Here is a 144179-nt window from a genome sequence, read left to right as displayed (position 1 = left end):
CTCAGATTTTAGTTCTGCTACAGGCTTACTTAAACAGATGTAACTGTTTTGTTTTAAAAGTACAAGCACTCCATACAGCTTCTACCTTTGCCCATTTGACCTTGGATATTCTTAACTTTATGTAAGTATTTACAAATAGACATACCAATTTACAAGTGGATATTTATCTGCCTTTTATGTAATTACTCATTAGAACTTGCTATATATTCATAGAACAGCATGGACAATCCTTGGTATTTAAACACGGCACTCTATTGGCAACTAAAGTCTTAGGTTGATGACAGTAAAATCCTGAGTTGTAGTTCACTTTTTGGAATTAAAATTACGAAGCAATTATAACCCAATTCAGACATGCACACCTTGTTTCTTTAGTGTAAATTTCAGTCTATTCATGAAGCATTGTGCTAAAACTGTCAGTTCTATTCTAATGAAGTAGGAGATTCTTTTTTTGTATCTGATCCAGAGAGGAAATCCGGTGGTCCCAGTAAAAATTCTCTTGGTTGCTTAAAGTTTCTTGATTTTGTGATTCATCTAAGTGATATAATTTTAAAGTTGTAAAATAGCTCTGTGGCTTGAGACAAGAGCAGTCCCCACCTGCCACTCTCAGTCTCATCAGAAGTCCAGATTTGGCACAGTAATTTGCATCCATGGGATTAGCAATGTCACTTTAGCTTGTCATTGCCCACTGCTTACATGGGGTCTGGGAAAATGGAATGCATCATAATTACAGCAATTATAATAATAACTGTAGTTGAATCATGGCATTAAAGAAGAAAAATTAAAATTTAGAGATCTTATTAAATGTTACTTGGTATAAAATGCAGAATTCCAAAGTATAACTTAAATAAATTCATTTCAAAATCGTAGTTTTTAAGATTTTGTAGAGTATTTATATAGCCTTTGATACTTTATTGTCTGATATATTGTTGCACACATTATTAGTAAAAAAATGTACACATTGATATGTACTATTTTTTAGTCCTAAAATGCTTGGAAACTAAAACAATATTCTGTTATTGCTGTGATATTTCCTTCTGTATGCTATGAATATGCACCAACAATGTCTTGTGGTGGCATAGGTGGGGAAGAGTTGCACACCCCAACCATCAGCATCTAGAGCAGGCATGAGAGCTGGCCCTATAGTCGTGAGTGAGAGAGTCGATGTTAGTGCAGGTGTGGGTGAGCCATCCCTAAAGTTGTATCATGGGAGAGCTGTCTCCATTTCTCATCTTGTGGAAAAACCCTACAGCTGTCCAGACCAGACACAAGGATATGACTTGGCCCACCCCATCATCTACTCAATCAATGATCTGCTGGAACATGTGAAGTGACTTGACCTGTAGACCCAAATCTGCAGGAGAAGTCCTAGCATGTACCTAGCTTTGAAAAGGTAATAGAAAGAAGAGGCCCCAAACCAGATTAATGACTCTTTCCAGTACACCCTTGCAAGTAAAGATATATAGACAAAGAGGCTCATGGCATAACTCACTGTATTCCACTGCAGTTTATATGATGAGATTTTGAATTTTTTTCCTTTTCTCTATTTTATTTTTTTTCACTTTTTATTTTCTTTTAAATTTAATTTGATTTGGAGGTATGAAGGGGAGGAGAGTGGATGCAAAGGAAAGCAAAAATAATTGGTATCAAGATATATGACATAAAAACATAGAATATTAAATTAATAAGTTACAAAATAAATAAACCTTTAAAAATAAGCTATCTCAAATACATTAACATTTAATAACATAAAACTATTTCTTTAAATAAAATCAGTGAGCCTTTTGTTTCAATATGTTACTTATCCTGATATTAATTCACTTTTGTGAGGAAAGAAAAAGCCTGAAATTCTGTAGACTCTTAGGGAGTTACTTGAAAAGAACACCATGTTACCTCAGGAAAAAAAAAGTCATTAAAAGTTAGTTCATAAATGTCAAGTACAAAGTTTAGTACTTTCTGATACTGAGCATTTAAGATTTTAATTTCATGACACCAACTGACTTTTAATAAAGTATGATATTATTTTCTCATAAACCTGAATCACTTTTCCAGATACATTTCACCAATTAGGAACAATGTGTAATACATTTTACATTTGTCCAGTTGAAATAATAAATTTATTTGACCAAATGGGCACTGCTCTCTTCAAGGTTTAAGATAAAAGGAGGCATTTGTTATAAATGCTTTGAATTCACCAACATCTAAAATTTTAAGGATCTTTTGAGGATACATCTGGCAAAAGCTGGCTTTGTAAGTATGTTTAAATTAAGCTTTTTTGATTCAGATTTTTATTTACATTTTTATAGATGATCTTTTTGTGCTATATCTTTAACATTGTCTTCTCCACCAAGCACTACTATATTTTTTTAATTTTTAATATGTTCAATAAACCTTTTCAATTTTAATATTACATAACATCACCAATTACTCTCATGAATGATTATTATTCTTGTCAACTTATTTTTTTAATACAAGTCAGGTTTGTATGTGACTCATCCTTTTTATATAATCTGTTATCTAGTCATGTGTCTTAGTTAGGGTTACTGTTACTTCAATAAAACACCATAACCAAAGCAAATCGGGAAGAAATGGATTTATTTGGCCTATACTTCCTAGCAGTGTTTCTCCTCAAAGACAAACAGTAACAGAATTAAAACAAGGCAAAAACTGGAGGCAAGAATTGTTACAGAGATCATAGAGTGCTGACGCTGACTGATTTGCTCGCAATGGCTTGTACAAACTCCTTTCTTTAAAACCCAAGATCACCTGCCCAGCAATGGCTCAATCAAGAACAGACTGGGCCCAGTCCAACAATTTCTCATCAAATTTTGCTACAATCTTCATCCATTCTTCCATTGAAGGGCATCTAGGTTGTTTCCAGGTTCTGGCTATTAGAAACAATGTTGCTATAAACATAGTTGAGCATATACTTTTGTTGTATGTTAGGGCATCTCTTGGGTATATTCCCAATAGTGGTATTGCTGGGTCGAGAGGTAGGTTGAACCCGACTTTCCTGAGAAACCGCCACACTGCTTTCCAAAGTGGTTGCACAAGTTTGCATTCCCACCAGCAATGGATGAGTGTGCCCCTTTCTCCACAACCTCTCCAGCAGAGGCTATCATTGGTGTTTTTGATTTTAGCCATTCTGACAGGTGTAAGATGGTATCTTAATGTTGTCTTGATTTGCATTTCCCTGATTGCTAAGGAAGTTGAGCACGATCTTAAGTGTCTTTTGGCCATTTGAACTTATTTTGTTGAAAAGTCTCTGTTCAGCTCAGTGTCCCATTTTATAATTGGATTGATTAACCTTTTACGGTCTAATTTCTTGAGTTCTTCATATATTTTGGATATCAGACCTTTGTCAGTTGCGGGGTTGATGAAGATCTTCTCCCAGTCATTGGTTTGCCTTTCTGTCTTAGTGACAGTGTCCTTTGCTTTACAGAAGCTTCTCAGTCTCAGGAGGTCCCATTTATTCAATGATGTCCTTAGTGTTTGTGCTGCTGGGGTTATACGTAGGAAGTGTTCTCCTGTGCCCATGTGTTGTAGAATCTATGGAATATATACATATTAGAGTACTACTCAGCAGTAAAAAACAATGACTTTTTGAATTTTGCATACAAATGGACGGAAATTGAAAACACTATCCTGAGTGAGTTAAGCCAGACCCAAAAAGAGGAACATGGGATGTACTCACTCATATTTGGTTTCTAGCCATAAATAAAGGACATTGAGACTATAATTCGTGATTCTAGAGAAGCTAAATAAGAAGGTGAACCCAAAGAAAAACATATAAACATCCTCCTGAATATTAACCTTCATCAGGCGATGAAAGAAGACAGAGACAGAGACCAACATTGGAGCACTGGACTGAAGTCTCACGATCCAAAGGAGGAGCAGAAGGAGAGAGAGCACGAGCAAGGAACTCAGGACCGCGAGGGGTGCACCCACACACTGAGGCAATGGGGATGTTCTATCGGGAACTCACCAAGGCCAGCTGGCCAGGGTCTGAAAAAGCATGGGACAAAACCGGTCTCGCTGAACATAACAGACAATGAGGACTACTGAGAACTGAAGAACAATGGCAATGGGTTCTTGATCCTATTGCACGTAATGGCTTTGTGGGAGCCTAGGTAGTTTGGATGCTCACCTTAATAGACCTGGATGGAGGTGGGTGGTCCTTGGACCTCCCACAGGGCAGGGAAACCTGCTTGCTCCTTGGGCTGAGGAGGGAGGAAGACTTGATTGGGGGAGGGGGGGAATGGGAGGAGTTGGAGGGAAAGAGGCAGAAATCTTTAATAATTAAATTAATTAATTAATTAATAAAAAAATAAAATATGAAAAAAAAATTGCTACAATCTTGCCTCCAGTCTGATCATAGGCAGGCATTTTATTAACTAAAAGCAATTTTTTATTAGTGTCCAAGGTTATTATACTTTTAAAAGTTAACACATTTTTTATTTGTTTATGGTAGATTATTTGGCAACTGGAAGAAGTTAATTCTATTTTCATTGACTTCAGATAACAATAAATGAAATATTCCCTAAGAAGATAAAACGGATTTAATAATTATACAACTATTATGACATTTTGAATAGAATTATAAAATAACAAATTTTAAAGTGAATAAATATCATTTCCCACAATTGCTTGAATTTTGAAATTCATAATAAAATTTCTAGTATTAAAAAAATCAAATGAATAACCATTTGCCTTCAGTAATCTGAAGAAATGATTGCTTTATAGAATGTATGTGCGTGAGTGTTTGTGTGTTTGTGTGAATTTAGTTATGTGAGGTCAATAGAACAAAATGATGATATAGTTTTTTTCTTCAGAAGTAGGGCAATCTTTACTTTTGAGACTTAGGAAACATTGTGGAACATGGGAAAGAAATATTGAAAAAGTCAGAGAAACAAAATACCTGCTATGAAATAACATCTTCTTTAGAGAAGTTGCACATGTGGAATCTCAGCAATATGTTTGCTTAAGCAACCAGCACTACAACTCCATTTGGCTACTCATCGTGGATAAGAAAAATATTACCAGGTCCCACACCTCGATGAAAAGAAACAGGAAAATAATGACTGTTAAAAGAGGAAGTCTAGAGCATTTGCCATGCATTTATTAGACTTTCACACTGAGCCCAATTATCACATATGATTATCGAATGCTAATCATTTGAAATTTTAAAAAGGTATATAACATGAAATAAAAGGGAATATTCATTTTCCTGAAGGTTTAGGTTTTGGTTTATGCTATTAAAATAACACCAGTTGTACCTGTCAACTACCCTGTCTTTTGCAGTATGTTTTGTTTATAGAAGCATTCAATACAATATTTCTACTTCCTGTTTTTGTCTTGTACAATGTTAGTACCATGAGAATAATTGAATGATCAAATGGAGCTCCTCTACTCTATTATTTAAAAACCAGATGACAGTTCTCCTTAAAGGACAGTATGAAATACAGATACTTGAAAAGAGTTTATAACCTTGAGTATTACCATTGAATCATATCTGCCAGAGTGTAATAACAAAAGTGTGGCATAACAGTATTTTGTTCTAAACATCAATACAAATTTGGCTCTCAAAACTAAAGCCAAATTTATGGTATACATTTTAGTTTTTTGGCCTTTCAATTTAGTTGTACTACTATAATTAAACATTAATTATAATTAAAATATTCCCTTATCTTCGCATCTGAGAGTATATTATTCTTTATTACTTACCAGCCCAACATACCTTCATTTTGTAAAGTTCAAGAATCTAATTTTCCTATAAATCTGCCCAATTTTCATCCACACAATATGATAATTCTCAAAGAAAATTCCTGTACCTAAATAGTGTATCACAACACAACTACTAGCAAGAAGAATGTCAAATTATTGAATGTTCATAATATTTGATGTAAGAATTTAGTGCTTAAGAAAATTTAACTTTCCACAGAGGACATGCTAAGTAATATTACAGATGGGAAGAAAATTATTGGTATTAATCATACCTTGAACTTTCATGTCTCTGGCGATTCCAGGGATAGTTTAGTGTTTTAAGAGGTCTTCTTGGTCTCTCAGACAACTTACATTCAATTCCAGCATTAACATAGCAGTTCACTACCACCTATGACTCCATTACTATGGCATTTGATGCTCTTTTGGTCTCTACAAGCTTTTACACACATGTAGTGCACACAAACCTTGTGCATGGTTCAAATAATCTGATGCAGGTTCGTAAAGAGGCATGGATAAAATGTAAATAACATTTTACAAGTTTCAGGTCCCAGTGTAGTTTTCATTGACACAAAAGTTGAAAAACTGAATGAATAATTAAACACATCTGTAAACACCTGCAGTTAATTGAGGATCATTGGATTCTCCAGTCAACAATTTATGGTTAACTACAGAAAATGCATCGTGAGACCAGTGTTGAGAAACTCACAAGAAAAAAGCAAAGGCAAGACCATAAATTCAAACATCAGCATCCAACAAACAAAAAGGTAAAATTCTTTTTGGAAAAAATAAAAATTATATAGAAATACATATCATCCCTTCTTCTAAATATACACAAAATGAGCTTCCATATACTAAGTAGTGAAAATTAGTCATTTGAATTTAAATGTTTTCTTAGGAATTTTCTAATTTTGCAATTTTTAACTTTCATTTGTTTGTTTTTTGTTTGTTTTATACTCAGGCTGCAGTTTCGCCTCCCTCCTCTCCTCCCTGTCCTCACCCATTCTCCTCTGTTCTCACTCCAATCCCCTCGGTTTATGTTTCTGGTTGGGAATGGCAGGCCTTTTGAGGATATCAACTAAACAGGGCACATCAAGTTACTTTAAGTACTTCCCCATCCCATAGTAAGGCTGGGTCAGCTGACCTGGTATGAGGAGTAGAATCACAAAAGCTAGTAACAGTCAGAGAGAGCACCTTCCCACTGTTAGGAGTCCCACAAAAGACCAAGATACACAACTGTATCATATGAGCAGAGTGCACAGATCAATCCCATGCAGGCTTCCTGACGGTCAGTCTAATCCCTGGTAGCTAGTATGAACCCAGGAGGAGAAAAGATTGTAGGAGTTAAGGTGGTCAAGGACAACACAGGAAAAATCTCTGAATCAAATTAAGCAATTTTTGAATGGACTTAGTATGGAGGGGCCAACTGTGTGCCTATCTTCCCAGCAGCTCAGTTCATCCAGGATCCAGTCCACACAAACCTACAGAGAGCGCACGAACACTAAAGTTTTGAAATAGCTAAGACTGAGTCTTGGCTCTAGTCTCCTTGCTAAAAATAAACCGCTGGCATCTTTTTATAAAAACCCTCTTTTATGTCACTCAGGGCTGTAGGTCACCCTCTGTCTTGATCTCTTCTGATTACTAAGCAAATTCAACACTTGCTGTCAGATGTTGTTACAATTTTACCAGTGGATGTATCCAGTGACCCTGACAAAGCTGCATCATAGCGCTGATCCCTTTGATTGCTGTGCTGATTTCTATGATTGTTGCCATCTGCTATATATAAAAACAACATCAAAAAAACCAGAAAGAAAACTTTCAGAAAAAAAATGATCTGCAAGCAATGAAATCACTAGAAATAGAAGTGTTCCTAATCATGTATCATATTAAATGCAACTCACCAACTGATAATGAATATTATATATTATTATATAAGTAGATATAGTGCATATGTTTATACCGAAAGTATATAATGATAGAAGTGCATTTTAAATATGTTAAACTTTTGTTATTGTGACAATTTATAGTGTTATTGCATTCACTTTAAATTATTTAAGAAGGATCTTTGACTTTATTTTTAGAGGAAATATCAAAATAAGCAAGAGAATGATAATTCTAAAGAAAATTAGTTTAGGGAAAAATTATATGATACACTATGAATTTACTTTATATCAAACTAAGATATGTTTAGCCACATTGTCAGTTTTATTTTGTGTTCAAAATAAAGCTCTAAAACAACATTGTTATTCCACATGTAATTATGAACCTGGATCTCTGAGACTCTAGTTATATTCATTTTAAAAGCCTAAGCACACAGAAATTAGATTAGTTAAGTCAGAAGACCCGGAGATAAGGTCAAGACATAATGTTTTTTATATTTATCCCAGTCCTCAGTTGCTTCCGATGTGTATTAAACTACATTTTTTTTCGGAAATTTTATGTAAAGTCAAGAGTGAATGCAGCTAGTCGTAGGAACTCACTAGGGACATATTTGATGACTGATTCAGTTTTTCTCTTGATTTTTTTATAAGGTTAAATCTAGGTTATGTTAATAGTTTCCCTTATTTGTCTGGAATGTGGATAAATAATTTATTAAGAGATCTTAAAATGAACACTGGTGATTTCATATTTTAAGTTTTAATGTGTTGTATTTTATATTATTTATTTATTTTTTTACTTCTTTGAGAAACTCTCCGGCGTTTTTTTTTTTCTTTGTAGTTTTTACAAAGAATCAGCACATTTGTCTTGTAGATCACTTATCTTCTTCTGAAATTATTAATTTGCATTATATTAATTACTCATTTTGATTTCTTTAAATTTAATTTATTGTCCTCAATGTTTAAGTCATCTGTATCATTTTATCTTGCTTATCCTTCCTTATTAGATTCTAAGGTTTCCCACAGGCTAAGAACGCTCAAAGATCTTCTAGAAAATTCCATCCTTGGACAAATCATGGACTTTGTGTTAGTTGTAGTTCTGATTGCTCTCTTCTGGCATCCATGAGTTTTGGTCAACTATGTGGACTGTGATTCTAATTACGTCTCATCATATTTTGTGAAAGACTCCCGAGGCCAACGGAACCATGCCTCATGCCTTTGCCTACTCTATTGTCGCCTGAAGACCAATTCTGCTGGACAACATGCTGATGGGAACTCGTTGTTATTCTCATCTTACTACACAATGTAAATTACTTTTGATACCTCTACAGATTATAAATATTAGAACCTAGGTCAAGTTATGTTTGATTTAGGAAGTAAGGCCTTTAGGAAATGGTTAAATAACAAACATCGAGCTTTATGAATTGAATACTGTTGTTCTTAATGTCCTATTAATATTTAATTGCTGTTTTGTCACACAAGAAAAGAGTGGGTAGACAGCTACTTGTAAGCCCAGAAGATTACTGAAAGCGTTGATTTTTTATTTTGGACTACCTCTATTAAATCTTTCAAAAATAAAATTGGTTCTACAAGTCAATCAGTCAATGTCATTTTGTTACAGCAAGGCAGGCTGATGAACTGTACTCCCTAGCATGTTTTTTTTCAAAATCCTGTGCTTTTATTTATTTAGTATCCTTATTAGTTAGATTTTCCATCCTCTTTCATTTCAAACAAAATAAAAATATATTCTACAACAAATTATAAGAACTATAGAACATTAATTTATTATTTGAGATGGTTTAAGGAGTATTTTTCCATCAAAAAAGAGAATGTTTGTTTATAAAAGGAAGAAAAATGTCTGAGGCAATTGGAACTTGTGAAATAAAGGTATATATTTTTTTTCCAGATTTTGCATCTTTTAATACAAAAACTGGCATCCAAAGAGCATTTGTGCAGAAAAAATTGGAGCTATTTTAGTTTGTAATTTGTTTATAAATTAGGTTGTCAAACACAATAGAAGTAACTTTATATTTTGTTACAGTTAACTTCAGCCTTTATAGCTTCATCCACATCTTACATTCTATTTCTCCTCTTTTATTATTTAAGAATTATACATGCATGTAACGAAAGAGACTATTTAGGTGACCTATCTAAAATCTTTGCTATGTCTGGAATTCATATCTGCTCTTTTTTCTTCATAAAATTACAATAAACATAAACTTTAACTTTTTTGTCTACTCCAACATCCATAACTGACTTGTAAAATAGGTAAAAAAAAATTCACTACCATTCCTTGAAAGAAATATCAATGCTCTTGTTAATAAAAGTAATCACTTTTATATTTTCTGATCTTCGAAATAAATCACTGACATTTTCTAAAATTCAAGTCTCTCACAGGAATTGTGATAACATCTGTGGGACTTAATCTTCACTGACAACTTAAGAGAATTTTGAAACCTTTAGAAGATCATCTTTGAATACATCTGTGGAAGGGTTTACCACCCTGTTATACTGAGGAGGAAGGGGGACCCTTAAATATGGGCTGTGCCATGCTAACAGATAGATTCTAGTACTTTATTAAAATTAGGAAAAGAGAAAGACAGATGAAAATTCTTACTCAACTCCTTGATATGTACTAAAGAAGGCTAAAGAAGACCATGCATTGATTGCTACTGTTTCAGCACCATCATGCTGAACTGCATTCCTTAGGATTGTAAGGAAAAATAACCCCTCCTCTATTTAGTTGCGTTTGTGAGTTATATAATCATGACAATAGAAAAGTATATAATACAGACTGCTATCGTAGTTTCAAACTGTTTTTAAGTATGATGAAAATAAAATAAAATTCATTCATTTATAGACTCTAAGCCATTAATATTTATTATATACAATTATTTCCATGATCATTTTTTATAATGCCAATAAGTTTGAGAACAGTCTCATAATTTATAAAATAAATTGTGAATTTCTAAGCAATTATTTTTCATTCACACCACACTATTAAAGATGAGGAAATCACTAGTCTCTATTGCATAAACATAAATGATCTTAAAATTGAGAATTACTATATATTAAATAATATCAAATGAGTAATTTGTAATCGCATTAAATTTCTTTGATGTATTTATTAACTTTATTATGTTTTGAAGGTTTGTGGATGTTGGGGTTGTACAAATATTGTAGAATTTTCTTATTCTAATTCAGAAAATGTGAATATTGTATAATTTATTTACATAGTTTAATTTTTAAGAGTCTTTTGGAACATTTATGCTTTATATTTATTAGAAAGAGTCTGATGGCAATTATTTAGGTACCAGATTTTTATAAACATTTTTACGTTTAATAACACATTTACATACCTATACATATTTAAGCATAATTAATTTCTGAGTCACATATTGACATTATAATCAACAATTTGGGAGAATGAAAGATATTTTCAAAGACGTTACAGCATTTTCCACCCACTTCAAAATATTGGTTTATCTAGATTATCATCTTTATCAAGTCTTGATCTGATTTCTTGATCAATAAATTTGAAAGCTTTACATTTCTTTAGAGGCATAAATATGACTTATGTAATACTTAGCTGTAAGTTTCTATGACTTCTACTTAATGCCACTAATTCAGTCACAAATGTCCTTATTTCAGTAACATGATTATATATGTGTGTGTAAGTATATATGTAAATAGTATATAACTGCTCCACAGATTAAAACGAAATTATGACTAATATTAACTGATAACCAAATAAGAATTTTGTATCTTTTGCCACCATTGAAGTTATTCAAATGCTCAAGTTGTCATATTTTCTGAACAGATGATTACAGAGCAAAATATCCCATCAAATCAGACATGAAATTGACAGAAAATGTGGATAGTTGTCTTATGGAGGGCAATCAGTGTCAAAAGCAAACATAAGTTGAATAATAACTTTCTTATTGCCGGGCGGTGGTGGCGCACGCCTTTAATCCCAGCACTCGGGAGGCAGAGGCAGGCGGGTCTCTGTGAGTTCGAGACCAGCCTGGTCTACAAGAGCTAGTTCCAGGACAGGCTCCAAAACCACAGAGAAACCCTGTCTCGAAAAACCAAAAAAATAAAAACATAAAAAAATAAAAAAAATAACTTTCTTATTTAAATAATAATTAGTCTTCACTTTTAGAATATTTTCCATTGTGGAAATAATAAATCAATCTAAATTTTCACTATTAGCATTCATTTTATTGTTTAAATATATAAAAATCTATTCTTAAAGACTTATAAAAATGAAATTATTAATATTGTAAAAAATGTAAACCACGGTTTTTAAGATAAAATATCTTCTAGCTAAGCTGTTAAATTCTTTAAAGCCACAATTACCTGAGCACAATTAAAAACTAAATTAACCATACTTGAACTCAAAAGACTAACCAAAATTTAAGTTTTGGAGACACCATGGACTATCAATTATTTAGAGCTTTTATGATGTAGAATTTATCCTTTCTTATTCAAAACTTTTGTATTATAATAGTTGCTGTGTGTATTCATAATGTGTATTGAGACACATATACCATCATATACACATTGAGGTCAGAGCACAAGCTAGTTTAATTAGGTCTTTCTTTACACCTTTATGAGATTTCCAGGAACTAAACTCTTGCTGTCAGACTTTCTGAGCTAGCAATTATACCTTCTGAGCTTTTTCATTGGTCCAGGTTCAAGCATTTAATTAGAATATTACATGTGAAAATACATTTTATCTTGGGATTATCCAATATAATAATGGAATTTCCAATTTTTTTCAAATCAAAATATACAGGCTATTTTGGAATAAAATAGTGAGTTTAGTGTTATAGAGAAATAGTTACTAGCAAATATTTTTGTTTTTAAAATACTTCCCTATTAACATATACTCTCTGTGCATTGTTTTTCTAGCATAAAGCCTAGTAACAAAATGTTTGACCATTTTATTAATGCTATACACACTTTAAGAAAAATATAAGATACTCTATAGACTTTGAAATGATTTGTGTTTTTATCTTAAAGTATTTATGTGTGGGTGCATGTATGTGTGTTTTTTATTCAAAATAATTTGCCAGAAATAATGGTACTACGTGTGTCAGTATACTTTAACTTGACCCTTGACCATAAACAAACCTGGAGGTGGATTGTGGACTTCCTATTTTTTTTTATCATGTTGCTTAATGTACTTCTGTATCCCAGAGGATTAACCAGATATTATGGATTTCCCACACCGAAATGCACTGCTGAAGTAGTTAAAGACTAATGAAGTTCCCTAGATGGGATTTCAATGTCCTCTATATACAATACAGATATTTAGGGTTTGATCTTGAATGTGCTGTTACTCACTGTTCTCGAGTGGCTGCAAATACACTCTGGGAGGCCTTCTTTGTTTATGAGGCCATTTCACTGTAACAGATGAGAGTGATTGGGAGTTTACTGTCCTGGGTTCCACACAGCTTAACCTTGATGTTAACTGAAGAACCATATATTTGTCTTGTTGCACAGAAAGTTAAGAAGGGAATAAAAATCTTTGCATTTTACAATAGTTATATTACAAATTATAATATCCAGTTTCTCTTTAATTGTGTTATGTTTAAAACAACCCTAAAATCTCAATGACTTTTTCTTTAGACTGTTGACAGAGGTTGATTTCTTGATCATATTGTACTCTGTATGTGAGCTACTAGACACTCTGATCTTGCTCCAGGCTATAAATAAGCCCCAGGTCAGGTTTGCAATTCTGTTTCATGGGTCCGGCCTATTGAAGCAGTTTTTATTTGGATTGCATTCTTGGCAGTGCAATGAAAGCGTCGATTGGAATGAACAATGGGTTTTAAAACTTTTCCTCTGGTGTAAAATAAGCTATGTCCTTTGGTAATCCACTGAATACAGGAAATAATTTTATTTCAGTTGTTGATTGTAGACATTATCTAGAACACTGGACATCTCCAGCATCATGTTATGATGCATGATTAGTTTACAGGGATGAAGAATCCATAAAGTGAACAACAATACAACCTCACTTCTAAAGCTTCTGAAATGTCCACTTTTAGTCTCTCTCATGCAATGCCAGCATTCTTTCCAAGCTAATTCATCAATATAGCATTTGTTTAGTTAGTTACTCATTAACATTTAACAGTGTGTCTCAGAGCCATGAGGGTTAGTTTTCAGAATTTAATTTTCAACTTTTCTGAAAGATGAATAGAGAAATATCCATATATTTCTTCTGTCCTGATACAGTGAGATTTTTCTAATTCAATATGCCCTTGCCTCAGTCTCTTCTTTTTCACCTTTGTTTAAAAGCAGACAATTTTTTTGTTATAATCTATTTTTCTTTTTTCTTTTCTTTTTTCTTTTTTTATTGAAAAAAAAAATTTTCCGCCTCCTCCCCACCTCCCATTTCCCTCCCTCTCCTCCCGCCCCTCTCCCCCTCCCCCCACTCCTCTTCTCCTCCCTCTCCAGCCCTAAGAGCAGTCAGGGTTTCCTGCCCTGTGGAAAGTCCAAGGTCAATCTATTTTTCTTTTATCTCCTCTGGCAATGCTATAGCAATCCACTCCCACAACTAATAATCTTCGTTGTCATTCCTGATACCCAGGACATAACTAAAGCAATAGACACACTGTCTATTTTATGTTATCACAGGAAATAGTTCTCTGTATGTTTTGACAATGCATAAACAAGATGTTATGTCTCATATCAATATTGCATAATATAAGTACCGATTTTATACCATATGCTTTACTTAATTTTTCCTTCTTGGCAGCACTCCATTTCAAAGCATATTCTTACATATTAAAGTGATTCTAGTTAATAGAGCAGTTCACTGTGAAATGCAGCCAAATGTTTTCTTTTCATTAAGATTTGCATGTTCATGATATGCACCTGAGTTTGGCATCTTCAGCCTGGTGCTAGTACTGGAAAAGACATGATATATCCTGGAAAATGATTATATCCAGGGAATATATCTTTAACTCTTTACATTTCTTATTAATGAAAACTAAGGTGTACGAGCTATCATAATCACTGTAACTTCATATGTGCAAGTACTGTTTTGTTCGGAATCATTCCACCTCTATCTATCTCAACAATATGTCTACTTCCGTTATCAAGAAAGTTACTGTGTCTTGTGTCATGACAAATGATAGGGATATACCATCTAGGGCTGAAAAATTAATAGTCTCTTATTGTCTTCATGCTAATTGAGATTGTCTATAATAAATGCTAGCCATTGCAAAGAGAAGCTTCTCTGATGAGAATTGAGAAATTTTTTCCATGGGTATATCAGTGAGTTATTCGGAGTCATTTTAATACTATGTCCATTTACCCAAATAATAATATTCTGTTATCTTCTATGAATTAATTACCTTTCTAGTCACTTGTTCTAGGTTTTTTTTTTTTTCCACAATAGCAGATGAGGGTTCCATCTAAGGAGTGGGCCTTAGATCAAGTTAGAAAGTTATTAGCGGGGCTGGAGAGATGGCTCGGAGGTTAAGAGCACTGATTGTTCTTCCAGAGGTCTAGAGTTCAATTCCCACAACCACATTGTGGCCCACAACCATCTGTAATGAAATCTAGTGCCCTCTTCTGGCCTGCAGGCATACATGCAGACAGAATACTGTAAAAATAAATAAATAAATCTTTTTAAAAAAAGAAAGTTATGGCCGAGCGGTGGTGGCGCACGCCTTTAATCCCAGCACTCGGGAGGCAGAGGCAGGTGGATCTCTGTGAGTTCGAGGCCAGCCTGGTCTACAAGAGCTAGTGCCAGGACAGGCTCCAAAAAAAAAAAAAAAAAAAAAAAAAAAAAGTTATTAGTTACTCCAATAACAATTGTGTCCTTATTGGATTCGTGATCATATTGTATCAGACCAGGTATTGCTGTAGTTTTCGGGGTTCTCGCATGGACTCCCACCTATGTGACATCTGGACAGAAGGGATGACTTTTCCAAACTGGTACCATCTAGATTGTACCATATTCCATGACTCCAGTACATTGCTTCTCCAAAAACAGGGTATGATTCTCAATTTCTGGAGAGTAACCAGGATTATTTATAATAGCCTATAATGTTTTACCTGTCTATGTAATCCTATAGGTCAACAGCTGAAAAATATCTACCCTCTACCTGGTAGTAGAATTTTTTTGATTATATTCATTCTACCTTGGCTATTTGCCTGCTTTTTTAGATATGTATTCACAGTATATTGGGTAACTTTTACCGCAATAGGTTTTCATATGGCATTTTCATAAGTTTAGGTTCATTTATCCCTCCTAATATGTTCTTCCTCTACCAGGCCCTCCTAACTTCCTCCTAATTGGGGACCTTTCAACATTGAAGTATAGGTTAAGGGGAAGAAAGGAATAGAAAAATTTTATTTTGTAAGATTAAGTAATTGTTTTAAGCCAAAAAGTTTCAAGACATCATATTTATACTAAGATAAAAACATTGATTTTACATAATCATTTAATACACTTAAAACTTTAAAGCAAAATTAAAAGGCAAGCCAATGTACCATTTACTTACTTACATTCATCATAGACAAGATTCAGTAGTTTATATAATGTGCTTAGTTTGTAGATAAATTTGTGGGAAATAATTTAATTTTAATTTTAGCCATTATTTAACAGTAAAAAATCAATTTCATTGCACATTGTTTCATTTTTAGTACATCTTCTTAATATGACATGCTACTATTTAAAAAGAGGTAGACAAGCAAGTTCTTTGATTTACCCTGCAGCAATTGAATCTAAAGAAAACAATATATTTACATTAGAATTGATATGAATGGAAATACGGTAGTATGTCTAGATGTCTAGAAATACACTGGTGCTCTTAAATTTGTCATTCTCTTTTTTGCTTGCATCTTATATTCCACTCCTGTTGATTTTATTACCATAACAGATATCAAATCATAAATATAGGGTAATGAAAGAAAAGTCAACCATATTTTTAATCTTCATTAACTATTATTTATAGGTTATTGATAAATTGCAATAGTTTATTATTTTTATTTGAATAAAATTTTCATAAAGCAATAAATTTAGATACATGTGCATTTCCATTGTCTCTAAACAAAACTAACTAAACATGCCACATAAATAATAGGAAATATGAACTAAAAATGTAATATTTAGAAGCATTTAGATGAACATTTTAAAAATACAGGTTGGTGAACCATCACTTTTTCTGCTTATTTAAGTATCATGTGCTGCATATGAACTTTTTGCCAGTCATTAACATCTACAATACATCAGGACCTAACTGACAATAAATTTGCCTCCATGTTGCTTCTATTCTAGCAATCAATAATAAATATTATGACTTTTGCGATATTAGGAGATAAGTATTTAAAAAAAACTACAATGCCATAGAAAGCATTGCAATTTAAACATGTTCATTAATGAACATCATAATAAAAATTAATATTTAAGCAGCGGGAAAATATACACCAGTCTTATACTGCTTACAATAAAATTAATAAAATGTTGGTATGGACATGAAGATGAGATGAAAGTTATTGCTGAAATGAATATATATACTGAGAGAAAAATGGTTGTATTGCTTTTATCAAAATAAGGGGTAAAGCAAACTGAGACTTTTCTTTGGACCTAAGATGTGTAATGCTCAACTATAAAACAGTACTCTGAAAGGTGACTAGGAAGGAAGCTGTGAAGTGAATGAAGATATTTGTGCTGATATGAAGTTCCTACACATATATTATTTCATGCACCATGGGAAGGGAACTGATTGAACTGTTCAAATATTAACTGGGTCCAAAATGTTGATACTTTACAGGTACAGTCACACTTTAGGATAAAGCTTTTACTCAAATATTGCTTAGGATTGCCAAGTTTAGCTATTAGTAAAATATACTGGCCAGGTGGTGGTGGCACACACCTTTTATCACAGCATTTGGAAGGCAGTGACAGGCGGATCTCTATGAGATCACGGCCAGTCTGATCTACAAGAGCTAGTTCTAGGACAGGCAGCAAAGCTAGAGAGAAACCCTGTCTTGAAACACCAAAAACAAACAAACAATAACAACAACAAAAAAAAAAAACCATAAAAATCATGGATTAAATAATTCTGGGAAAATTGTCATTTTATTTAGAAAGAGAAAAATTAACAATCCTGGACTTCATAAAGTATTTTTCATAATGTTTACTGAAAATCAAAATTGTTGACAGGCAACATCCTGATTCAGAAATGTTGCCCATAATGAAGAACAATACTATTAACAAAAGCAGTACTACACATAATAAATATGTATAATTTGTCAAGCTATATTTGAAAGGAATCAGGTTTTAAAACAGTCATCTGGAAAATGTTCAATAATATAAATTATGGCATTGAAATATAAGCTAAAATTTGTATGATTTCCAAAGACATTAGCTATGAAAAAGAATGAAATTATGTTTCTATTAAATACATTATGAAAAGTAAAATAATATATGTAGAGATTTAAAAGTGCATTATATCCCACAAAAAATGGATTATTGATCTGGAATTTATACCTATAGAAATTACTAAATATTAGGAATTAAGGAAGACAACACAAAGTCAAAAATATCAAAATTCATGTTCAAATTCTCTTTTATTAAAGCTGGGTGAGTAAAACATTTCACAAGAAAACTTTGAATGATTAATTATTTTATTTTTATTTATTGATCTTACTAGAATTATTGTCTTAATATGTTTACTAAATTTTAATTAATGGATTTATGCAGATAATTTTGTTAAAAGGATGTTTGAACATCCATTATCCTCAGTTACTGAAGTGATTAAAACTGTCATACATAGAAATACACATTGACAGGAAACTGCTACTTTTGTGTCCAATTTTTTTTTTGAGAAAGAATTTAGTATTATACTGTCTACTTTTGGTATTGAATATATAAATGTGGGTGGTAATTCGACAGCACTCAGTGTCACTGTTATGTCACATACCAATTACTCCACATTGAAAGAAAAATGAGTGACATAAATATCTTGAAAACTACTCAATAAGAACATTCATTTGTATCGATTGTAACATTTTCTTTGCTTGCCACAAATAATATTGTAGAAAATAATTATGATTTATGAAATATGCTAGAAATTGCATTATAACTTTTTTGAAGTGCAGTTACATGATTCATGATTTCCTATCTTTAGGAATATCTTTGTTTTTTCTCATGAATTTTAGAGTTCTTAAACATTATTAACACTGAGCAAAAATTTTAGAATAACAGTTTTGTTGTTTTGTTCACATACTGCCTATTATTTTATTAAATATAACATTGTAACTTCAATATAAATTCAAACTGAATAATTCATTCATATAAATCGGTCATTAGAGAAATTTTTAGAAAAGTTTCAATAGTTTTAAGGTATGTATCACTACAATATACCTGAGTATGTATGTTTTATGATAACAAAAAATCAGAGGATTTGAGAATAATTTTGAAATCTTTTATACATTCTGCTACTTAGAAGAAAATGTTATTAATATCATGCTGCAAATTTTTTACTTGCAGTTTTCATGTTTTATTATTTACTAGCATCCAAAAAAATTGTTTTTATGCTGATTATCAAAACTTATCAGTTATATTTTCTTATTATATTTGGGGATTATGCTTTTTTGAAAAATTGCAGTTAACTTCTCTCCAAATTAGAATTAGGTAATTCTAATCTGCTATTGATACTCCAAATGATTTATTATGCTCAATACTCATATCATCTATAATTAACTTGAATATACAATCCTAAAACAAATATATTTATTGTTAATTATAATGGATAAGTAAGAACAGCTCCAATTTTTTGGACACTAGCTCATAAAATTATTTAGGAAGAGTTGGGTTCTTCGATTTTTATGCTACCTTGCAGTGAGCTTTGGGAGTTCAATAGCTTACACCTGTGCATGTCTCTGTGTATAGATGAAAGTTTCTATCACCCCACCTGGTCCTGTAGCCATTTAATCCCAAAGAAACACACAGAAGCATACATTAATTATAAACCGTTTGACCTATTAGTTCAGGGTTATTAATAACTACCTTTTATAACTTAAATTAACCCATAATTCTTGTCTGTGTTTACCCACATCCTTCTCTATCTGGGTAGTAACTGCATCTGGACTTTTCTCCTCCCAGAATTTTCTCAGTCTGGTCAACCCTTCTATATTTCCTGCATGACTACTGGTCAATCAGCATTCTATTAAACTAATACAAGTAACAAATCTTTACAGTGTATAAAAATATTATCCCACAGCATTTTTTCTTTTCAAAAAAAGACCACAAATCTAATCTCTTTTGTTTAGCTTTTTTTTTCTATTATTTCTAACAACTTGTAACCAGCACACTAAACAAAGACAAATTTCCATAATCCATTTTTCTGAGAATATGAGAGTAGTTTCCTTGGCTACTTCCTGCTTATTGGCGCTTTGGTAATCTTATGGAGAACCAAAAAAAATTTAGGATTATGGTTAATTCCTGATTGGAGTATTCTGTGAGGCTTTATCATCTCAGCCAGCAGCCTTGAAGCTGTTCTAGCTACAGAACTTGGAAGAAACTAAAATAGACATGCTCTGAGATGTTGAATCATCTGAGTCATCCTTTTCCATTGAACATTTTTTGAGAGGTCTTCTTCAATCAAAATTTATTTTTCCTAACTCAGAATGAATCCACAGCCTCTCATTTCCTGTGGAAATCAAAGCAATACCTCTTCTTCAAAGTAACGTATTTTTTGACTTAAAATTTAAAATCAATGCATTTCAAAATATATCGGTTCGATTAATATAGGAGCAATTATAATCAAATGTCTTTTAGCAGCTTTTGCTCTTTCCTCAACAGTCAAATAATTCAAAGACAAAACCATAACACACTGTATCCAGATTCTGTGTCTTTTCCATCTTTACATGGCTTCATTTAAACTCTATTTCTTTTATTTTCATTCTTATTTTAAATTTTAGTTCTTCTGAGGAAGGGTTTCTTTGTATCTTTGACTTCTCTGAATCTTACTCTATAGACCACACTGGCCTCAAACTTAGAGATCCACCTGTCTTGCCTCCTGAGTGTCGAGATTAAAGGCATGAACAAACACTATAGCCCAACTACTCTCTTTCTTTTTTATAAAGATTTTCTTTATCCTTTTTCTTTTCCATCTCAAACCGATGTATATTTTTAAGCACACTTTACACTATTTAGAGGATTTTTCATCTGTCTGTATCTTTAACTGTATCTCTCTGTGTCTTATTCTGAGCACATGAGTCTTTAGTCTGTTAAGCCGGGTGGCTAGGATTAAAGCAGAGGTTTTGGTAGATAGTTCTGTCCCATTCTTAGGTTTTCTCAGAGTCTAGTTTGATGGCTGAGGTACTGGGAGAAGTCTGGTTCATGACACAACATACCCAAACCTATGGGACATTATGAAAGCAGAGCTAAGAGTGTTGTAATAAGAGCGGCAGGGCTGCGTCCCCGGCACCCAGCCGCCCGCATGGCTAGCTTATGCCCTGAAATAATTACACGGAAACTGTATTCTTTTAATCACTGCCTGGCCCATTAGTTTCAGCCTCTTATTGACTAGCTCTTACATATTGATCTAACCCATTTTTAATATTCTGTGTAGTACCATGAGCTGGCTTACCAGGAAAGATCTTAACCTGTATTTGTGTCTGGTGGGCGAATCATGGCGACTCCTTACTCGGCTTCTTTCTCCCAACATTCTCTTTTGTTTACTCCACCCACCTAAGGTTTGGCCTATCAAATGGGCTAAGGCAGTTTTCTTTATTAGTTAACCAATGAAAGCAACAGATAAAATACAAGAACCACCTCCATCATAAGAGGAAAGTACATAGCACAAATTGCCCACATAAAAAAAAGAGAGAAAACTCACATTAGAGATTCAACAGCACACCTGAAAGCTCTAGGAACAAAAAGAAGCAAACTCATCTAGGAGGAGTAGAAGACTGGAAATAATCAAACTGAGTGCTGAAATCAACAACACAGAAAACAATCCAAAGAATCAATGAAACAAAGAGCTGATTCTTTGAGAAAGTCAACAAGATTGACAAATTTTTATCTAAACTAATCAAAAGGGGACATAACAACAGGCACTGAGGAAATTCAGAGAATCATTAGGTTTTACTACAAAAGCCTATATGCCACAAAGTTGGAAAATGTAAAAGAAATGGACTTATTTTTAAATACCATACACCAAAATTAAATCAAGACCAAGTGAACAATTTAAATAGACCTTTAAGTCATGAGGAAATAGAAGCTGTCATAAACAAAACCTCCCAACTAAAACAAGCCCAGGACCAGATGGTTTTAATGCAGAATTTTACCAGAACTTCCAAGAAGAGCTGATACCTATACTCCTTAATGTGTTTCACAAAATAGAAACAAAAGAGTCATTGCCAAACTCTTTTTATGAAGCTACAGTTACCCTGATAACAAAACCACACAAAGACTCAAGCAAGAAAGAGAATTACAGACCTATCTCACTCATGAACATCGATGTAAAAATTCTCAATAAAATATTGGCAAACCAAATCCAAGAACAGATCAAAAAAATTATCCATTACAATCAAGTACGCTTCATCTCAGAGATGCAGGGCTGGTTCACCAATATACAAAAATCTATCAACGTAATCTATCATAGAAACTGAAAGAAAAAATCATTTCTTAGATGCTGAAAAAGCATTTGACAAAATTCAACACCCCTTTATCTTGGAGAGGTCTTGGAGAGGTTAGGGATACAAGGATCATACCTAAATATAATAAAAAGAATATACAGCAAGCCAACAACTAATATCAAATTAAATGGAGAGAAATTCAAACATTCCAGTAAGATCAGGACCAATACAAGGCTATCCACTCTCACCATATCTCTTCAACATATTGCTTGAAGTTCTAGCAATAGCAACGACAACATAAGGAGATCAAGGGGATTCAAATTAGAAAGGAAGAAGTTAAACCTTCATTATTTGCAGATGATATGATAGTGTACATAAGCAACCCCAAAAGCTCTACCAAAGAACTACTACAGCTGATAAACACCTTCAGTGGTGTGGCAGGTTACAAGATCAACTCAAAAAAAATCAGTAGCCCTTCTATACACAAAGGATAGAGAAGCAGAGAGGGAAATCAGAGAAACTTCAGTTTTCACGATAGCTACAAATGGCATAAAGTATTTTGGGGTAACTCTAACCAAGGAAGTGAAAGATCTATTTGACAAGAACTTTAAGGATTAAACAAACAGGGCTACTGAAAAGCCTTTAGTGACTTTTTACAAAGATTACCTAAGACTGTATAAATAAAAGGAGACATCAAAATGCCAAATGTTTTAATTGTGGTAGAGATAGGACCTATGAGAAGGGATTGTAGACAAGGAATTCCTGGGAATACTATTTTCTCTGGGAATGGCAAAAAAATAGGAAGACTCAGCTTTCAGGTATATGTAGAAGGTGTGGGAAAGGCCAATATTGGGCCAATCAATGTAGATCAACAAAAGACAGGCAAGGCTGTCTGATACTATTGGGAAACTCCTCTCACAGGCCCATGCCAAAACTCATTCCCAGTCACTGTGGAGGACAGGTCTCACCAGGTAAACTAAAAATCCAGAGCCTTCTGTAAAAGACCATATTGTTCTAGATGACATAATCATGGAGGATAAGTCAAAATTTCCAATAAAAAATAGGAAATGTATATTTTGGCAGACTTGTATAAATGATCAAAGAACAAAACTAAGAGTACACATAAATGCCATTGTAATTGTTGGTTTGATAGAACAGCCATGTGTATCATTGCTGCAGAACCATGGCATGCAAATTGGCCTTTTTAAGAGGATGATGTTCAATTACTAGGAATTGGAACCATATTACAAATTAAACAAAACACAAAATGGGTTGACTGCATTGGGCCAGTCAGTCAAAGAGGGAATCTGAGGCCATATGTGGCTAATATTGCAATAAATTTATGGGGTCATGACCTACTGCAGCAATGGAATACCCAGATTAGCATTTCTGCAGTCCCAGGAACTCATAATTCTGGGAAGGATAATTTAAGGTACTATATACATAGGTCACCAGCCATTCAGGCTGTACAAGAACATAAAGCAACTAGCAAACATTTAGAGATACCAACAGCCCTACCTTTAAAATTGTTAGCTGAGAAATCAATATGGGTTAAACAATGTACTTTAAAAGAACACAAACTGCAGGCTTTAGAGCAGCTAGTACAGGAACAACTAGATGCTCACCATATTGAAGAATCAGCCAGCCCCTGGAATTCTCCTGTATTTGCTGTAAAAAAGAAATCTGGCAAATGGAGAATGGTGACAGATCTAAGAACTGTCAAAGCAACTCATCCTGTGGGGACTCTACAACTGGGATTTCCTCTGCCTTCTCTATTACCAAAACGATGACCTCATATAGTTATTGATTTGAAAGATTGTTTCTTCTCTATCCCGTTATAAGAAATCGCTGATATGGGGCCCTGTTGTCTTACTGGAAACTTCAAAGATTACTGCAGGAAAATTGTTCATTGTGGCTTAAACATTCTCATTAAGACATATATTCAAAGAAAGGAAGAAAGGTACCATAGAGCAAAAATAGATATGTGGAGAAGTAAAAATTTGGAAATCAAAATTTTGATAATAGTAGTCCTTGAATTTTATCTTTCTTCTGTCCCATACCAGGTGGTTCCTGATGTGAGAGAAAAATTCTGAACTTTTCTTTTAACAAAGTTCCTGGATGTAGAGAAGGATACTCACTGTCCAAATTCAAAGTCAGCTTTGAATTTTAACAAATGGTGACTGTTATGTCAATAAGATCTTACCCTGGAGTGGGTATTGATATCATCATAAGTCAGATTTCTCTTTGATTGGTGATTCTTTCTGGATAGTAATCTTTTTTTCTTTAAGGATCTAGACATCCAAGCTTTCTTGACTTTTTGAAAATTGGTATTTTCCTGCAAAGACAAGAACAGAACCTTGCCCCAACCCTTGTGAGGTTTCCTTACTACCTGTAGGACTGTCGTATCTGTGGATGAGCTGTCATATCTTTTTATCACAATGCTTCTTTTCAAACTGAATCTTTATTAATTTTCATGGGATGCATAGCTGTTTTTCTGTGGGAAAAAAGTGTGAAACCCATTCCCCAACATAGCACATCTCCTGATTTCCATTCTGAGCTCAACACATCCTTGAAATACACCAAATGATTTAATTGAGAACATTTTTTCCTATTATCCAATGTCTCTATATTGCCACTGTTTCTTTCTCATTAAGAATAAGAAATTTCAAGGTTAATAAAGCATTCTGCACTCTATTTCTGAGGGTGTTTTTCCATCCCTTTCAATTTTTTTTTTTTTTTTTGGTTTTTCGAGACAGGGTTTCTCTGTAGCTTTGGTGCCTGTCCTGGAACTAGCTCTTGTAGACCAGGCTGGCCTCGAACTCCCAGAGATTCTCCTGCCTCTGCCTCCCAAGTGCTGGGATTTAAGGCATGCACCACCACCATCTGGCCCCTTTCAATTTTTTGTTTGACCTATTTTTTATAGGTCGATTTGATCTGTCTAAAGCTGTCTGACCTATAGGATTGTGTGATTTACCTGTAATATGCTTTCTATTACAATAAGGAAGAAACTGTTTTATTTTCTTAGAGGCATATGTTGGACCTCTGTCTGTCTTTATTTGTACTGATATATCCATAATGGTCATTTCCTAAAGTCAGCCTTGTCCAAACTAAAAGCAGTGTCCATTGAAAGTCTGAATATCAATTGTATGGTGTACATATTTTAATTATCAAAATTCTACAAAGTGTAACATATTCATCTGCCAGATTTTATTCCTTTGAGTACCCTTTGGGTTACTCCCTGCATGTACTCTTGTTTGATTATATAAAGAACAAGTAAGATATCTCTTTATAATCTACTTATTTTCTTTCTATGTAATAGAAAAGTCCTATTTTAAACCTTTGCTATTGACAAGATGTTTTTCTATGCTAATTTGAGGCCTTCAGCACATTTCCAATAAGTAATTGACCATTTTTTTTGCAAAATGTTGTGCTAGCAAACCTAGCAGATCTATATGGTATCACATGTGTAACAGGAATGTATATGGGACAAAGCTTATTCATGATTATATCTTGAACATAAATAAATAATGAAGTCAATTCTGTATCATCTGGGATAAATGCAGAGGTTTCAATATGCAAAACAATTCTTTGTGCATATTACAAATATATATGTTTATATATATTTATATATTTATTTATTTCTGACTTTTGGAACAAATCATAAGGCTTTTGTTCTACTTTACTTAAATCTTCTGATTTGTAACCTTACTATATTGATTTATTTGCATCAGTATAGAATATAGGGCTCCAGTTATTGGTGTGTCAAGTACAATACAAAAACGTTTGTAATTAGCTCTCTTTATGATGTGAATTCTATTGCTTTTGGGATAGTTTTAGAAACATCTCCCATAAAGTAGAACAAGAACTTTGCTAGTGTTTATTGTCCTTCCATATTTTTTTAACTTCATCATTAGTAAAACATACAATAGTTTCTGTTGGGTTTATTCCTGCTAATTGATAAAATCTCAATTTTTCTTTTATAATTAGTTATTCAGAGAACTTTTCCATGTAAGATTTTAATTGTTAATTGGTTTATGTGGTAAAAGATCCATTCAAAGACATTATCTTCCCTCTGCATTAAAATTCCTATAGAAGAATAATTGGTTGATAATAAGACAAAAATGCAGTTAAGATTTGGATACACACAATTTACATATGCCTCCAGTAATTTCTATGCTATCAAAGTCAATTCTTTCTCAGCTTCAGTTGTTAATTTCTTGGGACTATTTAAGTCTTTGTTACCATCTAAAGTTTTGTTTAAATGAATTATTTGATCATGTTTGTCCCATGGGCTTTATTGGAAATGTCTCCAAGCAATATTTGGAAGTCATTAAGAGTCTGCAACTGATCTGTCCTTATTTGCATTTTTGATGTTCTAATATTCTGTAAGTCTATTTTATAACCTAGATAATTAATAGAATCTCCTCCTTGCATTTTTAGGGACAATTTGTAATCCCCAACTAGGTAAGACTTTATTTACTTCTTCAAGCGTCTTTTCTAAAATATCTATATTTGAATCAAATACCAATTGTAATCCATGAATGGTAAAGCATAGATCCAGAAAATTACTTACATATTATTTCCAATGGCTGACTTACAAAATATTGGTGCAGAATGAGGCTATTTAACATTTTCTGGTGGAGACCCTCCATTGATATTTTTTATTAGACTGAGAATTATTACAAGTAGGTACTGTGAAAGCAAATTTTTCTTGTCTCTTTCCTTTAAAGATATAGTGAAGAAACAACCTTTTAAAGCAATAACTAACTATAAGAGGCCATCTCTTAGCCAAAAGGAAGGCAAAGGATTTCCAGACTGTAGAAAACCCATTTGTAGAAACATCTTAGCAGTTCTTAGATCTTTCACCATTCTCCATTTTCCAGATTTCTTTTTAACAACAAATACAGGAGAATACCAAGGACTGGTTAATTTTTCAATATGCTGATAATCTAGTTTCTCCTGTACCATCTATTCTAAAGCATGCAGATATCCTTTTGTTAAATGTCATTATTAACCCTTATAGGTTTCTTAGTTAATAATTATAATGGTAGGACCATTGGTCCTTCTGAAAGCTTGCTATTTGTTTTGTGGTTTTGTACAGCCTAAATAGTTGGTGACTGGTTTTGTACCTTATAATATTCTTCCCAGGAGCAAGAGTTGGTTTATGTTCCATTTCTGAGACAGTAGGAATGTTATTCTGGGTATTCCATTGTTGTAAAGATCATGACCCCAAAGATTCACTGTTATATTAGCCACATGTGTTCTTAGCCTTACTCTCTGTCCTTCTGGCACTATTCAATCAACCCATTTCATGTTTTGTTTTACTTCAGAGGGAGTTCCAATTCATCAGAATTGAACATCTATCTCTTGAAGTGGTCAATTTGGATCCCAAAATTCTGGAGAATATTAGTCACATCCTCATCAATGTGTATTAATCCTACAATTACAATATTACTTATTCATACTTTAGCTTTGGCCTTTGATAATTTATAGAAGTCTCCCAAAATGTGTGTTTCCTAGTTTCTATTGAAATTTTTTATTGATCCTCAATGTTTATTCTATCATCCAGAGCAGTATGGTTTTTTACAACAGACAATAGATTTTCTAATTTTCCAGGGAAGGTGTGTTCTCCACTGTGACTGGGAATGAGTAGACCCATGTTTGACCAGTGAACCTGTGAGAGGCTCCCCAAGAATTTTCCCAATGTTAGTGGTGTGTCTTGTTTGTATCTTATTGATCTACATTCATTGGCCCAGTGTCAGCCTTTGCTGCATCTTCTATATAATCCAGAAGGTTGACATCTTCCATTCTTATTCCCAGAGGAAACATTAATTTTAGGAATGTATTGTCTATAATCACTTCTCAGAAGGCATAGTCTACCACAATTAAAATATTTGGTATTTTGATGTCACTTCATATCTTTGGAAATTGCTTCTACTACCCAAGTCTCAGTATTATAGTCAAATGACAAAACATTGACTGAGGAAGCACACAGAAAAGGATAAATCTTTTGGCAGTTACACATCTGACAAATGATTAATATTCAGAATTTGAAAAAAAAACTCAAAATCACAGATTCAAAATGTACCATGTGGGCCATTTAAAATTATGTCCTAGGCCTGAACAGAGCATTCTTAAATGAAGGAAAAAATAATAAGAAATATTTCAAGAATACTTATCTTCCCTAGCATACAGAAAAATGGAAATCAAAAGTACTTTGGAATTTTATCTAACCCAAGTCTAAATGTCAAACACCTATGAATAATGAAGGACAAGTGCTGGAGTACTGGTGTTGAGAAATGAAAAATTATCTACTGGTTGCGGAATTGCAAACTAGTCCAGGTTCTCGGTACATCAGTATGGAGAATCTTCAAATGTCTATAAATCAATTTACTATATAACACATCTATATCATTTTTATGCACAAATCACTCATATCCTACTCCACAAATATTAGCTGAGCCATGTTCATTATATTGATAATGAATAAGAAATGAAAATAACCTAAATGTCATTTGAATAACAAATGGATAGTGAAAATGTGATCTATATATGTAATGAAATACTATTGAGCTGCAAAAAAAGATAAAAATCATGAACTTTGCAGGATAATAGATGGAATTAGAAAAGATCATATTGAATGAAGTATCTCAAATTCCTGAAGAAAATTTTCTCATGCTCTCTTATATTTGAGGCTCAAATCTCCACATCATTAGATATGTGCACATAACTTGAAGTTACACCATAAAACAGCAGAGTATATAGGGATGATTACAATTATGGAAGAGCAATAGAGAAGGGGATAAAAGAGTGGAAGTGATCTGGAGAGGGGAAATCTGGAGTGTTAATTGGAAGGAAAAATGAGGAAAAGTACAGAAGAAGAGTAGAAGAGACAAAGATAATAGTAAGTGTTGGTAGAGGCTGCTTTTCAGTTTACCAGGCACCCAGACCTGAAATAATCACACAGAAACTGTATTTTTACAACACTGCTTCACCTATTAGCTCTTACTTTTCATTGACTAGCCCTTATATACTAAATTAAACAATTTCCATTATTTGATATTTCACTATGAGGCTTGTATTTTACTGGCAAGGATCCAGCTGGTGGCTCGCATCATACACAACTAGCAAAGTTGATCAAAGCATGGGTTGAGGCCATCCTGGACTGCCAATTGTTCTATGGGAAAACAATGAAAGTGTGAAAGGTCAGCGTCAATTTTGGTGGAGGCCTGGGGTGGACTGGAAAGAACTATTATTGTTATATTCTTTTCCTCTGGAAGCTACATGGTGTCTTACTGACTCTGCCTACCCTCTCACTATATCTCTTCGAGCCTGACTATATTCTGCATGTCATAGACTCAAGCAGTTCATTCACCAAGGGCAGTAAAACATATTCAAAACATACAAAGAGAAATCCCACATCACCTCTACTTTTTATGTAAATAAAAAGGAAGGATTTAACTTTAACATAGCAAGATTACATACAACAAAACAGTGGACAAGTGTTGGAACAGTGAGACCCCAGATCCTGAATATCTTGTAAACAACTTGTAAACAACTTGTTTACAAGAGTGCCTACAGCTGCTCTGAGTATGAGACCTTCAGGAGTTCCTGATGGCAGGAGAGTGGTTTCTGGTGGGTTTGGCTTGGGTGTGGCTATCTCTATATAATCTGCCCCTGAACACAATAAAGAAGCATTCTTGGGGCTTTGGTATCAGTGTTTAAAGGTCTGCATGTCAGTCTGTCTCTGCGTCTGTCTGTATTCTCAACCTCCAGCCCCTTGCGCGAAGCTCACAAACTAGGTTCTAGCACACAGAGCACAGATATGGGGGTGTGGTGAGTGGCACAGAAGTAAGAATTATATTTACAATATTTTACCTATTTTATCATAACTATAAAAGTTATAATTATAACTATTATTCTTCAACTCCATCAAAGACTCAGAAGAATATAATATTATCTAAGTTTACAGGAAGTGCAATATAAACTACTTCCAAAATTCTAGAATTGACAGAGACATTTCATTACCTGGACAATCACCTGAAGTGTTTCTGTAATGTTGCAGCAACCATCTTCAGCTTACAAGCCCATAACATCTGGCATATTTTTCCCATTTAGCAGGAAACTTCAAAGACAGTTCTTCCTATATTCGCATAACATCAAGCAGTCCAGGCAATCCATCTTACTCTTGAAGTAGTTGGTGTTGCCAAGAGCAGATGTGTCTTATTGTCATAAAAAGGCCTAAGTTTTTAAAACATTTTAAATGCTATATTCTTTTAGTCTTTGAAAGGTTTGAAGAGTAGCTGTCCATCTGAAATATATCTGTACATCTAGAAAACCTAAGTAACATGACTACAAGCTTGATTATTATATATAATAGATATTATATATCTTTTAACATCCATTTCTTGATCATATTTTACATTTGTAAATGAGCTGCACAAACACAATACCTTAATCAAGAACAGAAATATACATTTAGCAAAATTAACCTTAAATTTGAATCAATAAATTAAGATTCATACGAATCCAAATTATTCATCCCTATGTCATATCCCCATTATAATGAAAAAAGTATAAACGATACTTGGAAATTTGGACATAGTTCTCTCCAAATTGCTGCCTGTTCTTTGTTGGGTGAAGTAATTTTTAGGTCTTCACAGAGGCCTTTCTGGTAGTCTTGGTTCATCACACCACATTAGTCTGGAAGGAATCCACAAGTTCTCATCCTCTTTAGAAACAAAAGCAGAATCTCTTTTCCAAAGCAACAAATCCTTCCTTAACCCCAAATTTTGAAGTCAAGATGCCTTTAAAGTATATATGTTGGTTTAACTTACAACCCATACAATGAAATATCCCTCTGTACATAGCTCATTCTCAGTAAAAACATCAAAAAAACCCATAACAATATACATATTCCAGACTCTCTGTATATATTCCTTCTTTACATGAAATATTTATTCTTTCTTACTCTATTACTTTTTCTATGAGCTTGATGTTCATTTTATTATCTTTACTTCTTTAATCTCTGATTGTCTGTACTCTTTTATACTACTTTCACTGTCCCTTTACTCTTTTTCTTCTCTCTCCCAAGCCTACATGCATTTCTAAACATACTGTGTGTTGTTTAGAGATCTTTTATGTCTGATTCTGTCCTATTGTGTATCTGAATTTCTTTTCTATGAAAACACATTTTAAAACGGTAGGCAGTGTGGTCATCAATGCCATTTTTTCTGGCTACATTTAGGTTGGTCTTTTAAGATGGTGGAGGTATTTCATTGCTAGCTCTGGTACCACTAGGAGGGAGCTGCACTCACCACCTCAACTCTGGTAAACAGTTGGACCATGCTGCCACAGAGTAACTTACAGCACATTGCCTAAAATCATCATTCAAGTATTCAGCCTCCTGTAAGAGTCAGAGTTCTTGCTGTCAGCACGACCCAGGAAGTTGGTGTTTTTTATGCTGAGTCAGGAAGACCTCTCTTAAAAGAGCTAAGGCAACAGAGTCCTTCCCAAAAATAAAAATAAATGTCAGCTACAAAGAAGCCATGCTTAATTCTTTCGTGTTTAGAATTCCTTTACAAACTTTCTCAGGATTTACGTGGATGTAGTCAGCACATGTCTGGGCTCCAATCTATTGGCAAACACTGCTCATTTGTTTCTCAGCTGCCCAGACCTAAAGTAATCACACAGAAACTGTATTGTTACAACACTGCTTGGCTTATTAGCTCACGCTTCTTATTGGCTAGCTCTTATATCTTAACCCATTTCTATTCTTCTATATTTTACCACAAGGCTCACAGTTTACTGGCAAGGTCCCAGCTGGCAATTCACATTTTTCTCCTCCAGTGATTACATGGCATCTCACTTATTTTGCTGACTCTCTTGTTGTATCTCTTAGCCTGACTATATTCTGCCCTAAAAAGTTAGGATGTCTGAAAAAATATAAAAAAAATATTACTATTAACGGTCTACCTAGAGTATCTATAAAATGCATTATTCAGTATCTAAATATAAATATACAGTTCAAATTAAGTTTTTCATCTGGGCCAAAAAAATATATTGTTAAGAGCTACATACCTCCCACATTGTCTAGCGGGTGAAAAAAAAAAGAGCTATATACCATCAAATAAAATCTTCAAAACCAGTTGTAAGAAGCCTTCTTTTGTAATATTGATTAGGTTATTCTTGTTATTTCCAAAGTATAAAATGCTATTGTTATTACCCTTGAATCTTCCTCTGCCCCTGTGGAAAAAGGCAAGTCACCAATGCTGAAGACATCATTCACTTTGGACAAAGGACCCAGAAGCTCCCCAGCAAAATCTGACATAGAAGCCTTCTCCCTGAGATTTGGTTTTAAGGTTCCAGAAGGCAGCAATCAAGCTTTTGTAAGAAGAAAGAAGCCAATAGTTCTAATCAGATAAGATGTTTATAAATCACAAAAGTAATCAAAATAGCAGCGGTAAACATATTTTGGTGGTAAATAACAGCTCCCCAATTTTATTTAAGACCAACTAAATAAGAAACTATTCCTGATTCTACATAGTGAAAATAAAATTTTGGACTATAACATATAACTGTCAATTTACTAAATCAACATAATCCCTAATTACAACATAGATATTTGTCCTTATACTTTCTGTCAATTATGGCCCTCACCCCTCAAAAATTATTTGAAATAGATGGAGATCATGATAGAAAAAATATAAATTATCAAAATGCAGAGTTGCAGAATCAAGTATGACTTGATATATCAAATGTACACCTATAACTGAAACTCAGGTTTTGTTGCAGAAGAGGCATCGGAAAGATCATAAAATCCAGAGGACCGGGAGTTTTGTTGTGAGTCTGTGTCCTAAACATTACAAGTTACACCCATAATATCTTACCAGCATGACTGCCTAAACAGAAGTGGAACAAGAATGACACCAATATATACGACAAAGAGGACATGAGTTGGGAAGGTCAGGATACCCCTAACTCTACACAAAATACTACTGATAAGGAATACTAAGAGGATAAAGCCTGATTTCCCTAGAAGAAAACACACTAATTAATACTCCAATACCAAAGTGCCATTCATGAAAACATATACAGGTACATAACATTAAAGAAAATATATAAATTCTATTTAAGAATATGGAATACTAACTATGTGCCGAGCAAGAGTTCTATTTCAGACACATTTACTTCAGACACAGGGTTCAGTAGCTCCTGAGCTGGAACTCTAATGACAAAAAGAGTGTACAATCTGAAGTAAGCTATTTTTTACACATATTACTGAAGATTTTCATAACTGATTATTTTCTTGCTGTTTTTGTATTACTTTGCTTCTCCTTTTCTTCAGCTACAATTCAATGTGCTTAGATCAATTGACATTTTATCTATAATCCATGTTATCTAAGATTTAATTATCCTTAATTATTGTGAGATGCCAATATGAAATAAATTTTAAAATCTATTCTAATGACATTAAATACATTAAATCAATATCTTCTTTTTTAAAAAAAGCCTTAAAGAAACATGGTAAACATACAGGATAAGATAAAAGAGTTTGAATGAAAAAGGATACAAAGGCATATAGTGGTCCTCTTTCAACTTCAAATAAGATAATCGGTTTAATGTATATTGGAATATGATCAAAAGTGGCAGTACTTGGTTTCCAGTAAAATGTTTGCTATCTTAACTCTACAGTTTACTTCATATTCATATGGATCATATCGATGGATAGAAAAACTAATGTGAAACAAGACTACATTGTGATCCACAGAAAATCCATGAGAGATGCAATTAATTTTCATGGTAAAATGTTGGTTCATGATTATATTTTGAAATTCTATTTTCCGTGATCTAACATAAAACATAGAAACCCAACTTTATCCTACACTTTTACTCATTTCTTTATAATCTTTTATTTATTTGTTTTTCTTTATAAAATGAGGAATTTTATAACCTCTTTCCACAATAAGTTCAGAGTGGAGGGAATCCTTGTACTAACACAGAATTTAATTATAGCTACATATTTTAAGGAAAGATGTTATCACTAGGATAAATTATATTTTCATTTAAAATAATGGTGATCTGATTAGAGTATAATCTATTTTATTCGAGATTTCTAAGTCTATTCATACTGCTATTATATAGCAATTTCATTTGTTCAGTCTCTGCCAGAATACAAAGTACTACTTTTGAAATGCCAATGTTTGATGAAACTCTAAAGAAAAGGAATTTGTATTCAAACATATTTTCAATTTAAGGCAGGCAAAAAGATGAAAAATACAATCCTTTTTAATCAAATGTGTGGTCAGTCACTCCCTTTATCCTTTCAAGTTTGCCACACCTACCCAAGTTTATCACTAAAAATAATCATGTTCTAAGACTGTGCAAGAATAAATATAAATTTTTAATGTTTATGAAATGTATCTAACAAGCTGTAACCCCTTCTTCCCTTTTACTACATAGGTTTCAATGCCTGATGTGTATCTCACATCATCAGTTTATTCGTCAAGTATACTTGGAAAAAGATAATAGTAATAGGCTACATACAAATAAAAAAATTGGTTACATTTTGTTCTTTTTCTAGGCTTTTATTCTGAAATTGAATATGAACCACTTTCCTAGCCTTATGCCAGTTAAGGATGGTTTACAATTCTCAGGTTAGTACACACTTTGTAATGTGTCAATTAGGAGGTACAAAATCATTCCCAAGGAATATATCCTCTGTACATATATATATAAATACATATCTCCACTAAAAATTAATCATTGGCTTATGATATTTTCACATGGCTAATTCAAATAAAATCACTTTTAGGTGTGTAAATTCATCTGCATACATGAATTTTGTGGAAATATTGAGTGTTTGTACACATAAATACACACAGACACACACACATGAGTGTATGAGAGGGAGCTGCAGGCTAGTGTTGGGTGAATTCCTCAGGATTTGTAGGTTGTCTGAGCCACTGACCACAGAGTTCTTCTTGTCTCTGTCTCCTAGCCATGCAATCCCAGGCTTATCATTTTATGCTTGTATGGTAAGCACTTTATATAATAAACTTTTTCCGCGGACTCCTAAATTATCTTTAGAAATCAATCACAAGAACTTGTACTTAATACAAGTTTTGTTTATTTGTTTTGTTTGTAGATATTCTGCTTAAATGATTGAAATACTTTTTATTGTTATTTAATACTAAAGTATATAATTTATTACTTATTTGTACTTTAATTATATTCTTGCCCTTTCACAAATCCTTTCATATATACCTTCCTTTTCCACCTAAATTAAAGTTCCTTCTGAAACAAATAATAAACTAATAAAACAACAAAATCCCCAAACTAAGAAAATATATAGCACCCAAAAAGAAAATGAAAACCATAACCCAATATGAACACACACATAACTACAGAGTCTATTGTATGTTATTCAACTATTCCTGAACCCAAGGCCTTCCCTGGAATGATTATATACTCTGTTCCACTGCATTGAGAAAAACTGTTTTTCCCTATACCAATAGGTATATGTGAAAGTTTCTTTGTGGACCTTTAGCCTAATGACTAGGTTCCCACTCAATATAAATAATATAAAAATAAATAAAATATGGATATAGATATAACTATATAAATATGAATAAATCTATATCTATATTTGCATTAATATTAATTATATAACATGTTTATGATATATAAAATTTATATGTGTTATTTATATGCATTTATTTCTATAGTTATATATAAACCTATATAACACACATATTATTTACATGTCTTTTGAGCCATGCATACAATGTAGTTTGGTCATTACACACAACATTACAGTTTACTTGTTCACTCTGGGGTAGTATATCTCCCTGCAACTCGTATCCTCTTTTTGAATTTATTACTATGAATAATATCATGAGCCCACTTAGTGGTCACCATGTGTTAATAGATATGTAACCATCCACTGGGAATGGGTAACTTTCCAAAATTAACAGCTCCAAAGAAGAGTATCTTTACCATTGTCAGCATCTATCAACTTCTAACAGCTTTTCAATTTGTGTAGGAAATCCAGATCCCTATACTTGTGAATATCTCATATTGAGATTTTTGTGTTTATGTGTATGCATATGTGTGTATATACAATATATTGTGTATTTATTATGTATGTGTGTATGCAAGCTTATGTGTGTGTTTAAATAAAAAAGAATAAGAGATTACTGCTAGTATGGCATCTGCAATTGCTTTTCCATCTTATTTTTTATTGTTCTCTCATTAATTCTGGGGATTTTTTTTTTCATTAAATTGGCTTACCAATCAATACCCAAGTACCACTCATCCTTCCCCCAACTCCAGTGCAAGTGTTACAGACATGGAATGTGTCATAGGTAGGGTGTGCATTGCAATGATGAAACTATGAATTTCCTTTCTCTTTTATCTGTTTCTGAGACAAAACATTATCTTGAGCAGGAAAATTCTGCTGCTCACACTGTATTTATCTTTCTGAATTATAAAATAAAATGCGAATACAGAAACTGTAATATTGTTGTGAACTTTATGAGTTTAAAGACTTCAATGAGCAATTCTAAACTGGTCGGTATACAGGAGATTTTGATAGCAGCTAATACTTTTCTTCCATTAATTTAAAATACAAACACATCCAGAAAATTAATTTTGTTTTATTTAATTTGTGAACTGTGTTCTTATTCTGACCTTTCAACCTTTCATCACAAAGGTGCAAATTTAAATCTAATTTTGTAGCTTTTTGATATTTCAGTATATTTTTTAGCTTTGTCGTATGAATTCCCCTTATATTAAGTAAATCTGTTACAAATATGCTGTTGTTCAGTGTAAGTCTCTTTATTTTCAAAATGAATCACACTGTATTACTTGCTCATATCTCTAGCACATCTCATTTCCTCTCTGCTTTCCTGTGTTCTTAGTGTTGTCAAAGGCAGACAATTTAGGATAATATGTTATTTTAGTTAAAATTCTGTTTACCCTGTTCTTCTGAGTCAGTGTGATGGAGGATCTCATGGAGGACTTTTTCAGTATGAAACAAATTCAATACTAGTGATGAAGAGCCATGCGTTGATGTCGTGCTGGAACTGCACTGAAGCAATCTGCTGTGCTGCCTGCACTCTGTGATCACAGGCTGCTTTCTTCTGTTTCGTGGACACTGCTAATGTTCCTGGGCCTGAAATGGATGACAGTAAATTGATCTGGGTTGAAATTGTTTCTATTTTTCTTATCCTTCTGAAAATGATGTTTATTCTTAAGGCAAGACTGTGTTACTATTGCTTTTTAATTCTTTCAATATTCTTTCATGAATGCTGTCATTTTTTATTTCAAAACTGTGATTGCTGAAAATAACAATAGCTACTGAAAACAATATCTATTACACCTTCAGGGTTTTAGTTATGCCACAATCTATGCAGAAACTTTGGAATATGTACATGTAGAGAAATGAAAGTAATGTAGATGTACATGAAAACATATTACTAGATAGTTTTTCTTGCTACTTCGTGAGCAGTCATCTTAGATTTATAACACTGACAACCACTAATGTGCTTTGGATTTAACTTTTTCATATTCCAACAATTTCATAAGTATGAACACACAGTCATATTTCTATTCTCAAAGCTATAGCTTATGTGGTCACTCTAATTATGGGTCACAGTTTCCTTGAGAGTCAAAAAAGACTTTGAACTTCAGGACGATTGAATGGTATTGACATTTTGGTATTAAAGATTTGGGAGGGGGTTGAAGAAGGACAAAATGCATTGTGCATTATGTTATTGGGCATGGAGCAATGGCTATTAAGAACAAAAATCTGTAGTTTGGTTGGGAAATGTACTTCTTAAGCTCCTTCATCTGCACTTTGTCTCTAGATATTGGTGATGTTTGGGAGGATTATGGAAACTAGAAGACTAGAATAGTCGTTGGAAGTAGAAAACTGAGCAGCAGATATTTTGAGTTTGAAGACTCATTTCACTTTCAGTTTACTCTCTCTGCTTGCTGTGTGTGGTTTATATATGGTCTCTCAGATTTCTGGTCCAGCTGATTTGCCTTCTCTACCTTTATGAGTAGAAAGTCCTCTGGAAAACTAATCCAAAAAAACCTGTTCCTTAAATCACTTTTTATGACAATATTTTGTTATAGCCACAAAAAATAAATGAAGCAAACAACAATGTGTATATACAAATACATAATCAGCAAGTTTTCCATATATATATATATATCAGAGCATAATAACTCACAGCCAAAATATCCACTTCTATAAATGTGTACCAACATTAAAATTATACAATCAAAATTTAGTGAACATGAAGATAGCTAACTCCATATCATCTATCCAGGTACAGAATTATTGAAGAAAATATAACATGATAAAACTATATTTTTATTGCTTAAAATTGTGTAATACTTAAATTGTATAATTTCTCTTGTGAGATTATATTTCTGTACATTGTTAAGATGTGTCTCTGTTAAGGCACTTTTTGATTGGTTTAATAAAGAATTGAATAGCCAATGTCTGTTTAGGAGTGGGTATGTGGTATAAGCTAGACAAGGTGAAAGTGAGACATAGCTCATGAAGTAGTGGTAACAAGACAAGTGGTAAAATGTAGATTAATGCAAATAGTTTAACCTAAGTTTTAAGGGATAGTTTGAAACAAACCTAGGGACAAGCTTTCATATTTAATACAGAGTCTCTGTGTCATTATTGAAAATATGGCATTTCAAAAAAAATTTTGCTGCAAAATTTGACACTATTTCTTCATAAAATGTGTTTCATTTGTTATATTTGTGTTTTTGCATATGAGTATAGAGTTTTTTGATTTGTTTATGTGTATATGAGATATACATGTATATGGAGAGAGAGGAAAAAAGAGAGAGAAAAAGACAGAGAGAGAATGATTTAGAGCTTATCACAGAATATGCTTTTAGATTAAAGAACAAGGATGAGGAATCATTTCCTTCTTGTTGTGTGGGTTCTTGGCAGAAAACACTCATTGTCAGTGCTTTTGAAGCAAGTGCCTATATGCTCTTCACAATTTGAGTGCCCAGTAGCTTTCTAAATCTTCATTTATTTTAACAATGGAGCAAGTCTATTCTTTTCTTTACTAGATATCGTCAGTTGTCTTTGGAACTTTGAACACTGTTGACTTCTTACATCCTCTGAATTGCTCTGCTCAATAAACTTCCCGAGCAATGTAGACTCTTCCTTTCTCATGTCATTGATTCCAGGTTGCCTTTCATAAAATGCTGCCTTTCAATGTCATGCCTTAATTATTTACCTAGTTAGTACGTACTTTTAGCAACTTCCATGAATATAAGAGTTAAAAGTTTTCCTATAAACATCTTTTAGAACCACATTATTAAATATCAGGATAAATTCTCATTTAGTTATAAATATGATCTTCATGTTAGGAATTTATTTTAAAATAGTGATAATGATTTTCAATCAGTACACCATAATACCTTAGGAATTTCTAAGTTCAACAGTCAGATTGAGAGCAATTGTATCTTCATTTTCTCCCACTGTCATGAATAATATTTCTGATCTAATATATAAATATATATATTTACCTAAATATAATTATTTAAAAGCACAATTTGTGTAGCAAACAAAAGTGACTTATATTGTGTCTCTTCACGTTGGTTTTCATTCACTTACAATAAACAGAGATGACATGGCTGTTTTGATTTTTCACTTTGTAACAGTACACTATAATATATAAGAGATGTACATTTCATATCATTAACATTTCTGTGTTTAAAATTGTGGAAATATTTTCATTTAAAGACTTAGAAAATGTTGAACTAAAATATTTCTTCTATTTTCAGATAATTGTTTGAGACATAATACAAAGTGTAAATTCTTGGTGGAATGGATGCTTCTTTCTCATCGCAAAGGAATACAAGATGAGAAGTCTGGTTGGTGTCAAGATGTTGTCACAAAGAAACTCAGCTAAGGCTGAAATCTCCCTCTGACTGATGTGGAGGAGGATGCATCTGTGTCTCTGTAACTTCTGACAGAAATTCTGATATTCACAGTTCTACAACTCAATAAAGACAACATTTGCTTTTCTAAATTGTCAGAATGCTGAGATTATCAGACATATGCTGCCATTTCAGCAGTTCTCAAAGATATTTGTCAATCTAAATCATTCACTTGAACTATAAACATAATTTTTAGGATAAGTCAGTATGGTTGTTTAATACATTCAAAAAGAGCCATGTACAATCTAGAATATATAATTATTTGATATATGCATATAATTATAGAGGTCAAAGGAAACAAGAAAAAAATAATGTAGTGGATGTTTTTCCTATCAATAGTCCGTATAGTAGTTGAACCAAAGAAGGAGATTTAAAAAAATCTCATTAACTGGACAAGAACAATCATTCATTAGTCCTAATCCTTAGAATTTGAGAAAGGAGGATTTCCATGAACTTCTAATCATTCTAGCCTGAATGGTGACTACCTGTCTGAAAATAACATTATGAGCAAAATTCAAAAATTTTAAACTTTCACGAATATTCATATTTATTAACTATTTTTATTTTCACTAAAAGTATAATGAATATAAATAAATAGTATTGACTACCTCTCATAAACATCACCCATGTAGTCAAGGATTTGTAACTGTGTATTCTCATGGTGGTACAAAGTACCATTTCCTCAGTCTATTGATGAAGACCTATGTCTGCAGGGGTGTAATAATGTAAATTCAGTAGAATTTGAATGTATTTGATATAAACATATATGTTATAATCACTCATTTTATACTATAGATCATTATTTCTGAAGGATTCTTAATGCTTGCTATTTTGTCATTGGTGATAAAGAAGAGAGCTATTACATTTACTGAAATAATTTTATTTTTAAAATTATTTTTTAAAATATTCTTAGTACTCTTGCATGTGAACATTTATTTGCATCATTTATGCCTTTCTCCAATTCTTCCATGGCTTCCAAACTCTCTCTCAAATCTCTTCTTTGTAATAATTGTTGTTAGTTATCCTTTGCATTTCCATTGGGTATTTATGTTAAATTCATATGAGTCCTAATATTGTATAATCTTGGTTTTATATATATTCATATATATCATCATAACATTTAGACAGATACTTTTATCATACTCACACTTCTAGTCTTTTAATGATATTATTGTACATATTAGGATTATGCAGGTTTTATTCATTGATCTTCATATTTGTAAACTTTAAATAAAGTACAAAATCCTCATTATTATACTAGCATGCAATCAATGAAATGTAAGGTGTAAATGGATGCCTAATGGAAATAAGTACAGTTGGTTAGGTTTTTAGAGGAAATAAAGCACATGAGGCTCATGAGAAAATGTTTTAAGTGTATTTAATATGTAGTCAAGACTACATTAATCGTACACCTAATAAAGCTATAAATACTTTTATATTTTAAATCCTCAGTTGTTCATGTACATAATAAATTTGCATTTCTTCTTGACGATAACTTCAGTTTGCTTGGAGAAGTAAGTTTTGAAGAGTAGGTCAGGAAATCTTGTGAAGTAAAGGAAGGAGAACAAGAAATTATAGCTTTGGTGGTGGGTAACAAATGCCCAGGGAACTAGAGGAGCTGCCCGGAATGTCAGAGTTTTGTGAGGATGCATGTCCTTATCCTACCCCATTCATCTTGGTATAGTATCCTGATTTCCTAATATCTTTCTGAAAACAAAATTAGCCATAAACAGACATGGAGTCCCTTCAGTTGAAATGTCATCCAAAGTTATCAGTTACAATCTGACAAATTCAAATAAATTTTCATTTACTAGAAAGCAGTTATTTTCCTAACACTTTCATGTTACTATAGAATGTAAATATATTTTTCCTTTGTTGTTTTGGCTTCTGAAAGTCACATCTCCTTAAGGAAAATGACTTCAGCATATTTAAAGATTTTTTTCTTTTTCATTTTCATTTCTTTTTCATTTTTTCCAGGACCATAGCATCATATTTCTCATTTCTCTTAACAAATAGGGGATGTAAGCCCTATTTTTACTTCTGGAATTTGTTTATTTGACATCACCTCTTTGCTATTCTGCTTAGTTCTTTTTCTACTCTACCTAGTTCTCATGCACCTTTGACCAGTCCTTCAAAAATTCTCTCTTCCATCCAGGTCTAGGACACAGGGCAGGGAACCCTGACTGCTCTTCGGACTGGAGAGGGAAGAGAAGAGGAGTGGAGGGAGGGGAAGAGAGGCGGGAGGAGGGAGAGGGAAATGGGAGGCGGGGAGGAGGCAGAAAATTTTTTTTCGGAAAAAAAAAAAACAAAAAAAACTCTCTCTTATGTTGTTAACACACCTGGTGATAGAGTGTCCAAACAATACATTTTAATTCAGGTAAAACATACACCTCAGGTACCTCATGGTTGAATACTGGTTTATTTGTCTAGTATTATCTAGTATTTATTACAAATGATCTGATAATTTAATCTTAATATATAATATATAATTTCATATAACTTTCTTGTGAATTAAATAAAAAAAATAGCATCTGTACTGGTTATGCTTGTAACTTAACATGCAATATAACCATCTAGAAAGACCTAACCTCAATTGAGAATCAGTCACTATTGGATTTATCTGCATGCAAGTGTGTGGGACATTTCATTTATCAATGTGTAATTTAGGAGGTTTCCAACTTTTGGAGTGGTACTCTCCCTAGAATAACGGTGCTGAGTAGAGTTTTGGGATATTAGATCACACTGCGCAAATGTGTCTCACTCTTTTATTCAGATTGGTTTAATAAAGAACTGAATGGCCACTAGCAGGAGAGGTTAGGTGGAATTTTGGAGTTGTGAAAGAAAGCAAATAGAATTAACAATGACAGTAAGCAAGAAACATTCTTCCATGGTCTCTACTTCACTTCCCGACTCTAGAGTACTGAGCTGACTAACCCTAATAAAGAACTGTCATCAATGCCGCCTGTGAGCCAAACATTCCATTAGCACTACAATTTTGGTCATAGTCTTAATCACAAAAGATGAAAGAAGCCTAGGTCATTTTTTTCTGATTATTATATATTTGTAAAAGAATTAATTATAGAAAGAAAAAAGATGAGAGATGCATAGATACATACATGTATGCATGCATGCATACATACATACAACTTATATGCATATATATATACTTAGAGCAATAGATAGTGATTGATAGATTTAATATATTGTCAGGATTTTATCATATCTCAAGACTCATATTACATATTATAATTTCTACATAAATTCAAAATTAAACTAAATGAACATAGATACATTGATACTATTATTTATTATTGTTTAGCTGTATTAGTTATGGAAAATTGATTACTGTTAAAAATGACTGTATTCTCTCATCTTAGTGAAATGTGCCATTGTTCAAAACTTTCACATGCTATAATAATACACGTATTCTTACAAATCCTATAAAATCTCCTTTTTAAATCTTAGTTTTAATTTGGTGTTTTTGTATTCCATGTCTTGCTGAAGCTTTCTTCAAGTCTCCTTTATACCACCAACTCAAGCCTTGACCATACCTCTTCCCTAAATCTTACCAGAGGTCATGCACTTCTTTAGAAGAGTTCATGTGTGTGTCAGTCCTGTTGATTCCTGAAGACACTGCTTCCATTGTGTCATCAAAGCCCCCTGAGGCTTACAGTCTTCCTGCCTCATGTAATGCAGTGTAATGTACTCCCTAAGCTGGGAATTTGATGGAGACATCACACTTAGGACTGATTTTTTTTGTGGGTAAGCATCTAGGAGGAAACATTACAAAATATTGTAAAAAAAATCTGGAGAAATAACAAAGTGATTAAGAGCCTCTGGATTTTCTGCAGAGGTTAGGAATTCATTTACGTAAAGAAACTCTTATCTGCCTTTTGCATGAACTTGACAATATCAAATACTTTATTCTAGTCTCAAATGTTTCTATAAACATACATGTATACAAAATACAAATATATGTATACTTATACATACAAACATACAGATATGCTTTATAAAAGCAAACACATTGATGGGTCCTCTTGCCTCAAGAACAGCTTCATTTGTTAATATCTTTATAATTTAAACTAATTTTCAGAAAGTAATCTGTCAATTTTCTCTGCCTGGCTATTTCTGATCTTTATTTATTTTATGTTTTTAGGATCTTAATGTATCTATCTTTTAAATATCTATCAAATAAATTGTCATCTATCCCAATTATTTTGAGGATCAAATGTTGAATGTTAGCTTATTTCCTTATGAATCCAGTAATGACTTGCTTTATCTTTTTCTTGTATGTTGAAATCTTCATAAATATTATATTAACCATGTTTTGATTTCTACATTCCTTTCTCTCTTATGTTTAGAGTCATATCCTAGGAGAAATTTGTACATCAGACAATTGTTGGTGAATGGGAATCTTGAAGGAAAAAAAATGAAGGTAATATAATTTTGAAATTGCTTGTTTTATCTGTCTTTATCAATGTGGATTTTGGTTTGACTAAAGATGACGAGAAATGTATAAATGTAAGGGTAGAGTAAGCAGCACTTATTAATGGATTAGAATTAGGAGGAGTAGAAAAAGTTTGATTAACAGCAAATCCTGGATCTGTGATGTGATTATACGAGAAGATGATATTTATATTTTTTCAAAGAAGAGAAGATTAATATTAATTTATTATCATCCATGTAAATCCAGATTTCTTTTAGGATTTTTTTTTCATTTACTTTGTCTTTGTGGCACACCTCTATCAAGACCAACTCACAACTCCTAAATAATTTTGATATCCTATTTCTTACACTCATGTACTTGGCTTTCATGTAGAAGACCATGTACTCGTCAATGAAAATCAAGATTTATGCCTCTCAGGCAGTAATGCAAATTAAAACAAACTTGAAATTTAAGAAAATGCAGATTTTGATCGAATAAAATGAAACAGGCCTGAAATTAAGTACTTACTAACCCTTACCCATGAAGCTCATTCAAATAAATTCAGAGCTGGAATAAAAAGGAATATGCTAAAAATAATGCAGTAATTATGTGTGTTGATTATCAAGGATGTATGTCTCTGATATTTTGCCATTGTGTCTATTTGTAGAATTTTTCTTGCAGATGACCATAATTTTAGTCAGATGATTCAGTGCTTACGGAGGAGGCAGAACTGGGCCAGTTCAGTGATTATTCCTCGTGGGAGCAATGTGAAAGAGTGCTCTGCATCCAATAAAGACAGAACATTGGCTGAGAGGACAGTGTGCTTTCTTTTAGAAGCTGTACTAGCTGCTAGGGCTCAGCTGGGGTTCATTGCATACTTACTGATTAGATCAGAATTGTTCTCTTCTCAGTTCCTCAAGGCCTGAGTCACAGCTGCAAGCTGACTGTGCTAAGACTGATATAACACTACATATAATCATACTAAGCATAGAACTCTTGTTTTATCTACCATCCCTGGGTATACCACCAGATCTCTTAGTTACCTTATTTATCAGAACACTAGAGACATCATTTCCTGTTAGTGTCAATACTTGAATTCTAGATACATTTCAACTCATTAAGTTGAAAATAGTAAGACCAGAACTTGAAAATTGCTTCCATTGTAGTAGAATAAAATTTTTAAAGACTGGGACAATATTTATATTTATACATTTCATCATATATATGTTTTCCTCCTAAAATAGAACTTGTTTTTGTTATAAATTAAGTGCTGTAATAAAAAGTGAATTTGTTGCCGATACTACGGGAGTCTTGGTTCTGGTCTGTTCCAAAGAATAATTTGAGACATAGATAGTTTCAGAAAATCATATTTATCAGGCAGTAGAAGTTTCTTATGTAAAGAAAACAATTGAAACGGGGTTGTATTAGACTTCTCCATGGCAGCGGGCAGCCTCTGGTTCTTGCAATCTGTAATTTAAGAAAGCATATTTAAATATTTCTTAGATGGGAGACATTTTCATGAAGTGAAATGATCTCTCTCTCACCCCCCCTTCTCTTTCTCTCTCCCTATTTCATACAAACTCATAGTAAGTTTTACATTTAGTAATTTTATCCTGCTCTTCATAATAGCTGGGAAGACTTGAAGACTAATATTTTAAAAAATTCTTTCAAGAATTTAGACACATCAGTAGAATACAAGTGTGGACAAACATACTGGCTTTTTTCTACTACAGAGGTAACCACCTCACTAGGAATTATGAATCTCATTAAATTGTTTATCTAATCTTGTTTTCATTTTGGTATGTGGTACCCCTGCAAAAATTTTAATTTCTTAGTATATTTGTTTTTAATTTGGTGGAATAAAGACTTTTAAAGTATGTCCTTCCTGGTAGGAGATGGCCCACACCTTTAATTCTAGCTCTAGGGAGGCAGAGTCAAGTAGATCTCTGGAAAGTCAGGACCAGACTGATTTACAAAGTGACTTCCTGAATACTAAGGGGACTTAAGAGGTGAATGAACAGCCATGCAGTGGGATACCCCACTCTCTAGGACCTCCAGAGTGAAATAAAACCTTAGGCCCCTCCCCCTACTCCATTGGCTTTTTTAGCCAGCTAGAAGGGAGTTTCCTGTGGTAGGCTCCCCCAAAATTCGAACCCATCCAGCGGCCCCTCCAAACTACCGCCTCACCCTGTCCCCAAACCTGTCTATCCTCCTGCAACCTCGGTGGAACTCTTAAAAACAGCTTACTGAGGTGACTTAAGAGGTGAGTGAAGAGTCATGCAGCTTGATGCCACACTCACTAGGACATTCACAGTGGGACAAAACCCTAGACCCCTCCCCCTACTCCCTTGGCTTTTCTAGCCAGCAAACAGGGAATTTCCTGCACTTAGGTTCCCCAAAATCAAAACCCATCCACTGGTCCCTCCAAGTTACTAGCCACACACCACATAAAAGCTGAGAGCTTGCTATTATACTCAGGGGACCAAGAGAGAGCACCAGGAGAGCAAAGCAAGAGAGAAGACCCAAAGAGCAGACTTATAGAGACCTAAAAGTCTTTCTGAGGCAGACATTGACAGTACAGAGCAGATCAAGATAAACTCCCAAACACTCAGACAACCACTGCAAGGATAGGGCCAAGACACAATAACATTGCCAGCTTAATTTGAAGGAAGGGATTGATAGGCACCAATGCAAGAATTCCTCCAACAACCTAAAAAACAACATAGTAACACCAAAACCCAGTGGTCACACAACAGGAAGACTTGATAATCCTAAGGCAGTAGAAGTAGAAGAAAATGATTTTAAACATAACTTTATGAAAATGATGGAGACCTTTAAAGAAGAAATGAAAAACTCCCTTAAAGAAATGGATGAAAAGACAAACAAAAAATTGAAAAAAAAATGAAAAATCCCTCAAAGAAACCCAAGAAAAACAATCAAACAGGTGAGGCAAATTCTTCAAGGTTTGAAGACTGAAATAGAAGCAATAATGAAAACACAAACTGAGGGAATTCTGGATATAGAAAATCTGGGTAAACAAACAGGAACTACAGAGACAAGTATAACCAATAGACTACATTCTTTTAGATAGAAGAAAGAATCTCATGTGCTGAAGATACTACAGAGGAAATAGACTCATTGGGCAAAGAAAACATTAAATCCAACAAATTCTGTACACAAAACATCCAGTAAATCTGGGACACCATGCAAAGACCAAACCTAAGAATAATAGGGGTAGAAGAAGAACTCCAGCTCAGAGGCACAGAAAATATATTCAACAAAATTAAAGAAGAAAATGTTTTCACTGAAAGAAAGATATCCTTGTGATGGTACAAGAAGCTTACAGAACACCAAATAGACTCCATAAAAAAAATCCCCTCACCATATAATAATCAAAATACAAAACATGCAGAATAAAGAAAGAATATTAAGAGCTGCAAAGCAAAAAATCAAGCATATAAAGGTAGACCTATCAGAATTATACCTGACTTCTCAATGGAAACAATTGAAATGAAAGCCAGAAGTTCCTGGGCAAATGTACTGCAGAAAATAAGAGACAGGAATGCGAGCCCTGATTATAACACCCAGCAAAGCTTTCAATCACCATTGATGGAGAAAACAAGATATTCCATGACACATAAAAAAAAATTATCCACCATGATCAAATCAGCTTCATCCCAGAGATGCAGGGCTGGTTCAATATATGAAAATCTATCAATGTAATTCATCATATAAATAGACTGAAAGAAAAACAAACGATATGGTCATTTCATTAGATATTGAAAAAGCATTTGACAAAACCCAACACCCCTTCATGATAAAGATCTTGGAGAGATCAGGGATACAAAGAACATATCTAAATATAATAAAAGTAATATACAACAAGTCAACAACCAACATCAAATTAAATGGAGAGGAACTCAAAGTGATTCCACTAAAATCTGGAACAAGAAAAGGCTTTCCACTCTCTCTATATCTCTGAAACTTAGAGAATATGAGCAATGAGGTCAAGGTTATGATGGGTGCACCCACTGAAACAGTTCACCTGAGCTAATGGGAGCTCACGAACTCAAGTAAGACTGAAAAAGGAAAAGCATAGGACTAAACTAGTCCCTCTGAATGTGGTTGACAGTTGCATGGCTGTGGCAGACTGAGGGTGCACTGACAATGGCACCAGGATTTATCCCCACTGTATGTACTAGCTTTTTTGCATCTTATTCTCTTTGGATGTATACCTTGCTCAGCCTAGATATATTAGGGAGGGCCTTGGACTTTCCACAAAGCAATATGCCTTACCCTCTCTGAGGATTGGATGGGGTGGTAGGGTTTGTGGAGAGAATGGGAGAAGGAAGGGAGTGGGAACTTGGATTAGTTTTTTTATTAAATTCTAATAAATTTTAAAAAAAAGGAAAAGAAATAAAAGGACAAAGTGAGTTCCAGGAAATCCACAATAGTTATGCAAAGAGATCCTGTCTTGAGAAATGAACAAAATATAAATTTTAAAAATAGTATGTCTTATGATTTCCTTGGTGTCTGTTGTTAAGTCTTCCTTTTTTTCCATTTTTTTTAATTTGGATATTCTCTCTCTCTTTCTCCTTTTTAACTAGTTTAGGATAAAGGTTTGTCCATCCTATTGATTTTCTCAAAGAACCAACTCTTCATTTCATTGATTTATTGTATTGTTCATTTTATTGATTTCAGTCCTGTGTTTGATTATCACTTGCCCCCAATTAGTATTGGGTGTGATTAGTTCTTGTTCTAGAATATTCAGGGTTGATATATATGCTAGTATAAAATTTCTCTAGATTTTTCATATAGACATCTAGTTTATGAATTTTCATCTTACCACCACTTTCACTGTCTCATCTAAGTTTGACTATGTTGTTTATTTGTTTTATTAAATTTTATTTTTATTCCTTTTTAAAATAAACTATTTCTCATTTTACATACCAATCCCAATTCCCACTCCCGTTCCTACTTTCACTCCCTTTACCTTCCTACACCCCACCCTCCATTCCCTCCTCATACAGGGTAAGGCTTCCAATTGGGAGTCAACAAAGTCTAGCACATTTTTTTTTTTTTTTGAGGAAGGACCAAGGCACTCTCTACTCTTTCTAGGCTGAGCAAGGTATCCATCCATAGTGAATGGGTTCCAAAAAGCTAGTACAAACAGTAGGAATAAGTCTTGATCTCACTACCAGTGGGCCCAGAGTTTGCCCTATCCATAGAACTACCACCCACATTTAGATGGCCTAGGTTGGTCCTGTACTGGTTCTTTCACTGTCAGGCTAGAGTTGGTGGGCTCCCATTAGCTCAGGCATGCTTTCTTAGTGGCTATCCCCATCATAGTCTTGTCGTCTTTGCTTTTATTCTACTGTTCCCATTCTTTGATTGGACTTTGGGAGCTCAGCCCAGTGCTCTGCTGTGGATCTCTGCCTCTACTTCCATCAGTTGTTGGATGAAGGTCCTATGGTGAAAATTAAGATAGTCATCAGTCTGATTACAAGGCAAGGCCAGTTCAGGCACTCTCTCCACTATTGTTTAGGGTCTTAATTGGGGTCATCTTTGTGAATTCCTGGGAATTTCTCTAGTGCCAGGTTTCTTGCTAGCTCCCTCAGTCAAGATATCTCTTTCCTTGCTCTCTATCTCTGTCTTTTCTCTTCTCAACCATCCCATTCCTCCCTGGGAGGAATCACAAGTTATTTCCATAAAGGAAACTAGAACTTAGTTGGATCCTTAGACTTTTGTTTTAGGCAGGAACCAACTTCTTCGCTATTCTAAGGGCACAAGGTCTGGCAACTAGCCACACCTGTTGAAAATAGCCTTGAGAGAGAGCAGGACTCTCTGATTTATAATTAGGTGGACCTTTGTTTGAGGTAGAAGTAAAATAACCTTGAATGAACTAGAGCAAGTCCCAAACTCTCTGACCTTTGGCCTCATTAGGATTCCACAATTCCTCCCATTTATTGCAATAGGACAGATAATTATGCCTGCCTTGGAATTAACATTTTCCCAGTCTAACCCATCTTTGGAACGTGCATTCTAATTCATGCATGTCCTTGTCTTGGGTGCATAGGGGGGAACCAAAACCCAACCTTGACTGTCCACCTCTGTAATCAATGGTTTAAGGGGGAAAGTACTGGGCTCTGTGTCTTCAAGCCAAGTTTCTGTCAAGAGCTTTCATTAGCAATTAGCTAATGGTAAGCAAACAGATAATACTTTGTGCTATGGAGCAATTAGTTTTATTCTTTCTATACATAGTTCCATTTTGTTAATGTGTATGTATATGAATGTTCATTAAAGACCCTGAAGCAGAGTTTGATTGATTTCTTAATGTATACATCTAATAGTGGTTAATCTGGATCATTATTTTCCTGTGGTATTTCTGTATTGATTTGCGCTGAAGTTGTATGAGTATGCATTCCCAGCAATGGTGTATGTGTTAGTTACCCCAGATAGTTTCCAGCTGCTGTTGTGCTTTGTTTTCTTGATGACAGCCCTTTGAAGAGGATGAGATAAAATCTCAAAACAATTTTGGTTTTCATTTCCTTTTTAACTAAGGCAGTTTCTTTCATAAATTTATTTGTCATTTGTACTTTGAAAAATGTCTCTTCAGTTCATTTGATAGTTACAAATTAGATTTTTTTTCCTCTTTATAAACTTAGCTTTTCATGATATTTAGACTTTTTAAGGTTTCTAAGAGCTTGGTATATTAATTTCTACTTTACCCCTTTTATCGAAATAGAATTTTTTCTCACATAACCTACACTGATTATGCAACCACTCATTCTACTCCTCCCAGATCCTCCCATTTTCCCCTCCAATTCAGATACACCCCCTTTCTGTATCTTATTAGAATAATAATTTTTATTATATTCTTCTTTGATGGAATAACAATAAAATATAATATAAAAACAAAACAAAAACTAACACATTGGAATTGCATAAAACAGAGAAACAGAAAGAAAAGAGTCCAAGAGAAAGCACAAGAAACAGAGACCAACTCATTCATGTATGGAAACCCATAAAGAAAACCAATAAACTGAAAGGCATAATATATATGCAGAAGATCTTTAAGGTAAAATGAGAGAGGAAAATATATATGACTAACATAAAATAAAGATCAAAAAAATAAAAATAACAAGATAATTTAAAAAAAAAAAAAAAAAAAAAAAACAAGAGCCTACCTGACGCAATCTCGTGAAACAGGGGGCCTCAAATGTCTCAGTTAAGATAATTTTCTGTTGGTCATTGCATGAAGCATACCCTTAAGTGTAATTTGTTTCCTCGGTGAGATTCCTTGGAAAAAACTGAATTTACATTTATAAGTGCTTATTAATTCTTATTAATAATCATCAGAAGCAGAACATTAATAATAAGAGTAATTTAATTTTTTTCCATCCTATAGTACACCTCTTTAACTTATTGCTTCCCCCTTCTGTGCAGGATATTTCTCAATTTTAAGCCACGATATCTGTCCATTCTTCCTAGTTTTTAATGAGCTTTTAGGTTCTTCAGACACTGCTTCTTATGTCTCAGTTTCACCATTTTCCTCCTGTAGTTTCAGAGATTATGGTATCTGACACAAATATACAACAAGACAAAAACAGAGAAGTTGACAACATCTGTTTGTTCTCTGTGAAATATGTGTTACATCAGATATCTTATAATAGTACCTTAGTGTATATTAATTAATGGAATATTTGGTGTTCTTTGACTGTATTGTTTTGAGATTATAATATAACTGTATTTTTTTCTTTCTCTTTCCTTTCTCTAGCTCTTCTCAGTACCCCAACTTGTTTCTTTGAAAATTGTGGCGTCCTTTTCTTTTTTTTTTTTTTTTTTTTTTTTTTTCCTTGCTGATTTTTTTTATTAATTAATTAATTTAATTATTAAAGATTTCTGCCTCTTCCCCGCCACCACCTCCCGTTCCCTCCCCCTCCCCCAATCAAGTCTTCCTTCCTCCTCAGCCCAAAGAGCAAGCAGGTTTCTCTGCCCTGTGGGAGGTCCAAGGACCACCCACCTCCATCCAGGTCTATTAAGGTGAGCATCCAAACTACCTGGGCTCCCACAAAGCCATTACATGCAATAGGATCAAGAACCCATTGCCATTGTTCTTCAGTTCTCAGTAGTCCTCATTGTCCATTATGTTCAGCGAGACCGGTTTTGTCCCATGCTTTTTCAGTCCCCGGCCAGCTGGCCTTGGTGAGTTCCCGATAGATCATCCCCATTGCCTCAGTGTGTGGGTGCACCCCTCGCCGTCCTGAGTTCCTTGCTCGTGCTCACTCTCCTTCTGCTCCTCCTTTGGATCGTGAGACTTCAGTCCAGTGCTCCAATGTTGGTCTCTGTCTCTGTCTTCTTTCATCGCCTGATGAAGGTTAATATTCAGGGGGATGCTTATATGTTTTTCTTTGGGTTCACCTTCTTATTTAGCTTCTCTAGAGTCACGAATTATAGTCTCAATGTCCTTTATTTATGGCTAGAAACCAAATATGAGTGAGTACATCCCATGTTCCTCTTTTTGGGTCTGGCTTACCTCACTCAGGATAGTGTTTTCAATTTCCGTCCATTTGTATGCAAAATTCAAGAAGTCATTGTTTTTTACTGCTGAGTAGTACTCTAATATGTATATATTCCATACTTTCTTCATTTTTTTTTTTTTCTTGCTGGTTTCTTCAGCAGACAGGGCTGTGGCAGAGCCGATCCCGCCATTCTCTCCCTGGGGCTGAGCATGAAAGTGAGTGTTGCTGACCCAGATCTCCACCCTTGGCCACTGTAGAAAAACACACTGAGTCAGGAGTCTTGTTGAAGCAGGATCTCACTTAATTGTATTAGGCAGGAACTTATATAGGGTGTGATGGGGGTGGGAGTCTTGGGATGGGGTAAAGTGGAGTAAGGAATTACGGCCAATAATATTCTGCCACATTAGCGGTGGCTGGGCAGAGGAGGCTTTAGGTTGGGCTGTGCTGAGTCACTCATATGTGGAAGTAATGGCCAAAGATAGGTCACCAAACATGAGCTAGGCTCAGGAAGTTACACTGAGCCTCACACCTGGGTCTCATGAGGCCCAAAATTTACATACTTGTGTGTATGCATATTCTTAAATACATTAGAGTTTTCTTTGATAAAGTATTATGTGAACAAATTTCCCTTTAAAATCAATAAGAGGTTTCTCATTATTTAATGAGAACTTTTTTTAAATTTTAATATAATTTGCATTATTTTCTTCTTCTCTATCCTCCATCTAAACCATTCCATGCTTTACTTCTTGCTCTTTTAAACATTCCAGGCCACAGTTTTCATTAATTGCAAGTTTAAATTATATTGCTATTGCAGTACTAGAAAGTTGCACAGTGGCCTTCTCCTGTGATGTGGGGTGTGTGTGTATGTGTGCATGCGTGCATGTGTGTGTGCGTGTGTGTCTGTGTGTGTATTGTTTCTTTAAGGACAGCAAAAGTTATAGAGGAAAATATAGTCAAGATTGAGAAGATTAATATCTTATATAGTACTATAATAAAAGGATGAAAGTGGTCAGAAGTAGAAAGCATTTGTTCCCTTTAAGTAGTCAGGAAATATTGTATTTAATTTTTTTCTGTTACATGCTCAGTGACTATTCATGGTTGTCTTGGGCTTAAATTGGAGAGGAGGTATGATTTAGTGGATGGCTGACCACCGACATTTTCCAACTACAATTACTACTGACTCACCACAGTGACCTAGTGCAAGTCCTTTATCATCATTACCATGATATTATTATCATTAGATTTTTATGACTCACATGAATCTGGTTTGAACTCATTACAATAGCATATTCCTCAGTGGCCCAGCACTTACAGGTATTTCTTACTGGAATAGAAATCGCAGGAGGACTCAGTCTGTGTTTGAAACTACTGATAAGAATGAACAGTATTATGAACTTTCCCTTCCTTTCTGAATGCAGAAGCAGCTTAACATGATCAACATTTACTTATATTTCCTTTGTCTGCTTTCACATTTCCTAAAAGCATGCAGCATTTTAACTTTATTCACATCTCTACTCATGAAATATTAAATCCAAGAAAATATTATTTTTCAAAGTAGATTATAAATTAAAGGATAATATACTCAAGCATTATAATATCAAATAGCTAAATTTAAAATTTTTACTGCAAATAACTTTATACTTGACAATCTTAGTGTTATTATGAATAATTAATTTATATTACTCTACTGTTCTTTTTGTTTTTTACCTTGAATGTTAGTATGAATTTTTGTGGTCAGTTTCCTTTATGTTTACATAAAGAATGTAATTAGCCATTTAACAAATTTCAGGGATGCTTGTGACTGTAAAATTACATTTAATAGGCATAGCTTTTATATGCCTATGTTGATATCTTTTTCACTTTTATTACAAATTTAAAATTTCTTTAAAAAATGGTATAAACAAATGCATTTACAATTTGCATAACTTAAAGTATACTTGCAATTTGCAAACCTGTAGTACAACATTATGATAAAAATCTAAGCACATAGTCAGCATATGCACATTTTGGCCACTTTCTTCAGAAAAGTTTACACCCACTCTAAGGTTTGTACTACTTCCATTCTCTTGTATTTCTCTTTCACTATCTCAATGACAGCAGTTAAATATGTCTTAGAACTTTTTGTCAAAAAACTCTATGCTTTCTTGGTTAATGAAAATACATCTTAGGCAAATGCATGTCTCCTTGGTTAAACACGGTGCCCTTTAAGCTAAAAGGCCTGATTTCAAACACTAATATATATTGCTACATTTTCATCTTTTTATTTCAACATTCACTTTGGTCTCACCTGAACTCTGTTTTTAGCATCTCATTGATGCTTAACTATTATATGAGTTATAATATATATATATATATATATAAACTTATACATATATATATGCAAGAACATATTACCAGAAGTAAATATAAGTTATGCAAATATTTTGAAATTGTTTTATTTTTGTATCATAAGTATCTGGAAATTAAATACCTTCATTTCAGTCAGTTGTTTTATAATGATGAGTAATATTTAAAAGTATGAATATATCCAACATATGTGATCATTTGTCCATTGAATAACCTATTACTTTGACATTTTATTTATCAAGAATAAAGCAATGTTCTTTCTCAATCTGGGTTACATCACTCAAGATGACTTTTTTTGTAGATCCATCAATTTGCCTTCAAATTTCCTGGTGTCCTTTTTTTTTTTTTTTTAAATCACCCCAGCCCCCTGGTGTCCTTTCATCAAACAGCTGAGTCATACTCTATTGTGTTAATGTACCACATTTATTATCCATTCTTTGGTTGAGGGACATCTAGGTGGTTTCCAGATTCTGGCTAAAGCTGCTCTTAGCAAAGTTGAACAAATGTCCTTGTGGCATGATTGAACATCCTTTGAGTATATGCCCAAATGTTTTATAGCAGGGTCTGTGGCTGATTGATTTCTAAGTTTTTGGAGTAATTGCCACATTGACTTTAAACATAACTGTACAATTTTGTACTCCCACTAGCAATGGAAAAGTGATCCCTTTGCTCCAGCATTCGCTGTTGCTTGTATTTTTGATCTTAGCCATTTTTTCGGGTGTAAGACAGAATCTCAGTCATTTGCATTTGCATTTCCTGGCTGGCTAAGGATGTTAAACATCTACTTAAGTGTACCTCAGCCATCTAGATTCTTCTATTGAGAATTCTTTGTTTAGATCTGAACTCATTTTTAAAATTGGATTATCTTCTTTTTTAATATCTAGCTTTTTGAGTTCTTTATATATTTGAAAATCAGTATGTATTCTCATAAGTGGATTTTAAATGTAAAATAAAAGTATTTATTCTACAAGGCACAGACACAGAAAAATTAGGTAAGAAGGAAGGTTCATGCTGGGATGCCCACATCTCATTGTGGAGATGAAATAGAAGAAATTTCATGAGTGGACAGAGAGCCAGTGAGTATGGGAAAATAAATGATTAGATTTGGGGCACAAAGACAGAGATTACTGAAAGAGTATTAGAAAGGGGGGGCATTTAGGGTCAGATTAAAAACCTGGAGCAAAAGAATCTTCCAGCAATCTACATGGATGACACCAGTGACAACTCCAGCAATAGCTGATATGTAGCCTGAACTGGCCATCTCTAGTGACCAGGAAAGAGGAAAGGGGAAGCCAACCAAGCTACTTAACCTACATTCTGTCTTGTCTATGGCATGTTCTGGGATTGGTGGCTAGCCCAGTTGTCATCAGAGAGATGTCATCCAGAGGCTGATCTTAATAGATGCAAAATCACACCCAAACATAGGGCAGAACTCATAGAATTCTGAAGAAGAAGGGGAAAAAAGACTGTGGGGCCAGAAAAGTCAGGGACACCACAAGAAAACTCAAAGAATCAACTAACATACACTCATAATGGTTCACAGAGACTGAACAACCAGGAAGCCTTCATAGGACTGACCTAGGCACTCTGCATATATGTTACAGATGTGTAGCTTGGTCATCATGTGGAACTCTTAACAATGGAAATAGGGGCTTTATCCTTCTCTTGTACTGGCCTTTAGGATCCTACTCCTCATACTGTGTTGCTTTTTCCAGCCTTAATACATGGGCACGTGTTCAGTCTTACTGCAACTTGATATACCATGTTTTGTTGATACTCATGAAAGGCCTACCCTTTCCTAAACACAAATATGGGAAGAGTGCATTGCAGAATGGAAAGACAGGGGTCATAGCGAGAGACTGTAGGAGAAGAGGGGAAGAAACTGATACTGAGAATTAAAAGAAAGAGAGAGAGAGGGGAGAAAGAAAGAAAGAAAGAAAGAAAGAAAGAAAGAAAGAAAGAAAGAAAGAAAGAAAGAAAGAAAGAAAGAAAGAGGAAAGGAGGGAGGGAGAGAGAGAAAGAGAGAGAGAGAAAAGAGGGAGGGAGGGAGGGAAGGAGGGAGGGAGGGAAAGAGGGAGGGAGGGAGGGAGGGAGGGAGGGAGGGAGGGAGGGAGGGATTTTCTGGGTGGGTCTGGGCTATCTCACTCAGGATAATTTTTTTTTCTGGTTTCATCCATTTACCTGAAAATTTCATATGATTTTTGTAACAGCTGAGTAAGACTTCATGCACCATATTTTCTTTGAGTAATAATCAAATGTGCCCTATTTTTTATCAATTCTAGAAAATATTGGTATCTATTCACTTTTAAATGGATATCAGTGATTAAGTAATGATAATCAAGTTACAATACACAAACATAGAAAATTTAGATAAAGAGGAGGTCTCTTTGGGGGATGTATGGATCACTAAAGGAAGAAAAACTAGAAAAATTTTGCAGGTGAACTTGAGACGGTGGATCAGAAAGGGGAGGCATCAGTTGCAGTAGAGAAGATGGAAGGAGAGAGTGTTCAGACAGCTGAAATTGGGGAACATTTTAAGTGCATTGTAAAAACCTGATGTAGTGGAAACCTCCTAGAATCTTTGAGGGTAACCTTAGGGAGGCTCCTAATGGAGAATATGGAATCTGAACTGGCCATGTTTTGTAGCTAGTAAAGGCTTCTAGTGGTTTATGCTCTGTTAAAGGTTTTTTTTTTTTTTTGATTTTCGAGACAGGGTTTCTCTGTAGTTTTTGGTGCCTGTCCTGGAACTAGCTCTTGTAGACCAGGCTGGCCTCAAACTCACAGAGATCCTCCTGCCTCTGCCTCCTGAGTGCTGGTATTAAAGACGTGTGCCAGCACCGCCCGGCTTCTGTTAAGTTTTTGACTGATAGTTTTAAGTAGTGATCTCTAAACAACTCAGAGGAGTGCTAATATAGTCACTCTCTGAAAAGTGACAGTGGAGCCCATTGCCAAGGACAGTATGTATGCACACAGCTCATTGAATGTAGGGAGGTCAAGTTAGTGCATTCACGGAGCATTAACCCCTATGTTCTAGTTTTTTTTTTTTTTTTTTTTTTTTTTTTTTTTTTTTTTTGTGAGTTGAGGTACTCTGCAGGATATAGAAAGAGAAACATGGGCACAAAACCAGCCACAAAAGCTTTGACTGTCTGTATTGTGCTGGGAAATGGTGGCACAGAACTTGTAGGAGTGGCCAAACAAGATCTGGTGCAACTTGTGGCCAAAAAATGAAAGGAAGCACATTTGGTACACTGAGAATGGTCAGGAATAAGGGGAATGGATAACCCAGTGACCAGAACCAAATATGACAGGCAGAAGTAAAATAAAAAAAAAATAAAAATCAATGAAATAATTTCTATGCTATACTCATTGATTAAAACCTTGTGCAGTCACCATCAGTGGCTTGATCTGATAGCAGATAGCAGCAGTTGTAGAGACACACACCCAGGCATTTTGTGGAGACAGAGCCTGAATTGGAGGTCTCCGTTAGTTCCCAACCCTAAGGTTCCTAGAACCCTTGCAAAGATGGGGAGGAAAGATGGCCTGAGTCATAGGAGATGGAGACCACCAGGAGAACACGGCACACTGAATCAACCAAGCAAAGCTCACATAGACTCACAGAGACTGAAGCAACCATCACAAGGATGTAAGGGTCTGCACCAGGTACTATGCATATGTTTTTTGCTTGTTAGTTTGTATTACTGTGGGGCTCCTAACAGTGAGAGCAGGTGGATCCTTGACTTTTCTTTGGCATAAATCTGGCTGGGAAATGAAGACAAATATTCAGCATGATACCTGAGAGGAAAACAAAATGAAACCAAAAGACCTTCCCTGAACTCCATCTATAAACTGATTAAGTTAGGCTCCTCATTGCCTGTGTTAAAAAAAAAAAAAAAAGATCCTGTCTCTTCTAATACTATCATGCATACACCCCTGTCATTTCCATTCAATTGTTTTTAAAATTCTTCATGCTCTGCTGGTCTTTTGGAACATAGAACAGAAATGGGAATTTTCATTGCATCAGAGTGGATTGGGAAGTTCCAACTTCCCATATTGCTGTTGATGTTGCTTTAATAAATTATCTTATTTTTTTAACTTGTAGAGATCAGCATTTACTTCCTGCCTATCCTATAAATACTCATCTAATGATGTATCTAAGAATATAAGTTGTGTCTTCATTGAAATAAACTTCTTCAAAAGCAATTACTTCATTGCTTACTTCTTGTATTGCATTATTACAGTTACCATTACAATATTAAATCATCCAAAAGAAGGTGTTTTAATATTAAATGCTTGTAAACTTGTAGATAGAGTGTGCCACACATACATTACTGATGTAAATCGATCGGACCACTTTGGAGACAGTTTGACAGCTCCTTAAAATCTTTGTCATTGAAGTTCAAGTTCAATAATGCTTTGGACATCAAAATGGAATACTACTTTTTGTAGTTCTCATGCTAATATGGCCATTTAACTTCTGCACACTTATTATTCACCTTATAATTTCAACTTTATTTAAATTCCTGAAAAATAATTTATTATGCAACTCTAACAATAAAAATCTTTTTAAGTACATTTCTCAACTTATAAACTGATATGAATTATTTTTATTTATTGTGATACAGGTATAACAAAAATACAATACAAAATATGCATTTCCTTTTTTAGATTATTTTTCTGTTTAAGATTATTTTGACTGCACATTTGTATGCACTCTAAATATGTGCCTGGTTTCTGTGGGATCTGAAGAGATCCCTTGGAACTAGAGTCAGAGCTGGTTGTAAAACACAGTGAAAATGCTACATACTAAACCTAGGTCCTCTAACATAACAAGTTCTCTTGATTATGGAACCATCTCATTAAAGCATACATTTTATAAAATACATTAATCTAACAATAAAGCATAGGCAGAATTCTACCTTCTATTGTTTCACTTTTGCTGTGAACTATAAACTCTCCCAACACACCACCTGATGTCAATCCTAATGTCTGAGAGGAAAACCATAGAATCACAAAAGGAAGAGAATTTCAGCAGGTCTAAGCATGAAGTAAGAGATGATCGAGAGTTCCATAAATAACTGTTATTTACTTCAAGTGAATTTGGCTTCTGTGATTATATTTGCATATGAGGATTGAAATTCTTCAATGGAATTTGGAGGAAACACAGATATTCTGAATAGGATCACATCAACAATCAAGTACTTAGAAATTTTCAGGAATGCTGCCTGCCATTTTTTAATGTGATGTAAGTTGTACTTCTTTTAAATTTATGGACCTAATCAAAGATTAGAGCTATTGTAATCCTAAAACATTATTACATATTACTTGTATGAGTAATTCCATTTAAAATTATTTACTCTTAATAAACTCCATAGACATGAATGATATTTTAATTTTGGGCTTACTGATATTTTATTAAAGTATAGATAAAGAATTAATACTGGTGATATAAATATATTAGGGTAGTGTTTTATACTTACAATTTATTCTTCTGAGGTAATTATTAGGTACTCTTATTCTCAAAGTAGAGATTATAGTCACAGGAAGACTTGACATTTCTGAAGAGAATACTAGGTTAAATAAAGAATGTATGTTTAGAAGAATTGTTACCAAATATTTTGTATGTGAAAAGTTGAAAGGGTTGACTCTATCAATCACTTTAAGTTAAGTAGGTCAGATAAGCACAAATCATATAGGAATTATGAACAGTTGTTTTGGAATCTGACCTATTTATCACCATGGCCCTTTATCAAAACTGACCAGTTTGAGTATTTTTTAAGCTGAGATTGTACTCATATTAAGGCTACAATTACACATAGAACCTTTAAAAGCAGAAATTAATATGCATTTACTCATCTAAAATGATTATACTGCATTCGGATGTGATCATAATGAGCAGAATCAGTCCCAAACTGCTTTATTACTTTTTGCAAAGATTTACAAGAACATTAGAGGCAGGAAAAATAATTCTCATAATAACCCAGAACAGCCCCAAGGATTTTTTTATACAAACTTGAGAGAAAACACACACAAGGAATAGAAATACCTGCCCTAGTTACAAAAATTCTAATCAAAATTGCCCCTTAGGTCATCCCTGGAGTAGAACTAAAGAAATATTGTCTTGTATTTTACCCTAAAAATAGAGTTCATAGACAATTTGTTAAATGCCTCCCACCTTTCTGTATTCTTATAGAAATCACAACATTTACTAAATTACTATCATTCCTCAGGGTACCTAAGAAATAAAATGGAATTACCTGAGTACACATGATGAAAATATATTATACTTTTAGAAAAAACTCACCTTTGAGTAGCAGTTTAGACCTTGAATTTATTAATTCCAACTTGAAGAAGAAAAGTTCCTCAGAGTAATGTGTTTGTCAAAGGAATTTAGTTTTTCTATAATAGGTATTACTGACATAGCTCCTATTATTATAAACTACCCCCATTTAGGTTATATAACTCTTTTGTTAATAACTACTTGTGGTAATCATGCAGTCATCATCACAGTATATTTTCATTTATAATCACAAAAAATTGAAGATTTGAACTACAGGTAGTCATTAACTTTCCCCTCTTTTGTTTATCTTCCCTTTCCAAAGCCACGTTTCCAGATATCATTGTCTACTTTGTTGTTCATTACTGATTTAATGTGTATAGATTTTTAATTTTTCTCACCTATAATTGTAAATAAATAATAATTTGTATTGCTTCATATAGTATCAGTTTAGTGATTAATAAAAAGTCATCTAATTTCAACCTGTAGTCAGCCTTCAATATGCTTCAGTGGAAAATTAACTGTGAGCCGGGTGATGGTGGCACACGCCTTTAATTCCAGCACTTGGGAGGCAGAGACAGGCAGATCTCTGTGAGTTTGAGACCAGCCTGGTCTACAGAGCTAGTTCCAGGACAGGCTCCAAAGCCACAGAGAAACCCTGTCTCAAAAAACCAAAAAAAAAACAAAAAAAAAAAAACCAAAAAAAAAAAAAAAAAAAAGAAAGAAAATTAACTGTGGAGTTTTCATGACAAAGTTAATCATTGTGGGAATATTCATCCATTCTGTGATAGAATTCTAGATTATATAGCAGAGAAAGTGAGTAAAATACAAATACTTATGATCATTATCTCCCTCCTGATTCTGGATGCTGTAGGTCAGACACTTCAAGTTTCTGTCATTTTAATGTAGGCAGAGATGGCTCTTGTTCCTGCCTGCCCAGACCCAAATAATCACACAGAAACTACAATACTGCTTGGCTAATAGCTTAGGTATATTCCTGGATAATTCATATCTCAAATTAACCCATTTCTGTTAGTCTATGTATCACCACAATACTGTGGCCTACTGATAAGTTTTATCTGTGTCTTTCTCCTTCAGAAGTCACATAGCATCTGTCTGACACTGACTACTCTCTCTCTCTCTATTTCTTTTTTCTTTTTTTGTTTTTTTTTTTTTTTTTTTTTTTTTTTTTTTTTTTTGGTTTTTCGAGACAAGGTTTCTCTGTGGTTTTGGAGCCTGTCCTGGAACTAGCTCTTGTAGAGCAGGCTGGTCTCGAACTCACAGAGATCTGCCTGCCTCTGCCTCCCAAGTGCTGGGATTAAAGGTGTGCGCCACCACCGCCCGGCCTCTCTTTCTATTTCTGTTTGCATTTCCTCCCTGGCTTAGTCATTGGCTGAAACAGTTTTATTCATTATCCAATAAAAATAAAACATACAGAAAGACTTTCCACATCATCTTTTCTGACAGGATGTACTTTACTCTTGAAATCCAGAGTAGAATCACCACTTTCTTACTTAAATTGCTTTGTCTTGTTATAGTATCACAGAAACTCCAATATATATGACATTGTCTAAAAATCCCCCAAAAAATATCCATTTGAGAGACCAAATCAATCAATGTTTCCTAATAGTTTAATAAATATTATTTTGTGTAATGAATCTAGAAATTATGTTTCAGTTAGTCAAAAAGAACAAAAACAGAATAAACAAAATAAAACAACAAAATATCAACAGTAATACAAGGGGTAACTAATCAACATGCAATTCTTACTTTCTCACAGATCTTATAACTTTCATTGTAAAACACTGAAGTTGGTTTGGTTCAAGGACTGAGAATAGTATAAGGTGATTATAATCATGTCCTTATCATTAAGTGGTGTTATAATTATTCTGTTTTTCTTTTTATATTGAGAATTTTTAAAATATAATCTTTTTTTCAATTTCCATAGCTATACCCATTCCTACTCCCTCCCCTCCTCCTGCTTCCCCTACCTTCCCTTCCCTTCACCCCACTTACCCATTCACTCCTCAGAAAGAGTATGGCTTCCCATGGGGAGTCAACAAGGTGTAACACTTCACCTCCAGACAAGACAAAGGTACTCAGCCCATATCCAAGATGAGCAAGGTATCCTTCAAAAAAAAAAAATGCTCCTAGAAGCCAGTTCAAGCACTAAGGATAAATCTGGGTTCCATAGACTCCCCAAGCCTCACAACTGCCCCTAAATTCATTGACCTAAATTGGTGCTATACAGACTTACCTACTATCAATTCTGAGTCAGTGAGATCTCACTAGTTCAGGTCAGTTGTTTCTGTGGGTATTACCATCATGGTTTTGACCCCTTTGCTCATATTATCGCTCCTCCCTCTCTTGGTCTGGTCTCAGGTAGCTCAGGCCAGGGCTCTGTATCTGTTTCCATCATTTGCTGGCTGAAGGGTCTATGATGACAATTAAGGCAGACATCAGTCTGATTACAGGGGAAGGCCAATTTAGGCCCACTCGCCACTGTTGCTTAGAGTCCTAGCTGGTGTCATCCTTGAGGATTCCTGGTAATTTCCCCAGTGCTACATTTCTGCAATAGCCCTTTAATGGTTTCCTCAATCAAGATATCTCTTTCCTTTATCTCCCCCACTGTTCTTCCCCTTACTTGAACATCCCATTGCTTTATGTTCTCCTTCTGCCTCCCTCCCTTGCTTCCCCCTCCTCTTCCATGCTTCCCTTCTATCATCCTCCTGATTTTCTCTGGAGGTCCTGGCTGTTTCCCCTTCCCAGAGAGATGCAGCCATCAGGGAAATGCAAATCAAAATGACTCCAAGATACCACCTTATACCAGTCAGAATAGCTAGGACCACAAAACACAAATCAAAGCTTATGCTGGAGATGAGGTGAAGTAAGGGGAATGCTCCTCCATTGCTGGTGGGAGTGTAAATTTATACAGCCACTTTGGAAATCAACATGGCCATTTCTCAGAAAATTAGGAATCAACTTACCTCAGGACCCAGCAATACTACTCTTGGGCAGATATCCAAATGATATACACTCATATCATTTGCTCAACTGTGTTCATAGCAATTTATTCATAATAGCCAAAACTTGGAAACAATCTAGATGCCCTTCAACTGAAGAATGAATAAGGAAAATGTTATACATTTACACAATGGAGTAGTAATCAGCGGTGAAATAACCAAACCAAAACAAAACCAATAAACAAAAAATGACATCTTGAAATTTGTATGCAAATGGATGGAACAAAAAAAGCATAAATTGATAGGGAAGAGAGGGCACATATATGCAATGGAATTTTATTCATATAATAAAAATGAAATAATATTTGCAGATAAATTGATGGAAATGGGGGGGCAAAGACATACACTGAGGCAAAGCAATCAGTTCAAGTGCAAAAACCACCTTATTTAGTATCACATAGTGGACATTGGCATAAAATATTTTGTTGAATGAGTATAATTTGGAGCATAAACAGGAACTAGAAATATAAAAATTTGTATCATGTTGGGGGCAGATCAAGAAAGGGCGGATAATAAACTATGCATTGCATAAAACAAACTCAAGTTTTCTCTCATATGTGGATCATAAGTTCAAAACTACAATTTTGTGTGTTCAATTACTAAAATAAATAGAAGACAGAAACTAGAAAGAAGACTTTGTAGAGGTGGTTTTTCTTGCAGAAGGTCTGAAACTCATACATAGGTGATAGCTTAGGTAATAGTAGAATTAAGGAGGAGGAATACTCCAAGTGAAAAAACTTAAACAGAGAAAAGTATTTAGAAAGAGAGAAATGAGGGGTTGGTGGGTAAAGGTTAATTGAACCAAAGGTTGTATGGAAATGTCATACATAAACGCACTACTTGATAGATTAATTAAATTTTAATTTACAATAAGAGTTAGATAAGATATATCCTGTTTTGATGGATTGATGTGGGATATCCTTCTCTATATAGGTTGGTCTTATTTGTTAATTAATAAAACTGCTTTGGCCTATGACAGAAAGAGATATAGAGAGAGAATAGGCAGAGTCAGGGAGATGCCATGTACTGCTGAAAGAGACAGATACTGGTTGGAGCCTTACCAGTAGGTAGAAATAGATTAATTTCTACTAACCCATTAATAAAAATGGGTTAATTTTAGATGTAAGAATTAGCTAGAAATATACTTAAGCTATTGGCCAAATAATATTGTAATTGATAAAGTTTCTGTGTGATTATTTGTGTCTGAGTGGCTGGGAAACGAAAGAGTAGTGTCCATCTACAATGGATAATTCAGCAACTAAAAGAGATGGTTTATTACACATAAATCTCAGTGACAGATAAGGTGAATATTATTGAAATACTTGGTCAGGAAAAGCTCAGAGACCAATAAAACCAGTGGTTCTCAACTTTCCTATGCCTGAAAGCTGTTCTAGAGTTGCTAGGGTTGTAAAGATCCCACCATGAAATTACAATGTTGCAACTTCACAACTACTTTTGCTACTGTTATGAATTGTAACTTAAATATCTGATATGCAGGATATCTGATATGTGACCCCAAAGGGGGTCTCGGCTGACAGTGTGAACAGCTACTACACAATGTAGACTTCTGTCAGTCCTTTTGGTTTCCACTAAAACTGGTTCTTAAGATACTATTGCTGAAGATAAACACACATCTTTATTTTAAGATAAAAGGAAATCAAGTTCAGAAACCTGGATGCCTTCTCCTTGATTTTTACCTTTCACTGAGCCATAAGCTGCACTGCAGTTTACTGGAAGAGAACAGGCATCAGGAACATTGTTCATATTTGAATGCTACCGATTATAAGGCTCCAAGCTCTCACAGCCCATATAAAGCAACAAAAGAAATTCAATGAATGTGTTCTAGAAAGTCATTTAAATTGTCACTTCTGAATTGTATCCCATATTAAGCAGCTAAATACTATAAGAGATCAGTAATGTTTAAGTAGGACATATTTGATGTCATCCAAATTGTGTCTTCTGAATTGTATGCTGTACTAAACAGCTAAAAAAATACTATAAGAGATCAGTAATGTTTCGGTAGGACATATTTGACAAATAATAGTTTAATTATGGCTTTTAAAACCTCAGATCTAATCCCTAGTGTCACACTTTCTCCAATAAGGTCATGCTTATGCCAATAATGCCACTCCTCTTAATCTTTCAGATCTTTTCAAATAGCACTACTCTCTAGTGAACAAGAATTCATATCTGAAACTGTATGGTGGAAATCTTATTTAAACACCCAAATTTTTATCATAAAAAAACAATAAACTCAAAATAAAGTAATAATAGTAAAAGTCAAGTGGATAATAGGGATTTTATCAGTGAATAATTATAGGCATGAAACAGAATATCTTAATAAAATTTACAATTTATACACTTAATAAAAAGAAGCAAAAATCAAAATGTAAGCAACAAACAGAACAAAGGAAAAAAAGAAACAAAATCTCAAAAATGAAATGGGAGAGAATATTTCTAGCCTCATGAGGCTAGTACTAACTGATGTCAGAAACAAAGATGCCATGTAAAAGTTAACGAAAACCCACCAATCTCCTTCATTTATATAGGTGTAAATATCTTCAGTAAAATATACCAAATAAGATCTTACAGCACATAAAATATCATTCACAACAGGACTAGGTAGGATTTGCCCTAGGAATAAATGATTAGTTCGGTAACGAAATCTGATCTTATTAAGATAATTAGGACAGAAGCAAAAAAGAACTCATAATCAGCTCAACAGTTCCACCATAAAGGCATTAAACAAAATATAGCTGCTGTCTTAAAACTTAATAACTTGGCAGAAAAAATAGAATTTCTTCTGCTAGATAAAGTGTATATAAGAGTCCCCACAACCAAAATCAGGCTTCCATAATGGAAGACTGGATTCCTCTTTAGATAGAAAACAAGATAAGTGTGTCTTCTTTTGTAGCTCTTCCTCGATATTATACTGGGCTCTGCAGTCAGGCAACAGGACATGGAAATAAAGGAATAAAACTCTGCATTTGCAAATGTTATAAACTTGAACATAGAAACTTCTAATAAACTTACTAAAAATAAGTATTATATCTAGCAATCATATTTTCTAAAGTTATCATAGTAGTTCACATGTTGACGGTTAAAATTCAAAAGTAAAGCTATCTATTTTAGTGATAAATAAAAGATATCTACTAGTGAGTTTAACAAAAATATACTAAAACTACAAAATATGACAGATAGAAAGGAAAAAGAAGGAAAGAAAGAGAGAAAGAAAGAAGAATATAAAATTTTAATCAAATAGCGAACTAATGGTTTATAAGGAGCATTGGTTTATTAGCCCTATAATTCAGGAGGAAATTTAATAGACTGAGATCCATTACAACCACCACCCCAAGAAATAATTTAAAATATATCGAACTTCTGATCATGTGAATGTCACGTACAAAGAATTACTAAGCAAGTCAACATTAAAGTTTGTTCACTCATGAGCCCTTTACATAGCTAAGGAATGTTTAATAGTTAAATGATGCTACTGTACAGAAAACCAAGTTTTTTGGTGAGTGTAGACAATGGGAGTTGTAACACATTTCAGTATGCACCTCACCCACATAAATAGAAGTAGCCAGAATTAGATTTAATCTATTATATTTTTATAAAAGAGAACATTGAACTTAAAATGTGGACTCTGGAGAAGTTATGGGAAAAATGCATGGGATATAGTAATGGTAGGAATGTATGAAATTTCACATACAAACTGTGTTTACTCAAACATAATTGCTTCATTTTCTTCACTTAAATATTTCACAGAAATTTATCAGGACTGTTTGCCTTGAAATAGAATTGATACAAATGACAAGAAAGTAGGAGCAGTACATGATGTTAGGAAACTACAAAGAGAAATCACTTGGCAAGAGAAAAGATATAATACCAAATGGACACTAGTAATTGTTTTCAAGCATTTAGATAAATTATAACCTTCATATAGATAGAATATATGATAGAATCATAAGTTATAATGTTAATAAACAAGGTATTATGCTCAAAAGATGTTAAAACTATTCCACAGAAAAACCTATGAATGTATAAGCATTATTCTTAATAAGAAATGGCATCATTGAAATTCAGATAAGCAAAATATGGCATATCTGTAAAGCAAAATACTAACAACAAAAACAAAACAAAATAAAAAAAATACAACAACAAAAATCAAGGTTGTGGATATTAGGTGTTAAATATGAGGAAGTTAGAAAGCATAAAATAAATGAAAGAAACAAGGTGCAAATGTCATATACTTCTTGATTAATTCTTTTAATATCTGGAGCTAATTTATATAGGAATATAGACTAATAATTTCCTGGGTATTGTAAGAGTAATTATGTGACATGGTTCTTGTTGGCTATAGGCTGGTGAAAATATTGTGGATGTCGATACTAACAATGGCTGCAAAACCTTCAGAAAAATACTGAATTGTAACCTTAGAATGAATTCTCTAGTTATGTGAAATATAATTATAACCTAATAAAAAAGGAGTGGAATTCTTATGACTGCTGAAAAAGACTGGACTCTTTAAAGTGACTTTATTCGATGAGCTATTTAAATAGAATTGTAAATGTTCTACATTCTGAGAGGTAACTTTCTTTGTAAGGAAATAAATTAAAGGCTATAAGGACTTTCATCTGGTGATAGTGAGAGTAATTAATCATTGCTTTTACTGCCCCACAACTGTTGTTGCAGAGGAGAACATGAATAAATATCTGAAATTTTTTCAAACCAAAGAACAAAACAGCACTAAATCACCTTCAGAAAGAATAAAAGCCATTCAGACAGCAAACCTTGCCATTCTTATTCAGTTTTCTCTGTTCTCACTGTCTTTTAATTCTTCCTTTCTCCTCAACCTCTAAAATACAGTGGTGAGAACTTCGAGGAATGTATATAACTCAGTCATGTGACTGAATTCCTTTTAATAATGCTGGTACAGAGTACCAAAAAGATCCAACGTATTGTGTAAACTATAAAAACAAGATGAGTTTAAAGAAAGATCCCATGAATGCCTTGCCTTTATTCTAGAAAGGAGAAAGCAGAAGCATCAGTTGATAGAGGCATAGGGGACTCTATCCATGGTTACATTTCACAATTTTGTGCAACTGGGTCAAGAATTCAGCTGTGCTCATGCATAGTTGGGTGACTAGAGATAAAATCAATGTGCTATGTATTTCTAGTAAAAGTTATGGTAAAAGATTTTCAAAGTGTTCACAATTAAATATAAAGAATATTTGAGGAGATAGTTATGCTTTCCCTGTTTAAAGCACTCCACATTGTATTTAAATAATAAAGGCCCATAAATTGTATTAATAAGTTACTTATTGGCATGATAAAATTTATGCATTTAAAAAAAACTACAAAATATACAATAAAACAAGAATAAATTATGATGTTATGTTACTGTCCTGAGAATATACAATTATAAATCTAAGCTTTCAAGGAACACCTAAGTTTAAATATTGTTAATAAATATGAAAAACATAAACAATGGCATAGATAAAATTAACATTAGGATATTCATTTTTGAAATAGTGATTTGAAAAAAATAATATGCAATAAACAGTGCTTCAAATGGAAATATTTTTCTATCTCTTTGGTTATATATAGGCTTAGAATACAAACAAAAAGTCAGAAAAGTATTATATGTTAATCATCTTTTTATATATATGTAACTTCACATTTATTTGATTATTAACTGGTATTTCCAGGTACATCCCCTTTTAAAGAAAAAAGTAAAATAGTACTATGGGAAAATATCTGCAAATATATTTACATTTTTGAAATGAGTTATTTATGTGTATGAATATTTTGCCTGTATGTATGTATGCATGTATGTCTGGTGCCTACAGATGTTTAAAAAAATACATCCAGATCCCCTGAAATGAAGTTACAGACAGTTGTGAGCTATCTTGTTAGTGCTTGTGACCAAACAACTGTCCTCTGCAACAAATAGAAAGTGTTTTAATCACTGTGATACCTCTTGTGCTCCTGCATCTGCCTTCTTCAATCTGAGGTTTAACCCCATATTAAGTTCCTAATGAAGTCTTAGTATTGAGCAATTATAATAGTAGTAAATGTAGACCAAATACTTAGCTTTTGCAATCTCATATATGCTATAAATGAGAATATACAAAAGTAAATTCATTGTCTTAAAACAGGACAGCTTTATTTTGTTGGCTATCTTCCTCACTTACTCACTTCCTCCTCTATTTCCTTCTTCCCTTGTCCTTTTTACTGCTTTCCTTCCTCTCTTCATCCCCTCTCTTTTTCTATAGATCCTTCATTCTTCCTTTTTGTGGCATCAGCCTGTTTTCCACATCATGGAGAACATTACATATTAAAGAAACAGAATTCCAGAAATACACTCTTGTTCAAATGCTACTCATTCCAAAACTTCAGTCTATGCATTTATAGAGGAAGAGCTTTGATGGATGATCTAATTGCTTGTGTTTGTTTCCCTTGGCAACAGGAAGCAGATTTAAAGAGGAGATGTTTGTATGGGTTTTCAAATTTTAAATTCTACATTTTCTCTAACACTATTTGCATAGTTAGTCATAAATATTCTGAAATGTAATCTTTTGTTTACTACGTGTTTTTAAGAGGTCCTAGGGCAAGCGTACCAACCATTAGAGTTGTTTGAAAACTGTCCATAATGAATTAAATTCAAATAAGTTGTTTCTGTAAGGTCAGTCACCTACCATCCAAAGGAATTTGAGATTCTTTCAATCTTTATACTTCTTATTTTACCAATATCTTGATGCAGGAAAAGATTATTTTTGAAGTTATGTTCTGTTAGGAGAAGAAATGCTAATTTTAAAAAAGAAGAGACAGAAAAAGACATACACAATATAAAAAGTTTAGAAAGTTAGAAAAAGAGAAAGAGATATAAGGAATTGCAATCACAATCTGTCTATTCTTATCCACTTTTACTTTTATAGCTATGCATCGCAACTGCAATATAGTTCACTGAGAACTCTGATTAATGAACAAGTATCTGTGTGGGATATAAAACAGGGAGTTTAATGAACACTGACACATTAGCATTCGCTGACAACTTCTGAGCAAGTGAAACCTAATAAACAATGATGTACGCAGAAAGAAGATAAAAAAAAGTGTGCATTGAAAGAGTGTTTTTTTTTTTTTTAAATCACTGGGAGATATTTCTCTATAATTCTTTCTTTTCTGAAGTCCCGGAAGTTCTGTCACTCACTGTGAAAAACCAAGCATTACACTGGCACATATTCATTGCAATTTTCATTTGCCTGCAGCTAGGTTTAGAAAATTACTGAAATTGTTTTAGGGAACACGGGAAAGTGGCTTTTGGCTGGTGTTGTTGACAGTTCTACTAAATTCTGTTTCTATAACTCTGTTAATCAAACACCTTTTCACAAACAAATTCATGCTTTATTTCAATTCAGATTTGAACCACAATACCCAGTATGAGAATAATGCTGGACAAAATATGTTTTAAACATATGCATTTGTATTAAATCCACACATTCCAATTGCTCTTAGTTTAAGCATGCTTCCTTTCTTGAAGTCATGGGACTGTTGTTAAATTTCATGAGTTTCTTTACATCTTTTCATTTGATCTACATAGGTAATGATGAAGGTTTTGTACTCCACTTCTTCAAGTGCTGGACATCATCCCTTCTCCATTCTGAGAAGCCACTGTGGCACTAAGCTTAATTTGCTAACCATACATTTGATGTAGGTGGGTCTTCTGTCTATGTGTTAATTTCATTGTCAAATAAAGAGATTGCCTTGGCCTTTGATAGGACAGCGGATTAGATAGGCAGAGCAGACAGGACAGAATGCTTGGAAGAAGGGAAGTGAGTCAGAAGCAATAGCTATCACTTAGAGCAGGGGTGTTGACTAGGCTGAGCTGCAGCTAGGCCTTGTCTATGTCTGTGGCCCAGCTGTAGCTGGAGTTTGTGTTGTACTCTGTACATAAGTTGCCACTAGGGTCCATACACAGGCCCAGTTTCTGGGCCAGAGCCTGCGGTTTGGATGGAGTCAGGGGCCCAAGTCACAGCAAGGGTCATACAGATATGGGTGGCCTGTGCTCCTACCCGGGGCCAGTGGCCCCAGACTGCTGCCGAGGGCCATGCCTGGGTTCATGGCCCTGTAGCACCATGGCTTGGATTGACATATGTAACTCAGGTTGCCACCCAGAGCCATAAATAATCCCAGAATCAAACCAGTCACCTGAGACCTGGCTGGAGTCTGAGTACTAATATGCATCCAGACCTGAGTTACCAGAGGTGACTTTGCCTTCATTAACAAACTGTGTTTCATTCACTGGTTCTGTCTAGATTTTGATTCTAATCTTGGGACCAGTACATATTTCTTTCACTGGCTCTGTTCTAGGGACAAATTGTGTTTCTTGATGCTAGTTTTGGAGCCAGGGCACATGCCTTTAATCCTGGGTTCAGGGATAAAGATGTTTTTCTCCCTGGCCCTGGTCTCAAATACAGGTGTGTTTCTTTCTCTGGCTCAGGATTCAGAGTCAAGATGCTCAGTGATTGGTTGGTTTTCTGCTCCAGTTGTCCCTTTACCCTATATGCAGAGGCTAAAATAATTAAAATGCAATCAAGCACTGGATCCAGGCTATATACATATGCATCCTGTAAATTATTTTTCCCTTTTTATTTATGTATTTATTTTTTTAAAAGAAAGTAAACACTCTTTTATTCATTATATGTACCAATCCATGTTCCCACTCCCTCTCTTCCTTCCATTCCCTCCACAAACCCTCCCGCCCCTCCTCCATTCAATCCTCAGAGAGGGTAAGGCACATTGTTTGGGGAAGATCCAAAGCCCTCCCAACTATATCCAGGTTGAGCAAGATATCCATCCAAAGAGAATAGGTTCCCAAAAAGCCAGTACATGCAGTAGGGATAAATTTTGGTGCCACTTCCAGTGGCCCCTCAGTTTGCCCCAGTCATGCAACTGTCAACCACATTCAGAGGTATTTGTACGGTCCTATGCTTGTTTCTTCCCAGTCCAGCTGGATTTTATGAGTTCTCATTAGCTCAGGTAAACTGTTTCAGTGGATGAACTCATTATGGTCTTGACCTCTTTGCTCATATTCCAATTCCTCCCACTGTTCAAATGTACTTTTGGAACTTACTCCATGCTCCAATGAGTGTTTCTGTCTGTTTCCATCAGTTGCTAGATGAAGCGTCTTTGGTGATATTTAAGTTATTCATCAGTATGACCACAGGGCAAGTCAAGATTGGGCCCTCTTTTCTCTATTGCTTAATGTCTTAGCTGGAGTCATCCTTGTGAATTATGGGAATATCTCTAGAGCTGGGTTTCTTGCTAACCCTAAAAATATATAAAGAACTCAATAAATTAGACATCAAAGTTCTAAATACCACAATTAAAAATGAGGTACAGAACTAAACACAGAAGTCTCAACAGAAGAATCTCAAATGGCCATAAGATACTTAAGGAAATGTTCAATACTTTTAGCCATCAGGGAAATGCAACTAAAAACAAGTCTGAGATACCATCTTACACCTGTCAGAATGGCTAAGATCAAAAACACCAATGATAGCTTATACTGGAGAGGATGTGGAGTAAGGAGATCTCTCAACCATTGCTGGTGGGAATACAGACTTGTACAACCACTTTGGAAATTAGTATGGTGATTTCACAGAAAATTAGGAATCAATGTACCTCAGGAGCAAGAAATACCCACTTTGGGGCACATACCTAAATTTCAATAATCCATTTTGTATGTCATTAGGAAGAAAAAAAGATAATATCCATCATTACTAGCAATTTCTCCTGAATATTTTTGTTATAAAGTATCTTGCTTTAAATCAGTTTTATGGGTAAATCTAATGATTTTAGAACACTGATTCATGCATTTTACTTCATTTACTGAGAACTAACTATTTGGCTTTATAGTGATGATGTTTTTTTTCCTATTCAATGAAAATTTCTTATCATATTCTCCAGAGTATCATTAATTAACTTTCCATAAGAATTTGTCTAAGCATAATTAATTTCACCTGTAGAATTTTACCATCACATAAGAATGACCATTCTTTTCCATGCTTAAATGTTCCAGCAATTTACTTCATCCATCTTTTGACTTCATGCTTTTCTTTCATTTCTTATACATAATGACCTCAGTTATGCGCTTTGAAAAAAGCTTGAAGTGGCTTGATTTTAGTCTGCAAAGAAGGTAAAATTGGTCAAAATTAACTAGGCAGTGGTGGTATCTCATAACCCTAGAACACTCACTCATTCATGGCTATGGGAAAACAAAAATCTTCTTAAGGAGATTAGGATAACATGATAATTGATAGGTAACACATATAAAGTAGAGGAATTTAATCTGTGCAGATATTTAAAATATTAAAGAAATATAATAAAATAGCAAAGAAATTCTATTTATGTGGAATCCATTTTACAAACCACTTTTTGACTAGAATTTAATCTATCTTAATTTCTTTCCTTTTGTCTTAGTTTTAATTTGTGTTATTATTATAAAATACTCTGAGAAATAAAAAAGCCACTTCAGAGCAAAGTCTACATTGGCTCACAATTCCAAGTGACAGTCCATCACTTTAGGAAAGTTGAGCAAGTTGAAATTTGAAGACAGTAGTCATATCCAGAATAAAGAACAAGAAAGAATTAATAAATGAATGTTTGTTAGTAGTCCTTTGACTTTTTCCATTTAAAACAGGTCAAAATCTTTTTCTTGAGAGAATTGTGTAATCTTACAAATATGTGTCTTTTCATCTCATTTGACCAAATCAATGCAACTGCCCCATAGCCATGCCAGCAGTCAAAACTGACCCAAGGAATCACTTTGTTTCCACATGATTATAAATGCATAAAATTAACAGAACTGGTCATCATTTTGTACTTGCTTAAGTGTTTCAATAATGAAATTACTTTCAATGTCTGCAGGAACCAGCTTTAAGGGGCAACTAATAGTTAATTTACATTAAATTGTGAAAAAAAATACAATGAAAATTTAATTTATAATCAACTTTTTTAGTCTCAATTTAACTTCTATTTTTGATAAATGCATCAGTGTAAACTGGTAGATTTCTTTCAGAACTGATATTGTGATAAATAGTATATTTTTAAAAAGATGAAAACAATGTTTTGGAAGAAAATAAAATGACATTTTAAAAACATTTTACAAGTGTATCTATTATCTTGGGGGGCTATATATACAATGAAATGAAGTGATAACATAATCAGTGTGCACACAAGGAAGATACATATCCTTGTGAATATAGAAGTATTATTTTCTATGAAAATATGAGATTAGAACAAATATTGCTTAGATACAAAGAATATAAATTGAACTAAATGCAATACAAGCAGCATACTCTGAGTTGTAAAACATGCTGAGAAATTTAAAGTCTTAGAGCAAAACTGTTTATAAATGGTACAGTGTTCTAGAATTTTAATTTAAGCCTTATATTGTTTATCCCATTTAATGCAATGAGAAAATAAAGCCTACATACATTTTATAATTTCCCTAAGCTGTATCTTTATATAGTCAAATTCATAGTAACCAAAACACATAAATCCTTTTCCTGAAGCATTTGAGAAAATAAGTTATGGTAGCATACAGGAACTAGCAAAAAGTTTAATAAAATCACTACAGATGTTTTAAATAAGATTCTAACTTTAATAAGTAATATAGTATACTATGGGATACCCTGATTATTAATAATAATATGACTACACTCCCTTAATAATGTGTCTTAAACCGTATGCTCAAGTATAAATAAATATTTATTTTGTTGTACTCTTACTTTTGTCTAGTCTCATGCTGCATAATTATAATAATGTGCTTCGAGGGACTTTCTCCAGAGTGACACTTCTTATTACTGCCTGCCAGTTTTGGTGGCAGTGTACTGGGTCTAAGCTAGTGCTCCAGGGAATGGAATGTTGACCTGTCATCTCTTTCTTCTCATGTATACTATCACAATTAGGAATTCAGTAAGACTTGATGAGTATTGGTTTTCTACATTAGTCAGCTTCTAAAACACTTGTATTTTCGGTTTCCTCAGCTTAACTTCACTCTTTAGAATTTAATTGGTTAAAAATTTATAAATTTTGGAAAAGAACTTGGAATTCTCCATCCTGTCATTCAAAAGGAATGTTTAGGACAAAGTTGCTTGTAGAATTACCTTAATCTATTCTTTTTTAAAAAAATATTTATTTATTATGTATACAATATTCTGTCTGTGTGTATGCCTGCATGCCAGAAGAGGGCACCAGACCACATTACAGATGGTTGTGAGCCACCATGTGGTTGCTGGGGATTGAACTCAGGACCTTTGGAAGAGCAGGCAATGCTCTTAACCTCTGAGCCATCTCTCCAGCCCCCCTTAATCTATTCTTAAGTGGAATGCGATGAAATAGAAATGTTAATGTTGATTTTTGTATTAACGTTTATTGTAAAGGATGATAAAATTTTATCTACTCTATTATTGTTACAATATGGAAAATATGTGTGTCAGTTTAACTATATTTTATATTTCAGTGCCTAAATATCTGAAAGAAACAACTCAGAGGAGAAAAACATTATTTTGCCTAAGTATTTTAGTGAGTACAGTCATCATCAGGTAAGGTTGAAAGCATAGTCTAATGACTAAATGACAGAAGAGATACACAGTAGATACTCTTTTACCCTGGCCAATGCAGGAAACAAATTTGCAGGCAAAAATTTTATACATTTTTCAAGGCATATATAATTTCAAAGGCCTCTCATCAGTCACACACCTCTATCACCTAGGCTCATGTCACCAAGCTTGAAACATTTGAACATATAGTATCATAAGCTAAGAACAAAGTTCAAACAAATGAGCAAATCAATCATATTTCCGATTCAAATGACATTTGTCCCTGATTCCCACAAATATCTACTGAATAATATATAATGCATCTTCAACTTCAGAAATTTCCATCAAACTGTCACAGTCTTACTACTTTAAGACCTAGAGTCCAAGCTTCATTTATAAGCACAAAAGTGACTTCCAGCAGTGACTTCATGTAAAATCAAATAGGTTGTCACAGGATTCCAATCTGTAATTGCATGCATTAAACATTCTCATTCCAAAAGGAAGAAGCACAACTATCAAAATGAAATATTGGACTAAAGAAAACTGAAACCAAGCAGAGAAAACAGTAAATCCTGCAGCTCCCCACCCTGACAGGTACCTTGGTGTGAGCATTGGTTGCACTCTCTTGACCTTATAGTTCCTTTATATTTGTAAAAATCACAATTGAACATGGTGTTTTGACAGAACAAGAGAAAAATCAACAAAAACAGTATAAGGCTCCTCCATGTACTCTTTCTTTTGAATTTTCATGGTAGGTAAACCAACAGCACACTGAGGACAAAGCAAAGTTCTGGTGTCAGCTAGGTGTACAGCTGCTTGTACTTGATCCATTGCAGCAGCCTGTGTGTACCTTGTGTACCTGTGTTAAATAATCCAGGAAAGTATTTCCCCAGGCAATTGTCATTGAGATGAAAACCACTGCCAATGGTCTTCAAAACAGCTATCTTTCTTCTGTGAACATATATCTTTGAGACTATTGGCCACTGAGTTTTCACTGACAATGCAAAAGTCCAGAGGATTTTATCATTTTTCACGGTTATTCTTTAGAATTTGATGGAAAAACTGTATTACTGAAAATACCACTTAATGAACCTGATAAATTCAAATCTTTATGGACCTAGAACTAGGTCCTGTACTAGTATTGTCCTGTACTTTTATAGTAATATAAGGGAATACAATAGCTATAAGATATAAAATGTAACATCAGTTATAACTAGCTGTTATTATTATTAACATCAGTTATAATTAGTTATTGTACCACTTCCAGGTACAATAATTATCATCTTGGCAAGATGTGCCCATCACTTTAACAGTAGCCCACATGTCATGGGAGAAACCAACCATATTTAGATTGTATTAACCTCCTAATTTTGATATAAAAACATTCTACACATGTGACTCCAAGGTCTGAAGTTTTTCTATTAAATATAATACCACCCTTGGAAATTATTTGGATAGCATTACGATTGCCATGCTGGAGAGATAGTCTAACCTATCATGACTTTTTAACAAATTTTGATTGTCAAATTCAACAGTATGAATTCTTTCAGATAATTTCTCAGTATCCTTTGACATGGATTCAATTTTTTCTGTCAAATTAATGTTACCCTTTTCAATAGTATTAATTTTTTCAGGTAACTTTTGATTTTCAATGGTATTAAACCTGTCAGCTAGCTATTCATTATTAGTGACTTATTCTTGGCTGTTATTATACCAATTTCTTACGGATGCGATATGAAGAAAAAAACTGTAACATGAAGAAAAAAACAAATATCCAATAAATTGATCTATCACCATAACCATATAAGGCTTGTAGAATACAATCCATAGCATTAGCAAAATAGTTACTAAAAATTTTCCATGGTAATCTCTTGAGCAATTATATAGCTTTCAAGTCCATTGATTTATTACTTAATAAAATATATACCTGGTATGATGTCTGGTAGATTATAAAAGACTGCTTTAGGTGTAATAATTTTTTTCCCACATGACTTACGCAGCTTACCTTCTCCTACAGTACCTTGTAGTGAAAAAGGGCATGGCAGAGAAATTGAAAACTAACCATAGTCACTAACTTGCTCAAAGTCCTTTTTTTTCTAAATGATCATCAAACATTTTTATTTTTTTATTGAAAAAATTTCCGCCTCCTCCCTGCCTCCCATTTCCCTTCTCCTCCTCCAGCTCCTCTCCCCCTCCCCCCACTTCTCTCCCTCTCTCCCCCTCTACCCACTCCTCTCCCCGTCCCCTCACTCCATTCCCCCTCCCTCTCCAGTTTGAAGAGCAGTCCGGATTCCCTGCCCTGTGCGAAGTCCAAGGTCCTCCTCCCTCCATCCAGGTCCAGCACTGGGTTTCATCGATCCTACTGCATGAACTGGCTTCGTGGGAGCCTAGCCTGTTTGGATGTTCAAAGTCCTTCTTAATTTGAAGTAACTTTCTGTATGTAACTATGGCAAACACATCAGTTTTGTCACATACAATATATCTTCCCTGACATGTTTTCAAACAGTCATCTAAATATTTATTTTATATCACTAGATTCATTCTTAAGTTGGATCCGAGAAGCTTCATTTTGCAGGGGCAGCAGTTAATATAGGGGCATATAGCTACTCACAGAGCATTTATATGCATGCCCTCAGTGTAGCCTGCCTAGGAGAATGACTCATGATGGTCCATTGTTAGCTGAAGAGTTGTTGGTAAGTGATGACTGCTGGAGAAGCCAATGACATTTGCTTTCATTGTAAGGCCACAAGCTTTTCTGTTGTAGCTCTATACCCAAGGGCATGTAAGCAGGGATAACTGATTCAAGGGTTTTTTTTTTTTCATAAAAAGATAAAATATGAAATGGTAAGGGAATGGATAAGAGAGATTGGGAGAGTGTTAATGAGAGGAGGTTGGGGTGGCTATAGTATGGATACATTGCATACATTTGTAAAATTTTAAAGAGTAAATTAAAGTATTATTTTGAAGAGATACACAACATTTTTAGTTACTATCCCAGCATAAGAACTAAACTTACCACTCATTTCTGCCCCAAACAAGAAACATTGAGGTAATATATCTATTTTCTGAGGAGCAAATATACAATCTAATTGAATGAAGAAAATTAAAATTAAGATAATAGATGATGAAATATATCTTGGTTATTAATTCAAACTTCTTTTTCTTTCAGCCCTATAACATGGTAGAATAAAATGTATATCAGAAAATTTAATAAATTTTACTTATTTTTTGACTGATTCATATATGTATTTCATAAATTCTGAAGCTTGTTACCGACCACCACACCAACTACTTTATAGTCCACCCCTATATAGGAGATCTTCTCTGTCATAAACGTTATTTTCTACATTTATATCTTCTTTCTTGATTTCTCCAACACCTTGAGTTTGAGGGGATCCCTCTTGGGACTATGAGCTTGAAGAAGTTTATTGAAGTGGAAACAATTCTGAAATTGATTGCTATCCTTCCCCCAGAACTCATCAGTAGCTAATCGTTCTACTGGGAGTTCTAGTGTTCCATGAGCCCCTTTAAGATCCATGATTGAGTTTTGACAGGTTCAATCTTGTCTAGTTTCACTTCAGCTTCTGGGAGATCATGATTGCCATGGCTGTGTTCTTCCAGAAGGTAGCATTTTACAGACTTTTTAGCTTCTGGCCTTAGCCTTACTTCTTTTTTTTTCTACTTGTCCACAATGATCCCTGAGACAGGAGGTGGTGTGAGTCATATAAATACCCAGTTTTTAGTGCCTGGCATTCAACATCTCTGTATTCTTAGCACTGTGAATATATATATTTGCTGCATTCTTACTATTCACTACCAATAGATGTTTCTCTATTTAAGGTAGAAAATAATATGTGTCCATGAGTAAACTATTGAAAGGCAACTTGGTACCATGTCAAATGACCTTAATAACAGTAATAAGATCTCCGTTAAAGCTTAAAACTACTTCAGGCATAGGCTTTCGGCAGAATTTACATTACCAAACATGTAAGGTGGACCCTAAGTAAAATAAATGATGTGATACTTCCCTATAAATGTTATGCCATTTTTGTACCAGTGGGAAAGTTTTTCAGTCAAGTTGTTATAACACATAGAATTCAAAAATGTTCAATGGTGGATGCCTTTTCTGCACAAATACCCTGTTCTGCACTGCAAATGCTAACCAGCAGGAGAATGTTTTCAGATTAGATCCAGTTTAATTTCTGTATGTCTTGCAACAAAGTACAAAGTGCATAATGTCTTCAGCAATTGGATCTGAGCAACTTTACCTCATAATCAAGCAAGAGGAATGGCAAAATTCTGAATTTTTTTGGAAAGCCTCTGAAATCTCCTTTACCAACATCAGAAGATAATTCAGACCAAGAACTGCGATTTTTTGTCGAGTAATATACTGCTTATAAGAGGAGCATATCCATCTTGTCAAACACCTCTCTTGAAACTTTCTCATTTTTAGCTTGTATAATTAACTTGTATGTTGAATCAACACAGAGTAGTTGGTTTTCATGAGACTAACTCACTGTCTTTTGTTCTGGTTAAATCTCTCTCCATCTCTTCTAACATTTCTCCTTCCTCCACTTTTCCCATGCTGAGACTTTCTACTTCCAATGACTCCTCTATATATTTTCATATGGTCTGTCTTCTATATCTCCCAACCTTAAGGAAAACCCCATCATATTAGTGCTTTCCTAACTTTTCTAGTTTTTACAGGTATTCCAAAGAGCAGAAAAATATAATGATTCAAAAACAGAATACTCACATGAAATACAGCATGTGAATTTTTTCTTTATGGGCCAACTTACCTCATTATTCATTTATTTTTTTCAGTTTCAGTATTTTTCCTTGGGAAAGTTGGTTTAATTTCTTTTCCTAGATGGATAATACTTTTTAACATGTTATAATATTTATTGTCATTTGCATGTCTTCTTTTGGGAAATCTCTAAACAGATAAATGAGCCTTTATTAAACTGATTTTTTTCTCCATGTTTACCTTTTTGATTTTTTGTGTGTAATCTAAATATTAATCTTCTGTTGGATCAATATCTTGCAAAGATTTCCTCTCATTCTGTGAGCTGCATTTTCACTTGACTGACAGCTTTCTTTTCCTCTCCAGAGTGTTTTACTATCTATAATTTGCAAAGTTCTGTTTATCAGTAGGCAGTCTTATTTCCAGAGCATAGGGAGTCAGATGGACCCCTGTTTAAAGGATCTTCTAGAACATTTCATCTAACAGTTTCGGTTTTTTTTCTGTTAAATTTTAGTTGATTTTTATGCAGGATGAAAGATAAGAGTTTTTTTCCTCTTCTACAAGTTGAAATACAATTTTTCTAGCACAATTTTGAACATGTTATCTTCTCTACAACATATACTTTTGGCATACTTGACAAATATCAGATGGCGAAAAATTCTATGTGCTTGTATCTAGGTCCTCTATTCTATTTCACTGATCTGTCCAACTCTTTTGTGACAATACCTTGGGCCTTCTCTATTGTAACATTACTTTTTCTTTTATGATTCTATATATTTGGTGTACTGTGGTCTTGTGGTAAATGTATTAACAATTCTTTGGTTATATTTGAATATTTTTTGTAATTGTACTTAAAATAGTTTTTATATTTTTTTACTTGGTATTATTCTACTTTGTCTATGCCCATAAATTTGTAAATCCCGGCACACAGTCTCTATTCACTCAGTTTTAAATTCCTGATTATTGAGCAAAAACATCTCATTAAAGCTCTTGTAGACTAGGATGACCTCAAACTTCCAGAGATCCACCAGCCTCTGCCTCATGAGTGCTGGGATTAAAGGCATGCGCCATTACTACCGAGATGACCCTATATTTCTTTAAATGATTGTTCATCCCTTCTTTATAGTTCTTCAAATTAGCTCATTTTCATAAAGTATATACTTTGTTATTATTTTTCATATTTTAGCCAATTACATAAAACTTCAGTTCATAAAATATTTAATTAGTAAAAGATATATATATATATAACTTTATACATACATGTATATTTAGAACTTTATAAATGTATAGGAAAATGTTTTATTTATTCTTTTTTTGTTGTTGAAAAAATTTCTGCCTCCTCCCCACTTCCCATTTTCCTCCCCCTCTCCCCCTCCCCCCACTAATCCCCCTCCCCCACTAACCCCCCTCCCCCACTCATCCCCCTCCCCCCACTCCTTCCCCCACTCTTCTCCCCCTCCCCTCACTCCATTCCCCCTCCCTCTCCAGTCTGAAGAGCATTCCAGATTCCCTGCCCTGTGGGAAGTCCAAGGTCCCCCCCCTCCATCCAAGTCCAGGAAGGTGAGCATCCAAACAGGCTATGCTCCCAAAAAGCCAGTTCATGCAGTAGGATCGAAACCTAGTGCCATTGTCCTTGACTTCTTATCAGCCTTCATTGTCTGCCATGTTCAGAGAGTCCGGTTTTATCCCATGCTTATTCAGTCCCAGTCCAGCTGGCCTTGGTGAGCTCCTAATAGATCAGCCCCACCATCTCAAGTCCTGACTTCTTGCTCATGTTCTTTCTCCTGCTCCTCATTTGGACCTTGGGAGCTGAGTCCGGTGCTCCAGTGTGGGTCTCTGTCTCTATCTCCATCCATCGCCAGATGAAGGTTCTAAGGTGATATGCAAGATATTCATCAGTATGGCTATAGGATAGGGTCATTTCAGGTTCCTTTTCCTCAGTTGCCCAAGCTACTAGCTGGAGACATCTCCCTGGACACCTGTGAGCCCCTCTAGAGTCAAGTATCTTGCCAACCCTAAGATGCCTCCCTTAATTAGGATATATATACTTCCCTGCTCCCATATCCACCCTTCCTTTATCCCAACCATCCCATTCCCCCAAGATCCCCCGTCCTCCCCTTCTCACTTTTCACCATTTCCCCTTACTCCCATACCACCTCACCCCCACGTTCCCGATTTTTGCCCGGCAATCTTGTCCACTTCCCATATCCAGGCGGATGACTATATGTTTTTCTTTGGGTTCCCCTTCTTATTTAGCTTCTCTAGGATCACAAATTATAGGGTCAATGTCCTTTATTTATGGCTAGAAACCAAATATGAGTGAGTACATCCCATATTCATCTTTTTGGGTCTGGCCTACCTCACTCAGGATAGTGTTTTCTATTTCCATGTATTTGCATGCAAAATTCAAGAAGTCAATGTTTTTTACCGCTGAGTAGTACTCTAATATGTATATATTCCATACTTTCTTCATCCATTCTTCCATTGAAGGGCATCTAGGTTGTTTCCAGTTTCTGGCTATTACAAATAGTGCTGCTATTAACATAGTTGAACAAATGCTTTTGTAGTATGATAGGACATCTCTTTGGCATATTCCTAAGAGTGGTATTTCTGGGTCTTAGGGTAGGTTGATCCCGAATTTCCTGAGAAATTGCCACACTGCTTTCCAAAGTGGTTGCACAAGTTTGCATTCCCACCAGCAATGGATGAGTGTTCCCCTTACTCCACAACCTCTCCAGCAAAGGCTATCATTGGTGTTTTTGATTTTAGCCATTCTAACAGGTGTAAGATGGTATCTCAAAGTTGTTTTTATTTACACTTCTCTGATCGCTAAGGAGGTTGAGCATGACCTTAAGTGTCTTTTGGCCATGTGAATTTCTTCTGTTGAGAATTCTCTGTTCAGTTCAGTGCCCCATTTTTTAATTGGGTTAATTAGCATTTTAAAGTCTAATTTCTTGAGTTCTTTATATATTTTGGAGATCAGACATTTGTCTGTTGCAGGGTTGGTCCAGGTCTTCTCCCAGTCAGTGGGTGGCCTTTTTGTCTTAGTGACAGTGTCCTTTGCTTTACAGCTTATTCCTACAGTGTAATGTTTATTATAATTAAATATCACATTTTGAGTTTACAGAGATGGTTCAGCTCTTGAAAATTCTTGCTGATCTTCCAGAGTATCTTTATCTGTAACTCCATACCCATATAAATTGAATCGCATCATTCTGTAACTTCAGCTTTAAGGGACCCAAGTTCTTCTGCTTGCCTCCGCAGACATGTTACACATGTGACATAAGCTCACACAGATATTTACACATGAACGCACAAAAGTAAAAAGAAACAAAATAAGCATTTGTTTTCAAGATAGATCATCTTATTTAGAAAAGATGCAGTTCAAATTCAGAGTAAAATAATTCTATACTGCTTTTTTCATATTAAGTTCACTGAGAGCCTTGTGGCTCTACCCAGATAAGTAATAAGTTAAAAAACGAAAGAGTACCAGCATTATGATTTATAATCTTCTTGAACTCATTTCATAAGTAGTTTCTTGAAATAAAAATTACGTATGTTCAGCATATATAATGGCCCATAATCTTTGCTTTTTGTTGTGTCTTTGTATAGTTTAATGATGGGTCTGACAAGATATGGCCAGTGGTACAATAGTGGCACAAATGTTTAGCAATATCCCAAACCACTTACTATGGATTTAAGTCCCATTTCTCAGGATGGAACATATGTCTGGAACCATTATAGATGAAAAAAAAAAAAAAGTGACAAGTCAATTTTCCCTAAAGAAGAACCTCCTTTACTACTGTTATTCTGATCAAAGAATACTTTTGTAACATCGTTCAAGAATGGTTTTCCAAGGTCCTTCTATCTACGTCCAGAAAGGTGAGCGTCCTTGGTCTTCCCGCAGGACAGGGAATTTGGACTGCTCTTCAGTATCGAGAGGGAGGGGGAATGGAGTGGGGGGAGGAGAAGAGGAGTGGGGATAGGGGGAGGGAAGTGGGGGGAGGGCAATATTTGGGAGGAGGGGAGGGAAATGGGAAATGGGGAGCAGGTGGAAATTTTAATTAAAAAAGAATAAAAATAAATAAATAAGTAAAAAAAAAAAAAAAAAGAATGGTTTTCCATGAGGAAAATTCTGAATGTCTGTAAGAAAACTCCAATAAATCAAGATAAGAGTCTTATGACCTTATTTTCATAAAAAAAAACGAGAATTGTTCTTAGAATATGCTCTTGTGCCTATCCTATGTGTAGTGGATAAGAGTGAGTTTATTTCAGCTGACTCTTTACAACTTGCTATTGTTATTACTTTATGTACCTCTATTGAAAAACATGTTTTTGCCATGTGCTGCTTATCCACCATGTGAAACTTGCCCTTGTGATTGCACGTTGTTCTCATGAGACTCCTCTTAACCCTCAAAGTATACATTGATGATCTGAATAATGTTGGCTGTTTCATGAAACTTTAGTACACCTCCTATATCAGCTTCATCCTCCCAGGCCCCATTGCTTGTAGAATAGGAAGCAACTATTCACCAAAGAGGAACCTGAAATTGGCTGAGTGTAGGGACACTATAGAAGTATTTGGCTGCAAATAATGGGGCAGAAATGGGAAAAAGTTTTGCTTACTCTTGAGCTTGTGCAACATTTTTTTCAAAAAAAAAAGTAGTAGTAGCACAGTTTTGTTAAATAACTATTAGATTGTTTGCAAGTTGTTTATGAGTATAACCCCTCGATTCCAGAAGAATAAACTTTAGAGAAAGTAGGATGGGACAGGGTCAAAAGAATATTGAAAAAACATATAACAAGGTGAAAAGATCCCAGTTCAGATTGGGATCATGTGGGCATTAATTTGCACAGTTGTAAAAATTATTATGGAAAATAAGTAGAATATCAATCAGAAAGAAGAGATGGTAAATTCCATGAATGAATATAAACTGCATTATCAAACCATAAAATTGATAAAAGGCAGAAACAAAGATTTTACCTGTTCAAGAAAATCAAAAGTAAATCAGCACAGCTGTGACTATGCCAGTGACAGTTCTCTTAGCTGCACTACCAGAGATTCCTTTAAATTTGTATCTGCCATTGTCTGAAAATGACCCTGAAACATAGCGTGAGGAATTTGATAATCAACCCAATCTTATATTCACTCCACTTCCTGATGAGGATTTAGGAGATCCAATGAAAATGCAAAGCTTATAATTTTGTCATGCTAGAGCCTGGCAGGGATAGGGAATTTGTGTGCCAATTAATCCCCATTCATGTGAAATGCTCTTGGTATTTCCAATTAACTATCCAATTTATTGTAAAATTCTAGGAGAAAAGATGGTGTTGGATAGTCCTGCCATATTAACTTGAGAGCTAGCAACTATTTGAATTCACACTAAAAGATACTTTGGTTTCTTCTCTTCTTTCAAGCATACTTTTTGCTCCATTAAATTGTCTCCATCAGATATTACAGCATAAGATGATGAACATTTGAAATGGATTTATTTACAGCGAACAGAACCTAAAATATTGTGTGTCTATCTTTGATTTCTTGTTTGATTGGTGAGTCAGTGTTACACATGGTGTTTTCACTGCTGTAGTACTGTATTATTCGCTTTGTTTAAAATTTGCTGGCTTATAGGATACTCATGTATCCACTGACAATTTAATCTATCTACAACATCTCAAGTGAAAATAACACTGGATATCCAGTGTTTATAAAACAAAAATAGGCACAATATCAGAACACGGTCTAAGAAGGCCTAAAAATGAAGGCGTTAGCAGAATTTTGTGTGCTTTTGAGAAAACTCCTAGAAAACAAGAGTCTTATGATCTGCTTTTCTTCAACAAAACATTCAGTTATCAACTCCATTCTCCGAGGTACCACTTCCTCAAAAGTAGTAAAAGGACATGGTTTTAGTAGCTCCTAGAGACATACACCTATAGATTAATGTATCTCTGAACCATTATCAGAAAGACTATCTAACACACAGACCACAACTGGTAAAAGCGCATAGAAAAAGAGTTGGATTGCTTAGTTCTAGGTGGGATATCAACAGCATAACCCTACCACAATGCTAAAATATCATTGTTGCAAAGGGGCAGAAATATAGTGTCAGAAGTGGCGGATTACTACAGGAAATGTTTTTCTGAACACAGTACAACTGCATATATGAAACCACAATGTAGGAAAAAATGCCAAAGACCTATGTAATCTCAATTGCAAACTCCCAGTGTGCAGGAGGGGTGGTGCCAGTGGCAAGAGGATAAAGAGCAATAAAGCTTAACCCCTAACTGAATGGAGACATGGGCATTGGTCAGTCAACCATGTCTCTGGGCCGACTCCACATCCAAGAGACATTGGGAAACATAAATTGGACTTCAAGAGGAGAGAAAGGAAGAAAGGGAAAGAGGAAGAGAAAATGAGAGAGACAGAACAAGATGCGGTGTAGGAAAGAAGCAAGGTGTAGAAATGGTAGAAGTAGGGGAAAAGGGAGAATATAATCAAAATAAATTGTGAGAAATTATAAAAAAAGAAGAAAAAATGATTAGAACATTCTCATTTGGTGTGGTAGTACAAGAACTGATAATGTTTAAATGGATGGTATATGAAAATCTAGTTTCTGTTACATAATGAGCATCATTGACTACATACTAGGATCTTTTTACTCTGTCATATCATTTCTCTTCTGTTAAATAACTTACTGTCTAGTCATCAATAAATAGTCATTTCACTGCTAGAAAAATATTAGTTATGTTAGAAATGGAAAAAGTAATAGCCAAAAACAAAGAACATTCTTTCAACTCTAAACTGATATGTAACAAATATTGATTGTTCACTTTTCAAATTACATTTAACGCTAATTATCAGATAGATGGTAATTAGTAATCATTACTAATTACTTCATACTTTTTCACTTGATATGTATGTTTATCCTTGGGTTCAGTAATAAAATATAAGGACAATGCTCCTTTCAAGCAAAGAGATGCTTCATTGTATTGTGCGAAGTGTTGCTAGATTTTTAAAAGTGTTTAGTACTCGTTTTCTACGTAGTTTCATCATGTACGCAGTAGCTTAGCAATTACAAACAGTTTATAATATAGGAAAAATGCTTTTTATCACACACATACAAAGTATCTGTGAATTTTATGAACTTGATGATTGTAATTATTACCCGAGAGAAAAAAAAATTAATTATTTTGTATTGCCATCAAAAGAGCATTCAGCTACTACCTTTAATCAAAATGTATTATTCTTAGTAACACAAGTTATATAACATTGAAAACATTTATAGCTGTATTCTATAATTTTATGTCTCCTAGAATAACATAGAAGGAGGAAATGACAAAATATTTTCACAATCTCTTTACGATTTCAGTTCACATAACAAAATGTCTCTAACTTTCCAAAGGATGTAATTAGCATGAAACGGCACCATGTAGACAGATGTCCTCTAAGAATCTTACCTTTATGTTGGTGAAGGGCTCCTCTAAAGCCTGACATTTGAAATGTGGTAGAATCTAAGGTGGCGGAGACTTCGGGGAGCTCAAATAGAGAATTCTGTTTGGAAAAATGTTGGCTCTGAAGCAATGAAACACATCTTGAGTTTTAATTTTGGATGAGGATTTAGACTGAGATCAGACTGCTATTGCAAGCGTCACCCACCGAGTGAGCACTGCTCTGTGTGCCCCATAGTCACCAGCAGCCCACAGAGTGCGGAAGACACTGCTTTTTTATAGAGCGTTGAACTTTCCTGTTTTCACACCTCCTTCACACGCAGCTGGAGCGCCTTGAAGTCTCAGTAATAGTTTGGTTCATTGCTGCTGCTAGAAGACTCAGTTTTCATATTTTTAGACATTCACTAAACGGGACAAAACATACCAGGAATTTATGTGCTTGAAAAAGCATTCCCACTATCATTGAATACTTTCAATATTTTTCTTTCAAATTAAAATTTTCCTTGGCTGAAATTAATAACAATGCATACTCACAAAATTGACATTCTCTTACAATCTTTATGAAAACTCAACTCATACTAGTGTTATTAAATAACTAACTTACCAGCATTCTTGTAAATTGTCTAATAACATTTCAAAATCTATTAATATAAATAACATTATATGATATTATTTGTTTTAAAATATATATGCACACACCAGAAGTATGTATATATTTACATATGATTTATATACATATGTATGTGCTGACACATATATGGTTAGCCCTGTTAAGTTAATATGGATCTTAATTATTTTTAATTTGTTATAAATGCATGTATCTGCAAACATTATTGCCTTTTTACATAGTTTTCTAGTAACAATTTAAACTCCCATTTTATAGAGTTAGGTAATCTTTCAAAATTATAGTGAAGAGCCTGGCGGTGGTGGCGCACGCCTTTAATCCCAGCCTGGTCTACAAGAGCTAGTCCCAGGACAGGCTCCAAAACCACAGAGAAACCCTGTCTCGAAAAACCAAAAAAAAAAAAAATATAGTGAAGAAATATTAATCCAATATATCAAGTCCCATAACAGTCAGCTACTTGTCCTCATGTACGTACACAGATCAAACCACACATATGCCAGTAGAAAAACAATAATTTTTTTGCTTGGTATAATGGATTCTTGACAGTGCTACTTATAAATATATTCAATTTTAAGATTGAATAAAAATACGAATTATAAAAATTAGTGATTTTGTTCTAATCATTTCCCGAAATACATTTATATAATAGGAAAATTGTGTGTTTTCAGAACCAATTCATAATTTATGTTCCATAAACATTTGTGACTATATTTTCCTAGCTAACTGTTACATTTGAACTTTCAATTTTCTTTTCTGTTTCAGTACCTATAAACAAATGTTGAAAATAAGACTCTACTGGTAGTGTAATGTATTTAACTGTTGTAACCAGGGAGATGACAATTATTTTTTTTAAACTTCAATGAAAGCATTTTATTAGGTTAACGTGTATAATTTAAACTACATTACAATATTCTCTACAACCTAGAACGAATGCCATATAGTTTATAGTATTTATGCTGCATACATAGAGGAGTACTGAGATGTATCATCGTCTCTCTGATGGTATATAACATCTAAATGTGCTCAGATCAGAAATCTAAAATGTTCTCAGATCATCACAACTGAAACCAAAAGACATCAAGCAGATATGAACACACTTAATATTCTCATGTAAGATTTTCAGGAAAGGAGTGGCAGCCTGTTAGGTTGGTTTGAAAGTGACTGTAAAAAGGGGGAAAGAGAAGATTGATGACTATCTTAATTGTCATCATTCAGAAACTGATGGAAGCAGATGAAGAGATCCACAGCTAAGCATTAGGCAGAGCCTCTTGAGACCAGAAACAGCTGACCTGAGTTAGTGAGAGCTCACTTACTCTGGACTGAGAGCAGGGAAGTCTGCATAGCACCAAACTAGGCCCACTGAATGTGGATGGCAGTTGTGTGGACTTGGCAGTCTGTGGGGCCACTGGCAGTGGAACCAGGATTTATCCCTAGTGATGAAAGTGGTGTTTTGGAGCTTGTTATTTCTGGAGGGATACCATTCTCAGCCTACAGATAGGGGAGAGGGCCTCGGACCTGCCTCAAATTGATGTGTCAGATGTTGACACCCTTGGGAAGTTTTGCCCTCTCTGAGGAGTGGATGGGGGACTGGAGTAGGGAAGAGTAGGAAAGAGGGAGGAGAGGAGGAAGTGGGACCTGGGATAGGTATGTAAATGAGATAATAATAATAAAAAAAGCATAGAAGAGGGATGCTGGTTTCAGGGTTTTGTAGTTGCACAGCAAATCTGAAGTGTGGATTCCCAAGTGGGTAGAGGCTTCCTTGGTTTACCATTCTCCATCTGCCAAGAGAAATAACACATGGGCTCTTATCAGTCTGTTGCCATGTAGGGTACACAGGCAGAGTGGATGTAGGTGCTTGCCAGCGGTCCACAGTTAAACATCCAAAATGGAGTCAGAGTCTACTATAATGTGACAGAATAAACTATGGACAAGCAAGTTATCATTGGTTAAAATAGGAAGCTCAATTTTATTTAACTACAAAAAAGATTATTCTCTGAAACCATTTTAGATTCCACGTCTGCAGTTGTACTCATTATAGTGAGTAATATCGTATAATATATGCATCCATGCATCACATTTTAGCAAATTCAGCTGAAGAACTCTGTCTATCACTGTATGAGTCTGTTTTTAACATAGGCAATATGTCTGACTTGGTTTCTGCCAGCATGGCATTTCCAATTTTCTTAAGCATCTTTGAGTTTTGTCTTTAAGAAATAAAATTGCGTCCTTCCAATTTCTTACACGGCATTGCTATCAAAAGGATTTTCACTCATATCTCTATGACTTCTCCTCAAAGCACATGCCAACACCACAGACAGAATTTTCTTCACCCTAAAATTATTTTTCCTGTCTTTTCATGTTTTTGATAAACCTCCTAATACAATGAAAAATTACACTACTTGATGGATATTCAGAGTGATGTTGCAGTTTTTCCAACATATTCTCAATGGATCTTCATTTCAGTGCAAAAACAAAAACAAAAGTCACGAGCGACATAGAGGGTATCTTAGTTCATTTGCTTCATTTAGAGTTCAATTTTCAAAATATTGACAATCAGTAACTATTCAAGATGACCCCCAATTCACTTTTACACATGGATTTCTAATTAGTGAATTTACTTAAATAGTTTATTAGTGTATGAGTGTATGATGGAAATACTTTCACCAACTCAAAGAATTTCATACAATAAATATGTTTTGGTCCTATTCTCCCCAAACCCTTAGTTTCCACTACATATACACCAACAACCCAGTTCCAGTTAATTGCATGGCCTTTTTAAGATTTAAGAGTTACTGCCATGTTGAATCTAAATCAACCCCTTTTAATTAAATGAAGACATTTATGACTTAGAAGTGATACTTTTATTAAACCCATGAAATCTACACAATATTTACAAGTTTCTAAGTCTGACTTAGTATGTTAGCATAATATTAAATGATTCAAAAAGCCTACTCAAAATATTATATAATACTCATATTAAAGATGTTAATATATCTGAGATATTCTTTTCCCTAAAATTTTATGTTAACGTGCATTTTTGAAAACAGTACTCTTTGGGTTTTATATAATTAAAAATAAGTTTAAATTTTTCTTTATGAGCCGGGCGGTGGTGGCGCACGCCTTTAATCCCAGCACTCGGGAGGCAGAGGCAGGCGGATCTCTGTGAGTTCGAGACCAGCCTGGTCTACAAGAGCTAGTTCCAGGACAGGCTCCGAAAAACCACAGAGAAACCCTGTCTCAAAAAAAAAATTTCTTTATGATTCTGTCAGATTTCTCTTTAATTAGGATGAAATTTAAAGTATTAACTTCTGAAGTGAGAAAAATAAACAAAGATTAAGACTATGAGAGACTCAACAAGAGAGTGGATGCTACAGGTTTGTCCACACGTTGAACAACACAATAATGTCATTTACAAAGTTCCTTGCTGAGTACTGTAATCATTTAAAAAATATTTTAAAACTATGAGAGAAAATATATTACACATTAAAGTATTGTTTTACTTTCATAAAATATAGACAATGAAACCAGAAAAAAATGAGAAATGAAGCCTTTACTTTTATAATTCTGTAATGAGAAATTAACATGGGAATTGAGAAGAAAGAGAAATATTAGACATTTACCAAAAGGATGTTTGATGTCTTTTTGTATGTGTGCAAAGAGAACATAAGACAATATAGTTGTCTTACTATGCTAATTTTACAGTAGATTTTATAAAGTAGATGAAATTTACATACATTGAAACTAGATACTTCTAGTGGATACTTTCTATTTCTCCAAACATTTCTAATATTTTAATCCACCTTTATAATAATTTAAGCAATAATAAGCACACTGAGATATGAAGTCGGCAATTCTTCATGGTAGAGAGTTATTCTAAATCTTCTAGGATGTTTAGCAATAATCCTGGCTTTAGCCCACTAGATGCCAGTAGATCTCCTGCTTTCATTTTTAGCATTAGCAATATCTGCAGACTTTGCCAAGTGTTGTCTGTGGGGGAGGGGAAATACCACAACATCCAGTTGAGAATCATTAAGTTAGAACAGCAGAATCATTAGTCAATATTGGTAATCACAATGCAGTTTAAGAACAAGACAATGAAAAACAGATCTCCGGAAAAGATGAAGAGAGAAAATGGGGAAAACTAAAAGATAATGTGGAAACAGTAAATAGATGATGTGAAATGGTTCAAGATGCATTGACAACATAAAAACCATGGTGAAGAGAGTCTGACCAAAACAGGGTGCCTATGAAAGTTTTTATTACAGTATTACTGTTTCAAAAGATCTACTTATTGCAAATGTGTTTGCATCTGTGTAACAATAATAGAGAAGAGATCATGAACATAAAAGAGAATATGGACTCAGGAGAAGTTTCATAGTTAGAGAGAGGCTTGGATATGCTGTAAACAACAACAATAACAATCAATGATGCTGTGCTCATGTTCTCAAGTCTGTGAATATTATGATGGGATTTTCTATGAATAGGAATCAGTGTTAATGAGAATGAAGCACTTTCAATAATATCATGGCTGCTTTTGAAGCATTGTAACCTGTAATTTATGATTGTAGTTATTCCCAGTGATCTTAAGCTTTAAAATATTTAGAGTTAAGTCCTTACCTCTATAATATTTCAGAATATAACTCAGAAACACATGACACGTCAACACAAATATCTTCAGTGAGCATTCAGATTAGATCTAGCATTTATTAATTTTTTCTTATCTGAAACCAAGTTTTCAGGAAAAATGCAATAGAAAAACCTAAATGAGAAAACTTTAAGTTGCCTTTACATAATAAATATACAAATATTTAATATTTACATTTATTTTGGTAAAGCTGATGAAAGTTAGTCTGGATCTAAAAATTATTTTGACCTAACACACCCACTGAAACCTATACATGCCCTTTAGAAGACTACAGGAGAACAGTTTGAGCATTGTAGGAAAATAATAGAAAAGGAAATTTTCTAGATGACTCAGTGGGCTTGGAAGCCGCTGTGTGACATTTGTTTTCCTAGGGAGACAATGAAATTGACAAATACAAAAGTCACTAAGGTCCAATTTGAAGAACTAATGGGACTTATTGGAGTGAGATATAGGAATATGAGTGAGAGCTAACTTACATAAAGAGAAAGTATTCAAAGACACTGCTTCAAGGAAAGTCAAAAGCAACACGGAGGCTGCTCACATGTAGGCAGCTCAATGGGTTGGAGGGTGTCATTTACCTCAAGCCAATTGTCTGAACGTCTTCCTGGCATCTGGTACTGCTTCCAGGGTGTTCCACTGTTCTCTGCTTCTTATTTTTTTTAATTATAACTTTTATAGAATCTTGGTGTATTTCTCATCCTGCATTGAGATTCTACTTATCTCCATGATCTCTCTGTATCCACCTTTGTGTTTGCAACCTGCCCCTACATCAAACCAAACTGAAGAGAACAACTAAAAAAAACGAAGCTACACCAAAACAAAGGAATTGCTTCATTAAGGCTGTTTGGCTGATATGTTTGTTTGCTTTCCCTTCTGGGCTGAGCCCGTTAGGCAGCTCAGCTGTTTTGGAGTGTCTCTTTAGTCTCTTCAATTTATAGATGCTTGAGGAGGGCAAAACCTAAGAATATCTGCTTAGTTCCAGAAAATTACTCAATATTATGACTTGTTACTTTGTAGGTTTATCTTCAGCAAGCTTCCCTGAAGGATAGAATGTTTCACCTCTTCCTTAAAAAATTTTCTTGCTTCCACATCCTTTCTAAACTTCTGTTTCTCACAAGCTTCCTTCCAAGATTGAAGGTTTTAACCTCTGAGGGAACTGTTCCACAAGAGAAGTTCCTTAGAAATCTTTAACAGTTTCTTGATAGAAAAATAGACAAGAAGTGTTTACACAGGAGTTTTCCATGAAACAAGGGCATTCGGTTTATAAGAGTAAACGTATAAATAGAGGACTTCAATCTACGTTGCTTATATCACACTAAACTGGGTACCTATCACAAATCATTTTTAACCCTGCGATTACTCATGACTTTGTAATGTTTTTCTCTTTTTAATGCTCCATCTCTACAAAGCATATGACTTTATTGATGTTGAAAAGTGTGTAGCATGCGCAGCCGTGGCACACACCGTTAATCCCAGCACTTGGGAGTCAGAGGCAGGGGGATCTCTGTGAGTTCGAGGCCAGCCTGGTCTATAAAGCGAGCTCCAGACAGGTTCCAAAGATACAGAGAAACCCTATCCCAAACCCTCCCCCCGAAAAAAGAAGAAAGAAAACGTGTGTGGAAAAGTTATATTGTGTGCAATTGACACAAAATATTTGAAAAAAGAAAAAAACATTTTCTTATTGTCTACTTCCCATCACGCCTTATTCCATCTAATCCTGTTCTTTTCCACCTGAGTAACTTGACTACTTTTATTTCTCCAGGTGTTCATTAGAAGTCATTATTCAAACTTCTAATTGGTAAGTTTTCATTATAAAAATGAAGTTATTTGAAAAGAAAAAAAGAAATAGTTTTAACTTACATTGAAAAGATCATTCAGTGTTAAACATAACTTAACATTTGAAAAAATATTTTAAAATAAAGAATTATTGACTAAATTATTGCTGAAATCATTCTACATTTCAAATGACCTTCAATTCCAAATGACTGTTCATGATTTCATGTGTATCTGTCTTATTCCATGATAATGAATATTACTTTTCTAAATTGCATGTGGAAATTTTGGTAGTGATGAATTTTCTGTATGCTGTGAATATGTTTTCTTACCATTGATTAATAAAGAAAAATGTAAATTAAAAAATCTTCAGTACATTACACTAATTTATATTTTCTTCATAATAGTTATATTTTTTAAGTTCAATTTTAAAATTTAGATATTTTTTTATTTCAATATGGAGAAACTTGCTTATGTAATAACAATTTTATATATATTTTTTTTCGAGACAGGGTTTCTCTGTGGTTTTGGAGGCTGTCCTGGAACTAGCTCTTGTAGATCAGGCTGGTCTCGAACTCACAGAGATCCGCCTGCCTCTGCCTCCCGAGTGCTGGGATTAAAGGCGTGTGCCACCACTGCCCGGCACAATTTTATATTTTTATATTTTTATTGTCTTATTGTATTTTATCTTTGAAGATACTATAACTGAAGGCTTTGCTCCTGTTTGTCAATTCCCAAATAACCACTCTGAGGCTTAATATTTATTACAAACTATTTGGTTGATGACTCTGGTTTCTTACAGCATAGCTCTTACATACAAATTAACCCATTTCTAATAATCTGTGTATTGTCACGTGTTCCATGGCTTACTCCTCCAGTGGCTGCTGGTAGCTCCATAACTGTGCCTTTTTTTTCCTTTTATCTTTGCTTGGATTTCCTGACTGGCTTTATTCTACCTTGCTACTGCTAAGTCGGTTTCTTTATTAATCAATGGTAATAAAACATATTGACATCATGTAGGAGGGCATCCCACATTAAGATATTGCTAGTATTTCATGTAAATAATTTTTTGTCAAGTGATGAATATATTTTTTTAAAGAAGAGTTTTTCTTTTCTATCTTTCTTTTTTCTTTTTCCTGAGACAAGGTTTCTCTGTAGCTTTGGAGCTTGTCCTGGAACTTGCTCTTATAGACTAGGCTGGACTCGAACTCACAGAGATCTTCCTGCCTCTGCCTCCTGAGTGCTGGGATTAAAGGTATGCTCCACCACCACCAGGCCAAAGAAGAATTTCAATAGAAAAAAAGGAACTATAAAACCAATGGTCATTGTGTGCTAGTTAAATGGGAATGAAATTGTTCTGTTTGAATGGAGAATGCTTATTGTGAGAAAAAAAATTGGCTCCAAGACCTCCAGCTCCTGCTGCAGGGTCTTCTTGGCTCCGCACAACCCTACTCTCCCTGCCAAGTTCGCCCTTTTGTCTGTGAGGTTCTTCGACCCCCAAGAGTCCTGTACCTATGCTGAGTGGGCGCCATCCGTGCCAGGGCACAACATGCGGTAAAGGAGCACTGGGTCCCTTCAGCTACTGCTTCAAGAGCTTCTTTGTTCTACACATCCCTGCCCACCCCCCAAGCCTGCCCTATTGGCTGCAAGGTCCTTGGCCCAGGAATAGCCTACTCCTGCACTGAGGCTATCCACCCAAAGGGGAACAGTTCCTGCTCCTGCACTGAGGAGATCTACCCAGAGTCAGTCACAGCATAGATTGGACCAAGACACCAATACTCTCCTGGCTGAATTTGAAGGAAGAGATGGGCAGGCATCAATGCAAGAATTCTTCCAACAACCTGAAAGGCAATATGACAACACCAGATTCCAGGGATCACGCAACAAGAAGACTTGAACATCCTATTCTAGAAGAACTGACAGATGTAATGAACCAAATGGACTTAACTAACATCTATAGAACATTCCACCCAAACAGAAAAGAATATACCTTCTTCTCAGCATCTCATGGAACCTTCTCAAAAATTGATCACATAATTGGTAACAAAGCAAACATCCATAGATACAAAGAAATTTTAGTAACCACCTGTGTACTATCGGATCACCATGGAATAAAGTTAGAATTCAACAACAATGCTAACCACAGAAAGCCTACAAACTCATGGAAACTGAACAGTCAACTACTGAACCACAACTGGGTCACAGAAGAAATAAAGAAATTAAAGTCTTCTTTGAATTTAATGAAAATACAAACACAACATACTCAAACCTATGGGAAACTATGTAAGCAGTGCTAAGAGGAAAGTTCATATCACTAAGTCCCCACATAAAGGAAACAGAGAAAGCACACATTGGAGACTTAACAGCACACCTGAAAAATCTAGAAAAAAAGAAGCAGACTCACCCAGGAGGAGTAGAAGAATGGAAATAATCAAACTGAGGGCTAAAATCAACAAAATAGAAACACAGAAAACAATCCAAAGAATCAATGAAACAAAAAGCTGGTTCTTGGAGAAAATCAACAAGATTGACAAACCCCTATCTAAACTAATCAAATGGCAGAGAAAGAATATGCAAATTAATAAGATCAGAAATGAAAAGGGGGACATAACCACAGACATAGAGGAAATTCATAGAATCATTAAGTCTTACTACAAAAGCCTGTATGCTACAAAACTGGAAAATGTAAAAGAAATGGGCATTTTTTAGATAAGTACCATATACCAAAGTTAAATCAAGACCAGGTGAACAATCTAAATAGACCTGTAAGTCCTGAAGAATTAGAAGGGGTCATCAAAAACCTCCCTACCAAAAAAGCCCAGGACCAGATGGTATCAATGCAGAATCCTACCAAAACTTCCAAGAGCTAATACCTATATTCTTAATGTATTTCACAAAAGAGAAACAGAAGAGTCATTGTCAAACGCCTTTTATGAAGCTACAGTTACCCTGATACCAAAACCACACAAAGACTCAATGAAGAAAGAGAATTACAGGCCAATCTCACTCATGAACATCGATGCAAAAATTCTCAATAAAGTACTGGCAAACCGAATCCAAGAACACATTAGAAAAATTATCCATTATGATCAAATAGGCTTCATCCCAGAGATGCAGGGCTGGTTCAACATATGCAAATCTATCAATGTAATCCACCATATAAATAAACTGAAAGAAAAAACCATATGATCATTTCATTAGATGCTGAAAAAGCATTTGACAAAATTCAACACCCCTTTATGATAAAGGTTTTGGAGAGATAAGGGATACAAGGTTCATACCTAAATATAATAAAAGCTATATACAGCCAGTTACATCAAATTAAATGGAGAGAAACTCAAAGTCATCCTACTAAATCAGGAACACGACAAGGCTGTCCACTCTCTCCATACCTCCTCAATATAGTACTTGAAGTTCTAGCAATAGCGATAAGACAACATAAAGAGATCAGGGGGATTCAAATTGGGAAGGAAGAAGTTAAACTTTCATTATTTGCAGATGATCTGATAGTGTACATAAACCGACCCAAAAAACTCTACCAAAGAACTCCTACTGCTCATAAACACCTTTAGTAATGTGGCAGGATACAAGATCAACTCCAAAATATCAGTTGCCTCCCCGCCCCATACACAAAGGATAAAGAAGCAGAGAGGGAAATCAGAGAAGCATCATCTTTCACGATAGCCACAAATAGCATAAAATATTTTTCAGTAACTCTAACCAAGAAACTGAAAGATCTATTTAACCAGAACTTTAAATCTTTGAAAAAAGATATTGAAGAGGATACCAGAAAATGGAAGGATGTCCCTTGTTCTTGGATTGGGAGGATCAACATAGTAAAAATGGCAATTCTACCAAAATCAATCTATAGATTCATTGCAATCCCCATCAAAATGCCAACAAAATTCTTTACAGAACTTGAGAGAACAATAATCAACTTTATATGGAAAAACAAAAAACCCAGGATAGCCAAAACAATCCTATACAATAAAACTACTTCCGGAGGCATTACCATCCCTGACTTCAGACTCTATTACAGAGCTACAGTAATGAAAACAGCTTGGTATTGGCATAAAAATAGAGATGTTGACCAATGAAATCGAATCGAAGACCTGGATATTAACCCACAAACCTATGAACACTTGATTTTCCACAAAGGAGCTAAAAGTATAGAATGGAAGAAGGAAAGCATCTTTAACAATTGGTGCTGGCATAACTGGATTTCAACATGTAGAAGAATGAAAATGGATTAGTAGCTATCACCATGCACAAAACTCAAGTCCAAATGAATTAAAGACGTCAGTATAAATCTGACCACGCTGAACCCGATAGAAGAGAAAGTGGGAAGTAGTCTGCAACACATGGGCACAGGAGACCAATTCCTACATATAACCCCAGTAGCACAGACAATAAGAGCAACAATGAATAAATGGGACCTCCTGAAACTGAGAAGCTTCTGTAATACAAAGGATACTGTCATTAAGACAAAAACACAACCTACTGAATGGGAGAAGATCTTCACCAACCCACTTCAGACAAAGTTCTGATCTCCAAAATATATAAAGAACTCAAGAAACTAGACATTAAATCTCTAATTAACCCAATTAAAAAATGGGGTACCGAACTGAACAGAGAATTCTCAACAGAAGAAGTTCAAATGCCCAAAAAACACTTAAGGTCATGCTCAACCTCCTTAGCAATCAGAGAAATGCAAATCAAAAGAACTTTGAGATACCATCTTACAACTGTCAGAATGGCCAAAATCAAAAGCACGAATGATAGCCTATGCTGGAGAGGCTTTGGAGTAAGGGGAACACTCATCCATTGTTGGTGGGAACGCAGACTCATGCAACCACTTTGGAAATCAGTGTGGAGGTTTCTCAGGAAACTGGGAGTCAACCTACCTCAGGATCCAGCAATTCCACTCTTGGAAATATACCCAAGAGATGCCCTATCATACTACACAAGCATTTGTTCAACTATGTTCATAGCAGCACTATTTGTAATAGCCAGAAACTGGAAACAACCTAGATGCCCCTCAATAAAAGAATAGATAAAGAAGGTGTGGCACATATATACCTTAGAGTTCTACTCAGCGGTAAAAAACGATGATATCTTGAACTACTGAGTGAGATAACCCAGACCCAAAAAAAAGGAATATGGTATGTACTCACTCATAAGCAGATTCTAGCCATAAACAAAGGACATTGAGCTTTCTCAATATAATCATAATAAAATATTGAAATAGAAATGAAAATACTCAAAGAAGGAGTATACAAAAAACTGAAATATTAGTAGCCACTGCCCTATACTAGAACAAGTCAACACTGTTGTGTTTTAACAGAGATGTCCATATATGACATTTCCCTAGGAACTCAAAGGATAAAAGAGCAAAATATTTGTTGAAAAGATGAGATGTTACAATTTAAGGATATTTTTGAGGAATATTTAGACATATGCAGTATATACAAAATATTGTCAGGTTTTTATTATGTCACTAACATTTCCATCCAGAGATAATTGGTTATTGGCAGCAATGGACTTTGATAATCTTTTAAAGCACAACTAGCATATAATATTTTTGGGATTTCAGAATATTTAAAAACTATTTAGAAGAAAGAGAAATTATATCACCACAGTAGAACCAGGTAATAAATGATTACAGTGGTGTTTCAGTTCTGGTATCCACCCACTGAAAAATGCACATGCTTCAGTAAAAGGAAAACACAGACTTTAGTCTTCACACCTATCCTCTTTGTGATAAGAAAAGGAAAGCTATAAAGAATGATGAACTCAGTAGCTCTCCTCTTTTGGCAATAAAAATCTGCCTACTTATGCCTTGCAAGAAAACTATAGATAATTTATTATGTAGATATAAAGGCATTAAAATATTTTTTAAGATTTCCAATATAAACCATTGAGTAAGTAAAATAAATGTCAGCTGAAATAAATCAAGACACATATTAGTCTTGAGACATTCACTGAGGTAATAAATATATAAACTATGCAATAATCAGCAATGCAAGAGTTGCAAGGCATAAGGGATGATAAAGATATCAACTCTCAACACAGATGAATCAAGCTCATAGACAGTGAACAAGTATTTGGCTTTGCTGTTTTCATCAAGAATTAATTAATGAGTCCCTAGATATCATGTGTTTTATAACAACTTAGTCAACCATAGTAATGCCTTTTCAATTTACCATAAAATCAGAGCTTAAGGTCTGCAGCTTATGGGGTTGACTCCTATTCTGCACCTTTCCAGGACCAGGAAAAAAATTCCACTTGTCATTAACTAACTAAAAACTAATAGGCTTTAGGAAACCTTCCTGAAATTCACCAATTTGTTTAACTAGTTCATATTTCAGGAGACATTCTTAACAAGAGTTTCTCTTTTATTGAATGAAAGTATTTCAAATTATACCGATGGAACAAAAGGCAAAGAGATTCAGGGTTAAAACTTCAGAAAATTTCAAGTATAATGAAATCTACCTAATGAAGTTAGCAATATATTTTCCCAGTAAATTAACAATTTGTGTACTCTGAGACACACATTTTTGTGCTTTTTATTTTTAAAAAAATCTCTTTAATAGGGTCATAAAATGAAAATATAAGAATAAGTAAAGAGTATTTTTTATCTATAAAATACTCAAACTGGAAAATTTGTCATTAAACAGTAGAAAATTGTAAAAGATAACATTTTCCTTGAGTCAATGTGCATATGAGAATCAGTGAGAAAGCAGTGTCATGTGTTGTAACTGGATTACATATGACAAAACATAATTGGAAATTATAGGACTTTATTTTCAAAGGTGTGTGTCTAGGAGTGGCATATGACCTGAAGAATGATAATATTATGGTATTAGTTATTATAATAACAGAATGTTAACAAATCTTACCTTGTATGTGCTTCCACCTAAGCTCACACAAAGCTGAAGCCCTTTCCAACTTAAAGGCGTAGTTTGGAATAATCAAACTGCCTGTTGAATCTCTGAAGTATTATTTTGTCTAAAGTAGCGTATTTTGTTGTGTTGTCTTATCTTCTTTGGAGCTTCCATTTCAAGATAATATCATGACCTTATCTCATATGTATTCTAAAAGTGTTCTAAGCCATTCGTGTAATTCTAATGGCTTCTATATTAAAGTTCTAATAGCTCTGAATTAAAAATGAATAAGTGAAAAGTCATGATCAATAATTAATACAATTTTTTTATTTTTGCATAGTTGATTATCATCATTTTGTAAAAGTAATTTCCAAAAATGTATTGTTTGCTATTGGGAAAAGACACCACAGCTCCTGCATATCTGAATACTATGTATAGTTCTTTAAAATAATGTATAAATACCTTTCACAAAAATTTATATATGTAGAAAACAATGTCTTTAAAATAAAAAAAAGTTTAGAAAAACAATAACATTTTGAAACCTAGTAGAATTTAGGACTTTTGTGGATTTAATATAATGTTAAGAGACTGGCTGACTTTTAGCATGGACAGAAGAGTAGTGAAAATGATGATCTGGCTATATTTCACAAGCTCAAGCTTAAAGCTAAGTTTTTACTGTTGGGTAGGCAGAAAAGCTCTTTTCTGGTTAGGAGCTGCTTCATGTGCTATAACCAAACAAAGTTCAATGTTTCTGAAACACAGACAATTACCTTACAAACACACACACAGACACACATACACAACATACATATATAGTCATGGACACAGAGACAAGGAAACACAAACAGCACATATACAGACAAAGACACACACACACACACAATACACTGAAATACTTTAAACACCTTTAAAGTTTTAAAACATAAAGACTTATACTTGGCAATACTGAAGTATTGTAGTTCTTATCTTTCACTCAGACAACACAGCATCAGCCTTTACACAAATGATGTTTTTATGTTTTCTAAATGTTTTTTATTTCTTGTTTCTAATCATTTATCATAGATATATTAGTATTTACTCACTGTGACCCAGAGAGTAAATTTAGTTTAGCAGTAACATTAATTTTGTTTACTAATTTTTTTAATTTATATGGACTCCTCATCTTTTTAATTATTCATTCAAAACATCACTTTTTGGTTTATTATCACACTGCTTATTCTGTTTTTTTGAGACAAGGGTTTCTAGTTGTCCTGGAACTAACTCTGCCCTAGAACCAGGCTGGCCTGGAACTCATAAAGGTCAGTCTGCCTCAGACCCCCAGCCCTGGGATTAAACACATGTGGTACCACACCCGGCACTGTTTACTATCTTAAGAGAAATAGCCAGTTGGTGGTGGTGCAGGCCTTTAATATCAGAACTTGGGAGGCAGAGGCAGGTGGATCTCTTTAAGTTTAAGGTGAGTCTAGTCCACAGAGTTAGTTTCAGGACAGGCACCAAAGTTATTCAGAGAAACTGTTTCAAAAAATTTACATACATACATGCATACACAATGTATGTAAAATCTCTGAGTTTTGCATATGCCAATAGCTTTTATTTAGAGTTCTTGTTACTAGTTCCTTGTATGATTAATATCCAGGTTATCATCTAATTCAAATTCAACAGGAAATTTGTTCCTATTAAATACTACAAATATTAAAATTTGTTCCTACCAAAATACTACTACTACTAACATATATTTTAAAATATTAAATCTCTTAAGTATTTAATGATAATCACTTAGCAGTTTATTTGTGAATTATACAGGTGATCATGTTTAATGACAATGAGTGAGTTGACACGTTTAGTAATCCTGCATCATTTCTCTAGTGAAATATCTGCCAATATTTACATAGGTCATATTAATTTGGAATGGGGTTATTAGGTTTCTGTATATTTTAGAAGCAGTTCTTTATCAAAAGTATATTTTAAACATATTTTCTGCTAGTTAAGTGTTGGGACCAATTGGAGTCCCGATTTTCAGCTGCTCTTCCCTGCTAGAGCCTTCTAATTGAAGTTACTAAAAGCTGTGCCTTACCTAGAAGATCAGAAGATGGGATTTTCACCTGTTGGCCATTGACTGCTGGGTAGTTAAGCCTTCATGGTGCTATTAAAGAAGGGCTTTTGTACCAGTAAAAAAAAAAAAATTGGCTCCAATAGCAGGGAAACATCTTGAGTGATAAAAACAGGTATATTTATGAAAATGCGAAAAAGTGAGTTGGTTCTGTAGTCAAGTGAATCACATGATGGATGGAGACAACAAATTTCCATAATCTATCCTCTGATCTTTAAACAAAGCAAGGAGCACATACCAAATAAAAGCAAAATAACACCCTCACACACAGTCCAAATAAGTGTAATGTCGGGAGGCAGAGGCAGGCGGATCTCTGTGAGTTCGAGGCCTGCCTGGTCTACAAGAGCTTGTTCCAGGACAGGAACCAAAAGCTACGGAGAAACCCTGTCTCAAAAATTAAATAAATAAATAAATAAATAAGTGTAATGTTTACCTGTATTGGAAATGGGAACTATTTCCTGATATTATTCAGTGAGTATTAGAGGTCTAAAAATTTTAAATAGATAATATAACCAAAAGAAGATGATATACTGGACAACCAATCTTTTTCAAAAGTGAAAATGGTAGAAAATTAATGCAGATAAAGCAAAACAAGAAGTAGAATTCAAATTAAAATGATTATGAACTACAATAGTGTGCTAGACTGAATAATATTTTATATCTTAGCCACCCAAAATGCATTTCAATTCTAATTGAATCTTGAGACATATAAGCGAATATATGTATCTACCTATCTATCTCTCTATACATAATACGAGATATATTATCATTTATAATAATATATAGAGAACTAAAATTAAATATATTTATATGCAATAATATGAGCAATTATTCGAGGTTATAAGAAGCATACATTACATACAGGTACAAAGGTAATAATTGAATAGCAACAACAATAAGATCGTTTCAGAAAACCACAACCAGTAAAAATGCAAAGTTGTGGAGCTCAATTCCAAAGGATACACCTGTGAACCAAGCCCTCATCAAAAACTCAGGGAACATTAGAGGAAGGAGCCTTGAAAATATGCATTCAATTAAAATTACACAGACTAAACATGATATATTTATGAACACATGTGTATATTCATATATATTCATGTAACATATAACATACACACATGTAACAATTACTAAAGAAAAAAATGATGAACTTGCAAATGGGTAAGAAGTACATAGGATGGGATGGATGGAGGAAATGGGAGGGACAAATGATGCAATAGTATTATCATTTCAAAAATAACTTTAAATGATTTACAAACTTGTAATCAACAGTAAGAGAAGTCACAGTGAAAGCAAGGAGCATGAAAACTATGCTGTCCTAAGTTCAGGAATTCTAAGGAGCAGAAGAATCTGAGAGCAACAAAACAGATCCTCTCTGAGACCCATGAGATTGTTATCTGTCTTTGGGTGATGGAGGAAGGTCATTGGCTAATAAAGAAACTGCCTTGGCCCATCTGATAGGGCAGAATTTAGATAGGTGGAGTAAACAGAATAGAATGCTGGGAGGAAGAGGAAGTGAGCTCAGACTCGACAGCTCTGCTCTCTGGAGCAGACGCCATGCTCTCCTCTCCAGAGCAGATGAGATGAAGCTCTGACCCAGGATGGACGTAGGCTAGAATCTTCCTGGTAAGCGCATCTTGGGGTGCTACATACATGAACAGAAATGGGCCAAGCAGTGTTTAAAATAATAGAGTTTGTGTGTCGTTATTCTGGGGCATAAGCTAGCCAGGCAAGCATGAGCCGGGCTGTGGGAAGAGGCCCGCAGCCCCTACTACAGATGGCGCCCACGTGGATAACTGCATCCACAGAAAGCCTGAGAAAGCTTGGGAAAGAATAGAGTAAAGCATGTTTTCTTGGTAGCAGCAATTTCTCGGGTCTGCTCTGCTTGCTAGAGGCAAGCAAGCGCTCTTATCTAAGAGAGGCTTCCTGACTCAGCTTCAGCTGCAAAACCCTGCAGCTCATTAAGAGGTCCTGCCACGAAACACTTAAAAGGTATTGATAAAAGCTGACTGCATGCTTGTTTGTTTTCAGCCGTAGCAAAAAAAAAAAAAAAAAAAAAAGTTGTGCTGTTTTAAAATGCTGGCATTCTGGTCCGTCCTGCCAGGGCCGGTATCTCCGCCATGAGGCTGGAAAGCTAAGGAATGGCTGGATCCAGCCGTCAAAGCCACGGCTTTCATCCTACTGATATTGCTTGGTAAATTAAAGACTCATGTGGTCAGAAAAAGAGAGATATACAGTAAAGAGAAATTCAAAGACAAATAAAACTTTAAATGATTTACGGTGTGTTTAAAAATATATACAGGCTGAAAATTAAAGTTCTTAAAAGTAAAATAAGGAAGAAAGAGAGTAGTTGGGTGTGGTAGCACACACCTTTAATCCCAACACTTGGGAGGCAGAGGGAGACTGACCTCTGAGACTTCAAGGTGTGGTAGCACACGCCTTTAATCCCACTGCCTGGAAGGCAGAGACAGATCTCTGTGAGTTCAAGGACAGCCTTGTCTAAAGAGTTATTCCAGGACGAAGATATACAGAAAATATAAAGTAAAAGTAAAAGTAAACAAAATAGAGTTAAAATAAAGCTGCACAAAGATGGAAATTACACAGAGAATCTTGATACTGTATGCTATTATGCTCTCTTTGAATTGTTTGAATGCTGAGGAAGGAGCAACAGATGCTAAAAGATATTTGTTTATAAATGCTGCTGAACTAATCCAAGATAGATATTTTCAAAATACCTTGACTTCAGAATTTGGATCTAAGGATATGATACTTTGGAAAAGAGTTTCTTCTTTTGTTTTCACAGAGGATGCGACCCTGTGGATTTCTTCTATCCCAATATGGTATGATAGACCACGTCCTCCTGAAGGGTTGCTGTGAACACCTTCAAAAAATTACTTTGCTCAACTGCCGACTGAGAGGAACCTAGCACACAGGTTATACCATGAAAGACTTGATTAACAGCGCCCCCATTCAGCAGGAAGCAGTTTGGAGAGAAAAAACTGCGCCCATGTTCCCATATATTGTTTATAAATGTTCTTTTACATTTAAAGGGGGAGATGATATAGATGTGAATAATTTGCATTGATATGAATCTTGGTTTACTGATATTAATTTAAGGTCAATTTTATTATATGTATATGTATTTCTGATATTGATTAAGGTATTGTGATTGTGTAGTTCACTTAAAAATGTAATGTCTATAAGTTGTTAATGAATAGTTATCTATAATAGTCAAGTTTGTAGTCATGTTAGTTAGATTTTCTAGATGTGCATGGATATATTTCAGATAGGCATTCATCATATCTTTCAAAGATTACAGAATATGGCATTTTAAATGTTTTAATAACTTAGGGTTTTTCATGACAATGAGACACTCTGCTCCTGGCAGCACCAATCTACTTCAAGAAGAAAGAAGATGGGCATCGAAGAGGATTCTTAGGGAGTTTGATAGCTATTTGGGCAAGAAACTGCTCTTGCCTGGACTATTGTATAAACTGGACACAAAGAACCCGCAGAGAGAGGACTGCTGAACTTGCCTAAAGGTGAGATGATCTTTTGGGGTTCCTGATTCATGAAAGAGACATGAATTCATGCGAGACATTCTGCAGGACACAGCAGATAGTGACTGAACTGCCTTTTAAATTTCCTGCTTCATGGAAACGTCTCTGGATACTATGGGCCTTTAGGCCGAAGATGGATGCCCCAACGGTACAGAGGAACTTTGGGTGACTGTCCAGGCAGTGAGATGTCTCTGTCATTTCTAGAGTTTAGAAGTTGCTTATTTCTTGTTTGCTTAGGTAATATTATATCCTTCTGGAGTCTTTGATAGAGTTGAAGAATAGATAGATAGTTAAAGTTTTCTTTAGTTATGATAAAGATAAAATAGATGTAAATATTGTAACTGTAATTCTTACTTGATAACTGTTTTGCTATATGTAATTTTGCTATGTTAGAGCCTTTCCTTTTTGTTTAAACAGAAAAAGGGGAAATGATGGAGGAAGGTCATTGGCTAATAAAGAAACTGCCTTGGCCCATCTGATAGGGCAGAATTTAGATAGGTGGAGTAAACAGAATAGAATGCTGGGAGGAAGAGGAAGTGAGCTCAGACTCGACAGCTCTGCTCTCTGGAGCAGACGCCATGCTCTCCTCTCCAGAGCAGATGAGATGAAGCTCTGACCCAGGATGGACGTAGGCTAGAATCTTCCTGGTAAGCGCATCTTGGGGTGCTACATACATGAACAGAAATGGGCCAAGCAGTGTTTAAAATAATAGAGTTTGTGTGTCGTTATTCTGGGGCATAAGCTAGCCAGGCAAGCATGAGCCGGGCTGTGGGAAGAGGCCCGCAGCCCCTACTACATTTGGGTATCTACAAATGGCAACAGAAATCTCTAAATACTTTTTTAGGAGTATAGGTGACAATATTCATGTTAAACTAATAGAAACACATAAATATTAACTAGTCATTTGCATGTAATATCTACATATCATTTTGATAATATTAAAATGTGAAAAAATGGCATTTAAAAATTAGAGAAATAGTTTTCAATTTTAACAGACAACTTAGTTTTGGAACCTAGGGTAGGTGCTAAATTACCTCAGTTTTGCTCTTGTCTTTTGTTTAGTGGAAAGCTGACCCACATATCCTATAATTATCCTGGGAAATAAATGAGAATGGGTATATAGCAAAAAGTATCTAAAGGAAAATTGACATTTTATACCTAAGTTCACATTTATGCTTTTAATGTCACAAATGTCAGACATTGTCCTTAATGATACATGAGAAATATGCTTTCTCTTATACAGTGAATGTCACATAAGTATGCACAGGAAGCCAGAAAAGGCAGGAGTGCGAGGAGAATGTTGCACTGGTGACTGTAAAATAGAAGGTTCTGTTGCACCCTTGAATTTACAAAACCCTCAGAATACCTGCACAAATTCTGCATAACTTTGAAGTAATGATTGTGTTATGGAAGGAGGAGAGAGTTATGGGGTTCCACTTCTCACCAGGATGAACATTTAGATTAAAGTTAATGACAAAAAAGAGACATTTCCCTTGCTAGTCATGGCACTTATTCCTGTAAACAAACTCTCACTTCTGCTCCTTAAACAACTCTAGTGAAATTCCTGGGTCACTAAAAGGGGAAGAAAATGGCATGAATGTAAAAGATGGCTTTTTTTGGAAAATGAAGAAATCAATGTGAGTCGGAGGGTTCTAAGATAGTATAACTGCTGTGGGTATGACTGAACTATACTCCGTGTGATTATACCATAAAGATGACATTACAATTTATAATGTCTATATTTTTAACAAAATTTGTATAAATAAATCTCACCATGTTTAAACAGATTTCACTCTCAATGAAAAGCAATGTTTAAATGAAAATTTAATGAATTATAAATGTTTATTTCTCAAAATTTAGTCACTAATATCAGATGGTCTAATTAACATGTATTCACAACATTTTAAATAATCTTCAAAATATTTTATAATTTTTTCAAATGTTCAGCCACTATTGTATAGCAGATATGATGCACAATGCTAGTGACTTTGTTAATTTTATAAATGTTGAAGACATGTTATACATATCAAAGAGGTTTACTCAGATTTAAGTTAAATAGAACAGTGGCCATGTAGACAGTGCAAGAAACAATGGTACAAGCACATAGTGAATAATAACGCTTTCAGCACCACTTCAAATGATTTGTTGCTGTGTTTATAATGATTAGACTGTTTCTCGAAAATCACCGGATGCTCATAACATTAAGGTTAGTTCAATGTTTATTCTGTGTTGTAGAGGTCATGCGTCACTTCCAATTTTCTACATTTTCTCTTTAGGCAATTACTTGCACTTCATAAAATTTGCATTCGCTGTCATAATTCTAATTAGAAAATATTTTGCCACCAATATATATAGTGCATTGTCCTCATATTAAATATTTCTCTTAGATTTCTTAAAGATGATTTTTTTAATATACAAGGCCACACACTTCATCGAGCTCGAAGCATACACATTTTCTCTGCTATCCCCTACTTGTGTGTGAGATTTGCAGAACACCTTAGGAAGCACTCCTTTGTCACTCTCCAATACCTGTGCACTGTGCAGTAAGTCTTATTTTATCATCCAGTAAAATGTGTTTGAGATGGAAGGAATGTAACTATTTTAGTCTCTTCTAATGTGACAATCATTTCAACCAGCACTCCTGGAACAATAAATAAAACAAATACAATTATTCTTTTCTGACGTAAAACTGAAGTATAGTAGAAATGGGGGTAAGAGGAGGTGGCAGAGGAGCTAAAAGGAGTGAGTGTGGGGAGGAGAAACTGCTCAGGAGACATACTATGAGAGAAGTGGACAGTAGAACAGGGAACTGTAGATAGTGTTCTCTTGCAGCACAAGAGTGAAGAATGAGAAATTAGGTCTGGGGAACAGCGAGAAGAGAATGCCTGTGAGCAGCCTACCTGGTTTTCTGCCAGGCACATGATTCCTTTACGTAGTCATAAATGTCCCAGAACTATCTCTATAGACCAGGTTGGCATCAAACTCAGATATTATTCTGGCTTTGCCTCCTGAAAGCTGGGATTAAAGGTGTATGGCACTATTTATGACTTTTGGTTACTTATTCGATTATTATATTAATTTATGTTTATGTTGATAATATGTAAAAAATGAATGCTTTTCGTTGCAGAAAATCAGGAATGAAATAAGAAAACTAGGAAATACGATGATGATGATGCTTCCTATTAACTACTATATGAATTGAGACTTAGGGTAGAACAAAACGGCAGAGTCAAAATAAACTTACACTGAACTTTAATACGTTGCAATTGTTTGTACTTTACACTAGTCTTTCTGTCAAAGGATAATGATAATCAAAACATAACAGCTCTAAGGTATGCAAATATTACAGATCTTAAACATATAATCTACCAACATCAATAATAAAAAATATTTTTAAACAGCCTTACTGACAGTGAAAGTAATGTCACCAGACATTAATATTATATGCTTATGAGAATAAAATAGTTAAGGAATTTTATTGCCAATTATAAAGTATTTAATTTCTAAAGAATGTATTGTCTCATATTTATTATTCTGAGTGTTTCTCCCATATTTTTATAAGACAAATTAAATACTAAAGTAGTGTATGTTAGTTCTTTTTTTTTTTTTTTGGTTTTTCGAGACAGGGTTTCTCCATAGCTTTTGGTTCCTCTCCTGGAACTAGCTCTTGTAGATCAGGCTGGTCTCGAACTCACAGAGATCCGCCTGCCTCTGCCTCCCAAGTGCTGGGATTAAAGGCGTGTGCCACCCCCCCGCGCTGTGTATGTCAGTTCTAATGGACACTTTCATCACATCAGAATAAAGTTAATTATGTGGCCTGTACTTCTTTTTGAAATCTGCATGAATCATTTGTTGGAAATGAAATTAAAGTAATTTTAAAATAATATTTTCATCAGATCAGTACCTTTGAAAGGAAGCTTTAGTTGTGACTGAGCCTTTCTGTGAAATTCCATTATTTGCTAAAATAAATCCAGATTAAGGATTATTATATTTTTTAATCTTTGTTTTCACTAAATAATGTATTAACCATTTGATGAATGCAAAACTCTTTCCATTGACTTATCTATGGAAAGTTTATCTGCAGTACAAGTATCCCATGCAATCTCATACAATTTATGGACTCCTTAAATAACACAATTGTTACTAGGCACTTTATTTTCAGTACCAATTAGAAGGGTGGAAGGAAATTTAGAAATAAACCTGAGATCCTGTGATCACTGTCTTACACTAAAGTGAGAAGTCTGGAGAAACATTAAATATTATTTTCAGGATATCATTGTTTATTTCTGCTGAGTAATAATATTCCATTGAGTAAATGTACCACATCCATTTCACAACATCGTAAAATTTGCAGGCAAATGTATAGAACTAAAAAAAAAAAAAAAAAAATCCTGAGTGAGATAATCCAGACCCAGAAAGACAAACATGGTGTGTACTCGCTCATAAGTGGTTACTAGATGTTATGACTCAAATGGACTTAATAGACATCTATAGAAAATCCATCCAAACATAAAAAAAATACCTTCTTCTCAGTACCTCATGGAACCTTCTCAAAAATTGACCGCATACTCAGTAACAAAATGAATTGCTATTAGATATAAAGTAAATGGTAACCAGGCTGCAATCTTCAACCCCAGAGAAGCTCGGTAACAAGGATGACTCTAAGAGGCTCACACATGGATGAGCCTAGAAAGGGAAAAGAGACAAGTTCTCCTGAGTAAACTGGGTGTGAGGCAGGGTAGAGGAGAGAGGAGGGGAGACAGATGATAATATGAGGGAACAGGAGAGTGTCAGGGCGGGCAGCAGAGAAAAATGTAGTACTCGATAAAAAAAAAATCAATAAAAAATCAAAAAATAAAATAAAATGTTTGATGGCTGTTTGGAGGAACTGTGTACGGAAGAGGATGAAGCTTGGCCTTGCTTGAGGAGATACGCCACTGAAGTGTGGGGCTTGGTGTTCCCACAGTCCACAACAAATGCAGTCTCTTTCTCTCTTCGTCCAACTACTGGAATTCACAGCAACTGTCAGCTACTTCTCCAGTACCATGTCTGGCTGCCTGCAGACATGATACCTGCCATTATGGCAATGCACTATCCCATTTCAATTGAAGCAATCCCCAAATCTAATGTTCTCTTTTGTAAGTTAACTTGGACATGGTGTCTCTTCACAACAATATAAAAGTAGCTAAGACATTCATTTTCTTTCCTTTGCTTATAGGGCATCTGATTACCATCAACCCAATATTCCAAAAAATACAATGCATTTAATGAAAGTTTTTCAGGTCAGACCATGTATTTTTATTGATGTTGCTTTAACACTATTAAGATGCAATTTCATATATTTTGTCATTTCTAAACTTCAACGTTTTAACATCTTTTGAAATCATTTGTTTACTAAATTTTCTCAGTATGAAAAGTAGAAAAGCATGAGATAAAAATTCTTTTTAAGAATATTTCATGTCAGTATTCAGCATATTATTACTATCAATAACTAGCTAACATTTCTCATTCAAATAAAAATTTTCTCCCTTCTTTCTCTGAGATCACACTTTTTCTTCTATTTTTTCCAATTAATCAGTAATTTAGAACTTTTCAAAATTCTAAATAATTTTGTTTCTTTTCTTGTTTTGTTTTTTAGATAATATTTTTTTTACATAGCCCTGACTAGCCTGGAACTTGCTATGTAGAACAGGTTGGTCTTGAATTAACAGAGATCCAGGTTCCTCTGGTTCCTGAATAATGGCATTATAGGTATCTGTAAACAGATTTTGATCAATGTTTGCTACTTTTTAATTTTAAACTTTATTATATTTAATTATTACTTTAATCAGAGGACTGAGAGTGATCCTCTCTTTAGATTATATTTTCAGACAGGGCGATGAGCCAGAGTCATTGTGTGTAGCCTATAGAGTCTTCTTAATTTTCTTCATTTGTTACCCTTTTACACACACACACACGCCACACGCCATAAGCACATGCACACGCAGACAGGCAGACACATACTTGAGAAAAGAAAAAAGTTTTCTCACATGTGGGTGATTGAGGTAAACCACAGTTGTTATTCTCCTGAAGACCTCACTTTATTTTAAAAGAGAATCTCTCAATGAGATGTGACTTAGCAAGTATGCTAGACTTTGTAACCTCAGAGAGACTTCAGTTTCCACTCGCCATGCTGCGAAAGCTAACTCACTCTACCACCATGCCTAGATTTACACTGGATGCTGTAGATTAAAATTATGTTCAGTTCCCTTTTTATACAATATTTACCAAATTCCCTTCTAATAAAATTTATTAGTTATTACTTCTTCAATACCATTTCACTCTTTCTCCTAATGCAAATTGAATATAACACTCAACTTTAGAAATAAGATGATATCAAAATCAATTCATCAATATTGTGTCAAAAGAAAGAAAATTACTGCTAAATATGTCCTTATACTTTACAGAATTCCCTCCCCTCTGTACCGTATAAATATGACATTGAACAACATGTAACCTTTCCCGGCTGAGCTGTTAATAACTAGGCTGTGTACCATTCTCTCTAGTTACAGTGAGGGAAGGAGTCATATCTTTTCTGAATCTCATATTTCCACTGAATAAACATGATCTTTTAGTTTACATAAATTCTTGAATTATTCTGGTTGAGCATAGTGGTTGAGAAAATGTATTAATTATTTAGTTAATTAGTTGTTATTAACAGAATAATCTATAAACTAAGTACTAAGCTACATCATATAGTTATAATTTACTTAAAAGTTAAAATATGATTAAAATTTAGTTCAAGATGAAAATGCAAGTTCATGGCATGAGAAAGCTAATATAATTAAGTTTTTTTAAGAAAAGAAAGTAAGCAAAAGAAGATAGGGGTTTAAAAAATGCCTAAGAGGGAGTAAAATATACTTATGACAGGGTACATGGTTAATTGGGCAAAATTTCATCAGAGAAACTTAACAGCCCAAGTTCAAATTCCTAGAATGTCTAAGAAGCTGGGTATAGTTGCATATATCTACAGTCTCACTGCTCCTTTAGCGTTATGAGTGGCCTAAACAGAGGGGCCACTAGAAAGCTTGTGGACCAGGTAGCTTAGGATGCTCAGTGGAAAACCATAAAGGCCCTGTTACAAATGGAGCTTAACAAATGACCAACCTGATGTTGACATTTAGATAGTAGACTTTAGATAATTGAATACACACACACAAAACCAAGAGAAACAAAATTCCTACAACATACTGCCTAAAATGCAAACTTATTTGTATTTTCCCGAACAGCATAGGAAAGGAACAGAAAATAGTTGAGTGAAATGTTATTGTGAAGGCTTAAAGGATGACAATATCGGACTAGTGAGGATTGTGTGTCCAGGTGGCACTGGTGGCCTTAGCCCTTTCAGAAGGTTTATACTTTATTTTCACTCTTTGGATGTTACACTGTAGTTAATTGGAGAAATCACTTAATCCTTCATTCACTCATTGTTTGGATACAACAAAATAAACATACACATTTTGTAGTACAGATGCCTAACACTTTTGATCAATATGGTTTTATTTTGTTTTCTATATCTGGAAGTAGTTTGACTATCTTAGAAATTTGACATTCTAAGTGATACTTCCAGTCACCTTTAATTTTGAACAACTTGCTCATCACTAAGAGGAGATAAATTTTTCACTTCTGAAATGCAGGTAAATATTTCCAAATGGTTATCTCTGTTATTAAGTTAATAATTTCATAGTTAAAAACAGGAAAATATAAATGAAAAATTGATTCTGTACTATCTAATAAAGAATAGAATGACCAAAGACCACCCACCTTACTTCTTGGGAATGTGGGTGTCATGTTCTCTAGACTGCTATCTGCTCTTTTAGTGTGATGGCATCTTTTGGGGGATTCTGAGAAAATGAGGATGGTCAAGTCCTGAGAGAACCAGCTGTAACCTTTGTTGTCCAGTCTCTGTACAATGGAAAATCGCAATGCTCATCTGAAGTCCTGGTTAAAAGAGACTGTGAGGCTCAGCCAGCTCAGTCAGCCACCCTGAAGTTGTTCTGGATGCAAGACTCTCAGGAAACTGCAACAGAGGCACTCTGAGAGCCTGGATCACCTGGATTACTCATATTTAAGAGTTTATTTCCCTTGCTCTGAAAACACACATTTTCAAAGATTGCATATATAATTATATTGACACAAGTATGGATTGTTTTGTACACAAGCCAGTCAAAGATGATTTTTTTTTGTTTTATCTTTGATCAGGTAGAGTATATGTCCCCTATCTTGTAGTAAAGGTTTATTTCATTATGTCTATAGCAAGGATTTTCAGGTGGTCCCCCAATCAAATCTGATCTCTAACAAGCTACAATAATCCACAGGCTTTCATTTTCTATGGGGAAAAAAAAAACATAACCTCTTCCACAATACAGCATATTTTTGACTTCTGTTTTGAAGTTAAGTAATTTAAAAAAAATACAAGTTGGTTTAATTTAGCAGTTTTCAAAATCCAATATCTCTCAGCAGCTATTGTTTTACAAGATGCCATATAGTGTCCAGACTCTGTGTGGCTTATTCTTTTTATATTATTTTATTTTCTCTTTATATGCTTTAACTTATTTATTATAAACTATTTTTTCTATGACTAATGATACCCATTCTCTTTTGTTTTTAAGACTACGTACATTGTTAGAACACTCTGTAACCTGTTTAGAGTTGTTATCCATCTGGGTTTGTCTTTACTGAGTGCCTACAGAGTTCTCTGATCACATGAGGCAAATCTTAAACTGCTGTGTCAGCTGCCATGCCGCTCAGCTTAGCACATGTGATGATGCCTGACTCCTGCCTCCAGGCAGCAGCCAGTAGCTGTGCCTCTGTATTCTACCAAGCAGCAGCCTGCATGAGAGAGGACAGGATTAGGAAGCTACATCTGGCTCCTGGTCCAGAAATTTCCTTAGACTTCTCAGGCCATATGTTTGGATATTCAAGTTCCCACATTGAACACCATAAATAACAGACTTTTCTTTTGTGACTGCCAGCTCACAAACAAATGACATGGAGACTTATTATTAATTATGAAAGTTTGGTCTTGGCATAGGCTTGTATCTAACTAGCTCTTCTAACTTAAATTAACACAAATATTTTAATCTGTGTTCTTCCACATGCTCATTATCTCATCTTCATTATGCCAATCTTGGTTATCCCACATATGGCTGGAGAATCCTCATTTCTTCTTTCTAGAACTCTCTGTCCCTACAAGTTTCCACCTAACCTGTTTCTTCCCAGCTACTGGCCATTAAGCTCTTTATTAAACCAAATAAAGTGACACAACTCCACACAGTGTAAAGTAATATTCCCCAACAGATTTGTCTTAGATCTTCAATAATTATGTTTTACTTGAAAGACAAACAAATCATGATCATAAGTTTCAATAACAATTTGCAAACACAATTTAGTTTATATTTAGTGCATAAGTCAATATGAACCAGAGTTTAAATGTTGTGAAAGTGTGGCACTCACTTTGGTAGTCAAGTAAATTCCATGACTAGTAATGAAGATAGCTTACTCTAGCTGTCATTAACATACTCAGCATGAGTTTACTAACAGAACCTTTGTCAAAGGTATGTATGTCTATTGGAGAGGACAGGCTGATGACCTCTATATCAACATACATTTTAAGCCCGAAGTTGTAAGTAGGGACAATTTAGTCTTTTTGTTTGGTTGTTTTTTTTTTGGGGGGGGGGGTGTCAAAACAAGTTTTCTCTGTGAAACAATCATCCAGGATGTCCTGCAACTCATTTTGTAGACCAGGCTGACCTTGAACTCAGAGATCCTCCTACTTCTGCCTCCTGAGTGCTGGGATTAAAGGTGTGCACCACCATCACCCAGCAATTTAGAGTCTTATAATACACAAAATAACTATATAAATCTTGTGCTTAATATAGCAGTAAAAAATATTTACTGGAATTTATAAGAAATAAATGTCAAATATCTCAATAAACTCAAAGTCCTTGTTTCTTGGTCATTGTGAAATATATAACCAAAGACATTATACACTACCACATAACAATAGAAGAGATATGATATGATAGTAATTAGACATAGTTCTGAAATTATTAATTGTACTTGGTTTTTAAGCAAATGTACTCATGGTGACAGATGTCTTAAAGAAAATTTATCGACTTGATTATGCAAATGATATATTCAAAATTCAACAAAACTTCAAAGGATTTCAGAATTTCAACGTATGTCCTTCATTTAAAAACAACGCTAAATTTTAGTCACTGTTCATGAATATTCCTTACAACACTGAAAAATCTTTTTCTAAATAATTATACTAAAGCTTAAATATATGTGTGTATATGTATTTATATGTATAGATAAGTGTATGTATATATATATGTATTTATACCAACCTTTATAACATCACTTCAATGTATTTTAATGTATCAAAACTCAGTGATAATAAGAAGCAAATGAATGCAAAATATGAAAATCCTCTTATTTTCCGTAATAGAATCATCAATATAATATCCTTGGCTGTATAAATACTTCCAGTAAAATATCAGGAAATAAAATTTCATTTGTGTCTACATACTCTTATTACATTTTACACTTTATAAATTTCTTGGGATAATTGATTGTAATAAAATTCACAGTTTGAGACTTTAGATATCTTTCTGGAATATACCACTTTTCTTTCTACTCTGTTTCCAGTTATTCCTCATTCCTATATTACAAGAGCAATGAATGAGTTATGTTCTTTAAAATTGACAGAATATTCTTTAACAGGAAAATATCTTCTCAAATATTATGTGATGTTGCTATTGTGACTTATGTTTGAATCAGAGAAATCCTGCTGGTTTTATGATGAGCTGAAAGGAACAGAGAGCAAGATTAAACAAGCCTAATGTGACTGACACCTACAAGTCTGCAAGCATGATTTCATATGTCACTATCATCTCTTCAAAGAGAACAAAACAGATACTACTTGGCAAATTGCTACTATGCATCTCTATTTCCAAAACTTGTAGACTTTCATTTCCCAAATTTACAGGAGAGAGAGAGCTTCCTATCCCAGGACTAAATATGAGATAGCATGCACATTATAATATAATGCATCATATGATCTTAGAACTCAGTGTTGATTAATAATTATGTTGTTTAGTTTAATTTCCTTCCTGGTCTAGAAATGGGTTGTTGCTCTTTTGCTTAAAAACTTTTTTTCCCGCCATTAATCCCAGCATCCGGGAGGCAGAGGCAGGCGGATCTCTGGGAGTTCGAGGCCAGCCTGGTCTACAAGAGCTAGTTCCGGGACAGGCACCAAAGCTACAGAGAAACCCTGTCTCGAAAAACCAAAACCAAAACCAAAACCAAAACAAAAAAAAAAACCCAAAAAAACCTTTTTTTCCAACAAAAATTTTGTAAAATGTTCTAATTTTATTTTTATATTTGACCAAACAGCTAATAAGTAAAAAATATTAAGAAACCTTTTTTTTGGTTTACAGATGTTGAAAATATGGTGGGAAGAAATAAATGAGATAAATATACAAAGCAGGGCCAGCTGTAAGAACTTTCTTCAATGATGCTGCTGATCGAGAGTGATTAGTTCATTATGGTAGCTACTCACTAAGTGTAGCTTTTGTTTGATATTTAATTACTGTAATGGAGAAAATTCATATTTGAAATATATTTAAGTGTAACTGATTTGAGATCAGTACTGAGATAAAGCTCCTGGCTATATTTGTACATTGCCCAAACAGAATAACTTAGTGATTTTAAACAACCTCGGTTGTGATTAGCACACTTTTAGAAGACGATGGTTTCTGAAAACAAAGCTGAAGTATATTCAAGAAGTTTTGAATCTAGAATACTGGAATAGAAAGAAAATATATGGAATGTCTTCTAGTGATACACCATTAATAAAACTGTAGAAGCAAGGAAAAGTAATAAAAGTTGTGTGAGCTACTACCATCTGTATGTAAGAGCAAGAAACACTTCTATGAAAAGAAACTACAAATATCTGAAATGTTATTGAAAAGTGACACTCATCACAGATGTCTACTAAGGGACAGAAAGGGGAAAGGCTAATAGCTGAAGAAACATCTTTTAAGACCGAGAGAATATAATCAGTGTCAAATGTTTAGTTTTAGCCAAACTCTACAGTGGAACTCATCATCTTAAATTATTTATGTTTAGGTACTCATTAAATCTAATGTTCAGCAAGAAAGAGACCTGTCAAACCAAAGGAATAACGTGGAAGTGATGAGAGTGATGAGTGTCACTTTTCAATAACATTTAAGATATTTGTAGTTTCTTTTCAGCAAGAAACTAGGAAGGACGTGGAGTGCAAGAACCTGTTTGGACAGTTTCAATTAACAATTATCTAGGGAAGAACATCTGTTAGAAATATTAGCATTCAACATCTGAGCCCTGGGTCCATTGGCTCCTGGCAGATTGATCCCCAGAGACACAGCCCCAACTACACCAATCAGAGGAAAAGACAAGATAAGAATACACTCAACACCACAAAGAGCATCACGACACCCACAAAAACTAGTGACTCTACAAAAGCAAGACTTAAATGCCCAAATATAGATGAAACAGAAAAAAATGATGGCAAAAATTACTTTGGGAGGCTGTTACAAAGGAAATAAAAATTTTCCTCAAAGAAATGTAGGAAAAGACAAATAAAAGTTGGAAGAAATCAGCAAATACCTTAAAGAAAACCGATAAAAAGTAATCAAACACTTGAAAGAAATAATTCAAGACTTGAAAACCTAACAGGTAAAAAAGAAAACAACAACAACAAAAAAAAAAAAACAACAAGAAAATTGTGGAAACAGAAAATGAGAAAATAACCAGGAACCATAAATGCAATCATAAGCAGCAGAATACAGGAGTTGGAAGAGAGAAGCTGAAGGGCTGAAGATACAATTAAGGAAATAGACTCGTTGATCAAAGAAACATTAAACCTAACAAAATCTCGACACAAAATATTCAGGAAATATGGGACACCATGAAAAGACCAAACATAAGAGTAATAGGGATAGAAGAAGGAGAAGTCAAACTCAATAAATATATTCAACAAAATCATAGGAGAAAACTTTTCTAACCTAAAGAAAGATATCCCTATAAAAATACAAGAAGCTTACAGAACATCAAACAGACTAGATCACAAAAAAAGTTCCCTCACCCCGTAATACCTAAAACAGTAAGCATACAAATACAAAAGAAAGACTATTAAGAGTTGCAAAGGAAAAAGGTAACATATAAAGACAGAATTATCGGTATTACACCTGAGTTCTCAATGTAAACAATGAAAGCCAGCAGGTCCTGGTCAAATGTTATGCAGACATTAAAAGACCACAGATGCCAGCCCAGACTACTATATCCAGCAAAACTTTCAATAACTATAGATGGACGAAACAAGATATTTCATGACAAATCAGGTTTAACCAATACCTGTCCATAAACCCAGCCCTACACAAAATACTAGAAGGAAAACTCCAAACCAAGGAAGTTGCCTACATCTATTAAAACCCAGAAAACAGATAATCTCACAGCAGAAAATCCAAAAGAAGGGAAAAGCAACAACAATATCAGCAACAACAAAAACTAAAAGAAAAGGAAATAGCAATCACTGGTAAATAATATACATTAATATAATTAGACTCAACTCACCTATAAAAAGACACGGGCTAACAGATGGGTTCTGAAAACAGAATCCATCCTGATGCATACAAGAAATGTCAACCTTAAATCAGATATCACCTCAAAGTGAAGGGTTGGGAAAAAAATTTCCAATCACATGAACTTAAGAAACAAGCTGATGTAGCTAGCCTACTATCTAACAAAATAGAATTCAAACCAAAATCAATCAAAATACATAAAAAAAGGATGACACAAAAATTAGTCACAGAGAAAATCTAGAAGGAGAAAATCTCAAAACTGAAAATCTATGCTCCAAACAAGGGTACCCTCATATATAAAAGAAACAGTTCTAAAGCTTAAATCACACATTAAACCACACACACTAATAGTGGAAGACTTCAACATCCCATGCCTCACACTGGGCAGGTCTTTCAGACAGTAATTTAACAGAGAAATAAGGGAACTAACAGATGTTATGCATTAAATAGGCTTAAGAGACATCTATAGAACATTCTGTCCAAATATAAAAGAATATGCCTTTCTCTCCTTCTTCTTTCCCTATTATTCTTATGTTTGGTCTTTTCATGGTGTCCCATATTTCCTGAATATTTTGTGTCGAGATTTTGTTAGGTTCCTGTTCTGTTTAAACACCCAGTTATTCTAACTTTAATTTCAATAGAAAGCAAATTAAAATAATACAGAATTAAACCACTGATCAGATTTAGTTATACCAGATATATGAGTATCAGATATAATGGATGAACATGCTATCCATCATTTGTCCTTATTACTTTATTTATTATCATCAAGTATATATATATATAAAATAAAAGGTAATTAGTGAATTAGTTAAAACAAAATCTACTAAACTGTCTTTACAAAATAAATAAGGCTATGTCCTTATAAATAGGCACAGTTGAAGGCAATTTTTTTTTTTTTTTTTTTTTTTTGGTTTTTCGAGACAGGGTTTCTCTGTAGCTTTGGTGCCTGTCCCAGAACTAGCTCTTGTAGACCAGGCTGGCCTCGAACTCCCAGAGATCCGCCTGCCTCTGCCTCCTGAGTGCTGGGATTAAAGGCTTGCGCCACCACCGCCCGGCTTGAAGGCAATTTTATAAAGTTCACTTTTGCTTCCTAATCTTAAAATAAAATCCTGCAGATTTGAAAATTCCATCCAACAAAACTTCAGGTGTAATTGCAGTCATAACCTACCAGCAAATAAATTTCTCTTTGCAACAAATAGAGACCGTAAAGAAAATGAAACCAGTCAAAGTGCAGATCTGTGCTGCCCAGTAGCATAGGTACAACTGCAGCATAATTCCTATAGAGAAGGCTCAGGAAACATTCACAAGAAGATTTTGAAAGACTGGAAGCACCATAGGACCAGAAAATTTTCTGTATGTCTCCGAGAAATGTCAGTAGTTACTCTCATAAAATATTATCAACATGAAGGCCTAAGCATAAACTGAACAAGGCAACCATAGACATGCCAAGGTGGACTAGGAAAAGTCCGGGAGGCTTCAAATCAACACATAGAATGACAGGCAACTAAAGGATCCTGATATCAGGACAAATAGTCTTTCTCAGTAAAGAATATACACATTTGCTGTTCAACACCTGAATAGTGAGCCCTAAAAACATTGTGAGAATACTGATATGAGTTTAGTGTTTCTCCCTGAAGTAGCGGTTCCTCTGCTTCAGAGATGACTTTAGATGCACAAAGTAAATTTTAAATAGAAGCAAATCCAATGAATTCTCCCATAGCAGTTAAGTTTTTATTAGATACAGAATCCCTCAAAGACAGAAGTGTCACTTAACCACACATGTATCTTATTTAATAGCAGAAATGGAAAACAAATTATATACTCAGTAGGAATCCAGAATCCAAAGCATTTGTCACTATAAATTAAAAAGGCCTGAAATTCTACTTACATCATCCACCCACAGAAGAAAGTACCTATTTGTCACCAATCTCTCTTAAGCTATAAAGGAAAGATCTATGATTAGAAACTGTGAATGATACACACAAGGAAAGGTGGTAAAGGAAAAACAGAGATCACAGGAAAACAATGGAACTGACCAATGAGATGGTCAGGTTTAAAAACAGACACAGAGGGGAAACCTGAAACTACAAAGCATTTCTGTTTATTCAGTAACTCTATGCCAATTTCCAATATTTATAATAAGAATCTTCCTATCTAAGTTTATTTAGGAGAAGTTACATTGCAACCATTCTAATAGGAACCCAGCTTGAAGCTTCTCTTCTCAAATGTGATTACAAGCTTCCAGAGGTGGAAAAAACTAAAAAAAAAAAAAATAAAATAAAACAATGTTTCCATTTCATTTATTTTGAATCTCATTTCAAAGCCTGAAATAGGTCATGGAAACCAGGTTTTATTTAGGAGTTTCACTTATGGTTATTGGTATAGTGGAATATTAATTAAATATTAATCACAGGCACACAGCACAACACAGGTCTTAAATTATAACAACCAGGAAGTGCATTTTAATACAAAACCAAGACAATCCTTTTGAGCAATGATACTTTGTATGTAACAAAAATTAGAATAACACAGTAGAGAATATTAACATTCACAAATACATTCAGAAAGAAAAGAATATTTTATCATTTGGTGGTTGAAAATATAACAGTGCTTCTCAATAATGGAAATATAAAAAAGAGAAATTGATGTTCAAATATATATTATAAAGTAATACATTATAGTAAAAATTTTCACCTGCTTGAATAGTTCAATCTTTTTTAACTTTGTGCACAATGATAATTTACCTGTATATATGTCTGTGTAGGAGTGTCAGATCTTCAGTGATGAGCTGCCATGTGTGTTAGGAATTGAATCTTGGTCTTCAGGAACAACAGTCAGTGCTCTTAATGACTGAACCCTCTCTCCAGCCCTGAGTATTTCATTGTTTACCACGGATTCATTGTCATTAAAGTTGTTTTAGAAAATACAGATAAAATGAATAGCTTTTCTATGCTTATAAAATTTGTTATTAGAAAATCAATAATGCAAATATTTTTAATTATTCTATATTAAATGAATAATACTTAATTGCATATTTATATTGACATAATGAGCAATTTAATAGATAAAATAACAGATTTTCAATTTCTTCAATGCTGAATTTGAATGGTTTGTACCTGCACCATAAAGTTCAACAATTTAGTTTCTTGTGAAGTTGATTTAATTTCATTTCCCAAACAAGGAAATTAATGCTATTTTTTTTTTTTTTGGCTGCTATATTTTAATAGCAAGAGTCTTTGGGGGTACAGTCCCAAGACTCTCTTCAGGGTTCAAAATGCATGCAATCGCAATCAAAAGGCTTTATCTTTTTTTTGTTTGTTTTTTAATTAATTTATTTATTTCTTAAAGATTTCTGCCTTCTCCCCTACCACCGCCTCCCATTTCCCTCCCCCTCCCCCATCAAGTCCCCCTCCCTCGTCATCTCTAAGAACAATCAGGGTTCCCTGCCCTGTGGGAAGTCCAAGGACCTCCCACCTCCTTCCAGGTCAAGTAAGGTGAACATCCAAACTGCCTAGGCTCCCACAAAGCCAGTACGTGCAGTAGGATCAAAAACCCATTGTTCTTGAGTTCTCAGTAGTCCTCATTGTCCGTTATGTTCAGAGAGTCCGGTTTTATCTTTTTTATCTTCATCCTTTTATCAGAGGGCGAATGAACGCTTTTCTGAACCAGTGTCTTTATTTTTCTCCTTATATTCTATTAATCCTGTCCTACTTCTAATTCTTCCTGACTTCTTTATTTTTAAAAAAAAAAAATCACAAATTTATTACAATTAGCAAAGACTTAAAATACTCGAGAATCTGTAGAAATTCATCATTGGTCAATGCAACATCCTGAAATGATAGAATTCTCTATAACCGAGACTTGACTTTTTAAAATTTATTTATTTTTATTTATTTTTTATTTTGTTTATTTTTTTTAGTTGTTGAAAAAAATTTCCGCCTCTTCCCTGTTTCCCATTTTTCTCCCCCTCCTCCCACACATCGCCCCCTCCCCCACTCCCCTACCCCTCTCCCCACTCCTCACCCCCTTGCCCCACTCCATTCCCCCTCCCTCTCCAGACTGAAGAGCAGTCTAGATTCCCTGCCCTGCAGGAAGTCCAAGGTCCTCCCACTTCTATCCAGATACAGAAAGACAAATACAATGCATACAAAGCTACTCAAAGGTAGCTTCTAGACATGAAGCAAAGAAAACCAACCTACAGCACACAACCTGAGATAAACTAGATAACAAAGAGGAACCTAAAAGAGACATGCATGTATCTACATAGGAAGGAGAAAAGAAAAGAAATCCTGCATAAATTGGAAGCATGGAGGTCACAGGAAAGGATAGAAGGGGAGGGAGAGGAAAGGAAAGGAATGGGGAAAAATGTATAGCTCAATAATAAAATAAAAACACTTGCAAAAGTAATTTAGAAAAAGGTCTTGTGGTATAATAAGATCTCTGGTGCACAAGAAATGTAATAAAATCAAAACTTGACTAATGTTATTTCCTCCCATAAGACAGATATACTGCCTTTGCTAGGTTAAGGGCCCAAAGAAGAGGATGGTTTAGTCTCAGACATACAGATATCATATAGGTCAGCTGAATTAGTAACCACCTCTGGCTATGGTTTTGGGAACATGTTGCTATAGAGATAATATAAGGATCATTTAGACTATTCGGTGTCTTTAGTCCTTGTTGTAGATTGCTCACTACCTCTGGTCCTTGTTGTAGGAATGTGGTATGAAATTGCTTAACAGATAACACAGATCAGCAGGCTATTACCAATTTCCAGCTTTCTGGGTAGAAAACAGATTTTTTTTTAAATATCCTTCCCATTGTAAAAACAACCATGGATGCTTAACATTTCTGGTTTCTCTGGTAATTGGTGGCTGCAAGAACCTTCCTACTATGCTCACAACAATGAAACATATAAGATATTCAGTAAATCTTTGCTAAAACTATGAAATAATGTCTTAATATAAATTTATAAATTCTAATTGTACATGATTGAGTCGAGGAAAGTTGTTTATTGTTGAATGTCCTTACCTGTACATCTGAAGACCAAAATATGAATTTCCAAGATCCATGTAAATGTTGGGAGGGTGGGGTCCTACTTAGAAGTCCACCATGGGAAGGCAGAGACAGTAGTTAGCCAAAACAATTGCCTGACATGATCAGCAATACAGGAAATTCTATGTTTTGTTCGAGTGATTTTCTTGAAAGAACAAGGGGAAGAACAATTGAGGATGAACCTCTGATTGTCATTAAACTGTTTGCTCTTTATATCTTATTATCGTTAAAAAAGCATGTTTATAATAGAATTAATCAGTCTCCCAAATGTGTTGCTAAAGGAATGCATGTAAAAACAGCTTACTGAGACGTTTTATTTTACTGAATGTTTAGAAAATATTTTTTATTTATACTTTAAAATTCCAAAATATATTTGGAAAAAAGTTAAAGAAAGATTAACTTCCTCTCCCTACCTTAGAGATTCCAATCCTTATTTGACTTAATAGGCTCTGAACCATGTCGGAGGAGAATTTAATTGAGTGGGACATACTGTGGAATAAAGTGACTAAGCTCCTGGTAGGTCTGAAACAAAAAGGAGTAGAGAAAACAGACCTGAACAGGCAGAACCTTTAAAGATATCTCTGAAGGGACCACATCCTACAACAATGACCACCTAGGAGATTCAACCACCATTGAATAATATCTTCAGATTACAATGCATAGAGAGTTGGGACTCTCCTTCAATCACTTTGTGAAGAGAATTAATCATGATTTCCAGTCTTTAAAAGAATCTAATAGAATATAATTAATATCCTAAAACACAGTATTATTTCCTTTTATGTTGGATTTGTGTATTTGTTTTATTAGTCTAGTAGTGATAAATTTATAGTTTCATAAACTTTTTAATTAGGAAAACAAAATAAGAATTAAAATTAAATTAAGAAATATTTCCTGGGAATTGTTGCTGTTCATTTCTTTGTTGTCTGATTTTATTGGTTAACTGTCAATTTTATTTATGGTCAATGGAGACTAGGATTTTATAAAATAAAACACTGGAAAGTATTCTTATATTATTTTGACATTCTAGATTATGCCACTCTATAGGATTTTCATTTGCAAATTAATTCAACTTTTTAATTTGAATTGATAGATTAATTAAAACATTTATGGGTTCAGTGTGCCATTTCAATACTAGAATTTAGTAAAATTATCAGATTGGAGCAATTGACATGTTTATAATCTCAAACATTCATTGTTTCTTAATACCACAGACCTGCTACTTCCTTTATATTAAACATTCTTATATATTCAATTATTGTCTACAATGGTATTTCAACTTGGAACTAGAACATTATCAGTTTTTATTCTTAAAACACAGCACCTCTGCAAATATATCCTATCCATTCTCCATTTTCTTCTAGACTTTACAATGTGTGGTAAATTTGTTTGAACATAAACTGGTACTGCATATGTGAAGAGAAACACACACACCTCTTACCAATTTGTTCACATTCCTTTTTTCTTTTAAATAACTTTACCTACCTGAAATCTAAAAAGCTGTTTTTTTGTTTGTTTGTTTTGTTTTTTTTCGAGACAGGTTTCTCTGTGGTTTTCTTAAAGTTAATTGCAGGTGTTAGAAAGATGAGCCCTGGAGTCCAATGTGGAGGCCCTAGGTTATGCTCCCAGCACAGACAAGGAAGCTAGCAACCATCAATAATTGCTTATCTGATACTCTGTACTGGCATCCATGGTTACTACAAACTTGTCTCAATCAGGCATGCATGTTAGTCAAGCACCCATACACATAAGATAAAAATAAATAATATGTGATAATATTTTGGACACTGTGATGATGCATCTCTTCTAAGACTCCTCCTGGTGTGTTACAGATTACAAAGTTAAAATTCCTTAAAATTTTATCCAAGGAGATATATATATATTTAAATACACACTTTGAAGACAAATAAAAGTTTTAATTATGCTTTGATTAACAGATAATATTAATATCACTGCTATACATCAATGTTTCATTCTCCTTAATTATTGTTATATTAAAACAAATATAGGAAATGTGAATAATATAAATTAGACCTGTGATAATGTGTGTGATTTATAATTAAAATATACATTGAGAGTCATATACTGGAGTGGGTAATTTTGTAAATGGATTTGTTTTACATATCATGATCGAATCCTATTTATTTTTGAGGTAATTATGAAAATTTGAGAAATAATCACTGAAATTGCTCTAGTTTATCTTATTATTATTACTAGTCTCAATAATAAATAACATATTTGTGTAATTTTTTCATAAACTGAATAATAAAGAATGTATTAATATTGAAGTTGATTTTAAAATCAGCACAATACATTTCAGATGATAATATTGAAATTATAATTATAGGTTATTGATACCGTTTGCTTCTTTGATTTATGAACACAGTTAGACTTTTGAATAAAAGCAAATTAAGGTTATTATGTTTTTGCTTAGAAAGAAAAATGAATGTATCAAAATAGGGAAAGAAACACATAAATTTAATATGGCTAGAAGTTTTATTTGAACTGGTTATTCTTTGTTGGAAGACCAGAAATCTTAATGGTAAAGGCTTGTTTTGTTTATAGTACATTTTCATAATATGAACACATGCTTCTATTAAAATAGTATAGTCTACTAACACATAACCTGATAATTTTGTCCATCCAGTTGATACACTCCTCTAGAAAGGGACATAATAACTAAATAGATTATTTATTGGATAGAAAAAAAAACTCTGAGTATCAAAGAATAGTTGGGAGTTTTCAGATTCTGAGCTATGTGAGAGCAAAGCATTTCAAACTTTTCTTTCTTCCTTTTCTGTTACAATAAGATTGTGCAGATTGTACTACTTAGTAGAAAAATTTAACTAAAAATTGAAGGAGCATGCTATCTGATTACTGATTATTTTGGGTACACTTTTTATTTTCAGAAATTTTAGGCTGATTTTATTGAATGTGTGTTTAGATGTTTGAAAAAATGATAAACTTAGAGCTATAAACTCTATTGCTAAATAAAATTAAATTAATTAGATTTTCAACATGCTGGAAGTGGTAAATGAGACACTAAAATTAGTTAGAATAATTGTACCAATGAGTAAAACACAGTTCTTTTCAGCATAAGAACTATGGCTGTAACACATTGAAATTCTAATTCCTAGTCATCCTGTACCTATGAAAAAGTCAGATGTTATATGCTGTTGCTCTTCGTAAGAAGACTAGAACTCACACAATCTCACTACTCTGAATCCAATTTAACAAATACATATGGTTATGATTTATGAAAATCTAGGTATCTTCAGATTACGTGCTTATATACAATGGAAATAACTAGTCTGAAAATAAAATAAATTTACATGCATTGAAATGCCATACCAGATCTTGTCGACATATTTGACTTTGTCTTTTTCATCTACTAATGTGGATTCTAAAACAGGAGTCACACAAATGGTTCTAACTAAATTCTGTAAAACAAAACCTCAAACTAGAAGAAATGAATGTGGAAAAAATGTGTGAAAAGAAGGAGCTTGTCTAGGGTGGGTGAGAAATAAGAGTTAGAAATTTTCAATGAAGAGAATTTATTATAAAAGTGAAATGAGTAAATAAGGAAAACTGATAGTTCTTTTTTAAAAAATTCAGAGAGAATCAAATTATATGTTTACAAAAATTGCATGATATGAATATGTGCTTTTACTTTTATGAATCACATATATGCATACATATTTATGCAATATAAGTTATATAAATTCTCTCATGAGCTCAATAATATCTCACAAAGCCTCAGAAAAGGTTATGAGAAATCTGCCTTCCAGTGACTGGATTGATCAGTGAGGTAACCCAGATCCAGATAGATGAACATGATATGTACACACTCATAAGTGGATACTAGCTGTAAAGCAAAATATATTGAGCCTAGAGTTCACTACCCTAGAGAAGCAAAGTAACAAAGTAAGCCCTAAGAAAAAAATATATAGATCCACCTAGGATTTATCCCTACTGCTTGTACTTGCTTTTTTGGAACCTATTCTCTTTGGATGGAAACCATACTCAGCCTAGGTATAGTAGGGAGGGCCTTGGATTTATTTTACTTAGGCCCTGACCACTATTCTAAATTTTGGACTTCCCAAATTTTCACTGTGCATGTGGGGAAAATATAGTGAATTTCATATTTTGCACCAACATTATTTGATTGTGTACAATGGGTTTTTCTTCTTTGTTGATTCACTCTGTTCTGGTATTAATTTTCTTGGAAAACCATTTTCTTAGAAAACTGTATTCATGGAAAACAATCCAATTTCAAGGTCAAAATTTTCCTCTGATTCTGTTCTGCCTTACTAATTGTACTTAAGTGTTTCACATATAAGTAAATTCAAAACAAAAAACATAAAGTCAGTGGATGGAGAGTGACAGAGTGTGCAAGCTGAAGGAACTGGAAATTGTTTTGCTCTTAACATTGCTGCTTGCTGAAATCTGCACCCAGAGTGTTCTATCCTCACAAGGTTCCATAAAGTCTAAATATTTGTATGTAAGGAAGTTCTGGCATGACTCATAGAATAAGTGCTTATGTCACATTTTGATAGTACTGTTAACACAGCACAAACTCCAAGTTCAAGATGCATTTTGACAATCTACATTCGTTTTCTTTTTCTGAATTAGTTCCTAGCCTGGTGATAACGGAAAAAAAATATATTTACATTACTTATGCTTCAATTTCTTTTCACTGTAATGAAAAGAAAACACCCCATAGTTATAGTTAGATAAATTAACCACATACTCAGTAACAGAACAAACCTCAACAGATAAAAAAAAAAATGGAATAACTCCATGTATGTTATCGGATCACCCATGGCTTAAAACTAGAATTCAACATAAACACTAATTCCAGAAAGCCAACAAACATATGGAAATTAAACAATACTCACCTGAATCATCAATGAGTCAAGAAAGAAATTAAAGACTTCCTAAAATTCAAAGGGAAAAAGGAGGACAGAATTATAATTACAGAAAAGAAAGTAATTAAAGAAAGCTTTCCTCATCATGTTTAAGTAATAAAAACTTGACCAACTGAGCTGTCTTCCATGCCCCATTCCACTTCTTTAGCTGTGTGATGACCTTCAAGTTTACATTGCTCAGTCTGGCTTTCCTCCTCTGCATAACCACGTGTGTTAAATGAAAAGCCAGAGGATTCACATATCACTCGGGTTTAGAATCATCTTACAGGATTTAGGACGTGAATAAAGGCTTTCCTCACTTTTATTTGACATATTAGTGTCAAATCTGGCAACCAGGAAAGTCAGCTCTCGTGTCTCCCATGCTCAGCTGAGCACTTAAAGTTTTCAGATGTCTAGCCCCTAGTCAATATTATTCAGTGCTTAGAATTAAGGTAAAAAAAAATAAAAAAATAAAAAAATAAAAAAAACACAACAAAAAACAACAACAACAACAAAAAACAGTGAATCAAACATCAACAGGTTAAAAATCTAAATAATATTGATTGACTTTTATTTTCTTACCAGTGTCTGAGAAACTATTGCCTGCCCTGAAAAAGAAACAGAGTAGAGCAAATAATGAATGTAGATTTAAAATTCTTTCTGTAAGGCTGAGCACTCCTTCACAATTACTGTTGATGCTCTGGTATAATCTTTATTGTCATCCCTTCTATTTGCAGTGATCTAATTTCCAGGGATTATTCCAGGTAATTTAACATTTAATCAGAAGTCAGTATATGTACTTTTAAATCAGTGGTAAGTGGTAAAGTGGATATTGGATGCTACATTTTATTAGAAACATAGATGTGTGTGTGTGTGTGTGTGTGTGTGTGTGCACTTTCTGAAGTCATATGCATCTACCCTAATAATGTTTCTATGATTAAAACATTTTGTTTCAGATTATTCAAGTAGTTTCCAATCTAAAGTTATTCAGAAACTATTGTCCTGTTCTTAAAATCATGTTTGCAAGCAAAACATATTAGAATAAATTAATATGGATATGTAATATATATTGTATATAATATACATATGCATAGTTTACATATGAATAGATAAAAGTTAAGAGTCAGTTTCATCTATTGTCCTCTACTTATGACAATATAAATAGTTCATAATTTCAAAGAATCCGTTTATTAGATATTTAGCATAAGGTATGCATTATTGCAGAATTCTAATTGCAGTGTTTATTGTCAAGTTAGAAATGTGATTAACTTACACATATCATCTTGAACCAGTGCAATAAAACTTTCAGGTACACCAAAAAAAAATTATTCTCACAGAAATTCAATTAAGATCATCAGTGAAATTAAAGCAATAAGAACTAATCTTCCACATATTGGGAGGAGGGGGAGGGAAATGGGAAACGGGGAGCAGTTGGAAATTTTAATTAAAAAAGAATAAAAAAAATCAAAAAAAAAGAACTAATCTTCCATGTTACAAATATAAATTTAAATATTCACATATACAAAATGTCCTCATTTATTATTTAAACTTTCAAATAACAGCCATATACTATTACCATTAAACTTTTGTTTTAAACCTTAGACAGAATATGCAATGTTCAGTTGAATAATTTTATTATAATCTTAATAAAATTATAAATAATAATTTGATTTGTCATGTGTAAGAAATATGACCAGTTGTAGAATTCAATTGAGGAAATGAATATACTCTATGGAACTCAGTGGATTTCTTCATTTAGTATCATAAATATTTTGTTTAACAAAACATTTATGGCAAAGCAATAAAAAGAAATTGATGCTCAGTTTAGTTTTCAGTCATAAAAATATGATCACATGCTAATGTTCATGATGATCTGAAGAATTATTACAAGCACTTGTCACTTGTATCTGAGTAATTATCTGGAGAAATTATAATATAGAAAGTTTAACACCAAAAGTGAAATTCATAATAGCAAAAATGCAACAATCAGCAAAAATTGAAACTACCATAATGTGGTTTTAGTTATGACAGTCACTCATATGCCACATTAAAAATTGAAAACGGAGTGTAAAGTTTTTTGTACTTATAAAACACATGGAGTTTTGTTTCTAATGAATTAACCTAAAGCTTTAGATTTTCATGAAATACTAAAATTCCTAAAGAAAAAGACCTGTTTCTTTAAAATTAATTTGTCAGTGGCTTAAGACATTGACATTTAAAAAAAAAAACAGAGGTATAGAAATTAATCGCTAGGGCTGCTTATATCATGAAATTGAGCTGTTTATTCTTTAGTGGAGCTCTCAGTTTGGAGATGCTAACAACCAATAAGATGGTGCTCCACTGAGAAAGAAAAAACAGAAGATTAAAGACTGTATTTTCAGAATATGTACATTTTAAATCAATTAAAATAGGAAGTATGCATAAGATAGGCAAATATCTTATTATTTTTGAAAAAATATGAATTGCATTGTATTCACATGTAATGACAAAGATAAACCAAGATCCAGATATCTCAGAAATAAAAACTATACTTTTTACATATATTATATAAGGAATATAGGTATGTTATAGTTCAGTCTTTTAATAAAATGTTATTTTTTCCAAACAACAAATATGTTGTTTTATTCTTTTATTTCATTTTATCCTATGAGATACTTTTCTCAGTCTAGATATGGGGGGAGGGTCTTGGTCCTGCCTCATTTGATGTGACAATCTTTGTTGACTCCCCATGCGAGACTCCTCACCCTCTCTGAGGAATGGATGGGGGCTGAGGTGTGGTGAAAATGGGGGGAGTGGGAGGACAGGACAGAGAGGTAACTGGTCTGTAAAATAAGATTGTTTATTAAATTAAAAATAGTAAGTTTCAATAGAAATCAAGTTCTAATATTAAAACTATAGTAGAGATTATGCCTATGATTATGTTTGATAGTCATGTATATTAATTTTTGTTTGTTAAGTATCATTAAATAATTATTTCACAAATTATACATCTATTAAAATAAAAATATTGCACATATCATTATAGGCACACTCCTAACAAATGAGTTATGGGGTGTCTTTCATTTTTATTTTTAGTATTAATAATTATAAAATATCATAGAAAATAAAGTACTATATTCTACATAATACTGCTAAGTGCTAAAAAAAGAAATACTAATAAATTTTCATAGTATGTCACTAATAATCATTATATCAGCTAAAATATAAGGCTAAAATAAACTAGATCTTAGACAAAAAATAATTTTTCAAATGGTTGAGGAATTATTAGCTTAAGTCATGAATTATGAATTAATATAGATTAATATAAATTAGTCAATATAAATTTATAAAGAATATAAATTTAAAAGAACATGTAAAAAAGGAAGAAGACAAAGGAGAAATGAAGAACAAAATAGAGCAAGGGACATTAACTCTTAACTTTTGAAATCACAATTAACCAACCAAAAAGGAGGACATGGCAATTAGTTATCCAATACAAAATGGTCAGCTAAAACAGATACAAGAAATAGTATAGAGACTTAACTGGTTGTAAGTACACACACACACACACACACACACACACACACACACACACTCATGCATATATATGTATAAGAAGTAAACTAAAAAGAAATTACACTGAATTTATAGTTCTATTATTGCTTGCCTTAAGTTACTATTATGTCATTCATCAACGTACCATTCTTATTTACTTGCACTGTATGCAAATACTACACTTTATTACCAATTTATTTGATAATATACAATAATCGGTTGCATCTACTGCGAATGTGAAATAAATGTTTGGGTCAAAACACTGCATCCAGGGGCACTATAGAAGGTAAGGAAAGCGGCTTGAGGCTGGGTGTCATGTATCTAAGCTGTGTCTCATGTGTTTCACTTTACCCTAAAACCATGTGTAAGGCAATTACCCTTCCCCCTTGTAAACATCACAAATTGATGAGTAGTAATACCTTTATAAGTATTCTTCACTGTAGATAAGCACAACTAACTTAAGTATTTTTCCTGTAGAGACTAACACATAGACATTAGGAGTAGGGGAGGGGAGGAAAATGGTAGACAAAGCCTTGTGTGTCTGTATATTAGAGACAGTTATGTATTATGATCTCTTGTCTCAACATAGCCTTTACTCTGGAGGATTTATTTAATTTCTCCTTTCTGATTCTGACCTGAGGACATAAATCTTAACTACTTACTTGTTGTAGATGTATCACCATTTGAATTATTCTCCGTTACAAGCTTGAAGACCAAGACTAAGGCAATGGTAATCAGAGAGCATATGGAAAGAATCATTTCTCTTCATCCATAACAAGTGCCCTTTCCTAACAAGTGTATGGATACCAAAAGAACGGTGTAATGAAAAATATCTCTTTTTACTATTATTATTATTATTATTATTATTATTATTATTATTATTATTCATACTACAAATTTTCACCTCCTCACCTCCTCCCATTTCCCTCCCCTCCCCCATTCTCCCTCCCCCTCCCTCTCCAGTCCAAAGAGCAGTCAGGGTTCCCTGCCCTGTGGGAAGTCCAACGTTCTCCCCACTCCATCCAGGTCTAGGAAGGTGAGGATCCAAACAGACTAGGTTCCCACAAAGCCAGTACATGCAGTAGGATCAAAACCCAGTGCCACTTTCCTTGGCTTCTCAGTCAGTCCTCAGTCAGGGAGCCATTTGAGGGTTGGCAAGAGACTGGACTCTGGAGGGGTTCCCAGGTGTCCAAGGAGATGTCTCCAGCTTGTTCCTTGAGCAGCTGAGGAGAGGGCGCCTGAACTGGCCCTATACTATAGCCACTCTGATGAATATCTTGCATATCACCCTAGAACCTTCATCTGGCGATGGATGGAGATGGAGACAGAGACCCACATTGGAGCACTGGACTGGCCTCCCAAGGTTCAAATGAGGAGCAGAAGGAGAGAGAACATGAGCAAGGAAGTCAGGGCCGCGAGGGGTGCACCCATACACTGTGACGGTGGGTACGATCTAATGGAAACTCATCAAGGCTTGCTGGACTGGGACTGATGGAGCATGTGATGAAGCCATATTCTCTGAATGTGGCTGACATGGAGGGCTGAAAAATTATCTCTTTAAGAGATTGCTGTCACTTTTTGGGGTCTATTTAAAGAGATATACTTACAGACACACTTTGCTCATTTAACAGATAGATGCAAACTGAACACAGAGGAACAAAAAGACACAGAAGTCTTCTTTCAAAGGCACAGATTGAGACTCATACCACAAACAGATGACAAAAGATGCACAGATCATGAAATGGAGTATTCAATTTTTTTTTTTTGGTTTTTCGAGACAGGGTTTCTCTGTGGAGCCTGTCCTGGAACTTGCTCTGTAGACCAGGCTGGTCTCGAACTCACAGAGATCCTCCTGCCTCTGCCTTCCAAGTGCTGGGATTAAAGGCGTGCGCCACCATCGCCCGGCGAGTATTCAAATATTTACTTGCTCTTGGTTAAATGAATCCAGGGGGAAAGTGTTTTGATTTCCTTTAAGAAGGACTAAAGCATATTTTGATGAATTGGAGTTAATCACTAATGTGTTGATTCACACGTATAAGCATGCATGATGTCTTTGCAGTGCTAAATATTTGTTCCTCAACATGGGAAACTGCTACAATGACTTATTTAGTTTTAAAAGTAAGTTCCTAATGAATGAAAATTTACTTCTATGATTTCCTGTGAATATTCTAGGAAAATCTCTATGTTTAGTCCATTTACAAAGGTTTTACTAAAATAAATAAATAAATATTATTCTTCTAAAATCTCTAAATTATTTAAGTGACTAGAGGAAAAATTTACAAAAGTTTATCTTCCAGAAATACATACCAGATCTGAAAAAGACATTTAAAAATAAAAGCTTCTAGACAAAGCCAACTGCTATGAAATGCCCAAAAGGAAATAGTCAGACAGGAAAAAAAAAAAAAAAACGATTCAAAAAAAAATGTTTCAAAAGTTCACTAATTTCCATTAACAAATTCAATACAAATAAACTAATGAATAAAACAAAATGTGAATTTTTCCATTTGGAGATGTTACATTCCAGACAGATGGAGGAGGATGTGCAGGCTGAGCAACTCACTCTTCCTGGTAAGAAGATCCATTTAAATCCAAACCTTTTGAGATGGTTTAGTCAAGACAGGAGCGTTAAAGCATGACTAGTAATATGATTTTAAATTATAATTTTTGGGTCTGACAATTGTTGTACACATTCCTACCACAATCTAAACTTTTGCAAGAAAAAGAACTGATGATAATGTCTGTGTGACAAGGTAGTCTCAGACTTCCATGGGCTTTGAACCCGTAAACTCCTCTGTATAGCCTGTTTAGACTGTGGCCTTCAACACTGAATAAATCATACTTTTATTTGCATTATCATCCTCAATTGAGTTAATAAATCTGTCTTCTTAGAAGATAATTTTTAAAATATACATGATGTATAGCAACTTAAACTCTAACTTCTTGCATATGCTTGAGTTACCATTGCGTGTAATAACTGTGTCATTTATCTTTTCCTGATTTATACTTATTTTTTAAAATCAATGTATATTCTGGGACACAAAAATCTCTCTGGTTTACACTAGAAAATATCAGTTTTCTGGATCGTTACTCTTTTTTAATAAGTGTTTGAAATTAACCTGTGACTTGTGAGGAATCTGAAAAAAACGAGGGAGAAAGTCATCATAGGAGCAAATGATAAGCAGTTTAAGATGACAAAGATGTTTAGATCTCTGTTGTTGAGATAGGTTGAAATTATAAGAATGACTCTTCTTTCAGAAGAGAAAAAAATGTATTAGGCAATACACCCATTTAAAAAATTGACCAACTAGAGCACTGTGCATTTCAAATTTATATAATATACATATATATATTTGTAATATAATAATACTTCAATATATATATATATATTGAAGTGTTAGAATAGAAAAGTATAACGTTTATTTTCTTGAAGTTCTATTTAGAAGTTTCCAATATGAAATATTCATATCTTTCTTGAGTATTTGATTTTAATGACTCAGAAAAAGCTATAAAATGTATGACTGATTAAAGATATGACAAAGTCACATGTTATGGCTTGTTTTTATTTACCTAGTTAGAGGGAGATACAGAATTAATGAATTTAATGACATGGTTAATTGAAAGAAATATAAAAAGATAAATAAGCATAGTCCATAGAAAGATATGTTCCCTGAATTATAGTTCTTGTATCAAATTATTTCAATAGGACAGTTGCAATAGTATACTGGATAATAGTAGCATGATGCTTTATGCATCTCAAAAGTATTCAGATTTATAAAGTAATAGAATTGACAACATTTAAATGATATTTATAGCCATATGAAATTAACAACTGGGACATCTACATAAAATGCACCATGAGCTAAAAGATTTACCAAAAGAATAGAAAAATGTATCTATAATATTAGGATAAATTTTACTGGGATAAAATTTTTCTTGTTAAGATTTTTCATTTCTTATAGTATTTCCTAATATGTTATTTTATTTCTAAAGGGAACATTCCATTGGATTCAAATGGATAACTAAGATTCGGGCACAGAAACATTTGTTCATAGCATTCTGCATGTTTTATAGTCTTTGATAATGATAATTATGATGATGATGGTGATTATGATGATTATTACATACACAATTACACAATATGCTCTCGAGGCAATAAAATCAGGTAATTGTACCCAAATTCACAATAAAAGTTCGTTTCTCACATTTGTACATTGTTACATTGAAAGATCATGCTGGAAATACTAAACACTAATACAAGACTATATAATTTATCCTTGTGCTAAATATCTAGAATGCTTTAAAAAGTTATTTTCCTAACATGATAATATAGTTATTCTTCCAAGCCTTAAAACATTATTTTCTGTATTATTTATATGAACTTTAATTAAAAAGTTTTTATTTATATTGATATCATTATTCTCACTTTACATATGAAGAATTGAGACTCAAGTCTATTTTCATAATTGTAAGGTGTCGAAGAAAAGTAGAAGCAATCAAGACCCTAACTGTTTAATAAGATATATTTTGCCTTCTTTTTTCTAGCAGCATGGCATCAGTTAACATATTAGTAGCATCAGTCCCTATAAGAAATAGCTATATTATTTTTGCTGATATGTAACATATACCTGATAAATATAAGTGGATATCTATTCCTTACAAATGACATGAACCTCTGGTTTGTGACTTTTACACTTAGTATTGGGGATCACCAAATAGCAGAAATGTTAAATCAGAACACTAGTTTATTAAGATATTTGTCATTTTTTGCAATTATATTAAATTATTGTTGAACAGTGATTCCTAAGTATATCCAAAGATGTATTTTTCTTTTTCAGTGTTAGAGAGGATATCCACTTTCATCTTTTAAGAAGAGCTCAGTTATGGAACTAAAGTAAATATCTTACAGCTCATAGTAGCTCTCAGGGCAATCATTATTTTCTAGCTCATTAATACTGTTTAAGAGGGGGCATCAGAAGAGATTTCAATATTGGGTCCTCTGACATCAAAAAGATCACTAGACCACTTCAAATAGTCTCTGAGACTTGGTTATATAATCTTCAAAGGTAATTGTGTAGAAAACCAATTGATAAATGGGAGGTTGTATTCTCTCTAATATATATTGAACACTCAATGTCATGCCAGTCACAAAGTCAGGTAAATCATTGCTATTAAGATGTGCCATGTGGTAGTTTGTATGGGATTACTCTGCATAGTTCCAGATTGATCAATACTTGATGCTGTTAATCATTGAATTCTTCTTCCTTCTTCTTCTTCTTCTTCTTCTTCTTCTTCTTCTTCTTCTTCTTCTTCTTCTTCTTCTTCTTCTTCTTCTTTCTTTCTTTCTTTCTTCTTCTTCATGTTAAGAGGTAATAAAATTAACTCATAAGATGCAGGTTTTGACAGATTAGAATCTCCATTGCACTATAAATTTGCTCGGTGATTTATGCCAGTGGTTCACAACGTGAGCTCTCAACTTCCTTTTATTATCACCAATTTTTCACCTTGTTGCTATGCTGTTCTGTGATTGTGAACATTAACACAGAAACCACAAATTAAAGCACACTCTTTTTCTGTAGCTTGTCTTGATTTGATGTTTTATCAGAGAAACAGAAAGTAAATAATGCAATATATGACCATCTGTCAAGGTATTTTACACTGTTATCTTCTCATTATTTAGGGTAAGACAATCATTTTTAAGTTACTGTTGTAATTGGCATCATTCAAGATTTCTACTTAACCATTATCAATTAGAAAATATCCTATTTTAAAGTTTATAAAACTAATATTCATCAATAATTTAATTTTTAAAAAATACAAAAGTTTCATTTCCTCTGAACCAATGATGTACTTTGGATAATTCCATTAATTATATTTAAAATTCCATATGAAAGATATTGTCATTTCATATTAACTCACATCATTATGTGAGACAGCTTTTTTAAAAAATCCACATTTTTGAACTATTCTCAAGAGTTTTGATATTTTCTTTTAAAGGTAAATAAAGTTAAAATAATAATTTCAAAGGGTAAATTAGTTAAAGCCATAAATTGCAGAAGTTTTCTATCTCTATATATGTAGTTATGTATTTTGAAATACATATATTCTTATATGTTAATATACATATTAATATATATGGAATATACCTGAATGTTAAACTGAGAATACTTTGATGCTAACAGCAAAAAATTAACCTGTGAAGAGAATATATGTTGAAAGCTTTAATTATATTATAATTCTGTTTTGTAGTCTTTGATTTTAAGCTACACCTAGTACAATCATGGAACAGACTTTAATTTCTATTCCTTCATACTTACCTGATATTTGAGCACCATTTATATGCACCCATATGTAATTAACTCTAATACATAAATTGAAAAAAAGAACCTAATGTGGAAAGTAATAAAGAGTTTACAGATTCTCACAAGATACCAAATGATAAATAAATAGATATAGAAAATGCTTCAATAAGGATTGGAAAATGTTCCCAGCAATTTGGAAAGCTCTGTACTCTGGAAAAGGATTAAATGCATTAATATATTTTTCTTTGTTTCCTGTTAGAAACTAATTTGCAAAAATAAGAAAAGGCCGTACTGATATCTAAAAGACATATAAGTGTGTATTGGCTTTTAAGATATCATTTATATTTATTAGTAAGATAGAGTACATAAATCCATTCACTCGAAAATACTGAATGCTAAACTCATGGACATTTCCCATATCAAAAACAATACAAGAAAGACTTTGCATCGTGAGATTTATAATCCAAAGCCACCTGAGTTCATTCATTCTTTGGTGAGTTTGCTGTTCATGACAGAATGCACGGTGATGCAAAATCGTGTTCAGGAAGATTACAGTGCATTTAGAGAGAAACAGTCTTTCCAGAAGGAATTGTATCCACTTTTAAACTGCAGAAAATAGATGTAACTGATTTAAGGTTAGTTATAGGCTCTCATGACAGATCTAAGTCAGTATAATAGATTCATATTAGAATTATTTCAAAGAACAGAAAGTAAAATATATGCACAAACACGAACACACACACACAATCACACACACACACACACACACACACTGAAAACACCCTACTGTGGAAGTACCCCCACATATTTCTCATAATTTGTACAAGCTCTGCATCTTAAAGGTTTTAAACTTTGCTTTTGCCTCCACATAACTTTCCAATGAAATCATCTAATTTAATTTCCTCTCAGGGTATTCTGACAAAGATGGGGTCTAGTATAAGAGTTGTAAAGTAGAAATATTTGTTATGTGGCTTGATCTCTCTTTCTGTTAAAACTTCTTTAATGGGCTCACTAAATGTGTGGGTCTACTTCCCTTGGGAACAGCTGTATCGAATCTTTCTTCAACTCCAGTATTTTCTTGTTCATTTCATATATTTCTGTGCCTGAAGTCTCTGTTTGTCATTGACATATTCATTTTGGGATCTTGTGCTGTTTTTACCTCCTTCTCTCTATGTTTCCCTTTACCCTTCTATTTTTATAGCTTTTTGATATTTTCACTCATTACTGTTAGTCATAGTATTATGTGTCCTCTTAAATTTACTTTCTACACTTTGCTTTCATATTTTAATGCTAAACATTTATTGCAAAATGAAAAAAATGTAGGTTATATTTCCACATAGGTAGAGAAATAGGGAGAGAGAGAGAGAGAGAGAGAGAGAGATTAGTTTCCCGATAACTGTACATTGTTTATAATGGAATATCGTACTTCAACCCTATTGCTCCCTCCAGCTATCTATGGTTCTCCTCCAATATGTACCCTTCAAACTTGATAATCTTTTATTTTTTAAATTTCCTTCAAAATTCAAGTAATGCTTCCCATATGT

Source organism: Chionomys nivalis, chromosome 12 (genome assembly GCF_950005125.1).
Source record: "Chionomys nivalis chromosome 12, mChiNiv1.1, whole genome shotgun sequence".
NCBI lineage: Eukaryota > Metazoa > Chordata > Mammalia > Rodentia > Cricetidae > Chionomys > Chionomys nivalis.
The sequence above is the reverse complement of the archived record's forward strand: the minus strand, read 5'-3'. Positions refer to the sequence as shown.